The sequence below is a fragment of the Physeter macrocephalus genome, chromosome 20 (genome assembly GCF_002837175.3).
Source record: "Physeter macrocephalus isolate SW-GA chromosome 20, ASM283717v5, whole genome shotgun sequence".
In the NCBI taxonomy this organism is placed as follows: domain Eukaryota; kingdom Metazoa; phylum Chordata; class Mammalia; order Artiodactyla; family Physeteridae; genus Physeter; species Physeter macrocephalus.
This window is the reverse complement of record NC_041233.1, coordinates 1,912,052-2,054,605: the sequence shown is the minus strand read 5'-3', so window position 1 is coordinate 2,054,605 and position 142,554 is coordinate 1,912,052. Positions and strand designations below refer to the sequence as shown.

The 142,554-nt window shown below is 50.8% G+C and overlaps 1 protein-coding gene across 2 annotated transcripts; it reads left to right on the top strand.

The window, feature by feature from the left end:
• The first annotated feature begins 33,317 nt into the window (after positions 1-33,317).
• Positions 33,318-114,567, top strand: PGBD5 (piggyBac transposable element derived 5). 2 transcript variants are annotated; one of them, XM_024117078.3, is made up of 8 exons: positions 33,318-33,639; positions 86,325-86,752; positions 92,239-92,373; positions 102,431-102,611; positions 106,048-106,245; positions 111,373-111,478; positions 112,738-112,957; positions 114,325-114,567. In XM_024117078.3, the coding sequence occupies exons 1-7, from the start codon at positions 33,318-33,320 to the stop codon at positions 112,931-112,933; spliced, it is 1,566 nt and encodes a 521-aa protein (XP_023972846.1). In that variant the 3' UTR covers positions 112,934-112,957; positions 114,325-114,567. The 2 variants fall into 2 exon arrangements, with proteins under 2 accessions (XP_023972846.1, XP_023972845.1); XM_024117077.2 differs by having other exon boundaries at positions 113,404-114,564.
• The last annotated feature ends 27,987 nt before the right edge of the window (positions 114,568-142,554 follow it).

Here is a 142,554-nt window from a genome sequence, read left to right as displayed (position 1 = left end):
ATATGAGTATATAAATATGTCCCTTGATATTAAAATAAAACATGAAAGGATGAATTAAAAGACAAAATAGAATGGTTATTTCTAAGGGATAGAAGGAAACAGGATGGAAAAGAAAGAGATAAAAGCTGGACCTCTCTGAATACAACTTGTTCTATAGAGTTAATTTTGAAACTATGTAAATGTTTTATGAAACAAAGTTACACATTAATCCCTAAAAATCTAAAGCAAAATGAAACAAATCTAACTGTATATTGAGTTGTTTGGCATAACCACATAGAGAAAATTATTCTAATTGACTTTAAAACAGAGTAATTTGATTTTGCATTTCTAAAGAAATATATCCTAAGAATTCTAAAATGTGTAATCACATTGTTAGTAACACTGCTATTGGTATTCTGAAACCAAGATAGGTGGATGAGAGCAAAAGCCAGTAAATAATTATGTCAACGTGGTTAGGAAGTAAGATTTCAGTGTCAAATATAAAATCAAGGAAGTTCACAAACTCATAATATACTTAATATTCAATCTTTTTAAAATGCACGTGTCTTAGCTCTGTCCACTGAAAAAGTCTTGAACAATGACCAGCCCACTAGTAATAAGTACCACAAGTACCAGATTAAGGTTCTTCAGTACCTTTTCCTACTAACAGGAGCCAGGGCTCCTTGGAGAAATGTCTGATTCCAGGAGATACACAAGATGGGACTGTAGCATCTTGTGAGACCAGGCATCAAGGAAGCTGTCAAAACTGCTGGGGTTGCATAACATGGACCCAGAAGCCACCTGAAGAGATTCACTGGGGCCAAAGGTAGGAAGGTTTGAGCATTACTAAAAATAATAACAGCTACGGGTTTAAACACTCACACATATTTTAGTCCAGGAGTAATTCATGATCCAACAAACACACAAATGAGCATATTAAAAACCTCTTCATTAGTGGTCTTTGAGGATACTAGGAAACTAACCCATTATTTTGGAAAGTGGTGAATAAAGGAAAAGAATCAAGAGTTTATATTATCTTTTCTGTATGAACTGTTCCTCAAAGCAGCCAAACAGTTGGTGAGGATAAGTCTCCCTTTATCAACTGCTTATAAATGAAAGAATATGAAAATTATAGATTATCATATATTTGGAACCCCTAATGATCATCAGTGGTTGCTAACATCACAGAAAGACAGAGAGCTACATTGTGTGTCTCATGATGGAAGTATCTGTGGGGTTATTTCCTCCCATCCTCCCAAAGACTCCAGCTTGAATCAGAGCAGGGCTTGAGAGCTATCAGTTTACAGGAAGCAGGGTGCAAAGCACATACTGCCAGCGCTCAGATGCAATTAGCAACATCCAAACTCTGGCGAATCATAAAGGCCAAATGACCTAGTTTCTTTAACAAATAAGACTGCAAGAAATGGTGGGGGAGGAGAAAAAGAGAGAGTGAGGGAAAAGCAGCCCCATGGGTTTGCTCCGTGCCCCATATTTCTTCTATCTGTTCCCCTTCCTGAGAGTGAGGCCTGCCGAGTCATGGTCAAGAGTTGACTGCAAAGCCTCCAGATACTGTATCCACATCCAGGAAGGAAGAGGAGGAAAGGGCCAAATTCTTGAGAGCCCTTCTTTGGGACGTGCAACAGCGATGCAAGCAGAATTAGGTCTCCTGAAACCTAGGGAAGATGGCTGTTCTTAACTGGGCACATTATCTCGGACAAAATCAGGGTTACGTGTGTTAGGAGGAGGGGGGAGTGGATACTGAACAGCAGGCAGCCACTTGTCTCTGGCACAGGTGGATTTGCACGCATTGTCCCAGAGACACTGCTTGATCTGATGAGACAGATGGCTGGGGTCCAGATCACAGCCCGTGGCTTGGAACAGGGGACAGTTCTGGCTCGTAAGGAAATCTGAGGCCGTGTCCTCATTAGCACCGTATTCCAACCAAGATGGCTAACCAGCCAGTTTACTATGTAATCATATACACAATCACAAACTGTATTTCTCTCTTCCCTCAATCCTAACTTCGTTGCCCCAATGCCACTGAATATAAGACATCATCTCTAAAACTATTCAAGTTTAATTTGCTGCTGTTTAGACATTGATATCCATTATAGCCTTTATTTGGAGGCATTTTAAAATTTTTTCTGTATGTTATATAAACAAAGGAGGGGATCATTTTTCTTTTGACTTAAATATTATCCATTACTTTGACAGAATACCGAGGATTCTGTACAATCATATTATTAATGCCATCAAACCTTAGAATTGATAGCTCTTATTGTCAAATATCTATGCCAGGGAATTAAGCCAAAGTTGGGAAAGTCATTTCTTCACGTGTCTCCCTATCTTCCTTCTTTTTTTAAATTTACAATGTTGTGTTAGTTTTAGGTGTATAGCAGAGTGATTCAGTTATACATATATTTTTCTCAGATTCTTTTCCCATTATAGGTTATTACAAGATATTAAATATAGTACCCTGTGCTACACAGTAGGTCCTTGTTGTTTATCTATTTTACATTTAATAGTGTGTATATGTTAATCCCGAACTCCTAATTTGTCCCCGCCCTTTCCCTTTTGGCAACCATAAGTTTGTTCTCTATGTCTGTGAGTCTGTTTCTGTTTTGTAAATAAGTTCATTTGTATTATTATTATTTATTTTTTTTTTTTTGCGGTACGCGGGCCTCCCTCTGCTGTGGCCTCTCCCGTCGCGGAGCACAGGCTCCGGACGCTCAGGCCCAGCGGCCATGGCTCACGGGCCCAGCCGCTCCGCGGCACGTGGGATCCTCCCGGACCGGAGCACGAACCCGGTTCCCCTGCATCGGCAGGCGGACTCCCAACCACCGCGCCACCAGGGAAGGCCTTGTATTATTTTTAAGATTCCACCTTCCCTATCTTCCTTCTATCCATAGGAGGAAAGAGGATTTTTTTTTAAATTAACACACTTTATTTTCATGTTATGGTTTGAACTGTATCCCCTAAAAACTGTATCCTCTAAAAAGATATGTGGAAGTCCCCACTACCTGTGGATGTGACCTTATTTAGAAATAGAGTCGTTGTTGATAATCAAGTTAAGATGAGGGCATTAGGATGGGCCCTAGTCCAATATGACTAGTGTCATTATAAAAGGGGGAAATTTGGACCCGGATACAGACATTCAGAGAGGGAAGATGATGGGAAAATGGCCATGGATGGATGACGATGGATGCAGAGACTGGAGTGATGCAGTGATGTAAGCCAAGAGCACCAAAGACCGCCAGCCATCCCAGAAGCTGGAAGAGGCCAGGAAGGGTCCCATCCAGAGTCAGAGGGAACGTGACCCTGCCAACACCTCCATTTCAGACTTCTAGCCTCCAGAACCAGGAGACAATCCATTTCTACAGTTCTTAAACCATCCAGTGTGTGATTGGTTACCACAGCCCTAGCAAACTAATATAGAGAAATTTTAGGTTTACAGAAAAACTGATCAGAAAGCAGAGGGTTCCCGTATATTTCCTCACACACATGCCTCACCACACACACAGTTTCCCCCGTTATCAACATCTTGTATGAGTGTGTGGTACATTTGTTACAAATGAGGAGCCTATATTGACGTATTATTATTAACTAAAGTCCATAGATTGTGTTTGGGTATACTCCTTGTGTAGTACATTCTATAGTTTTTGTGTGGACATAAGTTGTTTTTTTTTTTTTAATATGTATGACCTTGAGCAGGTCATTTTATTTTTGAGTTAGGTCATCAGCTTCCAGATTTTTTTCTAAGAATACCGTTTTGACTCGCTGAAGAGATTGGGATGTGAGGCTACTTGGCGACAAGGGAAGGGTAATAATAATAAAACATTTTTACTGGGCTTCCCTGGTGGCGCAGTGGTTGCGCGTCCGCCTGCCGATGCAGGGGAACCGGGTTCGCGCCCCGGTCTGGGAGGATCCCATATGCCGCGGAGCGGCTGGGCCTGTGAGCCATGGCCGCTGAGCCTGCGCGTCCGGGGCCTGTGCTCCGCAACGGGAGAGACCGCAGCAGAGGGAGGCCCGCATACCACAAAAAAAAAAAAACAAAAAAAAAAACATTTTTACTTACAAAACCTTAATTACGTGACTGCAGTAAAACCGTGTGGACCACGTAAAGCATTCCTATGGACATAAGTTTTCAATTTAATTGAATAAATACCAAGGAGCACGATTGCTGGATCATATGGTAAGAGTATGTTAATTTTGTAAGAAAGTGCCCAGCTATCTTTGAAAGTGGCTGTACCACTTTGAATTCCTACCAGCAGTGAATGAAAGATTAGGTTTGATCCACATCCTTGCCGGTATTTGGAATAGTGGGTATGTAGCGGTATCTCATTGTTGTTGAGATATGACAAAAGACGTGGAGCATCTTTGCGTATGCATATTTGCCGTCAGTGTGTCTTCTTTGCTGAGATATCTGTTCAGATCTTTTGCTTATTTTTAAGCTGGGTTGTTTGTTTTCTTATTGTTGAGTTTGTGTATTTTGGACTCTATGCCTTTTCAGATATGTGTTTTGCAAATATTTTCTCCCAGTCAGTAGCTTTCCTGTCATTTGCTTAACAGTGTCTTTCACAGAGCAGGAGTTTTTATTATAATTTTAATGAAGTACAACTTTTTCTTTTACTGTGCTTTTTATCTAAAAAGCCATTGCCAAGCCCAAGGAAGGTCAACTACATTTTCTCCTATGTTATCTCCTGTGAGTTTCATAGTTTTGCATTTTAAATTTCAGCCTATGATCCATTTTGAGTTAATTTTTATGAAAGGTTTAAGATCTGTGTCTAAATTCATTTATTTGCATGTACATGTCCCGTTGTTCCAGCACTGTTAGTTGAAAAGATGATCCTTTCCCCGTTGAATTGTCTTTGTTCTTCTGTCAAAGATCAATTGATTATCCTTGTGTGTATCTATTTCTGTGCTCTTTACTCTGTTCCATTGATCTATTTGTCTATTCTTTTGCCAATACTACACTGTCTTGACTACTGTAGCTCACAGTAGGTTTTGAACTCAAATAGTGTCAATCCTCCAACTTTGTTCTTCCTCTTCAATATTGTGTTGGCTATTCTGGGTCTTTGCCTTTCCATATAAACTTTAAACTTTAGAATTTGTTTGTTGATTTCCACAAAATAACTTGCTGGGATTTTGACTGGGATTGCACTGAGTCTATAGATCAACTTGGGAAGAACTGATACCTTTATACTATTGAGTTTTCCTATCATGTACATGTAGTATCTCTCCATTTATTTAGTTATTCTTTGATTTACTTTATCAGAGCTTCGTAGTTTCCCTCATATAGATCTTGTTCATATTTTGTTAGATTTGAGCGTAAGTTTTTTTGTGTGTGTGCTAAGGAAAGAGAATTATTTAAAAGTATTTTTAAAAGAAAATAAAATTAGAAAGCTTGGCAATTACAGAGAAGTAAAGTAAAAGAAAAACAATTAAGCTGCAATCCAAGGCATAATTGCAATTACAAAATACCAAAAGAACAGAATACAGTTTGCTAAAAGGCATGAAAAACAAAAAAACAAAGTTTTCCTTTGAAACAAACATGCAGGAAAGGAGGTGATATTTTACAAGGGAAGCCCAGGAGCACAGTTCAGGGCTGGAGAGCTTTCTACAGAGCAGAGTACACAGCCAGCAGGGCCCTTACCACTTGCCCTACACCATACCCTAAGGATGGCCCCAGGCCAGGCAAGCAGGAGATAGAGGGAAGAAAAGGCACAAGCTGGGCCCAACAAACCCCAAATCCCTCTTCCACTGGTCAGAAAGCCAAATCAAGGATCTTCGACATCACCTCTTCTGAGAAAGCACAGGCTCTCAGACAGACAATGGGGAAATGTCAATCCCCGTCCAAAATTAGACATCTCATCTCACACATAACGGTAACTAGGACAAAAGAGATAACATTAGGGGCTTCCCTGGTGGCGCAGTGGTTGAGAATCCGCCTGCCAATGCAGGGGACACGGGTTCGATCCCTGGTCCAGGAAGATCCCACATGCCGCGGAGCAACTAAGCCCATGTGTCACAACTACTGAGCCTGTGCTCTAGAGCCCGTGAGCCACAACTACTGAGCCCGCGTGCCGCAACTACTGACGCCCGCGTGCCTAGAGCCCATGCTCCACAGTGAGAAGCCCGTGCACCGCAACGAAGAGTAGCCCCCGCTCGCTGCACCTAGAGAAAGCCCGCGCGCAGCAGCGAAGACCCAACACAGCCAAAAATAAATAAATAAATAAAATAAATAAATTTATTTTTTAAAAAAAGAGAGATAACATTAGCCAAATGTTGTTTATCAAGTACACATGCCATAAAAACTTTCTCTTGGAGGGAAAAGTTTGTGTTGAAAAGCCGCTCGGTGGTAGAGACTGGGTTTCAGAGAACAAGAAAACAAATGAGACAAACTTCTGTGGGGAGAGATGAACAGAGATTTGGGGTGGAGGGATACTAAGAGCAGAGGGGAGGAGAGAAATAGAAAACAACAGCGGAAGACCGAGCAGATGACAAAAAACTTTCTCTTGGAGGGAAAAGTTTGTGTTGAAAAGCCGCTCGGTGGTAGAGACTGGGTTTCAGAGAACAAGAAAACAAATGAGACAAACTTCTGTGGGGAGAGATGAACAGAGATTTGGGGTGGAGGGATACTAAGAGCAGAGGGGAGGAGAGAAATAGAGAGAAAACAACAGCGGAAGACCGAGCAGATGACACGCCATCAGAGGGACCAGGCTCTGGAACGGAATATCCGATTCCATGGGATTTGGGCCATTTCAAGGCTTTTGGGTGCTGGCACATGAATTGACCCCCTTTTTCATCTTCCCATCCCATCAGCTATGTCTGCTATACCTAACTGTTTTGTGTGAAATCAAGATTTGGGAGGGGAAATGCAGAAACGGAGGCTGAATTCCACATCTGGCTCAGCACAGAGAAGCGAAAGACACCATAGGAGGTAAAATGGAAGTGATCTCAAAGGGTCCTTACAGAGGCAGTGATTCAAAGCTAGCCGTGACCACGGGAATATAAATTTCAGGGAACATGCGGACATTTTGGAGAAAATATAGGATATGACGATCAAATGCTCAACTAGGTCACATAAGAAACCAAAGAGGCTCCTTTTTAAAAATGGTAACAACCAACGTTAATTGAGCGTTTATCGTATCTCAGTCTTTGTGTCAAGCAATTGACAAGCACTATCTCCTTTGACCTTATAATAATATGAGGATAGCACTTTTATCTTTACTTGCAAATAAGAAAATTGAGACTTAAAGAAAGTAATAACTTGCCCAAGGGCACTCAGCAAGGGAAAAGCCAGGATTTGAGCCCAGACTGCCTGCTAGGATGGTTGATAACTCTTTTTCTGTGTCCGCTGACAAGAATGACTCATAGCTAACTAAAAGGTCCTGTGATTCACCGAAGCTCTTCTTGTTGAGGTCACGAAACCATCTCCCTGTTGCAAAATCCACAGAGCTGACTTCTGAGTCACAAAAGAAGCAGAACCTAGTTTCTCTTTTTAAAAATGGCAATAGTTAATATTAATTGTGCACAAGCCAGATGCTTTATCACCTTCCTTGGAACTTCATTTTTCTCTACAGCTCTTATCACCCTTTGACATTTTGTATTTAACTTGTTTATTGGTTTATTGTTTCTTCTCCAACTAGCTGTCCCTCACAGCAGAGATTTTTGTTCTATTTATTAGCCCTTGATAAATATTTGTTGAATAAGCCTTAATATTTATCCAAGAATATAACACTTTGGAGATGTGTTGGTAGTTTTAAAAAAAGTTAAATAAGCCTCTACCCTATGACTCAGCAATTCCACTCTTAGGAATTTACTTAAAAGAAATGAAAATACATGCCTCCCCCGCCCCCAAAAATGTCCTGTACAAGTGTTCATAACAACCTTATTCCTAACATTTAAAAACTGGAAACAACCCAAATGTCCATCAACAGGAGAACAGATAAGTGATTATGGTATTTCCCTTAAACGGAATAGTACTCAGCAATGAAAATGAACAAGCTACTAATACAAAAAGCAGTATGTACGAATCTCAAAAGCTTATGTTGTGTGAAAGAAGCCAGACACAAGACAATAATGGAATATGTTATTTCACTTTATATGACTTTAAAGAACAGGCAAAGCTAGTCTCTGGTGACAAATATCAGAGCGGGGCTCACCTGGGGTGCGCCCGCACTGGCTGCCTGAAGCCAAAGGGGGCTTCCTCGGCTGATGGGGGTGGTTATTCTCAACCTGGCTTTGGGCAGTGGTCACAGGAATGGAAACAACTGTGAAAACTTATCAAATGGATCACTTAGATGCATATGTGCATCTTATGGTATCTAGAATACACCTCAATTTTTCTAAACTTATTTTTAAAATATTAGCCAAAAAGAGTTGAAGAATTGTTCTTTTCTCTCGGGAAGCAGTTGGACCTAGTGAAATTGAATCCCATTTGCAGGCTGGAAAACCTCTTCGCCTCTGTTTACTCATATGTAATACAAAGAGTATAATACTTGCCTGACAAAATTTCTGTCAGGATTAAATAAGATAAGGTACATAATATGCTCAGCATCTTAGTATCTGGCACAAAATTAGTGTTCCAAAAACGTTAATTCTCTGTCTTGCTGTGAAAAATAAAAGACAATTCTTCATCCTGATTGCTTTGGTCCAACTAATGCAAGGTTTTGGTTATCTTTTTTTATTCCCACTGGCAATTTTCTGAACATCTCTCTGTTCTTTAGAGATGGAAAAATTCAGTCCATAAGACCACAAGTGCTTTTGACCTTGACACAAAGGAAAACTGGGTCAAATGGAATCGATTTAGATAATGGCAAGGTTAAAAGTCATTTCTGGAGTCTGTTCCCTAAACTTCAGATCTTATTCTTTTTTTTTAAGCAGTGAATGATAGAAGCTGCTCATTGACAAAAGCCTTTAAAAACTGTCATTTTTATTCTCAAGGTAAATGTCTGCTAAAGATTTGAATTTGGTTGGTGCTATCATTTTACTACCGTAGAAAATGAAAGTAATTTTTGGTTGATTTTGCATTATTGACCTGTGTAATGATTTCTGTCACTCTGAAGTGGGAGCTGAGTTTGCTCCAGGGATCCTGTGTGATTGTCACGTCTTTGATGTGGCTCCCTTAATCATTTCCCCGAGGGGCATTGTGACACAGCCAGGTTAGCGGGATGGCAGCTCTACCTCAGGCCGTGGGATCGAGCCCCCTCTCCTGCAGGAACCACTAGTCTAGGTCCCCAGATCTGCCTTCTGCCTTCAGGTTTTCCTGGTGGTCTGGCATCACGGGATCTTATTGGAATTAAAGAATAGAGATGTGGGACCCTACTTTCTCTCCAGCCCATCAGTGCCACATGGGGTATTGTATGGATTAGGGTGAATATCATGAAGCCTCCATGGCCTTGAAAAAGTTTTTCTTTCTAAGCCTTAGTTTCCTCTTCCATCAAATGGGGGTGATGATAGGTTGTCCTGAGGGTTGAATGAAGAAATGAAGCTAGCTCCTGGCACACTGCCTTTAGAGCAAGTGCTCAACAAGCAGCAACTAACTTCATACAACCTTGCTCTCTCCCACTGAGAGTTCCCAGGCAGTATTTTCTTCCAGCTTCACTATCGTGTTGGATGTCTCAGCCAGGTTGTCTCCCAGGAAGTTTTGCCCAGACACTTCTGAGTCCACTATATCAGGGAATCTTGTCTTTTCTTAGGTCTCATCTCCATTCAAAAGAGATGGAAACAGGGGTCCAATAGGATATGATGCTTAGAGAATTCTTCTGAAGTCCTGAAAAGTCCTCCTTTCCTCCGCTGACTCTGTTTGCTCATATAAACAGCACACACACAACCACTTTTGACCTATCAGGTGGGCAGAGATGCAGGAACTAATAGGTCAACATTAGTAAAACCTTTGACATCGTCTGACAAAAATTTTCCAAGATGGTATCTGCAAGGAGCTTCATGGTTTTCTGCTTTTGCACATCGGTTTCTTATTCCTTAAGTACGATGAGAGCCACAGAATGACGGCCTCATGGCTGGAAGGTCCATAGAGGTCAGATGGTCCAGATGGTCTCTGGAGCTCTGACCGGGGGCCAAGGAAGGCCTTCAAGCAGGGGGCGTGGCCCTCTGAAACTGTACCTTTGTTATGTGCATGTTTTTGGAGAGAGGTCCATAGCTTTCATAAATCCTCAAGGATTCAGCGTCCAAACCCCCTGATTTTTCACATGAAGAAGCTCAGGCCTGAAGAAAACCAGCGAGATCTTTCCAAACTAATTTAAAGGGGTTTCGTCTAAAGGAGATCAACTGTTACAAGGAGTTGGGGAACAACCGCCTTATTATTTCTGTATATTTTTGTCCATCTTTCAGGCAGTCTCTCTCAGAATCTAGCAAGTTTACCAAGAATCTCCAGAACCTCCCTGCCATCCATATGCTATTCTCGGCCGTGGAGAATACAGTCACCAGACTTAGCAAACACCAACAACAAAACACACTAGCAACAAAACAAGAGGAAGCCTAGCTAAATTGGAATTTCACATAAAAAATGAGTAATGTGTTAGTATAAGAACGTCCCATTTCTGAAATCCACATATAACTGGGTAACCCTCTGTGGAAATACCAAAGCCAAAGAAGCCGAAGCCCTGACCTGTAGCACATTTAGAGAATGTTCTCCTGTAGTTGCTAACTAAGAATAGGGTGGTCTGGGAGCAGAGACCGGGCCCGCAAACTGGCCTACAAGTCTTGGAGGACCCTAAACGAAGCACATAAAATCCATGACCCACAGGTTAAGCAGTGATTTTCTAGGCTAAGGTGGGTGAGGGAAACCTCTCTAAACTGAGGAACATGGAAACTAGGGGGTCAAAAATACAGCCCCCTCCTGACCTAAAAGTAGTAAGAGGTGAAGTGGAGGCTCCCTCTCTCCTGCAGAGATCACAATAACCAGAGCTGGGGGTCACCCAGGACACAAGGCTGGTGTGGGCTCCCGTGACACCTCTCAGTAAATTAGAAGAGAGCTTCTTTCATAGGTAAAGACCTATAATTCCTAAATTAGTTGTTTCTCAGTAATAATAATTATCAAAATAATGTCAACCTATATAGATTTTGTAAATTCAATTATTGCATATAAAATTATTGAAAATGGAAAACTTAATCACAATTGATTAGAAATTCAGGGTCACCAGACCATAAAATGATTACACTCAATATCTTGCTTTCATGGTGACATTTACTTGTCCCAATACCTTGTTTCCTGGAGAAATAGTTGCAAGATTTGCCTGCCTATCTTGTGACATTTTAGGCTTTGAGTCTTTTAAAATAAGCTTTAATTCTGAGAAACCATATTGGCAGAATTAAATATATCCTGAAAGCTACATAAGTATGCAGAAAGGCATCTGATAAACTGCTGCTGCAAAAATATTAAAATATACTAACAGATACCATACTAGATTTTAGAAAGTAACCTGAGGTTTTAGCTCTTCTTTTGTTGATATTCATGAATATCACATTGTTTATATATATCCAATCTATTTCTTTCATAAATTGCATAGTAGAGTACTCCATGGTCATTATCATTCTCAAATACATGGCATCTAAATTGCTGAGGTCATGATACTCAGTATCATAAACCTATCTTTGAAAGATGGTACTGTTGTAACAAATATAGAAAAAAGAATTTTACTTTCAAATTAATTTTGGATTATAGTTAGGATGTTCATAGGATTTGGAGATTAAATGGGTTTTCACTACACCTTTTCTAATATTTCTTGCATCAGTGTAGGAGATCTGTAAGTTGTTTATTACCAATAATATATATTTTATAAATGCGACCTCTTTGAGGTAAAATTGTATTATATGCAGATGACATAATACTATATATAGAGAACTCTAAAGACTCCATATAAAAACAACTAGAACTGATAAATGAATTCAGCAAGGTAGCAGGATACAAGATTAACATTCAGAAATCAGTTGCATTTCTTTACACTAACAATGAAATATCAGAAAGGGAAAGTAAAAAAACAATCTCTCTTAAAATCACATCCCAAAAAAATACTTAGGAATAAACCCAATCAGGGAGGTGAAAACCTCCTTATGCTGAGAACCATAAAACATTGATAAAGGAAATTGAAGATGATTCAAAGAATCATCTCATGCTTTTGGACTGGAAGAATTAATATTGTTAAAATGAGCATACTATCCAAAGCAATTCTACAGATTTAATGCTATCCCTTTCAAATTACGCATGACATTTTTCACAGAGCTAGAACAAATAATCATAAAATTTATATGGAACCATAAAAGACCCAGAAATGCCAAAGCAATCATGAGGGAAAAGAACAAAGCTGGAGGCATAACCCTCCCAGACTTCAGACAATACTACAAAGCTACAGTAATCAAAACAGTGTGGTATTGGCACAAAAACAGACATATGGATCAATGGAACAGAATAGGGAGCTCAGAAATAAACCCACACACCTATGGACAATTAATCTTTGACAAAGGAGGCAAGAATATACAATGGAGAAAAGACAGTCTCTTCAGCACGTGGTGCTGGGAAAGTTGGACAGCCGCATGTAAATCAATGAAGTTAGAATATACCCTCACACTATGCACAAAAATAGACTCAAAATGGCTTAAAGACTTAAAGCAAAAATAAACAAATGGTACCTAATCAAACGTATAAGCTTTTGCACAGCAAAGGAAACCGTAAACAAAACTAAAAGACAACTTACGGACTGGGAGAAAATATTTGAAAATGATGCAACTGGCAAGGGCTTAATTTCCAAAATACACAAACAGCTCATACATCTCAATAAAAACAACAAAAAAAAATCAAAAAATGGACGGAAAACCTAAACAGACATTTCTCCAAAGAAGATACACAGGTGGCCAACAGGCACATGAAATAAATGCTCAACGTTGCTAATTATTAGAGAAATGCAAATCAAAACTACAATGAGGTACCACTTCACACCAGTCAGAATGGCCATCATCAAAAAGTCTACAAACGGGCTTCCCTGGTGGCGCAGTGGTTGAGAGTCCACCTGCCGATACAGGGGACATGGGTTCGTGCCCTGGTTCGGGAAGATCCCACATGCTGCGGAGCAGCTGGGCCCGTGAGCCATGGCTGCTGTGCCTGCGTGTCCGGAGCCTGTGCTCTGCAATGGGAGAGGCCACAACAGTAAGAGGCCCACGTACCAAAAAAAAAGTCTACAAACAATAAATGCTGGAGAGGGTGTGGAGAAAAGGGAACCCTCCTACACTGTTGGTGGGAATGTAAATTGGTGCAGCCCCTATGGAAAACGGTATGGAGTTTCCTCAAAAAACTAAAAGTAGAGTTGCCATATGATCCAGCAATCCCACTCCTGGGCATGTATCCAGACAAAACTATAAAACTACAATTCAAAAAGATACATGTTCATAGAAGCACTATTTACGATAGCCAAGACATGGAGGCAACCTAAATGTCCATGGACAGATGAATGGATAAAGAAGATGTGGTACATCAATACAATGGAATATTACTCAGCCATCAAAAAGAATGACATAATGCCATTTATAGCAACATGGATGGACCTAGAGATTATAATATTAAGTAAGGTAAGTCAAAGACAAATACCATATGATATCACTTATATGTGGAATCTAGAATGTGACACAAATGAATTTATTTATGGAATAGAAACAGACTCACAGACATAAAAAACAAACTATAGGGCTTCCCTGGTGGCGCAGTGGTTGAGAGTCCGCCTGCCGATGCAGGGGACACGGGTTCGTGCCCCGGTCCGGGAAGATCCCACATGCCACGGAGCGGCTGGGCCCGTGAGCCATGGCCGCTGAGCCTGCACGTCCGGAGCCTGTGCTCCGCAACGGGAGAGGCCACAACAGTGAGACGCCCGCGTACCGCAAAAAAAAACCCTGAAAAAACAAAAAACAAACTATGGTTACCAAAGGGGAAAGGGGGTTGAGGGATAAATTAGGAGTTTTGGATTATCAGATACACACCACTATACCATATAGCACAGGGCACTATATACAATATCTTGTAATAAAGCATAATGGAAAAGAATATGGAATGGAAATGATATATATATCTATACATATGTAATGGAAAAGATATATGTGTGTATATGTGTGTGTGTGTATATATATATACATGAATCACTTTGCTGTACACCAGAAACTAACACAACATTGTAAATCAACTATACTTCAATAAAAAAATATATATATAAATACTGCCTCTTTTTCTTTTTTTCCAAAATATTTCTGAATCCCTGCAATGCTTTGGGGATTATTACGTACATGGAATTTTAGTTCCTATAACTCTTTGCCAATTACACTAATTTTTCTTCAAACACCATGCCAAATTAGTCCTGAACAAATACATTTAAAAGTAGATTTTTTAAAAGTACACCTTTGGCTGAAATCCAGAATTTATGTCTTTATTGGACATTGAGAATTTCTAACACAAAATTATTTACAGCTTCTAGTTGACTTTTCATGGCATGAAGGCATCAGCTCAACTTTCCCACCACGTGTCCAACAATATTTCAAATTTATGTTTGGTAAATGTGCATTTCCTGCTAAGTTTAAAGAATGTGCAAGTGAGGTGTCACAGCCCAAACAGAGTGAAAAGAGCTTCCCTCTGTGGGGCAACCTGGCGTGGGGCCTCTGACCCACACGGGGTGGTTGGGGGTAGCAGCCCAGTGCACAAGGAAAAGAAGGAGTCCCCGTGGAGAGAAGCCAGGCTGGCCATCAGAGTCTGAGCAGGCTGAGGAGGGTGTCCACGTGAGTGGGGGGCAGTGCAGCCCCAAGAACCTGAGCCAGCGTGAGGTGAGGAGGACATCGGGCAGGGAAGATGCAAGACTAGTTATGAACAAGGGAACTGATCAAACCATGTTACTATATTAAGGATAATGGGACCCCGGTTTCTTACATTTGGAGAAGGTGGTTACAAATATGGAAAGGGGAAGAGAACTAGAATTAAACCTGTGTATTGAATTGGGATTGAAAGAACTGCAGGAGCTCAAGTCCAAAATATACAGATACATAGAAGTAAACACAAATGGAAATGTGTTTGTGTTTGCTCCAAAACACACATGTATGCATACATGTGTACACATATTTACATGCATACATATATGTAGCACTGTTCAATAAATTGCTTGGAAATAATGACATCTCAGTAGCAATGAGCACACCTAGGGTGCAGATCTTGGCTTCTAAATTGCTTTCTCCACTTAAAGGCGCCAGGAGAAGTTAACTGATTCTAGCGCTGGGCAGGGAAAGTACAAACCTGGAACATCTTACTGCACTGAAGTGCTCAAAGAATGATGGGACATGTCAAAAGAACCCCAAAGTCAGCTTGAAGGGCCCCCTCTACTGGTCAGATTGGGGACTACATGAACATCAAGATAAATAATGGTGGTAACAGATTGTACTCCATTCAACAAATTGGAAAACGTGCATCCATACAAATACAAAAAACAAATAATAAATTAAATGCTTAAAGAGGAATGGGATACTTACATCATGTTAAAATACCACTCTAGGGCTTCCCTGGTGGCGCAGTGGTTGGGAGTCCACCTGCCGATTCAGGGGATGCGTGTTCGTGCCCCGGTCCGCAGTGGTTGAGAGTCCGCCTGCCGATGCAGGGGACACGGGTTCGTGCCCCGGTCCGGGAAGATCCCACATGCCGTGGAGCGACTGGGCCCGTGAGCCGTGGCCGCTGAGCCTGCGCGTCCGGAGCCTGTGCTCCACAACGGGAGAGGCCACAACAGTGAGAGGCCCGCGTACTAAAAAAAAATAAAATAAAATAAAATAAAATACCACTCTACAAGATAATTCTAAATTCCAAAAGGGAAAAATGTAACTTTGCAGTGAAGACTGGCACACTCTACCTTAATCAAATGATCACAGCTAATATCGCCAGTAATGGGGCAAATCAAAATCCTATGCCACCTCCTAGGATGCAGGGAGAAAAGCACCGTATCACTACTGTGTTATTCCTGCCAAAGACACATAACCTGGATCCAATCTTGAAGAAACATCAGACAAACCCAAACTGAGGAACATTCTAGAACATAACTGGCCTGTAATCTTCAGAAGTGTCAAGGTCCTGAAAGTGAAGGAATGACTGAGGGCTGCTGTGGCCTGAAGGAGATGGAGACTGACAGCTCCCTGCAATCCGTCATGGTTATCAGGACAGGTGACAGAATGCACACGGGCTCTGTGCATGAAATGGTAGCGCTGTACCCAGGCGAATCTCCTCATTTTGACGCTTGTGTGGTAGCTGTGGAGGAGAACATTCTCATTTGTAGGAAATACACACTAAAGTATTCAGGAGTGATGATACATCAAGATTATCCATGAACTCTCAAATGGTTTAGGGAAAATGTTCCTCATTATCTGAGTTTTTGTATCGTTTCAAAATAAAAATTAATAACGTATAGAAGAAGGGAATGTCCCAGAATATGCTTTAAGTATCTTCCTTTAATCCTCTGTGTTTTCCATGCACATTTGCAGCAAAGTTGTAGGCCTGGCTCAAATTATTTTTTACCAGATTCAGTCTTTGTAAGTGTTTGCTAGTATTTTAACTTAGAATTTATAAAATTTTAAAGTAATATGTAATAACATTTTAAAGTAATATGTAAATGTAATTTAAAGTAATAATATATGTAACGAGTAGGCAATTTATATACCAACAAAATTTCCATATCATTGAAAGTAACTGCTATAGTACAATTAGGGGACCATTTTGTAGTAACTTCTAACTTATTTCTATGTAATACGTTGTGGCTTATTAATGATAAATGAATATTAGCTATTAAAAATGATTTGTGTCACAATAAAAATAGTTACAGATTTAAACTGGGAACTCAAAAGACCATTCTGCTTTCAGCAAACAATTCCAGAAGATATGAACAACGAATCAAATTCAAAGATTAATTTAGCCAGTATCTAATATTAATGGTGTATTATTTCTCACTTGAAGATAGCCACAGTCAGTAAATGAATCAGAAAAGCAGCTCTTTGCCTAGAGCAGTTTATTTGAGAAATTGTTTGGGCAAAAAGATCTTTCCTTTACCAACTTTTTTAAAATTTTATTTATTTATTTATTTTTTGCGGTACGCGGACCTCTCACTGTTGTGGCCTCTCCCGTTGCGGAGCACAGGCTCCGGACGCGCAGGCTCAGCGGCCATGGCTCACGGGCCCAGCCGCTCCGCGGCACGTGGGATCCTCCCTGACCGGGGCACGAACCCGTGTCCCCTGCATCGGCAGGCGGACTCTCAACCACTGCGCCAGCAGGGAAGCCCCTACCAACTTGTTTTTATCTCATAATGAAAGCAGAACCATCTCCCACTTGACAATAGTTAATCCATTCTTGACACTCAAATGTTCTGAACAACAACAACAACAAAAAGTAATCTGTTCCCCATTATTTTCAACGGGAAAATTTACTATACATTATACGTCAACAGAAAATCCATAACCAACTTACTAAGACAACTAAAACACAGTGAAATGCTTTCATGTAAGTAGCAAACACACAAAGGGATATAAATGCTTTGAACACTGCTTCCTGATCACCCCACAATGAACATGGTGCTAACCAAACACTTGCTCTGTATTCCCGTAGGTTTGCATGCAATTTTACAATTGCAATATAGCGCAGCAAATTACAAACAGCGATAAATGGATCTACTAGAGAAAATGCTTACAATATATTAGGGCAACTTCCTGCAATGCAGCTCATCAAGTGAGGTAGACACTTGGAGCTGACAAAACTCGAGAAGCTGCTGCTGTAGATTCTCCTGGAGGCTGATAAATCTTCAGAGGAGGTGGGTGACACTAGATAGAGAAAGAATTGCCAGTGGAGCTCTGCTTATACTGTCAGCACTTATGTGTATAAATTTCTTTGTAGGGTGTTAAGGAGGCATGAGGCCATTTTTAAAGCAAGGCTTTCCATCCTCTGGCCTCGTGTTAAGAACAGGGAGATGGGCTTCCCTGGTGGCGCAGTGGTTGCGAGTCCGCCTGCCGATGCAGGGGACGCGGGTTCGTGCCCCGGTCCGGGAGGATCCCACATGCCGCGGAGCGGCTGGGCCCGTGAGAAAAAAAAAAAAAAAAAAAAGGAACAGGGAGAGCGCCACTCATGGAATTTTAAACCAGCAGCGTCCAGGGGCTTGGTCTGATGCTCCTTCAGGTCTGTGCCGTGGTCTTCCTCAAGCTCAGTGGTCAGTAATCCCGCAGCAGGAGATTTTTAGGAGCTTCCTGACATCTCTTTCACTCTCTCTCCCATGCCTGCCGCCTCCGGAAGAGTTACAGCTCTGCCTGGGCACCCACCACCTCTTTAGAGCCTTTGAAATCAGTCACAAATTGCAGGGTTAATTTCTTCCATAACCATGAACTGCCTGTAGGAAACCTTTTTGCTGTGCCTTGTCAATGATAGTGAAGGTTTCATCGGCAACCTGGACCGGGTTTGGGAATGTTTTCTACATGAACATCAGCAAAAGTCTTTGTATTGAGAAGTGCCCGTGTTTTGCAAACTCTAGGCTCTATTGCAAGGCCAATACGTATGATATGCCTGTGTACAGACCCAGCTGGAAGGGGGCACTTTGTTTCCATCTTTCAGAAAATTGTTGTAACATACTGCTTGTAATAAGAACTGAAGAAGGTTTTATGACCTCTACCAAAAAATTGTCATAATAAGCAATGAATTGCCCATCTTTGGAGTCAAAACGTAATAATATTTTTAAACTTTCAAAATACTAAAGATATCTGTAACGTTAAGGGCATCCCCTCGGTGGTGGGAGCCGCTGGCACGCACGACCTGAACCATTTTACACGCAGCCAGTGGTCAAATTCGTCCATCAACTTACTCAGCATCCCATTAAAAGGGAGCCTTGCGCATAATGCTGACAAGATGGCAGGACAGGGACCCCCCCTGACTTTTTCAGGTATCCAGACATCTACCTAACCTACCGCATCCGCTCATTGCCATGGTTACTGGAGAGTAAATCCCTTTTGTCCTCTTCTCCCCCGGGGGAGGCGGGAACGGCTGCCCAGTCCCGGGGGTCCAGGGCCCTCACAGGGCTCTCCTCTCCACGGGAAGTTGCTGGGTCAGATTCTACAACCTGGTCAGTTCTGATGCTACATCTCTCTGTTTTCCTCTGTACCGTCAGCCCTCTGGGGGTGATCAGCTCTCTGCTAACCTCGTTGTCATGTGCTATGTTTCTGCTTCCTCCTCCCAAGAAAGTAATGTGTTCTCCCTAAAGGTTGGTTTGTCAGTTTCGTTTTGTTGGAAGGAGGCCGCAAACATTGACTTTGATATTGGGAGCACTAACGGCTAAAAGAATTTTGTGGTGATATTGATTTTAAGTGAAATATGTTTTTAAAGCTTTGAGTTGGCGAGTCAGGGAGGAGAGGGCTGCTCCTAGAGCTGCAGCTCTGAGACTCGGATGAATGCTGCATCATGGACAGGCAGGCCAGGAACTGACTGGCTTCCCTCTTTATTCACTGTCAGTGTGTTTCTTTAAAAAGCAAGCTCTTTTCCCACTTTCCATACTAATCCTGGGATTTAATGGTAAAAATCAAAGTGCCCTACCTCTCTTTTGAAAAGTGTTCTCCCAAGTGAGGTTTGAAAGTCCAGTATGGAGCAGGAAGAAAATATTAGAAGCTTTATTTGTATTTAATTTTCACGTTATCCTTTTAAATGTTTATCTTTTGTATACCATTTATAATGCACATAGTAAATTAGTGCAGCAGTATAAGTTTATAACTTGTAAATAAGTATGCATACACAAATAAATATGCTTACACTGCTGGTATGTTCTCAAAAAAAAAATCTTTTTTTGAGAGCGAAAGGCGTGCAGTCACGAACGTTTGGAGACCTCTGCTCTATAGACTCAGTCTATAGACGTTTTCCCCAGTCCTGGCGCCCTGTGTCCATTCTGTGAGCCCCTTTGCCGCCACATCTGCTCCCTGAAATACACCCCTTTCTGCATCCAGACCTCACCCCCAACTCAGGCAGTCACGGCCAGGGTGTGGGGAAAAGGGTGGCCCCAGGAGTTTGCTGTCTCCCCTTTGCCCCTATTAGCAGCCCCATGTACCAAACAGCTCTTGTAGCCCATGTGTGCCAACACAGGCTCTGGAATCAAAGTGGGTGCAGATCCAGCCGTCTCCTTGGTAGTGACGTGATTTGGGGAGAGTCGTGGGACTCCTCCCAGGACTTAGTACTCATCCTTAACCTGGAGATGAGAACAGTGTCACTGTCAGCGGGCTATGGTAAGGACGCTGAGAGTGTAGCTCAGGTGCACAGCAGTATCTGGTGCGTCGTATTGCTATTACAGTTATTATTATTCATAATAACACAACATAATTTGAGATGACTTTAAAGCAAAGTCTCTTTGCCTGGATATCCAAGGTGAACCTGTTTTAGGATAAATTCTGCTCTACTAGGAAGAAAGATTCAGCCAGCTGTCAGCGGGTTTCTTCTGAATCCTTTCTGAATTTTTCAGGATTCCCCCTGGAAAAAAGCTCTCAAGGAAGACAAAGTGCAGAGTGGCTCTCTCTTCAAAGGCTGTGGGGGAATGGTTAAATTTGCCAAGTACTAGTGCCTCAGACATAGAAGATGCTCAATGAATCCTGCTATAGATTGAATGCTTGTGTCCCTGCCAGAATTCCTATGTTGCAACCTAATGCCCAAGGTGATGGTGTTGGGAGGTGGGGCCTTTGGGAGGTGCTTGTGTCACGAGGGTGGAGCCTGCCTGAAAAGGATTAGTGCCTTCATAAAAGAGACCCCAGAGAGATCCCTCACCCCTTCCACCACGTGAGGGGACAGTGAGAAGATGGGCACACCATGAACCAGGAAGCGGGTCCTCAGACAGACATGAAATTGGCTGGTGCCTTGATCTTGGACTTCCCAGCCTCCAGAATCGTGAGAAATAGATGTCTGTTGTTAAACCTACTCAATCTAATTTTTGTTATAGCAACCTGAGCTAAGATAAAGCTTGTCTCTCATTCCTAAAAATAACACAAATAGTAACAATAATTTTAAAAAGGCACATTGTGGCCAATGACATATAACTAACATCATCCCTCCTCTATGAAGCCAAGAGCTTAATTAGGTTTGGATGGCTGAATAGAGTATGATTAAAAACAGACACCACCCAGATGTCTAGGTGCTTAATTCCTCTTCCTGCTGATTTACTGCTAGAACAAAAGAAAAGCCCCAGGTCTCTGCTGCCACCGAACAGAGTGGCCAAATCCCAAATTAGGAAGCCTCGGGGTCTGTTTTGACTGCAGATGTGTGGAATTACATGGAAGCTCTATTGTTCATTCCAAAGAATGTTTCACTGCAAGGCTGCAAATACATCTCAGTCTATCAACTAAGGAGCACAAAAAATATGATTTTACTTCTTTTTTTTTTTTTTTTTTTTTTTTTCCGGTATGCGGGCCTACGCACAGGCTCAGCGGCCATGGCTCACGGGCCCAGCCGCTCCGCGGCATGTGGGATCTTCCCGGACCGGGGCACGAACCCGCGTCCCCCGCATCGGCAGGCGGGCTCTCAACCACTGCGCCACCAGGGAAGCCCGATTTTACTTCTTTTTAAATGCGTAAATTTCTTCTGTGAATCCAGTTTTGCCGGTTGTCATGGGCTCAGTTGTGTCCCCCCGATTTCATTTGTTGAAGCCTTAACCCCCAGGACCTCAAAATGTGACCGTAGTTGGAAAGAGGGCCTTTAAAGAGGTGATTAATGTAAAATGGAGTCATTAGGCTGGGCCCTAATCCAATATGATAAGGAGGTTCGGACACAGACGATACAGTCCAAAGGACAGCCATTTGATGACACAGGGAAAGGATGGCCACGGACCAGCCGAGGAGAGCACCTCAGAAGAAATCAATCCTACTGACACCTTGATCTTGGACTTCCAGCCTCCAGAGCTGTGAGAAAGTAAATGTCTAAGCCATCCAGTCTATGGTACTTGGTTACGGCAGCCAGAGCGAACGAATACAGCTGTGTTTCAGAAATGGTCTCTTTCAATTTGAGGAGTCCCCCTTTTTACCCTAAAGTTTTGCTTCAGTTTGGGGGAGCTTGTGTTATGACGTACGTGCTCCGTTGTCCCATCCACTTCACTCACAAAACACAAGTTCAAAAATAAAATGACTAAGAACTTCAAGGGACAGCAGAGCATTAAATCTAGGGTGGTGCCCTTCCGAGGGTGGGGCCTATCTGGGGGTGGGCCCTTCTGGGGGTGGAGCCTTTTGGAGGCGGGCCCTTCTGGGGGTGGAGCCTTTTGGAGGTGGGCCCTTCTGGGGGTGGAGCCTTTTGGAGGCGGGCCCTTCTGGGGGTGGGTGGGTTCTGGGAGCAGGGCCTTTTGGAGGCGGGGCCCTGCGCAACTGCAAGTGTTGCCCACCGTGAAGTCCGCCCTGCCTCTCTCTCCATCGCCCCTCCCCAGGGACCTTCAGGTTGTGGACACTGGAGTCGAAACTAAAGAAATATGTCCAATGCTTTACTGCTGTGGTGGGTTGGTGTTTTTTCAATACTAATTGACTCTCTTTACTCCGTATTTTCGGTCCCCTCCCAATCCCCAGGCTTTCCCCTATAACGTGGTGCAAGGCTGGCCTTTCTATTGGGTCGGACCATTTGGTGAATCACCGCAAACACCTGCCCTTCCTCCATTACTCAGGAGGGTAGTGCTGCATCTCAAGCTAGGTATAAATATACATATTAAATGTGTTTATGTGTTAATTTACATATATACACATTTCTATATTTACATATATAAAATTCAAATTTATTTGAAATATGATTTGCCCACTACTTGGGTAGGATGGAATGCACTGCATTCAAGAGATTTTCCTCAATTCCATGATAACAATTCAACATTGTCTTACTTAGCCCTCACATATTCCCCACCTTTCAGGTGTTACAGTCAAGGTTCAGTGAAGTCCAACACTTGTCTAACGTTATTCACTCTGTATGTGGCCTCTTGCCTCAGCCTAGAAGCCCAAATGGGTGCTTCGGCCAAGTCTCTGGCCAGGGAGACAAAGCCAGAAGATGAAGGGAGGAGAAGTCTTGATTGGTGTTTCTTTTGGGGCCAAACAAAGGGCCCTTAGCAAGAGCCCTGTTGGCCCTGGCTGGGCAGGAGCCTGAGAGCAGAGGTCTCAGCTGCAGAGGGTGCGGGCATTCCTGGGACATGCTCAGGTCAGCAGGGATCACTGGCTTCTCCTTCCTGCCAGTGTCCTAGGCGCCCTCCCACCTGATAATGTCACTTGTCACATGTCTGCACACCTGTCACTGTTCCCCTTATGACAGCATGTTCAGGAAAGGGCCCGAGAAATACATTCAAACTGCAGAATCACAGCATCTGGGGTAACGTGTTGACCCACCCTGGCAGCTTTTGATTATTATGAGGGGCCACGTGATCTTAGGGCAGACTGATATATTTCAAGAATCAGCAAAATGACGCCAAGAGTAACATAAGGGCTAGTGATCGTTACTGGTCCAGAAATACCTCTGGGGGTCCTTCTGAACATTCTCCCCTGCCCCGTGCCCCCCGTCATTCCTCCTTGTCGCCAAGTGAATGCTATTTAGGTTTTCTGAAAGAAATATGGACGACACAGTACACTGTGTGGGACCCCTGAAGCGTAGTTCATCTCTGAACAACAATTAATACTGATGGTTTGAAGGATGGATACTTTCCTGGGCAGAGGAAGGAGGTGAGCAGAACGTACGAGGCAGCCCTTCCACCCTGCATATAAATAATTGAAGCCAGCAGTCACCCCTCATGCACGGCCACTGTGGTTTAGGTACTGCAGCTTGTCTCCAGACGGAAGTGGGGTTGGAGCAGGTTACAGTCAAACAGAATTCAGGCTGGAATTGGATGGTCTGATCTCTAATTCTGACTCCCTCATAGATTACTCGTATGGCCATGGAAGATCACCTCTCTAAGCACCAGTTTTGTCATCCATAGTTACAATATCTTCACAAGAAATTTTAAGATCTACCCTCTTGGCAACTTTCAAATATACAATATAGTGTTATTAATTACAGTCACCAGGCTGCACGTCACATCCCCAGAACTTATTTATTTTATAACTGGAAGTTTGTACCTTTTGACCACCTTCCTCCTTCACCTGTTTCATCCACTGCCACCCGCCTGCCTCTGTTCTCTGTATCTGTGAATTCAGTTGTTGCTGTTTGGGGAGGGGTTGTTTGTTTTTTTGTTGTTTTTGGTGGGTTTTTTTAGGATTCCACATAGAAGTGAGATCACGGGGTGGTCTTTGTCATATTTCAGTTAGCATGGTGCCTTCAGGATCCATCCATGTTGTTGAAAATGGCAAGGTTTCCCTCTTTTTATGGTTGAATAATAGTCCATTGTATGTATTCAATATGTCTTTTCTGAAACAACAAAAATCATTTTGTTTTGTTTGTTTGTTTGTGACTCAAAGAAACACTCTCTATGTTGATATTTTATAAGGAAAAGAGAAACAATATGCTACCTTATTTTTTTTTCCTTTTTTGATGTACCGAATTCACATTTACAATCAGTATGTGAAACCCATTACCTACATGCACTTCTCGGTATTAACACTAGAGTCTGGTCTATTGTCTTTTTCTGTTTTTCTTTGTTTTTTTTTGGCTGCACTGAAGGCACGTGGGACGTGCCCCCTGCAGTGGGAGTGCGGAGTCTTAACCACTGGACCACTAGGGAAGTCTCCTGGTCTATCGTCTTTATTGAAAGGCATTGGGTGTTTCCAGCTTGCGACCATTATGAATAATGCACTATGAACCTCTCGACGTAGATTCCTTTTTCTTTCTTCTGAGTCAATTCTTTGAGCCACTTGCTCCAAAGTCAAGTGACCTGGTTGAAGAACAGGAATAGTTGATACATCTCATTTTCTATTGCTCTGTGTCTTACTGCTCTCCTAAAAATCTGAGTCAAATTACAAGAGCACATCTGTTTCTCTCAACTCTGCCAATAATTTATGTTCTCGTTTTTATATAAATATTAATGGAAGCTTATTGTCATTTTAGGATGTTCTTTGCATTTTTAAGTGCTGCAAAAGTTATAAAATGTGCTACTTTAAATATAGGTGAACGTCTAAAGAATGACTTATTTTGTGCTCATAGACTGGAATTGTACATATAAATGTAATAATTAAAGGGTTAACCATTATTTTGTTAACAAAAAATGAGAGTAATGAGAATACTGACCTCACAGGGTTTGTCGTGAGGATTAAATTAGATACTCCAGGTAAACCACTTAGCACAGTTCCTGGCATACAGAAGGCATCCATGACAGTTGATTATCATTTTTATGGACCTCCGTTTTTTAGCTTTTGAAAAGAGCCGAAAGGTATCTTGGAAGAATATCAACTGCTTCGGATGTTATGGGAAAGTGATATCTGTGTTGACCTAATTAGAACGAAGTGGAAAATCCTTTTTGTTTAAACCTTGTTGAAAATCTTCTAAATTCTGTTAGTCAGCTCTTCTGCTTTAGCAATTAGAAGAAACGTTAAAGTTTTTCTGATAATTGAGTTGCTTTATTGTGACCAAGGGCATTATTAATCCCAACATTAATGCTTACAAAAGATTACTGCAAATGAAGATAGAGAAGCGATGGGAGGTTGCAGTAAATTCGATGGAAGCCCTGACATGAGTGTTTCTTCTCTTCCTCCTGCAATTAGAATGCAGCTTACATTCTACTTAGGTGATGGTTCAGGTCCGCTACGTGCTTTTGTAGGCGCTTGGCCTTTCACAGACACCCTCGTAAGAACCATCCTCTGGTCCCTCTCACTGTAAGAAGTCTGAGGGACAGAGGTGCTTTAACATTGAGTTTACAACGACATATCAGTTCAGTAATCCAGACAGCATCTGACCCTGAAACGCCAGTTTACACTTTGAGTTGTGTCAGCGTCCGCTATAGGTTTGTGAATTTAGGTCCCCTCTCTTCCAGGGAGCATCTCTCCCTGTTTCTTAGCATATCTGAGTTTCTACTACTAAGTGCTTCACTATCTTGTGTTAAACACCAACCTCTCACTGCTCACTGCAGTTTCTCCTTTAAAAGCAAATGAGTTTTAGGGATGGTGCTCATATCAGATCTCTTTCTTTGGTCGGAGAACAAGTTGCGGTGGGGGGGTGGGTTGGGGGTGCTAAAAGAGGGAAAAATGTCTCCAGAGGAGAAGGGAAAGGAACTAGACAAAAGTACAAAATTGTGGGAAGGGCTTTGGACTCAGCCCTGACTCCATAAACTATACCATTTTCTAAGAATGTGAAAAGCTAACTTCCAATTTGTATTTTATTTTTCTTTTCTCTAAATGTCTCATATGTTCACTTGTGGAAAAAAATTTATTTCAAACCCTGGGAATAAAAGGTAGGTGGAAACACTGATCAGAGTTGTTTGTGATGCTTTGCAGGGGACTAGCTGCCTTAAATTATTTTGTGGAAATATTAATGATCTAAACCACTCAGAAGAGAAAAAAATTCCTGTGATTAAAAAGCCATTTACCCAACTCCTTTTTAATGTCCCTTAATCTTTCCCCAAATTCTCACTTGATAGATTCCAGGTCTGTCATTGAAATCACTCTCTTGTGCTGTCACCCTCCATCACACACACCTGGCAAAATCCCACCTGGGTAAAACCCAACAGTCTGTCAACCCCGTTGTCTCTTCCTGGCAGCTGAACATAGTTGGAGAAAAATACAACCGTGCTGGCAGGTTTCACAGTAAATTCTCGACCACAAATCCAACTGTATATCTCTAGTCGACTGAGTCCCCGTGCCCCTGGAGAACCATTTCACACCTTCTTTCCTCAAACCCCTAACCGTGGGATCCTCAACTCTGGCCGCAACTTTGAATCACCTGGAAGCCTGTAAAAAGCACCAGTGCCCAGGCTCCACCTCCAGAAAATCTGATTTAATTGTGTAGATGGAACAGGGGGCCTTGCTATGAATGTGCTTTTAAAATTCTCCAGGTGACTCTCGTGTACAGCCAAGATTGAGGACCAACCCTTTCCTCAGACACAACTGATCACCCTTCTGATGACTGCACTGAGGAAATCCAATCAGTAAGGAAGCAACACCCACAGACTCTCACCAAATCTACCTGCATGGGGCCTTCACTTCCTTCTGAGAGAAGACCAACCTCTCCGCTTCTGCATTCCAGCCCATCACCATTTGAGCAACCGAGGGCTTCGTTTAGTCACTGCTCTCTCTCTCTCCAGCATCTCCCTTGTATCCTTTCTACTGAATCATGTCCACAACTGTTCAAACTTCTCTTGATTTTAAGAAATCTCTTCTCCAATCCCAAAACCGCCTTTGCCACCTCCCTTTTCTCTCCTCTCTTTGCAGCAAAATTCCTCAAACTTTGTCTTTACTCAATACCCAAATTTCTTCTCTCATTTTCTGAAATCCACTCCAATCACAGTTTCATCCCCTCGTTGTCAAACCCAGTGACTAATTCTCAGCCCTCATCTTACTAGATCTCTCAGCAGCATTTGACAGTTACACCTTCCTCAGAATACAGGCTTAACCTCTAAAACTTTGCTTTGTCTCAGGTTTCTGAATTCTCAGTCTCCTTTGGTGGTTTCTTCTCATTTCCCTCATGTCTAAATATGAGTGTGTGGGAGCTTGGGATTGACACATATACACTATTGATACTATGTATAAAATAGATAACTCATGAGAACATACTGTATACCACAGGGGACTCTACTTGATGCACTTGTGGTGACCTGAATAAGAAGGAAGTCCAAAAGGGAGGGCATAAATGTATGTGTATGGCTGATTCATTTTGCTGTGCAGTAGAAACTAACACAACATTGTAAAGCAACTCTACTCCAATAAAAATTAATTTTAAAAAATAATAAAATACAAAAAAATGCAAAGCTTAAATAAATAAATAAATGTGAGTGTGCCCCTCAGACTTCCTAATCATCCTTGGGTGATCTTGTCCAGTATCTACCATCGACCTACTGATGACGCCCACATTTCTAGCTCCAGTCCAGGCCTGAGCCTTGAATTCCAGATTCCTCTCTTCAACTGCCTGCTTTCCAGATCCACTTAGATGTGTTAAATCCAACATGTTCAAAACCAAGTTCTTATTCGTTTCCTCCAATCCTGCCGCTCTTGCAGTAGCTCAAGTAAAAAACTATGGAATCATTCTCGACTCATCTCTTTCACTGTCCGCTTTTAACTCTTCTGTAAAAGCTGTGGGTTCTACCTCCAAAGTATATTCTCAGTCTGAGCAGTTCTCATCACCTCCATCACTACCACCCTGTTCCATAACACCCTTTTTATACGTCTTGGACTATTGCAGTGGTGTCCTAACTGGTCTTCCAGATTCCATCTTTGCTCTGCTCCTGTTTATTTTCCACTCAGCAGCTAGAGCGATCCATTTAAAATACAAGTCAGATCTTGTTACTCCTCTGCTTTCAGCTCGCCAGTGGCTCCCCATTTCACTCAAAATCCAGTCTTGCAAGATTTAACAGCCAACTTCCTCTGCAGCTTCATCTCCTACACCTCCCTCAGCGCTCTCTGCCTCAGCTGCACCAGGCTCCTTACTGCTCACTGAGTACAGCTAGCGTTCACCCAGCGTTCACCCACCTCGGGGACTTTGCACTTGTGTCCTCTTCCTGAATGCACTGGACTTGCTCTCTCAAGGATATGCCCCAGTGTCTTCTACCAGAGCAATGTCTGCCACCACACACACACACACACACACACACACACACACACACACACACACACACCATTATCACCACCACCACAATCACCATGATCTCTGTCCCTCTACTTTTTACCCCTTATTAACAACTGACGTATTACATATTTATTTGTTTATTTGTTTCTCTTCTCCCCCTCTACTTGAATGTAAGTGCTATAAAAACAGATTTTTTTTTTCTGATTTATTCTCAGTGCTTAGAAGAGGGCTTGGCCCATAGTAGGTACTCAGTACATTTTTGATGAATTAGTAAATGAATCAGTCACTCAATCAGTCAATCAAGCAAGCAAGCAATGGAAATGCCAGGGCATCTCAATCCCAGAAAGGGATTTTTTTCCCCATAGTTTCCTATAGTGTTACCCTATATCATTCTTTCTCTGCCTCTTTGGGTTGACTCCTAGATAAATTCTTCGTATAAAATCATTTTGAGCAAGGTTAATCCTTAGGTCCCTATGTCAGATATGACCCCAATAGTCACACCTTGCCACATACACTTGCCTTCAACCTCCTCCCCCCACATACTGGCCATGGTTCAGCAGCTGTGGCTCTTCCTTCCTCTCGGTTCCAGGAGCAACTTTTCAGCTCTAGCCCCCTCCTTTGGGGTGACGAAGGCAATGTGGGGAGAGGCAGCAGCTGCCCCGACTCCATCTCTGCCTTCTCTGCCCACGGTGACCCAGCAACACACAGACTTCCCAAGCCTGACTTGGCCTGTGCAGTCTGGGGCTGGCCAGGCCAGTCTCTGGTGCGTTTCCATTCCCTGCAGCAGCTTGGCCATTTGCAAAATAAAAATGGTCAAAGTACCGACAGGAAGAAATATACACCATATTTTATTATTCTAAGATACCCACTATTTTTTTTCTCTCTCTCTCTCACATTTCACATCTCAAACATCAGGAATCGTCTTGTAGTTGGTGGTGGGCAAGTGGGAATTCCTACGTAGCCTGAGACTGTGTCAGCAAGATTACCATTCCAGGGCACGCCTGGCTGTCTATTCCCCTCGGTACCTTAGGCCGAGGACCTTTCGATGACCAATTAAAGAAGGAAAATAAAGCTGGTTATTGTATGAAAACCTTGGATAAGACAAGCAAACAAATACCAGCGTTAAGCCATGCAGAACAGAGGGCAGCAACTTGGATGACCTCAGGGCACTTCTATAAGAAGTGTGGTGTGACAGAGGCTCTGGGTGTCTCAGAGAAACATACCGTGGGGAAAACCTGAGCATTGAAAACTCTCGGTGAGAAAGTAAGTAAGACTAGTGAGGTGAAGTTTTAGGAAAATGCTAACCAATTATTTTAACATATTTTTATGTGCTCATTAGAGTGCTACATGATAAAAATCTGTATCTGTATTTAGATTTGATACTATAAAAAATTATCAAAGAGGTGTTTTTGATACGTTTAAATTTAAATTAGGGAAAAGAAAACACTGTAACATAGTTTAAATGGTAGCATTTTTTCTTTCGTGGTGATACATACAACAAAAGTGTACTATACCATGAAAGGAGGCCTAGACTCAATGAAATACATCTACTAGCCCTAGGTACATAAAAGTACGAACCACTGGTTTAACAAACCCTAAGGAATCTCCTACACAAATGAATTGCTTTTGCTACCTGGAGCTCTTTGAGAAGACTATAAACCAAAAGGTCAATATTAACCTAAAATTACTTAATTATATTACAAAGTTATATTATTTGTAAGATGTTTTCAAATGACTCAAAATTAAAAGATCTTAGTGTCGCATTAGTTCTGTAATTATCCTCACAAATATGTTACTTATAAAAGTTAATGATGTAGGGCTTCCCTGGTGGCGCAGTGGTTGAGAATCTGCCTGCTAATGCAGGGTACACGGGTTCGAGCTCTGGTCTGGGAGGATCCCACATGCCGCGGAGCAACTAGGCCCGTGAGCCACAACTACTGAGCCTGCGCGTCTGGAGCCTGTGCTCCGCAACAAGAGAGGCCGCGATAGTGAGAGCCCCGCGCACCGCGATGAAGAGTGGCCCCCGCTTGCCACAACTAGACAAAGCCCTCGCACAGAAACGAAGTCCCAACCCAGCCAAAAATAAAAATAAATAAATAAATGTGGGGTTAAAAAAAAAAGTTAATGATGTAGAATCGTCATGGTAGCATCAAGTAGGAAGTTGCCAGGCAGATGGGAAAGTTTTTTTGCCTTTTGTTTTCCAATTGTTTTCTTCCTTTCCTCTCTTCCCTCCACGATGAGAAGCAGCCACTGTCTTTAAAGGTTGGAATATTTTTACTTTTCTAGGTTTTTACTTTACTGGGTTAAACAAAGTAACATGCTAAACATTGATTCTAAACAGGAATAGTCATCTAATTTTTATTTGACAAGCTGTGGGGTAACAATTTGATTTTCCAGTCTTTTGTGGGCAAATAATCCTCTTCCCATTGTTACATGCTGTGTCAGCTACAAGCACTTTGAGCTCAGGAATGCACAAAGGCCTGGCATTTCCTTGGGATTAGTACCATACAAATGCCAATTAAGGACAGTGGAAGGCTGTGTCCATCCTTGTGACTCTCACTGCTTGCTCTGTTCTGTGCTTCCTAGGGGTAGCAAAGCAATCCATTGTTTTAAAAACACACACTTGCCTTAGCTGCTGACTCTTTCACTGGCTACCTGAAGAAGAGAAGGAGGAATTCTTTCCTATAGAATCCACCCCTCTGGATCCTATTCAATTATTTTTAATAGATAACATGAAATCTGACAGGAGTCTTACACAATTTCTAATTGCAGGATTTGTACTCGAGGTATGGAGTCTTATTTTGCTCCTTGCATCTTCGGTCTATGCTTCACATGACCCTTTGTGGTAAGCCTGAGGACCTGTACATACCCTCTTCAAACTCTCTGGCTGGTTGGCACAGTATACAGATATGTTGGAAATCAGTTCTTTTCTGTGGCATAATTTTTCCAAGGGGGTTGAAATGCTTTGCAAACACTTCTCATTTATCAGTCAATCCATATAGCAAGCCATGTTATGCGAATCCCTTCATGAAGTTCTGCCTGTACAGTGGCTCTGGTTTGGGAGGAGGAAACACGGGGGCTGGGAAGAGACGTCAGGAACAGAAATTGCCTGCCTGACAGAGCTGACCTCAGTTGATGGCAGAATGGTCCCCACATCTTTATCCTTTATGCCTGCTTAGAAGTAGCAACATGCCTTTCCATTTTGTGTAATTATTTAGCTAATACCCAGTAGGATATGTAAGCCGTCACATTGCTGTGGATTTATTTTATTTCAGAGTGATAGTGACTTTATGACCCAATTAACATCAATGTGACTTATTGCACTATTTGTGGGAGGGAGAGGGGGTGCAAGAAGACAAGACAGACGGATCCTATATACCACCATCAACAGGATGACCGCCACACACTCCTGTCCATGGAAGAGGGGCAGTTGGAACCTTTCTGTTCTATTTATCAGAGCCCTGAAGCCCGGGTGACTGTGCTATATTTTAACAGACGAGTGTGTCAAATGTCTGAGGGAAGGAGATACTGAAATAGCGGTGTTAGAGTAATCAATATTTTGGTGGTAATGAATATGTTGAATTTAAAAGATGTCAAACGTCAAAGACGATGACTAATGACTATCTACCTGACTGCAGATGCCGCCACCCTCAAATTACAGGGGTACGAAGGGAGACTGACCCCATAAATGGACCGGTGAGGCCGGCTCCTAATCGCAGCAAGGTTCCCGGAAGCCGGACAGCCCTTGTATTTATAGGAGCAAGCGGCGCAGCCCGCCGTGACCCACGGGCAGCAGTAGAAGCAGAAGCAGCCGAGAAATTGTGACACCCTCCGCCTACCTGGAGCGTTTCCGCAGCGCCTGATTCAGAACCACCGGGGCGGACAGTTCCCCGGCGCCCGGCGCAGGGCGCAGACTGCGGAAGGCAACGTGAGCGCGGAGGGTCCGCGCACCGTCAGCGGGCTCGGGCGGCGGAAGAGCACACTGCATCCCCCTCACACCCACTTGGTTCCTCCCTTTTCCCCGAGGGGCGGCGAAGGGCCTGCGGTGGCCGTCCCGGGCGGCGCGTCCCGACAGGCGAGGGGACTGGCCGGAGCCGCCGCCTGCCTCCTGCCCGCCCCCTGCCCGCCTCCCCTGGCCCTCGCCTCTCCCACTCGCCTCGCCCCGCCCCGGTGGGGCGGAAGGGGGCGTTCCCGGCTCAGGGCCCGCCCAGCCCCTCCCGCCCGGCCCGGGTCTGGCTCCCCATTGGCCGGCAGGCTGGAGGCGCGAGGAGGCGGGGCCCGCCTCTGCTGGCTCGCGCCCGGGAAGGTCGGCCGGCGAGCGCGGGTGGCCGCCGCGTGGAGGGCGCGCGGCGACGCGGCGGGCGCCGAGGAGACGCAGCGGCGACGGGAGCGGCGGCGCCTGGTCCGGGCCGCAACCCCTGCCTCCCGCCGCGGCCCGCAGCCCGCGGCGCCCGAGCTCCGAGGCGCTTCCCCGGGCGCTGGGCCCGAGGTGGCCAAGACGGCGGGCCGGCCGGGCGCGGGGCGGCGGGCGCTGTGCTGCGGGCTGCGCTGGTGGGGGACGGCGGGCCGCGGCGCGGGCCCGGGGCCCGGCGCGTGCGGCTGGGAGGCGCTGTGGGGGGCCGGCGCGCGGGCGGCGGCCGGGGCCATGGCCGAGGGCGGCGGGGGCGCGCGGAGGAGGGCGCCGGCGCTGCTCGAGGCGGCCCGCGCGCGCTACGAGAGCCTGCACATCTCGGACGACGTGTTCGGCGAGTCGGGCCCGGACAGCAGCGGGAACCCCTTCTACAGCACGTCGGCCGCCTCGCGCTCCTCCTCGGCCGGCTCCTCGGACGACGAAGCCGAGCGCCCCAGCCCCGCGCGGGGCCCCGGCGCCCCCGCCGCCGCGCAGGAGTCGGAGGACGACGAGGCTGGCGCGGGCTGGAGCGCCACGCTGCGGGACCGCCCGGCCCCGCGCTTCGAGGGCACCGGCGGTAAGGCGCGGCCGGGGGGCGGGGGCGCGAGAATTCCCGACGCTCCGCGGGTCGGGTTGCGGGTGGCAGCTGTGCGTTTCAGGAAACACGCGAGGCTGCGGCAGCGTGCCGGGGCTCCGCCGAGTTCCTCGTGGGTGGACAGGATGAGGCGAGGCCGCGGCAGCACGGGGGAGTGTACCTTCACGTGCTGGGAGCCTCCCCGCGTCCCGCACCAGAAGCCACTCGCCCCTGGGGGCTGGGTCAGAGTTAGGCTCTCCTAGTTGAGAGGATCCTGAAAACCTGGCGTGTCTTGGGGCGGGGGAGTCATTTTGCGTTGCTGGCCCCAGAGCAAGCCTTACCCGGGCGCCAGGGGTGGGGCAGGTAGCGGTTGGAGCGAGGCCCTGGGAGGGCTGAGAGAGGCCACCCATGGCGTCTTCACTGGGCTTTAGTTTTCTGCAGTTAATCTGAGAAACTTTCCGTGTCCGTGCCTTTGAGGATCTCTTGGGAAAAACAGGGAAGAGTGAAAGGACCAGTTGGGCAGCATTAAGGCGTATGCTTTTGCACCGGAAGGCACTTTCACGTGTGTCCTGCTTACTGTTACGGTCACAGACCAGCCCCTGATACCTGGAGAAGGGCTGGCAGCTCTGGCTGCTTGAGGTCCTCTTTGCTGCCTCTTTTCTTGGGAGGTGGTTTGAAAATATCTCCACTTTCCCCGCGGAAGCTCAGCAGTCTCTGCCGTCTCCCGGAGGTGGAGGCCAGCCATTTGCACTTGTCCTCTGATGCTTTTGTTTCTTGCTCTGCGCCGCCTTCCCTGGCAGCCCCTGGTTTCTGCACACTGTTTTCATGGGTGGAATGGCAGGCAGCCGGTGATGCTGACGACCAGGGAGTGGCCGCGGTGGGCATGATGCTGGGTGAGATGCGGCTTTCCCTGTGGCTCTCCCCGATTATTGTTCGACCGGTCGGGAACACAGCCCATAGGAGGACAGGACCAAGGGACCCCTGGCTGGTGCCTGGACTCGGATCAGGACATCAGGCTGCAGCCTGCTGGCAGGGCTGGCTGGACTCTCAGCAGGGAGTGATCTGCAAGCCTCCAGCAGTCAGGCTGCAGTGTGGATATGCTAAGCTACAGCTGGGCTTCCAGAGTCCAGGTTAGCTGTGCAGTGTTGGAGGTGGGTACATTTAAAAGCAGGTTCTTATCTGGGCTTTGATTAAGAGTGTGGGAGTTTTCAGTCACATCACTCTGTATAATCCTTTTACCACCACCACCCCATATTTTCCAAAACGTCATAAAGTCTTCCAGCCCCAGACAGCTGTTTTTCATATCGGCTCTTAAGAATTTGTACCTACCCAGAGCCCTGGTTTGGCAGGCTTTGTGCAGTGAGTGTCTGTGATGCAGTTTTTGATCTTGGAACACTTGTGATGCGTGTCTGCTTGGGAGGATGCGGCGTTTCCCCTGTCTCAGGGGAAAACAGGGAAATTGTGTTGGGTTCAGCCTGGTTATGAATAAGATTCATGAGTATGCTGGTTTGAGGAGGCAGAACACACTGAAATTTTAAAGAAATATTATGTTTCTTAGTAACCTATAAATGGGAGAAGTTCTGCAGCAGAGCAGTTTAGCCACTGCAGTACAAACGGTCACGAAGAGCAGTATCGTGTGTCAGTTGGCGTTAGGTTCAAATTCTCCTTCCTTCACATGTCCACTGAGTTCACACCTGGACCTGAGAATCGCCCTCAAGCACTATAACCAAAGACCTTAGTGGTTATTTGATGGTATATTTATACCTAGTTTTGCTTTCCTATTTTGTGTAAGAGCACAGCCCTAATTAAGAACTTTCTTCTTCCTTTCAGCACCTTCTCCCTGAGGGAATTTGGGGTAACGTGGGGGGATTAGATTGATGGTTTATTAAGTAAGAATTCAGGTCCCCTGAAACAATGGAATAGGGTTTACGGGGGCTGAAAATAGGTGCAGAAATACGCTGCTGGTGAGAGAAGATCCTTGTGCCTTACTGGTGCGGAGAGAGAAAAGTGTGTTAAGAGGCTTGAGAGCTGCATCCTGGACGCCCTGAGCAAAGAAGGGTCAGCCTGCAAAGTTTACCAAGTCCAGTTGCTCAGACGCTCCAGCCAGAGTGTGCTCCCCACTTTTAAGGAACGCAGCCTGCACCTCCCTCCATCTTTGTTTCCCAGTTTGTTGATGGATCTCACTGGGCTGGTACGGTGGCAAGGAGACCAAGCCAGAGGGTGGCATTTTGATCTGTAATCAGCCCTCATCAAAGAAAACCCCTAATGGAAATGGCTGTTGCTGCTAGAATCAGATGAGGAAAGCAAAGGATTCTAGACTCATGGAACAGGCTTCCTGCCTGCCTCCTGCTGTGAAAAACCACGTAGGCGTCTGTATGGAAATAGGCGTGTGTGCATGTGACTGTCTTAAGTGAAAATGCATTATCGCTTGTGCTGAGCCTGGTTTCTTCTATCAGAAAGAGGTTATGACCGCTGTCTGGGAGCCCTCTTGATGACCTGGAACCCTTTTCAGAGAGTCCCTGTGTAGGAGAGAGACACTGGGCACCACTGTGCCTTTGATCTGCATTCAGAGCCGCCTTTGATCTGCATTCAGTGCTGCCTTTGTCCGGTTGTGGGAGGGAGAGTACACAGTAGGGAGACATTTGATGCCCCGGAGGAGGGGAGGGAGGAGGAGGCATTTCTGTGGTTAAGGTTGTCTTCTCAGCCTGTTCCTTCTGTTTTTTTTCAGTGTATTTAGCTCCCTGGATCAGGCTCTACAGAAGTGCACTTATGGGTGGGGAGGTCCTCTCTCTCACCCCCTTCCCTTCTCTCTCCTCCCGCTGGGTCCCCTTGGGATGATTTAAATACAAAGACCCTGTGTGGATTATTTTAACCCCTGGTGGATGGAGGGTCTGCCTGGGAGCAGAAAGTGGTTACTGGGAGCTCAGGGCCCAGGACTGTCTTCTAACCAGACTCGCAGGGTATCCCCCTAAAATAGCCCCCTCAAGCTGTCAGCCTCGTCTGCCCACCGTGCAAATAACCAGCACAGCATGCAAGCTCACTCTTCGGAAACAGCATGAAATTCAGCTGCTTTGGGAGCTCCTGCCCTTTCTGAGCAGGCTTGTGATTCGTTCTTTCTGAGGAGGCGAAGGAACAGGCAGATTCACAGATGCTCGGGGGCTTCTTCTGTTTGGCTTTGTGGGTCCTTTGTCGTGGCAGGCTGGGATCTGAGCTATTTGCTCTTTCCATGAGAGCTTGGACTTCACAGGAGTTGTCTTCCCATGTCCCATGTCAGCCACCCTCTGTCATCATGCAGTGGGGAGGTGTGACCTTGAGAAGCTGGGGAGGAACGTATGGCATTGATAATTAACACTGTGAAATGTTTTATCTTTAGAGTTTGTTGTTGGTTTATTTGGTTTAGAGTCTTTGACTAACAAGGAAGAAGAGAAGCATCTTTCTCTTAAAACCAGAATTAAACCGAGACCTTCTACTGTAATGGGATTCGTCAGCTAAGATACTGGGCCCCTCTGGTGTCAGGTAAGCAAGCTGCTCCCACCTGTAGCTCTGTGGCTCCGGGGGGAACTCAGATCATGGTGAGCTATGAGATAAATCTCATGCTGTGCTACCTAATACTCAAGCGCATGCGAGCCACGCAGGATTCGGAGAAGGGAGCTTCCTGGCAGGGGTGTTTTGCTCTTTTCCTAGGAGTCTTTTCCTGTGGTGGGGAAACTTGAGCTCACGAGGAGGATAATAACCCACAGTCTGCATCTGTAACTTGCTTTTTCATGCATCATCGCACTGAATCGTCACAGGTACTCTGTGTGGGAGAAGTTCTCCACTTTACAGAGAAAGACAGATGGGGCTTTTCTGCCAAAGTCTGGGGGTAATGAGATTACCTTGGTTAAGTGGTCACCACCGTCTAACTGCTCAGACTTGATAATTCAGGAAAGGTAGTGGGTTGGATATTTTTGTTTGTTTGTTTGTTTTTCACCTAGAATTTTTTCCAGTCAAAAATATTTATATTGGTTTTCATATTTATACGTGGATTTGCCGTTCCCTTTTCTGGAAGCATATATAGTCCTGTGAGGCTTAATGCAGGTATGGATTTGTGTATTTCAGTGGGATTGCAGTCCCACAGCCGGGGACTGAAACAGAAGACCTGGGATTTTATCTAGCTTCTGATTTAATCCCTGCTCCCCTGAGCCATGGTAATGGGAGGTCAGAGCTCCTCTGCGGGGAGCAGGGCTTTGACTATACCAGCACCCTGGGAGTTTAGTGTGGTCTAGTGCTCAGTTTTACAGTCTAACACTCACCTTTATTTTTAAGAGCTGTGAGTGTATATTTTTTTCTTATTAACGAGTAATATATGTTCATTTTAGGAAAAAAACCAAAAAGAAAAATGATAAAATTTAAAGAAATCCCATAATCTCCCGTTACTCAGAGATAATCACAGTTAGCACATTGAGTGTACCCTTTATAGATCTTAGGTTACGTATTATCGGGTGACCTGCTTTTTAGTTCTAATTAATATATTGTAAACATTTTCCATTTAAATTTTAAAGTGTCGTTTTAATGAATCACTTCCCTTTGGGTGGGCATTGGGTTCATTGCCCCCCTCCCTGTTTACATATATATATTTATATTTTTATGCTGTGATAAATATTCTTGAAGTTTAAGTTTGTGTGCTCACCTTTAATATATTCCTTAGCATAAAGTGATCAAAACAGAATTGAATAAGGATTTTGTACCTTTTAACATTTTTGATCTCTCTGGTGAAATAGCATTCAGGAAATGCAGCTACTTACACCCTGGCCAGCAGTGTACCAGAAAGTCCATTAGAAAGCCTGGCTTCTAAGGCGGCAAAGCAATGTGTGATTCCTGCTGGTAGTGTGGCCCTGAGAGAGTGTTCCCTGTAATAAAGCTTACTGAGGTGTGACACACACAGCACACGAGTCACCGTGTGCAGCACAACCCTGCAGCTCCCCGGGTCAGGGTAGAGTCCCTCCAGCCCCTTCCCAGTCAGTACCTAGTACCTCCCTGCCCCCAGGGGTAACCATTCTTCTGATTTCCACCACCATCAATTAATTTTGCCTGTCATTTTGGTCTGGTTCTTTAGTTCATCATGTTATCTGAGTCTTATTTTTATAGTCTTTTTTATTTCGACGTGTAGGATTCCATTGTATAAATACTACAGTTTGTTATCCATTATCCTATCAGTGGACTTTTGGACTCTTTTCAGGCTTTTATGAATAAAGCTGCTCCCAGTATTCTTGTGCATGTTTTTGATAGACATATACATAATTTCCCTGGGGCGTATATACCTAGGAGTAGGATCTCTGGGTCATAGAATAGGTGTGTCGCTTCAGCCTTGGCGCTGTAGACACCATGGGCTGGGGGGTCCTTTGTGGCAGAGGCTGTCCTGTGCGTTGAAGGGTGCTCAGCAGCACTCCTGGCCTCCGCCCGCTGAAGGCCAACAGCACGCCTTCCTCTAGTCGCGACAAGCAAACTTCTCTCCAGGCACTGCCAGGTGTCCCTTGGGGAGCAAAGTCATCTGCAGCGGAGAACCACTGCTGTAGTAGATACTGCCAAATGGTTTTCCAGTTTATACATGCACCAGTGGTGTATGAGATGTGCCCTGTATTCATTCAGTAAGCATGTTGAACCCTGCTGGGATAAATCGATAAGTAAGGCATGTCTCCTGGGGTCCAGTAGGAGAGACAAAGTGAAGAAAAAGAGGTAAGAGTCTGTGATCAAAGTAAACCTGTATTTAGATGGGATTCCAGAGGTACCTCACCTAATCCAGCTGGGTTGCACCTAATCCTCTGGCAGAGGTGGCCCCGAAGCTGCATCTTGAGGAATAAAAATGAATCAGGTGAAAAGGAAGGAAAAAGGCAACTCAAACAAGGGAGCAACTTAGGCAAAGGTTGGGGTGGAAGGTGGAAAGAAGGTATGCCATCTTTGCCTAAGGGCAGCCCCACTCTCCCTTGAGCTGAGCATCCTTACTTGAGGCCTTAGTGAAAATGGCTTGAAATTTGATGTTTGTCCTGGTTACCATTGCAAGAAACTGTAGCTGGAATCTGAACTTGAAGTCCAGGCATGGGTACGGATTTACCTAGCAAATGCTGGATCCCCCAGTGAGGGGAATTTGGCAGGTTTGGCGAGAAATAAGTGCTTAGAGAGGGTGGAATCCGTGGAGAGGCACTGGGGTTTTTTTCTTTAAGGAAGGAAGAGGGGATATGAATGATAACCAGAGTCAATGTGGTAAAACCTTTATGGCCAAAGGATGTATAGTATCAATATTAACTTAGGGTGAGAGGGAGAATGTCATGCTACAAGAACAATAGGATACTTAAAATATCCTGTAATGTAAAGGGACGCTCTGCCTGGATTGGCATGTGGTATAAAGAACTTTCTTCCCCTTGTTCGTGAATTCCAGGAAGAATTACTACAGAAGTATGACTGTCTGGCCATACTTTTTTTGATTTATTAAATGCATACTAAATATTAGGTGTGTATTTAATAAATCAGTTTATTAAAACAATTAGAACCACAAATTCTTCCTCTTCTTATATCATTGCCATTGCTTCCAACTTTAACCAAGACAACATCACTCATTGGTCAAGGCATTGGAGCCTTCATCTGCTGGGATTCCCAGATTCCAGTTTTGTTGATGCCCCGCCCCCTGCTTCTATCTCTCTTCCCATTGGCTGTGGAAGAAGAGTGATCTTTACAAACCGGAGCTCATCCACTCACTTTTCTGCTTAAAACCTTTCAGTGGCTTCCACTTCAAGCCAAAGGGAATTGCCAGGTCCCTCACAGGGCCTGCTAACCTTCCTGTCCCACATTCCTTTGGGTGCCTGTCCTACAGCACTCTCTTGCCACGTGATCTGTCCATCTCAGAGCCTTTGTGCCTGCCAGACCTTCACCTGGAATATTCTTCCCAGTACTCGAATAGCAGCCCTTGCTTGTTGGTCTGGCCTTGGTTCAAATGTCACTGCCTCCAAGAACCTAAAATCACCGTCTTCCCTCTGGTCCCTTTTAGCACCCATATAAGCTAACTCCTTCCCAGGGCTGAGACCTTGGATGTCTTGGTCATGGTTAGGACATGGTAATTCCTCAAGTTCTGTTGGATGAATGAATGAGCAAAAGACTAGATGGATGCGGAAGTAGATTTTTTAAATGGGGGTGGGAATTGGTATCGGTGAATAAATGTTTAGAAGGACCTGTGCGTTTTTAACATCTAAATTGTGGAAGCGTGGATGGGGAAAGAGTTCCTTCCCAGGAAGGCACTGAAGCAAGTCTGGGATGTGTTTAACAGGGATTTCCATCCCGGATGGAAGACTGAACTCGTTGGCCTCTGGGGAACGCGCCAGCCCTGGGCTTCTACAACCTGCCCATTTTCTAGTAGCTGGAGACCTCCAAGACAGGACTATGTTAGGAAGTTGCAGGTAGGCCAGCCCCGCATACCCCTTGATTGTTTAACAAACCCTGTATATCACTTACTGTGTGCCAGATAGCGCGTCCTGAGCACTTTCTAACCTATGTAATCCTCATAACAACCCTGTGAGGTCAGGACTATTATTTTTCCTATTTTTAACATGAGGAAACTGAGTCACAGAGAGGTTAAGTGACACAGTGTGGACTGGTCCCTTTGATTAGGGTATAAGTAAGCATCATACTTAAGCAGGAATGTGGACCATGGTATATGCAGGTCAGATCAACTAATTAAAAATAAGTCCCTTGCAGGGGGCTCTGAGTTGAAGACCATTGTCATTCTCCAAATCTGTCTCACCCATTGACTCTCATCCCAGGCTTTGGCTGCACTTAATTTCCCAGCCCCCTCCCCGTGCAGCGAGAAGGGCCGATGCCTGGGTTCTGGGCAATGGAAGATGAGGCAGAGTGTGGACCCCATGCTCAGGCCTGGCCAGGAGGGAGGCTCCTCTGGGCCACACGTCAGAGACGCTGGGGCCACCAGATGAGAGGACCTTGTGTCTGAATCACCATTTGGAGCACAGCCACCCATGGATCAGTCACATCTGTCATGGACTAAATTTATGAAGAAATGAACTTCTCTCTTTTTTGTTCCCTCATACATTTGGCAGGGGCATGGGGTGAAGGGTGGGTTTTACCGCAGCCAGCGGAGTCCCGTTTGCGCAGATATTGAAGGAAAGAGATGGATGGGGGGAGCGAATTCAAATCAGTAGGGCTCTTGCTGGTCATCTGTGCAAGGATTCACGAGGGGAAGCTGTGAGAAAAAGAGCCTAGAGAAAAAAAAAATGAATTATTTGCATTCTCTCAGTGAAGTTCCCATTGTAACTTTGGAACAGGTGAGAGGATGCAGGTAAGCAATGTGCACGGAGTATTCTAGACGCAATTATTAATTGCACATTGATGTGTTGAAGTGGTAGAGGATTTAAAAGGGGCTTGGTGGTCAGTTTCTGGTGGGGAGCGAGCATGCCCAGGGTAAAGGGCCTGGGCTCTGCTGAGTGCTAGCCCTGCGGTCTTGGGCAGGGGACCCAGTGGAGCTCAGCACTGAGAATCAGTAAAGACATGCGGGAAAGCACAGAGCTGGTGCTTCATTCCAGGTAGCTGATTCTCATTCCTTTAAACTACTTTGTTCCTATGTGGCCAAAATGGACATGATGGATATTGTGCTACATAGAAGGTTTTCAAAACTTTTCAGCAACCAGGAACCTCAGGACAAAACCAGGGGGCTCTCTTTGAAGCCGGGGTGAGAGGCCCCAGAACCCACCCAGCTGGCCTCCCCACCCTCTCTGGCAGCCCTCAGTCGTGTGGCACCCTGTGAGGTGCTTCAGGATCCCTCTCCCGTCTGTCGAGGGCCTTCAGCTGGTGGAACCCAGGTTGGATGTGGAGAGAGACTCCACGGGCAGATAGATGATAGACATCGGTGAGATGCAGTTAGTGTCCTTGCCTCTGCTGGGCCCCATCCTCTTTCACATGGTGGAGAGGAAACCAGTAGGTGAATGCAATATTGTTTCAGAGCCACCGAAAAGCTTCTGTGGCAAAGGCGATTAAAAATTTAATTACTTTAGAAGAACCAGAGAGGGAGGAGACCTGTTTTCTCAAGTTTGGAAAACAGAGTTACAAAGAGAATATAAGGGATTGGGATATATATAGGATAATTTTCTGGGAAGAAAAAAATAGAAACAAGTGGAATCATTTAGAGAGTGGTTAATGAAGGGCTTGCTTATGTGAGCTCCTTCTACATTTGGGGAAGTGGAGAATCAGTAGTATCTTAAGCTTCCCTGGGACCCCCGCTGTGTCAGTGGGGTGTGCTGAGGAAGGATGCTGAGGTTCCATGAGTGAGTAGACCTTCACTTCAGAATTCACATTTGAAAAAATCTACCCCTTCTTCCTCATCTGCTTGTAATGATGCTTGCTTCCCTTGGGCCCCAGTGTTTGAGGTAAATAAAAATGTTCCATTTGGTTTGCTCTTAACACTATTTTATTTCAGTAGAATTCCCAATCAGGCTTCCTTGGCTAGCTGAGAAACTGGACCACAGTTATTTCACCTGAGGGGACATGCATTCAGAATTCCAGTGGAATCTGGAAAATTACCTAATTGGAAATTGGCGATATAACTCCAGTGAGGATTGAAAGAGGTGAATTTTAGGTAAATATCAGCAAGTGTAAATTCACACTGTGTGTCACACATTGATAGACACATTGTCTTCAAGAAGTTTGGCAGAGAAGAAATAGAAAGATTTTGAAAAGATGAGGGTAAGTTCAGGGAGATGGCAGATTCCATCAGGGAAGTTGGAGTGGCTGGCTGCCAGGGTGCAGCCCAGACTCTATGTGAGATGCTTTGTTGGGAGGGAGGGGGACCTGTCCCAGCTCAGCATCCAAAGCGCCGGCTCCTGCAGGGCAGCTCCAGGCACCCAACGAGATCCTGTCTGGTCTGACAGAGGAGGCACTCAGTGAAATACCCTCCCCACTGTCTTGCTGGGCTCCTAAGAGCAATTCCCAGTGTCCCTGCTGCCAAAGGACCAGTCAAAGCCATGTGCCCCCTGGGGTGTGCCAACATTCTTTCACCTCAGCAGGTTAGTGGCGGCAGGGCTGGAAAACGTTTAAGTACAGTTGCCTGGAAAACTAAAGTTAAATGGCCCCCCAAAAGAAAAAAGCTCTTGAGTTCAGACTTCGTCTCTTCTTTTGAATACACTTCATTCATGTGGCCTGTGATGGGCCAGGCACTGTGTCAGCAGCTGGGGCTTGAGAAATGGATAAGGAAAGCATGGTGCCCAGCCCTGAAGGCAGGAAGTGCTCAAATACTTGTGACCCGTATGGTATGTGCTGTCATAAGAAGGGCTTCCTGGCTGTGGGCGCTGCCAGGACCAGCGCTTCTGTAGACCCGTAAATGTGACCGGGACACGGCACCAAGGGAAGCCAAGGATGGTTTGCTCAGATACCTGCTCCAGAGTGTCTCCCCCGGGATCGGATCAGGAACTGGGCAAGCGGGATCGCTCTGGATAGAAGGATCACAGTGCCTAAGTTCTGACCCGCAGCCGATTCCCGTTTCCATTAAGGAGTCCAGCTAAAGGTGATAGTGACAACAGAGTATCTTACCCTAAACTTGTTACTGGGAATAAAAAAGTCAGTGATGGTTGTGGAGTTAAAAAGAAAAGGAATACTTCTTTTCTTGGTAGTTTTCATACTGTGCAGTCTTTTAAAAATTATACACATGAACTATCTAATTTTATTTACATGCATTAATATCATACATGGTTTTTAACTGCAATCCTGTTTTACTCTTTTTTGTTAGAATTCTCCTCACTGCCTGCCTCTGTGTAGTCCGTGTTGACAACTTGTTGCTCATACGCAAACACATTTGTGCATATACATCATGTGTAGGAGTTTTGGGGGTCATTGTTTAACAAATACAGACTCACTTCATATACCTTTGTATTATGCTCTTCTCATTCAAGAATACTTCATCAATAACTTCCTCCTGTTCCTAGCTTACTTTATTTTTATAAGGAATGGCTGCCAAACTTTTATCCAATGCCTTCATTTTTTTTCAAAATGCATTTATCGCTGTGGTCCTATTTTTTATTCACATTTAATTTATGGATGAAGTAGATGTCACTGATTGCCCGGTATTGAGATTCCCTTACTTTCCTGGAATATATCCAAGTTGGTCTCTTTGATAGATGGCTGAATTCTGTTGTTTGCTGGTATTAGTTTAGTGTTTCTGTAGCTAATCCATCCTAAGCCAGATTTGTTCATTGTTTCCCCCCCTCATCTCTCTCAGGTCTGAGTATTAAAATAATGCTCAGCTTCATAAAATGAATTGGCTTATTATTGTCTAATTGCCTGTTGCCATTCAGCGGTGGAATTACGCGTTAGATACAGCTCAGCTGTGAACCTGTCTGGTCCCGGTACTTCTGAATTTTCCACGTCTTGAATCATTCTGATGATTTATGTTTTCCTAGGAAATCATCTATTTCTTCTAGGTTTTCAAATTTGTTAATGTAAAATTTCATGCAGTGTTGCAAAATGGTTCTTTCTGATTTGCTTTTGTAATCTGCACTTGCTTTTTGTTAGAATTCTCCTCACTGCCTGCCTCTGTGTAGTCCGTGTTGACAACTTGTTGCTCATACGCAAACACATTTGTGCATATACATCATGTGTAGGAGTTTTGGGGGTCATTGTTTAACAAATACAGACTCACTTCATATAGCTTTGTATTATGCTCTTCTCATTCAAGAATACTTCATCAATAACTTCCTCCTGTTCCTAGCTTACTCTATTTTTATAAGGAATGGCTGCCAAACTTTTATCCAATGCCTTCATTTTTTTTCAAAATGCATTTATCGCTGTGGTCCTATTTTTTATTCACATTTAATTTATGGATGAAGTAGATGTCACTGATTGCCCGGTATTGAGATTCCCTTACTTTCCTGGAATATATCCAAGTTGGTCTCTTTGATAGATGGCTGAATTCCGTTGTTTGCTGGTATTAGTTTAGTGTTTCTGTAGCTAATCCATCCTAAGCCAGATTTGTTCATTGTTCCCCCCCCTCATCTCTCTCAGGTCTGAGTATTAAAATAATGCTCAGCTTCATAAAATGAATTGGCTTATTATTGTCTAATTGCCTGTTGCCATTCAGCGGTGGAATTACGCGTTAGATACAGCTCAGCTGTGAACCTGTCTGGTCCCGGTACTTCTGAATTTTCCACGTCTTGAATCATTCTGATGATTTATGTTTTCCTAGGAAATCATCTATTTCTTCTAGGTTTTCAAATTTGTTAATGTAAAATTCCATGCAGTGTTGCAAAATGGTTCTTTCTGATTTGCTTGTGTAATCTGCACTTGCTTTTATGTGTCTGTTCTCAGCCCTGGTCTTCTGTGTTTGTACATCCTCTCTCTCCACGAGCCCCTCCTCTCCTTCGCCTCCTTCCTTCACTTTCTCCACTTTTCCTCTCCCCCCATCACCCACCTTCTCCCTCATACCCTTAATTGGGCATGTGAGGTTTTTCTGTATTATTGATCTTTTCAGAGAATCAGCTTTGAGGGACTTCCTGGCGGTCCAGTGGTTAGCACTCCGAGCTTCTACCGACGAGGGCCCAGTTTCGAGCCCTGGTCAGGGAACTAAGATCCTGCCAGCTGCTTGGTGCAGCCCTGCCCTGCAAAAAAACAAATTAGCTTTGAGTTTATTTGTTGCTGTTATTTTTTTTAATTAAATAATTTATCTTTGTTATAACTTCTTTCTTTTGATTTATCGAGCTGTCCTTTTCTAATTGGTTTAGATGAGTACATGTTTTTTTATTTAAAAAAATCTTTAGTATCAAAGGCATTTGACACTAAAATATCCTTAGAGTATAACTTCTGGTGTATTCTGTAAGTTTTGGTATCCTTTCCACTGCTTTCAAGATTTTTCCCATTCCTCCTTTTGATTTCTTCTTTGACCTAAGAGTATATTTCTTAATTTCTAAGTAGTTAAGATTTTTTCTTACCTGATTATTTAATTCTAATTTTATTGGATTGTGATCAAAGAGCTGTCCTTTAAATCTTTAATTTGAAAGGTTTGTAAAGGTTTTCTTGGTTGCCAGATATCGAGTTAATCTTTACAAGCGTGGCATACATAGGTAAGAAAAAATGTATGTTTTTTATTTGAGGGAAGTAAGGGTGTCTGTCTGTTTCTCTATCCTCTCTTTTTCTTTTTTTCTATCTAGATATTCCCATTTGAAGAGCTGAGTTTTTACCACATGCTTGCATTTTTAGGAGTCTTTAGCTGCCGTGTTGTTTGGTGCATGCGTACTTATACCTTTTATATCTTCCCGCCAAACTGTGCCTTTAATAATGTCCCTCTTCATCTTGTTTAGTACCTTTAACTTTAAATCCAGCTTGGTGGCTGTTAATTTGCCTTTCCTGCTTTCTCCTCCCTTGCATTTGCCAGGTATCTCCTTGCCTGGTGCATTCTTTCCAACCCCTTTTTGCCCCTATGTGTGTTTCACGGACAGCATATAGATGGATATATATTTTTGACACAACATGATAGACTCTTTAGTTGGAGAAATCAGTCTGTACACACTTTTTTTTTCCATTTTATTTAGTTTTTTTAAAAATTTTTTTAAGATTTTTTTTTTTTTTTAACATGGACCATTTTTAAAGTCTTTATTGAATTCCTTACAATATTGCTTCTGTTCTTTATGTGTTGGTTTTTTGGCCACAAGGCATGTTGGATCTTAGCTCCCTGACCAGGGATCAAACCTGCACCCCCTGCATTGGAAGGCAAAGTCTTAACCACTGGACCACCAGGGAAGTCCCTGTACACACTTAAAATGATGACAAACAAGCATGATTTTATTCCTTCCATATTATTTAATTCCCTTTTTTTTCTTACTCTTTTCCCTGTTTTTGGTGTTTTGATCAAGTTGTTTATTCTTCTTTTATGCAATAAATATGGAAGTTCTTTCCATTTGGGGGATAAGAACTTTATTGAGATATAATTCACATGCCATACAATTTACCCATTTTATGTGTACAGTTTAGTGGCTCCTAATGTATTCCCAATTGTGTAAACGGTTTTAGAACATTTTCATCATCCCCAAAAGAAACCTTTAGCCATCACCCCGAGCCTTAGGCAATGGCTAATTTACTTTCTGTCTCTATAGATTTGCCTGTTCTGGAAATTTCATATAAATGAAATCATACAGTATGTGGTGATTTGTGACTGGTTTCTTTCCATTAGCATAAAGTTTCCAAGGTTCATCCATGTTGTTGCATGTGTCAAAATTTCATTCCTTTTAAAGGCTGAATAATATTCCATTGAACTGATGTATATACCACATTTTGTTTACGCATCAGTTGATGAACATTTGTATTGTTTTCACTTTTTTGCTACTATGCATAAAGCCAAAACCTTCATGTACAAGTTTTAGTGAGGGCATAGTTTTCATTTTTCTTGAGTATGTAGCTAGGAATGGAATTGCTGGGCTGCATGGTAACTCTCTGTTTAACTTTCTGAGGAACTGACAAAATGTTTTACAAAGTGGGTGGCCGCCAGCAGTGTATGTGGGTTTCAATTTCTCCACATCTTCATCAACACTTTTTTTTTTTTTTAAGATTTCTTTTTTAATGTGGACCATTTTTAAAGTCTTTATTGAGTTTGTTACAGTATTGCTTCTGTTGTATGTTTTGGTTTTTCGGCCGTGAGGCATGTGGGATCTTAGCTCCCCGACCAGGGATCAGACCCACACACCCTGCATTGGAAGGCGAAGTCTCAACCACTGGACCGCCAGGGAAGTCCCGTTTTTTGGTTTTTTGGTAGTAGCCATGCTAATGAGTGGGAGGTGGTATCTCATTGTGGTTTTGATATGCATTTCCTTAATGATTAGTGATGTTGAGCATCTTTTCATGTGCTTGTTGGCCGTTCATATATTTCTATATTGTAGAAATGTTTGTTCACGTTTTTTGCCCATTTTGTCCAAACGGGTAAACATTTGCCTAAAGCAGGACTGAAGCCAACTGTAGAATGAACTTCTAGGATAAAGATACAGTCTGAAGTTTTGCTCTTTTAAAAAAGCATTTATATTTTACTAAACATTTTAGATGTCAAAATTCTAGAGGTTGACAGGATAGTACAGGAATAGCAATTTCTCAAAAGCTGTCGGTGGCTTTCCTGTACCCGTAGTTGCACCACTGCGCACTCGTGAACGCTTGTGTTCACTTCCTGTTGGGCTGGGGAAGGGGCAAGGTGGTCGTGTCTGCCAACACAGGGACTGTGCCAGTGACGGTGCACCTTCCTCCCTCACAGTAGCTCTTGAAGGTAGAGACTTACCTTCTTTTCATCTCCTAGACTTGAGGACTTGGTCAGTCTGTGGGGTGATGCAATGTCATTGGCAAAATCCCACGAACTGAACCTTGGTTGACTGCTTACAGGTATTCTTTGAGTATTTTTTAGGAGTAAACTTCAGATGTTGCCTCACTTGTAATTTTTACTTCTAATATTTCCGACTGCGATTGCTACGTCCTGCAGTCCCTGGAGGAAAAACTGGGAACGTGGCAGTGGAACAGTGTGTTTTTCTTCCACGATAACAAAATCATTTCTGAATTTCTGTCTGCACCTCAGATTTTGGTATACGAGCATGGATATGTGCATGGATTTTGGCGTCTTCCCGAGGAGACGATGCGTATCGCGTAAAGAACACTTAACGCTCTTGTGACACGTCAGTCTGGTGACCCAGGATTCTGCAGGCCAGCCAGAAAGGCAGGACCGGGGGTAACTCCCTCACCACTGTAGGCTTTCGGCGTTCAGAGGCCTCTGGGTGTGTTTGCAACCTTCACACGTGTGCTGTGCAAGATGCAGAAGGAGCACATTAATTCAGCGTCACATTTTCCAGGAGGAACTTCGTAACTGGGATTCATAGTTTGGGTGATTCAATAGTTATTCGTCTTCTAACTACTGAAAATGGCAGTTATTACCCACATGGTAATCATTTCAACAGACACTGTGAGGGTAGCGTTAGTTTCCATAGGCTTAAAACTACGAGACGTTGTCTTCTTAAAGGGCACTCTTGTAAGGTTATTTTAAAACTTGACTAATGGAAACAGAATTATTCTGTAACACTTTCTTTTCTTCATACTCTATTATTTTTAATAGATTGAAAGTGATTTATTGTGGATGTTGTCATAAATAATTGTAGAATTTTTTTCTGTTCCTGAATTTTTAAGCTGGCGGAGTTGACTTTCTGATTTTAATTCATCTTCACTAGGTGAAGAATTCACAAATAGGACTTTTTCTTGAAATACTCACAGCCTGAATGAAATTGAATGATTGTAAAATTACATTAAATTCTCAAGGGCTGTTTGCTTTAGTCTTATGAAAGCTAGTGCATGAAATAATTCTACAGAGATTATAATTTTGATATAATCTAAACTATTTTTCTGCCTTCTGTCATTACTTAAATTTTATGACTCAGTTCTAAAGGATAGATGTTTTTTCTAAAGTTATCTGGACTACGTACGTGTAATGTTTATATTAACTGTCATTCTGTTTCTTGATTTAAGTATTTGAAAGCTCTTAATCTTACTACTTTTTTTTTAAATAAAATTGTCGGCTATTCCAATCTTTAATTACTGCAACATTTTACTCATACCAGTAAATATACATTTGTACTTTAACTTATAGAATTTCACCATAGAAAGCTCATAAGTTTATATTTTCAGCCTGAGTTATGTCTAGAATGCTTAAGTGTAGTAGAAGTGAATACTCAGATATTAATAACAAATCTGAATTGCATGCCCTGTGCCTTGTGCCTGAGATGGCCGTACTGCTTAGGCGTGATGAGAATCTACATGACTAAATGGCATTGATCACCCATTACTTCAGGGGTGTCAGAAATGACATTGACGCAGGTGTCAGCCTTCAGCCTTGCCAAGGCCAAGACCGTTCGGCTCATTAGTCATCAGTTTTCTCTCCTCTTTGCTCCATGGAGTGTTGGTTCTATTCCATTTGTTGTTAGAGCTTTTCCTTCCTTGTTTTTCCTCTGCTGTGGTGCCTGGTGCCTCACAGTATATACTCTGAATTCTTGTCTTCAAAGACCTTTTCTTTTATCATGATAGCTGAGGAGGCTTTATCTTGATGCCTAGGGAGCCATTTTCAAGTCCCATGGTTCCCAGATGTTATCTCACCATCCAGGCTGCTCTGACATCCGTCCACAGCCAGTCCATGTCCATCTCCATGTTCTGTTTCCTTTTTAGGTACGAGTTCATTCTGCCTGAAGAACAGTCTTTTTTTTTTTTTTTTCTTTTTTCTTTTCCTTTATCCTTAGATTCAGAAACTTAACTGGCATATGGCTCTTGTCTTATCCCTTATGTCCAGAGCTGGGTGCCCTGTACTGCCTGTCCTTCATCTGTCCTTTTCTCTCTCTCTGTCTCAGGATGTAGCTTGAAAGTCTCATAGCCTGTCCCTTATGCTTTTCATTTCTTCATACTCGGGCTTTCTGCTTTATTTCTTGGACTTGATCTCCTGAGTCAGTGATTCAAGGATCATCTGCAACAACCTTCTCGTTCTCTTTGCCTGAAGAGTTGTTTAGTGGGGAAATCATGTTTCATAGTTACAGGAAATCCTTTTCCCCCCCGTGTGTGTTGCCGTTGCATCTCTTTGCGTGCTGTTTTTACTATTTTAATTAAAATTCAAGTTGGCATCTGTATCTTCCCGCAGCGCTCTCTCCCTGAGTGAGTGTTCTGTTTCTTCCGAGACATCATACTCCCTGTGCTGTGAGACCCCTGGAAGGGCGACTGTCGCTCTTTGTGGGCTGGTGGGGCTGGGTGGTAGAGAGAAGGCAGCTGACACCTCCACGGCGGACACCTGCAGGACCTCCTGCTTTGTCTCTCAGGCTCCGGGGCAGGAAGCCCCGCCTCTTTTCCAGCTGTTTCTCTACCTGTGGAGCCTGGGAATCTAGGTGAGCACCCAGGTGAGGCTGACCGTCCTCCAGGTCCACAGATGTCCTCAGGCTTCCTGCAACTGGGGCTCCGGGGTGGTCCCTCCAGCTTGAGGCAGGAAAAGGAGGGGGCAGGCTCCCCTCCACCCGGACCCTGCGGGTCTCTGCACAGGGGGCCTGGCGGGGACGGGGAAGGGCTATGTTGGAGTCGCCGTGTTCTTTCAAAGAGAAACGTCAAAGACTTCACCTCAAGGAAAAGCATAAAGGTTTATTGGGTAGCCTTTAAAATATTTTATTGCACACTTGGATGAGTATTGTTATCCCCATTATACAAATGAAACAGGCTTTGCGAGGTTAAGGGATGTACACCATAAGCACTAGTGCCGGAAGCAGGGGTCTAACTCGGCGGCTTGGTTTCTTTCCGCGAGAAGAGGCCTGGCACGCAGTGAGCACGCCCTTGAACGTTGGCCCGTACTCTCCTGTACTGCTCTGCCATCCTCACGGTTACAAACCTGTGGGTGCTTTGGAGGAAACAGTGGAGACGTGGGTGGCTTTCCAATGAGATTCATGTTCAGGGCTTCCGTTCCTCAAACTTTCTTTTTTGGTGGCGGGGGGGGGGAATATAATTGCTTTACAACGCTGTGTTAGTTTCTGCTGTACAGTGAAGTGAATCAGCTGTATGTATACATATATCCCCTCCCTCTTGGACCTCCCTCCCCCCCCCCCCCCCCGCCCCCCCCCTAGGCCATTTCTGCTGTACAGTGAAGTGAATCAGCTGTATGTATACATATATCCCCTCCCTCTTGGACCTCCCTCCCTCCCACCCCCCACGCCCCCCATCTAGGCCATCACAGAGCACCGAGCTGAGCTCCCCGAGCTATACAGCAGGTTCCCACTAGCCATCTGTTTTACACACGGTAGTGTATATATTGTCAGTCCTAATCTCCCATTCCTTAACTTTCTAACAAGGACTTGGTCTGGTAGTTGCTTGGATGAAGAAAAGCCATTAAGGGCAGGGGTCTCCCTGAAGACCCTCATTCCGGAACACCAAAGTCCTGACCGTGTGAGCAGTGGCTTGAAGTGGCCTTTGGCTGGAGGGACGGGTGTTCAGCTGGGCCAAATGTTACATAATTGAGGCCTGTTAAACGTTGTTCTTGCTATCATAAAAGACTTTTAGTTTTGGACTTTTAGCATCGCTTAAAATTATTTTGACCTATTTTCCACGCTTTCTACGTGGAGATTAAAAGACTAGTTCCTCAGAGCCAAGAGAAGGTGGCCCCAGTTTTCTGGCCTTGTCTTGGCCGGGTTCCGTGACCTTCAGCCAGCCCGTGCGTCGGCATCGGCCAGATAGCTCATCAGACGCCTCGGCAGTTTCTGGCTTCATATCGGGTGAAGTTTGAGGGTGTAAAGAACTTTTTGAGTCAAAATCCCCAAGTCTGCTCTGAGTCCAGCCAGAATTTTGAGTTCTCAGACTCCCCAGCCTCCGGTAATCCACTTGGCAAAGTAATTTAACCTGAGCCTCAGTTGTCTAATCTGTAAAATGGGGACGTAGTAGATCCTCACAGCCTCGTCGGAAGGCATAACATGTTTGTAAGGTATCTGTGTCTGACCCTTAGCAAGTCCTCCGGCAGCATTTGTCCCTTTCCCCTGCTCTGTCTGTCCCCTGAACCCTTCCCAGGCCTTTCTTAAGGGTGAAGAGGAGAAACGCTGGGCCACGTGGGCAGCTTCTATGGGCCCCCCAGGCTCACTCCCTTTGGGCGACCAGTCAGGTGTGCACGTGGGTGTCGGTTTCCTTTAGAATCAGTTCATCTGGACAGCGTTGCTTGTGAGAAGTGTGGATGTAGAATATGTTGAGTAATGTTTGGCACAAGCTTTTCTTTTTTCAGGAAAGACTGGGCAAGTCTGCGAATTCACAGGTTTTGGCGGACGCCCCTGCCTCTGTCAGCCATCACTCCTGGCAGGGACTCCGTGGCTGGGGTCCTGCTCTCTTACACTGTAAGGCAGTTCCGGCCCTTGGTCCCCCTTCCCCAGGCCCCTCCGCATCACACTTCCGTCCAGGTGCCTCTCCCGCCTCGTCTGGGGTCGGCAGGTGTTTGCTGCCTGGGCACTGCCGGCCACGCAGATGCCCAAGGCCTCTCGTTCGGGAGATGCCCGGGTAGCAGAAATCCTGATCAGAAGATGAGGAGGCGTGAAACCTGGTTACTTATCGATGCCGACGTGTTTTCAGTGTTTCTTTAACCCTCCGGAAGTCAGGGGGAGAGAGGAAACTCTATACACTTCTTTTCCTTCCGGGTCTGGCTGCCATCCCCGTGTTCAGAGGAAGAAACCTCGCGCTGGATCCTGGCAACCCGGGCAGCTCCCCGGCCTGACCGTGGCAGGCCCTCGGCTCCGACGAGCCCCTCCCAGCGGCCCCTCTCTGCCCTTGAACTTGGCCTGTGAAGGGTCTGCTGTCCGCCCGTCTGTCCCCAGGCCGCAGGCACTGAGCTCCTCCCGCATGCCGAGGACGTGCACGTTCACGTACCCCGCGGGCTGGGAGCGGGCCGCGTCTCGTGGGCGTTGTGTGCACCCCACGGCCGGGGGTGGCCTGTGACCCGGGGACCAAAGCCAGCGTCCTTTCCTCACATCCCACAGCCTCCCTAAAGGTGGACGTGGCCCGTTCCTGCCCGACAGTCTGCACGGGGCTGCCCCGCTGATAAATGTCAGGCGTCAGGTGGAAGGGACAGGGTGAGTGCTGCGGGGACAGCGGTGCTTCCCAGGTCACTGCGGACAGCACACGCCTCTCGGGATGATGGAATCGCCTGGGCTTTCATGTCTCGTCACAATTCCCAGCCCTGTGCCTTGGTAGCCAGGTGACCCCCTCGGAGGCAGGTTTCTCATGTAGGAAATGGAGGCCCCTCACCCTGCCTGACGTGTCCAGCGTTCATAAAGCCCCTTCCGTGGGGCCTGCATGTAACGAGGCACCCAGGAAGTGTCGGCCCTTTTCCTGTTCCTGGTCTCCTGTGTCCATGCGGTGGACGGTGAAGTAGACAAGTGTTTATTGAGCACATCTGTGTCTCAGTCACCGTTCTAGGCTCTTGGAATTCGTCAGCGAACAAGACAGATTCCTGCCTGCGTGAGGTATACATTCTTGAGCGGCAAACAGACAAGTTAGCGATAACCAGGGCGAACAGATGGTGTGTTCGAATGGAAACATTAGGAAAGAAGCAGTGGACAGGATTAGGGGGCTCGGGGCTGCTGGAGCAGGGGACAGCAGTCCGCTGCACGGTTCAGTAGGGTGGCGGGGATAGGCCCTGTGGAGAAGGTGAGATTGGAGCAAAGGTGAGGGAGGTGGATATCCTTCCCATGCAGGCAGGGGAGCGGCCAGTGTGAGGCCCCAGGTGGAAGTGTGCCTGCAGGGGAGGGAGGCCGAGCTGCTGAGAGTGAGTGGGGGTGTGGAGGACGGGCAGTCCCAGAGGCACGGGCTGCAGGTGGATCCCGGAGGGTCTTGCTGGCCGTCGTAGGGGCATGGCTGTAACTGGGGTGAGATGGGGAACCTTTGGGGTGTGTTTAGCAAAGAGTAGCCTGGCCCAGCACAACTTTTAAAGAGATGCTCTGGGGCAGGTGTGGGATCTGGCCACGTAGTGACCTGAAGAGAGGGGCTGGAGGAGTGGAGGCCGTGATGTGTTCAGATTCTGGATGTGTCTTGAAACTAGAATCAGCCATGTGCCCTGATGGATCGAATGATCTGACCTTGGGGACTGAGCTTTGGAGGAGTCATCGGCAGTGTTGACGGAAGAAAGATGCATCATTTTCCCAGAAGCTTGGCTTGACGCCGGGCGGAGCTGACATCACCAGGGGCTCCTGACATCCTTTAGTTGAGGCACCCTCGGCCTCCCCCCTGTCCTTGTTAATATCGTTGTCACTGGTGAGGGTGGTAGTGGTGTTGGTAACAGCTGTCTGAGAACCAGACCACAAGGCCTGGTGTGCATTGGCCGTTATGGCTGAGTTCCCAGGTGTGAAGGAGGTGGGCTTAACCACTTTCCCCTCTAAGGTGAGCATGTGCCGGCATCATCGGACCAGCGGGGGGGCTCTGGAAGAGGGGCCAAGGTTAGCTCTGCTGTGGAGCCCTCCTGAGAAGACCCGCTCCTCTGGGCCTCCCCGGGCAGGACCTCCTGCTCTCTGAGTAGTTGGCTCCTGAGAAGATGCCAAGTGGCCGTCAGCAAAGCTGGGAGGGCTGTTCTTTTGCAGGAGGGTTGCCAGATAGAACACAGGATGCCAGGTCAACTTGAATTTCAAATAAACAGTGAATAATTTTTTTTAGTGTAAGTTTGCCCCAAATACGGCATGGGGCATACTTGTATGAAAACATTACTGTTGTTTATCTGAAATTCAAAGTGAAGTAGGCGTCCTGTATTTAAATTTGCTAAACCTGGCAAGCCTCTGTTGGCGTGTCCTTGCTAATGGGTGAGGTGCACCTTCGTAACCTGTCGAGTCGCCGAGTAAGCGACTTGACTTTGGGAGAGCCGTTTCATTGTGTGGGGAGAAGATTCTGTGTGTTCTGGGGTCTGTCTTTCCCCTTCGTCTGAGCAGAGAATCAGGCCTCATCCTGAGCTCTCATCAGAGCCCTGTGCAGCCTGCCCTTCCTCTCCTGTTTCTCCCCCGTGAGTTGTGCTGGGGGGACTCCCTGCTGGCCCACTGCTGGGTTTTAAGTCCTCCTGGATGAGGCAGTGCTGAGGACCGAGGCTCAAGGTCTTCAGCCTCGGGAAACCCAGGACTAGGGGCCGTGGGAGTGGAGTCGGGTGCCAGCGGCGCAGAGGCCTTGGACTGGCTCTGCCCCCTGAGAGCTTATGGTCTGCTCTGCTGGGGAGACCTCTGCTTCCAACCCTGTCCTGAGCACCTACTCTGCTAGGTACCCCCTCCCTCTGTTATGGGCTGATTATGTCCCCTCCCTAAATTTGTATGTTGAAGTCCTAGGACCGCAGAATGTGACTGTGTTCAGAGATAGGGCCTTTAAAGGTGATTAAAGTGAGGTCATTAGGCTGGGCCCTAATCCAATGTCACTGGTGCTTACAGGAAGAGATCAGGACACAGACACGCACAGAGGGAGGCCCCCTGGGGACACAGGGGGAAGATGGCCGCCACGAGCCAGGGAGAGAGGCCTCAGGAGAAACCGCCCCTGCAGACACCTTGACCTTGGACTCCTAGCTTCCAGAACCGGGAGACAGTAAATTCCTGTGTCTAAGGCTCCCAGGCTATGGTACTTTGTTTTGTTAAGTCCAGCAGATGACTAGACCATCGGCAAGGAGATGTGAAAGGCAGACGAGAAAGCAAGGCAGGGAGGCTGGCCTCCCAGGGTTGAGAGGAGACATCTCAGCTCTGCAGAAGGCAGATCTTGGAAGGAAAATATCATCCAGCTCTGAAGCTACGAGGCTGTCTCTCTTCCTTGAGGACCCTGAACTTCTTTACGTGTCTTAGTTGTCACTTAGTCCGTAACATATAACGGAAGAGTCACAGCTCGACCGAGTTTTGCATGTGCGTATACCCGTGTGTTCTGGGGGAGGTTTCCAGAGGATATTATCCTAGAGCTATTTTTATGGCAGTGATATCTCTGGGTAATTAAAATTATTTTTATATCATTGTTCTTAGGAATGAATTTGATAGATATTCTTTAATACCCTCTGTTGCTTAGGCCAGTTTGCCATTTAAAGATTCATCTTCTTTTGTAAAAATGTCACCTCCAAGGTCAAAAACTAAGAATTTGAAGCCTGGATTAATGTGAAGGCGTAAGAGCAGCACTTGATTCTAGATTACTGGTTTTTTATGCTGTAGAACTTCACGTTGTAAAATTTTTAACGTTTTCTATGTAAGTGCAATTGGCGAGTTCTTGCTTTAGATTCCAGTTAGGGGAACAGTGTCCTAAACTTAAATTGGACAAGTTAGCCTGTGAGGGTAGCAGAGCACTTGGCAAACCATCACAGCTTGACAGCTGGGCTTCCTCTCCCTCCCTACAGTTTCCTGAGCTGGGATGGTGGCGGGGGCTGGGGGGGTGGTGGATTTCAACCACAGGGGCCAGGTTGAAGGTTTCAGGTGAGCGTACCGGTGTGGGTGGCCGCGCAGCTGTAGATCTCAGTAGCGTGTCTTTTCCCAGCGCCCGGAATTGGGCTGCAGAGAGCTGAAGACTCGGCCTGAGCAAAAGGGAGCTCCCTCTTTGTGGCACCAGTGTGCCTCTCGGCTGTCATCTTAGGAAGGACCCCGAGGTGTGACTCCAAACCCCTGTGGCCCCCAGGTGTGTGAGGTTTCAAGGCACCCTTCTGATTTTAAAACTCGAGTGATCGGTTTACGTAGTACCTCATTAGTGGTTACCCTCATCCTCCCGTCCTCACACGGCCCACAGGTAGGCTCTGTCCTGGTTTAAAGGATGGAGGCTCACAGTGGTCCATGGGCGGGTCAGGTGCGCCCAGGGGCTTCCTGCGATGCCCCTCAGGTATGCTGACCCCAGCATCCATGGGGCTTCCTGGAGTACACGTGGAGCTTACCAATCCAAGAGGACCTCGGGAGTGTGTGCTCCTGGGGTGTCCCAAACCTGCCCCTGCTGTGAAGGCACAGCAGCACTCCATGCAGAGGAGACAGGTCTGCAGGTCCCTAGGACGGAGAGCCCGACAGCGGGGGCAGATCAGGGAGCGGGGAGAAGCGAGGAGAGAGGAGGGGTGGAATGAGTTCAGGCAGAGGTGCTTGGGGAGGGGGGGGCGTGGGGGAGGGGCAAGGGGGCGGAGGAGGACGGGAGCATCTTCCCCTCCCGCACTCAGAAACACTGCCCTGAGTGCAGCGGCAGGGCAGGCTCAGGCCTGGGCCCTGTGGAAGCTGTAAGGGAAAGCACACCAGGGCTGGTGAGGGCGACGGACAGGGTCACCAAGCGTGCTTGCCCGGTTCACGGGTGGGAGGGGCACCTCACCTTTGTGCTTTGGGAATAATCCTGACCAAGGGATGGGTAGTCTCCAGGGAGATAAAACGATAATGGCATGTTTCGCTGAAAACCTGGGTAAAGGATGTGGGCTGGTTCTTTTGGGAGCCGTAGGTAGGGCTGGAATAAGAGAAGGGGATTATGGAGGGTCCACAGCCCAGCGGGGGATGAGAGAGAAAGGAGGGCTAGGAGCTCGGGGCCCTGGGTGCTGGGTGCCAGGGCAGGACCCCACGGCCGGGGGCAGCAAAGCCTTTAAAAGCCACCTGGGTTTCTAAGCAGAGCGGGCTGTGTGGGACCCTAACGGGTAGCCTCTGTGCTGAGCTCTGTCCCCAGCCGGTGCGGACGCTGGGAGCAGCCAGTCTGTGCCCCAGGACCAGACCCTCCTGTGTCCTCCACGAGAACCCCGGGAGCCGCCTTGTCCTCCTCCGTCACGTTGCCCTCTAGGGCTCCTAGAGTGAAAGTGACAGAGCTCTGGGTGCTTTGAAACTGACTTTGGAGGGGGAAAGAGCTGCCTGGGGTTAAACAACACATGACGCTTTAGGTTGAAACAGGCTCAGACGGCAGTCTGTCGTCAGAGCCCTCCGCCTCATCGGCTGGGCCGCTCCCACCTAGCGGGACAGACCGGGGGGTGATCCCAGCCGTAGGCCCGGGTGCGGGCAGAGGCGGCCACGGGCATCCCGATACAGCCGCAGGGCTTCCTCTGCAGGAGTGAACCCCGGTGACACCTGGCTCTCCCACACCTCTCAGTGCCACGCCTGTGGAATAGGGGTCAGGAGGTGCTGAGGCCACCTGGAGCAGGTGCCCAAGACCAAGTCCAAGGTTTATCTTCTCTCGTTTCTGAGTCCTCTCCACTTTACGCCTTGCTGCAGTCCACAGACACCACAAGAGCAGAGTTTTCTAATGATGCCTCGAGCCCTTTGATGGGAGGCCCTGGTGGATGGATGTAAGTGGCCGTTGCCTTCTCTCTGCTCAAACTCTCAGGATTCAGGGCATGTGAGGAGAGGCAGGATGCTGGTGCGGAACCGGCTTTGATGCCGAGGCAGATACGGATCCTCTTTGCCTGGTAGATGTAGTCATCTGTTGCTTGACCCCAGCTGGGGCCCCACCAAGCATTCCCGGGTGTGGAGCTAGTGTGAAAGGCACCCAGCTTGGGTACAACCAAGGGGAGAGGAGTTGTTGCTTGAGTGCTGGGCCCGGAGTCGGGTGTTCAGCACGCGTTGTATTAGAGATAAGTGGGAATCCTTCATTTCACAGATAAGAGCGCAGAGGCTCAGGGAGGTTCAGCTTTGGGCGCAGAGCTGGGTCTGGCTGCACAGCTCCCTGCAGGGCAGTGTGTGGGTGTGCCCAAACCGTCCCGAAGGCCATTCAAGGTGGTAGGAAGCAGGATCTGTTGCTTACACTGAGGACTCCCAAGTGCCAGCCTGCAGACCCCTGCTGGTCGGTCCACAGTGAAAAGAAAATGAGTCAGGACCCTGGGGTCATAGCCTCATAATGTGTCCTTGATTGAGAGTTTGTCCTTTCTCCTGTTTTTTTTTTTTTTTTCTTTAATGTTAAAATGGTTGAGGGTTTTTTTTGTTTGTTTGTTTTTTGTTTTTGAGGGGGAGGGAGTTCATGGCAAAATAAGCTCTGGGACCCTACGAGTACCCTTCTGTTTTTCAGATTGTTACTGATGTGCGTGAAATGGAGAAGCCTGTAGGCAGGGACACCTTTAGCAGCCCCCTCCCTCCCCACAGTCAGAAGGGTCCGCACCTGTCCCAGAATCGGGACCAAATCACGCACCTGCTCCTGTCGGCCAGCACCTGCCTCCTGGCCCTGGTTCCGCCCTGAGGCCTGGAGAGGGCCAGCTGTTCCTGTGGACTCAGCACCGTGGGAGCTCACCCAGGCACTTTAAAAGAGAAAATTCAAAGCAGGTCGGATTTTCATTTGGGCTTGAGCTCTGAAGCTTCATAGTCCTGGGAGGCGTCAGTCCTGCCTTTTCCAGTAAAATCTTCATTTCATCTTCTGCTCCTTTCTAACCGCATCATTACATGAGCGAATGCCCAGCAGGACACCTGTGTCTGGCTCCGTGCGGCCCCTTCCCTGGGGCAGGCTTGCGCTGCCGCGGAGCCTGGAGGAAAGGCCCGCCGTTCGTGGCTTTGCTTCTGTCTAATGGTGTGATGAGGGTTAGTGCCGGGCATTTGGGGCCACTTAATCATTGTAAGGCCCGTTCTATTTATTGGCTGTTAAGAGACGGTGAGGATGAGGTTGGTTTCTCTTGGAAATGGCACATGCTCTTAATTGCACCAAAACTACTGTAGGAGCTGTATTTTATGGATGACCAAATACTGTTCTTTGTCCTCACAGCATCACACGGTTTGGTCTTGGACACTGTTCTGGTACCAGGAGGAAAGCATGTTATGACTTAGCCCATCAGGTGTTGACGGGGCGTAGTCGGTGTTACATTTGCGTAGCGTGTTACACTTTTCACTGATACCAGCGTCACATGTGGGTTACCCCATAGTATGTACCATTTTATAATGTTGCCATCGGAGACACTGTCCGTCTATGTAAGACCTCTGTTACATCCCTGTGGGGAAGGAGAGAGCAAACATATTTTTTCCTGGGGAAAAGGATGAGGGGGGCAAAATTGGAAAAGTGCTAAACTGTGGTGCCATGTGCGGCTTCTGAATCCTTCCTAAATGTTTTGATGACTAAATACGAGAGTGAGTCAGGACCCTGTCTCGGACCCTCACTCTGAGCTGTGGTCATGAACCCCCTTCTGCTTCGTGCCAGATGCCTCCCGCCCCCAATCACACACACGCCCAGGCAGACTCCATCCTCAGCCACGTGCCCTGTGCTCTCCTGAAGGGCTGAGCCCAGTCCCCGACCCGTCAGTATGAAATGGGGGTGGAGAAACGGCCGCTGGGCCCTGCTAACCAGCGCCGACAAGTGGGCCCCTGGGTGAGTCTGAGCGCGGAGAGGCTGGGCAGCGTGGGAGTGCGCCAGCGACTGACGCTGAGCCCGCTCTGGGCGGGACACCCAGCCTTAGACTAGGTTTGCCCTCTCCTGTCGGAGGTCGCCGGCAGAGACAGCCAGGAATACCACTGGCTAATAAATGTGGATCGGTGTAGCTTGCTTTGGCGGGGCGGGGGTGGGATGGGAGGGGAGCATCCCAGGGCCTCAGGTGAGAGGTCAGAGGCATCCGGAGGGCTCTGCACTGGGTCTGGGCTTCTGCTGGGTGATTCTAAGGCAGGTTTAGGACACCAAGCCGCGGCCAGTTCTGGACTGGGAGATGTCCAGACTCATCAGCGATAGAGCATCTCGGTCACCTTTATGTAGAAGGTGGAGGATGATCGTGTTTGCGCGATCATCCGGGTTTGCAGCATAAAGCAACAGTGGCCGCCGTGGCAGATGGAGCCTGGGACGTTCGGTTATTTTATGGTGCGGACGCCCCCTGTGCATGTCCCACCTTGTCTGTTCCGGAGCCTTGTTTATGGTCGGTTGGGAGTATCCCAGCCTGGCAGTCACTGCGAACTCCAGGGCTGTGCTTTATTTTCTGCCCTTCCCCCCTCCCCTGGACCCCAGTGTCCATCTTTATAAAAGGGATGGGGTGATGCCCTCCTGCCCTAGGCAGGCTCACTTTGGAACAGGGTAGTGTTCTCAGGTCCCATCCCAAATGATGGCAGACAGGTCCCATTCTCCACGTCGAGTCACCTGGGAATTCTAAGTAACATGAGTCAAGTTGCTGTTGACCAGTTGACACAAGGCCACACTTTATATGTTTTAACTAAACATGTACTGATTGGATTTTTCAGTCCTCTTTCTGTTTTATGGAGTCAGTAAAACCTTTTTCAGGGCTTGAGCATTTCCACAGCCCTTCTGAAGGCGCTGTGTCTGCAGTGCCCGAGGAAGGAAAGGCCCCGCCCGCCTGCCTGCAGAGATGCTGGACACCTGAGCTCGCAGGTCCATAGACGGGGTTTGGGGAGTCCTCGGACCCCTTCATATTTTATGGAAAGTTTTACATGTAAGTGTGCATGTGTATGTTTATACGGAGAAATTTCATCGCTCTTGCACAGTCTCCAAGGGATTTGCACTGCGGCAGAAGGCTCGCCTGAAGCCCTGGAAACGTGGAGCTTTCGGTACCGACATGTGCGGGGAGGATGCCTGGCTGGAGGGCCAGGCCCGCTCGGCCGCGCTGCCTGCAGCTGGGCCCACGCCCCAGGCTGGTGTCCTCCCTGGAGGGGCCAGAACAGGAACCCTGGCCTGAGGCCCCCCCCAACTCCGTCTGTTCCCCTCTCCAGCCAGGGCCCCTCCTTTCCCACTTGGGGACCTGACTCACCAAAGCCCGGGGTGGCCACAGCTCCTCCCTGCCATTCCCTGGGTTGGGAGGGCTGCCACCGTGCACATAGCCCTAGGACTGTGTTTAAAGAGAAGTCAGCGGGTCTGGGTGTTGTAAATGACTTCGACGTTCTCTGTTTTTGAGGACCTGTTCTCGACTGTGTGTCTGACTCCTGAGGCACGTGCTGAGGGGCCTGGTGACGTGGGGACATGCTTGTCTGTCGTTTCATTTCTGCCTGTGGCCCGTCTTCTCCCATCTCACAGATTCCCTGGGGAACATCTGCCACCCCCAGAGGACACAGTGCAAACTGTATTCCCTGAACTTGGTAACTGCAACTCAGTCACCTAAACTCCTACCTGAGTCACTCCTCTTTTGAATGGAATTGGGGAAATACGGGGTCATTGGCCATCATTTTTAGGCTTCAGATTAGAAGTGATTCAAGAGGCAGAAGAACTCTGCTTCCTGCCTGCTCCCTCATCCACAGCCTGGCGCCTCCCAGGCCGGGCATCACCCGGGAGCTGGTTGAAATCCAGGTCCAACGCCCAGACCCTCGACCCGGCAGCGTGGCAGGTGCCCCGACGTTTCCAGCACATTCAGGTTTGATGGCTGCTCTTCACACATTTCAGCATCCAGTGAAGCGATTGTATCTGAGGAACAGAAGGAATTTGGAGACGTAGGCCTGCCGCTCCTAAACCTCTCTTGGTGCCGCTTTGAGATAAGAGAGCAGATATAAGCTAAATGGAGAATGTCGCTAGGCTGTTCCACTTGAGGCTGGTGGTGAGCGAAACTGTAATGTGACGAGATGGCTGGAAGTCTTGTCGGGGGCCCAGGTCCCCCACGATCTCAGCCTCTTAGAAACGTTTCTTCCCCTTCCTCCTTTCTCCCTGTTAAAAGACATTTAAGAAAGAATCTTTCTGTGTAGGTGTTAACGCTAATGATTTGTTTCTCTTGCTGAGCATTTTGAAGTATTTTCGTTTTTATCAAGACACAGGGGTCTTGACCCAAAGCAGTGAAGTCCTAGTGATGGAATTTCAAGGTTTTCCACAAGTGGGAGGTTTTTCAAAGTAATAACATAAAGAGAAGAGCCGGGAGTGCCAGGCCCGTAGTTTACCGTCTGTGAGCGCTTGTTCTGGACTGGACAGGTGGAGCTCTGGCTGCTGGGATCTGGACATCCCTGACCTCACGGAGCTGGTTGATTCATTTGCTGCCTTAAGGGTCACAGGGTGACCAGCCGTCCAGGTTTGCGTGAGATTGAGGGGTTTCCTGGGACCCAGGACTTTCAGCACTAAAACCAGGACAGTCCTGGGCAAACTGGACGGTTGGTCATCCGAGGAGATGAGTCTGTTATGAAAGCACGTGCGAGGTGTTAAGGGCTCTTTAAATGCCAGATGCTGCGGTCACTTCACTGCAAGGATGCTGGCCTCTATTTAAACTTTCTCCCGTTGGCGTTTGGTGGGGAGCTCTCTGGTCGGTGGTCCTGTACCATCTCACCGTCTCTTGAGAGACCCACACGCGTGAGTTTGGGGGCAGCACAGAGCCAGCAATCGGGACTGGTGGGCCTTTGAAGGGGCCGAGCTCTGTGGGTGTTTGAGAGCTCACTGCTCGGAGCCTGGCAGCCATCAGCCGGCTTTACCTGGCATTTGCCTCCATTCCTGGCTTCCCCGACGAAAACACCTTCCTATCGGAGGCACCGTGTGTGCTTGTGCCTTGGGGACAAAAGGCCACGTGGGCTGCCAGGTGAGCAGTGATGGGAGTGGAAACCCAGGCGTGAGGACAGCAAGGTGCCGATGGCAGGTGAGGCTCAGGAACAAGCAACAGTGGTGATGGAACTTGGGGAAACGGCGGCATCCTTGTCCGTTCCAGGCGAAAATACCTTCGTGTCCAGTCAAGCTGTTGAAAAACTTCTTGACTTTCAAAGAAACTGGTTTGCTGCCTGGAAAGAGGATCTGGGACATGCAAATGACAGTTGGAGGAACATTGGATCAGGCAACCATTGAGATTCAGTTTGAGATTATTATCGAATATCATGTTAATAAAAACAAGAAACTAAAGTAGTCAAAAGAGGGAACGTGTGTTTGTACTTTTGATGTTTTGACCGGAGAGTTTGGTGAGATGTAGGTTTCACAAGTGGGAGACGGGTTCTGAGGGAAACAGTGCAGTGAGATTGTGTGGAGGGACTCTGGGTAGAGAAGGACCCAGGTTCAGATCTGCCCTCTGGCATGTAGGCCTGGGGTCCTTGGGCCAAGTATAAACCCTCCTCCCAGTGCTTTCCATCTGCTGAGCACCCGCCGTGTGCTGGGCACTCTGCTAGAAAATTGCCATATGTGCCCTCAATTCAGCTTCACAAATATGGCAGAGAGTTTTATTATCCACATTTTACAAATAAAGAAACGGAAAGTGAGAGGCTAGAAGTGACTCATGCAAGCCTACACAGGACCTTGGGGAAGGATCTCAGGTCTGCTGGACTCTCCCATTATGCCATGGTGCCCCTTTACCTCAGTTTCCTCATCTGTAAAATGGGCATTCTTGTGATTATAGGAAATAGTGTTTCATGTCTTTAACACAAGTCTCTGTACCCAGAGGTGCTTCCCCATCTTCCTTCCCCCTTTTAGTGCTGAACCATTGCTCTAAAGAGCTGTTTTCCAAAAATAGCAGTGCTGGTCCAGAGCCTGCTGACTTTCTAGGCATCGTGGCTTACTCACTCTTCCCTACTCTGGTAAAAGGACTATTGTTGAGTAAACACGTTTTTAGTCACTGAACTCAACTTTGCTCTTTGCAAAGGTGGCAGTTAAAATCGCTGCCTTTTATTTTGCCCAGCAGCGTAATATACCAAATGAAAGAGGCCTGCTTTTCTTTCTTTTTTTCTCATGTGACATACTCACACCCAGCCTTAGGTTTGAAGTTTTAGTCTCCCGCGCATGGTATTTCAGGATTCAGGTGTAGATTCCCACATAGCTCACGCCTTCCTCTTGTTCTCTGAATCACAGTGTCTCCTGGCTGGCTGTGGAGCCTTGACTTTGAATTGAGAGACAGATGCTGGGTAGTTACAAGGTTTCCTTCCTGCAGCAGGGGCTTGGCAAGTAATCGCCTTGTTTTTTAAGGGAGAAATTTAAAGGGCCAGACCCACAGCTTTTACATGGCAGAAAAAAATGAAACGAATCTTTAAAGTAACTTGTACCTCCCTTCCTGATGCAAAAGGGATTTTGGAAAAGAAAGCTTGACTTCCATTGAAGTGATGGCAGGATGAGGAAGGCGGGAGATGGTCCAGGCCGTCTCCGATGGGCACTGTGTGCCGAGTCAGAGTCGATCTCTGCTCCCACCCCTTTCAGAGTGCACAAGGGGGGCTGGGTTATTATAGGGAAAGTTAGAAAATAACAAATAAGCAAAAAGAAAAATAGCCAACATTCCCACATTTTGGTAAATATCTTTCCACATACCTGGATGTGTGTGTGTGTCTATGTTTAATTTAAAGATGAGCTTATCTGAACGTGTAGGGTTTGTACAGATTTTCACTTTTATAATCAGTGCTGTGGTGAGCAGCCTTATACCGAATGTCTTCGTCTCCCCGTCTGATCACCTACCTGGGATACATCAGTGGAAGAGAAGGTCTTTGATGAAAGATGCCAAATTTCACTCCCATCGGAAGTGGGAGTGCCTGTTTTCCCATGCTGATTCTGGCCGTTATCCTTTTTAAAAAAATCTTTGATAGCTTGATAAAAATAAATGGTGCCTCATCACCAGTGGTTAATTTATCTGCTTACTTGTGTGAATTCATTTACTTATTGGCCTTTTGTTTTATGTCTGTTGTTCAGTCCTTTGTGGGTTTTCCTTTGAGGTGGTTATGATTTTTCTTCTTGATTTGGTAAGAACTCTTTATATACTTAGATATTATCTCTCTGAAATATGTTACAAATGTAGTTCCAATTTCCACCATGGTGTTTTGTCCTATCATTGGATTATGTTCCAAATGCAGGAGGGGATTTTCGGAGAGGAAGCCTGAGTTGGGAGAATGTTCAGCATCACTATAGAGACTTTCCTCCTTAAACCCACCTAAAAATCATGGGCTTAGAAGAAGTGAGTTTGAGGTTATGACTGAACAACTAACTCTAAGCCAACGTCATCTGTCCCTGCTACCTTAGGGGCTCTGAAGAACCTCACCAAACTTTGGAAACATGCATTTACCATTTTCTTCTATTTTTTGATGCTGGATTTTTTTTAGAACATGGAGCTGGAAGAACTTTTAATTTTTAAATAAAACTTGTAGTTTAGCAGACAGGTAGTATATATATGTGGGCATGTACGTGGAGTGTCCTTTGTATAAAATTTTTAAATTTCTAAATGGAAAGGAGTAGAGGCACGGACAAAAAAAAAAGACATTCATATTTTGAAATGACCTTACTTGGAACCTCATTTCCAGGACTCATTATTTCTGAGCCAATAATAAATTCACCTTACTGAGAGTACCTTTCTCTCTTGACCCTGATTCAGTTGCTTAGTAAGGAGCTGGTACGGTTTAGATTCAGAATTAGAATAAAGGACAAAATAGGCAGAATACAGGATGGCCCAGGATGGCCTGTGGACCTGGGGAGATCCGCTCCCCCCAGCCTTGGGGTGCCTGCGGGGCTGTGTGCACAGGGCGGCCCAGGCTGTGTCTGAGGTCAGGAAGACGCCCTGTGCTGCATTCCTGCCTGTGCAGGGACACACGGGGGCTGTGAATGGGGGCTTCCATTCAAGAATGGGGGCTTCTTGAACAACCAGAGGTGACCCTGCATGGAAACCCACAGGGCTGAGGAGGTTCCGCGTGACAGACTCCGGGCTCACAGGACGCACTGGGCCGGGCTGAGAATCCAGAGGAAGAAGTGGTGGTTTTCTTTTTTTTTTTTGTTTTTTGAATTTGAAGACAGTAAGAAACGTTTCATGGAGGGTCTGTGACCTGTCCTCTGCAGGCAGGCTGCGAGGAGGGGTGGTCACGCCAGCAGAAGCGTGATGGCAGGCTGGAGGAGGAGCTGCGAGAAGGCTGAGCAGCCGTGGCCTTGGCCTGAGGGGCTGCGCAGGGGCCTGGGGGAGCCGTGGTTCAGGGTGTGGAGCTGCACGGCCTGCCTGGGGAGAGGCAGGGGGTGGACGGAGGGCTTGGGTGCCCCGAACGACCGTCCCGGGGCAGGTAGGGGGCGGGGCGGGGAGGAACCGTGGTCGGGCAGGTGGGATCGCAGGCGCAAGTGGAGCTGCCGGCTTGGAGCGCAGCGGGGGAGAGCGTGGGAGGCCGTGGGGCAGAGCGTGGGAGGCCGTGGGGCGTGGGCTCGGTCTGTGGACACGCCCCCACTGGTCCTGGGCGGCCTGGCGGTCCGGACCTCGCTGCCTCGTGCGGATATCCCAGCAGGACCTTGGGCGACGGCTGTCTCCTTGGGTTGACTCTTGTCTTCATCCACAAAGGAGTATAAAATCGGCCCCCGTCTCGGGGATGACCGAGGAGATGGGCCGCCTGCGGGCCTCGTTCTGCACGGACATCGTGGTCTTGGGGGCGGTGGCCGCGCCGAGATCTGGCGGCTGCGGGAAAACCTCGTGCTCAGGGCGGAGCTTGACAGGGACGTTTGCCCCTCGGAGTTTGTAGAGCAGGCGAGGAGCAGGGCGGTGTTCCAAGGGAGGTTAAGAGAGAAGCTTTGAGGGGCGGGATGGGGAGGGTGGGAGGGAGGGAGACGCAAGAGGGAGGAGATATGGGGATATACGTATGCATACCGCTGATTCACTTTGTTATACAGCAGAAACTAACACACCATTGTAAAGCAATTATACTCCAATAAAGATGTTAAAAAAAGAGAGAGAAGCAGCACCTTCCTGCACAGCCTCAGGAGATACCCTGGCTCCCCACGGGCCCCCCGTGCCGTTTCTTCCCCGACTCTGAACCATGCTCTGGGGATGTAGGGGAGCAGACCTGAACTAGCCACACGACTGCAGGTGCCTGGGAGGGTTTTGAATGTCGAGAGAGAGGGAATGGCAGGTATGGCCATGGGGTGGGGGACGGGGGGTGGCGATGAATGAGGGGACCCTGTTTTACCCCCATGGCATTCAGCATCAACTTGACAGCGTGTCTCATGAGTGAAAGGACCACCGGATGACCCTTGTTTTTATAATCCCTGCACAGGAGATGATGTGATTCCTTAGTGCTGTATTAGATCCCTTCCCTACCGGGAGGCAGTGGAAGGCAGGAACAGCGCTTCGCATGTGGTGGCTTAAAATCAGAGTCAGAAACCCGCGTGCCCAAACAAGGTGTCCCCAAAATAACTTCCGTCGCTCTCGACCCCAAAAGCAGAAGTGCTCGTTACCCTGTGATGTGCTCTCCTGGGGAGCTCCTGGCCGTAGACTTGGGATGAGCACCCAGAATGGGACTTTGACCAGGAGTCTGCGTTTTGTACCTTCAGTCTCTGGCTGTAGCATCCCTCCTCCTCGGACTCCGATCAAGCCGGGGGTGCGTCCTCATTTGGCCTCACTGGTCTTTAGGAAAGAGGCTTGAGTCTCATCCTCACGTCTGTGTCGAGAGGCACGTGCCCCGTGTCAGCGTTTGGCAGGCAGCATTAATAGCAGTAGCTGGTGCTGTTTCCAGTTTTAGTACCAGCTGCTGCGCTCTGCTTTCTGCGCAGTGTTCAATTTTATCCTCGTGGTTACTCTTGGGGGCAGATGCTCCAGTCACCCCCATTTTACAGATGGGGAAACTGTGGCTCTGTAGGGTTATGTACCCTGCCCAAGGCTCTGTTTGATGGTCAGCCCTGCCTGACTGCAGCCCCCGTGCTCTGTCTGTGCAGAGCGTCCTCGGAGACTTTGCAGGGCCAGGAGCAGCAGTTGGTCAGCTCGGTGCTCGGCCAGGGTCTGCGGTCGAGAGATCCACTCCCAGGCAGAGCTGCCCTGGCGAGACCCTTCCACCTCTGGGAACTGGGTCATCCTCCTTGTGTCGCTGGCGTCGTCAGCACCACAGCTGCCTCTCCTCACGTGCCTGGCACCGTCGGCGGCAGCATTTCACACCGATTGCCATTGCCTCTCCACTTCTGCAGTCACCACTCGCCTCTCCGATGCCACAAGCCCCAGCGGCACACAGCTTTAGCGTCCAGACTGAGTTGTCCGCAGGACTTTTGTCCCTCTCTGCTGTGGGAGATGAGCTTCACCCCCTTTATCTCAAGGAATTTGCTTCACAGGGATCCACACTCAGCACCTTGCACCTGCACGCTTAGGCTCTCCTCCCGCGGCAGGGGCCTGTGTGCACCTGCGATTAGGAAGGGGCTGGCCTGGCCCGGGAGGACTGACCTCATTCATGCCAAAGGCAGGGCAGTTCCTCGCCTCCCTTCTAAGATTTCCCTGGGAGAAGGGCCCTCCCTGTAGGAGCAGACCCTTCCCCACTGGCTGCTGTGCACGGAGCACGTGGGCCGCACCAGGCACTGCGCTCAGAGCTGTTCGGATACCGTCTTGATGGCCCTGTGAGGGAGAGGGGATGTCCCCTTCTTCCAGCAGGAGCAGAGTAGCAATGAAGTCAGAGCCTGCTTCTGTTTTTCTGGGGGATAACAGCTTTATTGAGATAGAATTTACTGACCGTATAGCTCACCCATTTCCAGTGTACAGTTCAGCGGTTTTTAGGACAGCCGCAAATACGCGCAGCCATCGTCACAGTTTCAGAACATCGTCATCTCAAGAAGAAACGCCTTATCTGTCAGCTGTCACTCCCCCACCCCTGCATACTCCTTGCCTCCACTTTCCAAGGAGCCAGAAATCAACTTTCTGTCTCTGTAGATTTCGTAGGGCCTGCTTCTTGGCTGGGGACAGCAATTATGTTTTTGAAAGAGCTGGAAAGAGCCTTAGATGGTCTCAGTCCAACCCCTTTATTCTGCAGACGAATATTTGCCTGGCATCTGGCTGCTCGTGGGCGGTGCAGCTGGCCGAGGAGGGCCCATCGGTCTCCATGTGCTGCCCCGCCCCTGCTCTGCCCGCTAGTGTCAGAGCTCTACCGTGATGCCCACCCCAGCCAGCAGGCAGCAGGCCCCGGCCCTGCAGCGTGTGGTCCTTGGGGTTAGAGTAAGAATTCTCAGTAACGGTGACGCGAACAGACCATTGAATAATGAGAGTGACGGCCCCGGGGCAGCTCTGCAGAGCGCAGGGGCCGCCAGAGGGGAAACCAGGGCCCGGGCCCTCAGTTTGCCCACTTGTAAATAGAACTGCTCGTTTGGATGATCGTTATATTTTCTGTAGTCAGCCAGGACCTCGAAGTGTAAGAGCCCTGGCCAGTGGATGGAGCAGGTCGGGCGGGCTGAGTCCAGGAAGGTAAGGCCTCTCGTAGACCCTCAGGCCGGCTCCAGGTTTGGTGGGAGGTAGGGAGCCGCCTGCCTCCTGGGTGGCTTGGGATTCTCGCCTTAGCGAAGAATAAATAATAAAGGAATAATAAAACTACACAAAGCTTCTCCTCTGTAAAGTGTTCCTTTGGAACGACGCCTCCCTAGAAGGGAAGGAGTGTGTACAGCTTGGCCATCCCACGGCACTCTGCCCACGCCCTGCTCTCCATTGATTCCGTGTCACATCAAGAGACTGTGGCTCGACGATGAAAATAATAACAACAGCAAGAGGAGTGACCCACGGTTCCTGAGCGCATCCTGATAAGTCCTAACTCATTTACTCCTCACAACAGCTCAGTGAGGCAGGTGGCCTGAGGCCCACGGAGGAGGCATCGCATTCAAGGTCACACAGCTAAGAAGTGGCAGATTCACCCCTGGGCTGCTGGTACCAGAAGGTGCACTCTCAACCCTCCATGGTCGTGGGAGGATGGGAGCACGGAAAAGAAGTCTCCTGTAGAAGCGCCCACGACAGCTTGTGACACTGGTGCCTGTTCGGAAAAGGGAAGAGAGACGCCCTCTCTTGCTTAGGTCGCTCACGTCCTCCTGGATATTTTGCTATTTCATTGTGAGGTTCTTTGTCTATATTTTAAACAACAAACAGAAAGGGAAAGCTCAGATGAAAACTCAAAGTCCAGCCGGGCCGGCCGTCTCTCTCACACGTAAGGGGTTTGGGAGGATGGAGAGTTTTCTCCTTAGTGCATCTGCGGCGTCCAGCATGGAAATGTCAACCTGGAAACCTGCTTTCTGAGTTTGGGAGCAGCTCACAGCTGATTGGAAGACAAGAGTCTGGGGTGTGGGAGCTTCCCCGCGCCACCCCCCCGCCATTGGTACACCCCCCTCCTGCTGGGGCTCTTGCTTTTGCATTTTGCCAACATCTGCTCAGGCTGCCGTTTCCTCCCCCGGTCTTGACAAACAACACCCTTGGTTACAAAGAGGAGCATCTGTAACCAATGGCAAAAGCACAAGCAAGCGTTTGACTACCATGGTAACCTGTGGGGGATTCTTATATTTTTTCCAGCCTCATAAAAAATTGACCCCCTGAGGTCTGGACTGCATTCAGTCTCCATAAGTTGGGTGTTTTGGCTTGTCTGCTCGCTTATTCCTTCTTAGAAACTTAGGTCAGGGGAGGTGGGATCCCAAAGAGGAAAAAGGGTCTGGAAGTCTTTGGAAGCCTCTGAAGAGCTCTCGCCCCAGGGCCGTCTGCCCCTTGCCGCCCAGTGGGAGTGCTGTAGGCTGTGAGCTGGAGCCTGGGGGGGCCTGGGACGCGACTTCACTCCTGCTTATGTGGCCTCCTGTCTAAGGAGTAGAAGTTGGTGCTTGAGGCAGGTAGGCCGTGAGGCACAGAATATCACCGTAGAAAGGATTCTAGAAATCCCCCGATCCCACTCTAGCTTTACAAGTGAAAGCAACCCTTTGCCTTGAAAGGAAGGGTAGAAGGGTGTCAGGACCTCACATGCCCATTCTTTAAAATATCATTCGCTGTTCTTTTTCTAATTTTAAAGGCCATATATTTAATTATATCCATTAGTCCCAGAAATCATATTCAGGAAAGTATTAAAAATGGAAATCGCTTATAATGGTGGCTCTGCCCCTGGCCACCTGCACCCACAGCAAGCATTGCTTATGAATCAGCACCATCTTCCCCCGGCCCCAGACAGGGCTTCAGAATCCTCCTTAACGTGTACAGGCAGCTGCTATAACTCCTAGAATTGGCACGGGCGCCAAAGCCTGTTGGCCACCTCTGGACAGGGATTGACACCTGTGCGGAAGTGGAGGGTGAGGTCCTCTTCTGTTCACTCCTGGGGAGGTGAGTGCCTGCGTATGCGCTGGGGGTCGGGTGGCACCTGCACAGATGGGTTTTGGACACACCCTGGGCGATATTTCTGCAGGTATCTGAGTAGGACCCAAATCTACCCAAAGGCTACAAATCTGAGCCCCACTTTGTGTCATCCTCCATACCTACTAGCCACTCTGCCACTGGGGTGATTTAGGAAGTTGAAGCCTTTGATAGTCGCTGAAGCCTTTATTAAAATGAAAACCCCCTTCGGAAGGGTCATACCTGAAGGTGTTCTCCACCGGAGCTTCAGTTCTCTAATAAGTTCCTGGCAGTGCTGCAGAGCTGGGGTCGTGAGGGACAGACGGGGGTGGGAGATGCACCACGGGGAAAGGCTGGGCCGGCAGGAGGCCCCGGGCCACCTGCTGCAGGGCCCTGAAGCATCCTTGCCCGGCACTCCCTCGGTTGACCACAAAGAGGCTCTCTAGAAGGGACCTGTGTGTCGTGTGTGCTGATCGGCTTCTGGTTATCCACAGGGGTGAGTGGAGTACTGACTTCATCTCCGTCAACGTTTAGCCAGCGGAGCCTGTTGCAGAGAGCATCTCTCTGAGGAAGATACGACGTAATCAGAGTTTCTATAGGAGGAGGACAGCCTTTCTGCATCTGCTCCAACTGGAAGGGCTACCATTGGAATGGTGCATTCTGTGCTCTTAGCACGTCCGTGGGGCGAGCTCCTTACCAAATGAGAGGCCAACAGGGGATCGGTGGCAGGGAAGACACGTATGGCATTTGCTAGGTGTGGTTTATAGTGTTCTGGGCCTCCTACCGGCTTTCACGTTTGATTATTCACTCTAGTTTTTTATCTTCGTGCATGAAAATGAGCAATAGTTGTGTATGTGCTTTGCAATTGGCCTTTCTAGTGTGGAGTCACCCTTAACAGGAAGGAAATCTAAACAACGCAGTAGCTCCAAAACTGCTGGCTAAACGTGGTCAGGGTGCTGTCTCACCCGGCTGGTGTGAGGTGTCGGAGGGTGCGCTGAGCTGAGAGCACCCTGCTCTCCCTGGGCTCCCAACGTTACAAGTGCAGCTGCCTGTGCGCCGTGGGCCCTTCTCCTGCCTGGAAGACCCGCTCCTCTGTTATGAGACGCTTAGGTGATAGAGGTCACTCACCTCGGCTGGGGAGGGCTGCCCCACAATGGGACCTTTTACTGCCTTCCATCCCCCCCGGTCCGCGTCCTTGTGCTCGGTGCCCAGGGAGCTGGCGCACCGGCTGGACTGGCACTTGGGGCGCTGTGGTGGGTGGCACGCTTCTGTGACGGGGCAGTGTCGTGGGGTCAGGAGGCAACCAGGGCTTACGCTTGGGCTCTGACCTTCAACGGTTGGCCCGAGGTCTGTGTCTCTTCTTCCTCATCCGTAAAACTTCCTTAGAAATGTGGTGCTAACACGCACGAGTCTCGAGTGCAGCTCTGGGCACATCACCAGCCCTAAATGAAGGTTAGTGTCCCCTCCCCATACCGGACACCTCGAACTTAGGTACGTTGTGCAATTAAAGGATGTACCTCAGAGGCTCCCCTCCTGAAGGAGCAATCTGACTGTTGTCCAGCTTGAACAGACCCGTTGGGCATGAGACGACTGGCTCCGGGTTTCTGTTCTCAAGTTCTCTGAAGTCGGGCCTCGGTGGCGGTCACCTTTGGCCTTCTGTTCCTCAAAGTCTAAGTATTTCTTAAACATCCCTGAATCCTTTAGAATTCAGGCGTCAGCTGGTTGTCTTTCCAGTGGCCAGGGGCTGAGCCCGTGGCAGCAGGTGGGCCTTCCAGGCAGAGTGGCCCACGATGTGGCGATTGTGTTTCTAGAGCAGGTCTCATCCGGGTAATTTGTCCTACCGATAATTTTCGTACAAACTTCATCCTAGAACAGCATGATTTAAAGCTGAGGAAAAAAATAACATTGCCACGAGATGGGCGACAAGAATAGCATTTGTGTTGCAAAACAAACTGCGGTTTAAAACAGCAGACACTTGTCCGAGCTCGTGCTGCTGTGGGCCGCCGGGCACTGGTGCCCGGAGGTGGGTTTGCTCAGCTGATGGTGGAGCTCCCGGTGAAGGGAGAGGGCTCAGGCCCAGGTCGGGGTCCGCGGGCGCCCAGCCCCACCCAGACCCAGAAGGGGAAAGGAGGTCCTGGTGATGCAGGCTTCGCCGAGGGCCGCCCCCTGGGCCACAGCTGGCAGTCCCGCCAGCACGGGCCGTCGAGGGGCGGCTCTGGGCACACGCGCACACACCCTTAGCCTCTCTGCCTCGCCGCGGCAGAGGCCGCCTTGTTCTTACACGTAGAAACATCAGCGTCATATAGGTCTTTGTGAAGTAAAATAAACGTGATTTATTCCTATTTACTGATAAATAAATAAGTATCTCCCTGGGCAGCGTTTTGTGGAGTTGGGCTCCGGAGTGTGGCCTGAGAGGGGAAAGGCTACCAGCAGGCCAGAGGCCGGAGTCACCCCACCTCACTCACTGTGGCCGTGAGCTTCTCTGGTCCTTGTTTCCTCTTGGGAAAGAGAGGCGGACGTGCCATCTGTCCTGGAGGCCACGGGGTGACCAGCGGGACGGGGTCAGCCTCTGCCCACAGCGTCTCCGGGGTCGCCCTCCCGCGTCTGCACCTGCAGCGTCCTGCCCGTCCCCGCCCGGCCTCCACGCCGAGAGGGGGGAGCCCAGGCCCGTGCTGCTTGTCCCTCACTTGCCCAGGCTTTTTCTCCCTCCCCACCCCACCCGCTGGGGCCTGGTTCTCCATCCCAGCACCCCTTTCCTATCTCTTGCGTCTCTCGTCCTGCGTTCTGTCTCCCGCCAGGGTGTGGGCGGGTGTGCAGGGAATTAGAGGGAGCTCATCAGCCTCCGGGGACCAAGCGGCTCCTGTGCCTTCATTTGTCCTGAGACAGGGCCGGCAGCGGCTGTCTGTCTGTGGGGCGCCGCGGGGCTCTGGGAGAGTAGAAACTACACCCCTGTGCTCTTGCTGCTTCCCCCTGACCCCGGCTCCTCTGCAGCACCCCCTTGTCCCCAGCACACACAGACGCTCAGAGTAAATCCAGAGGGGCTGATGGTGGAAAAGAAGGAGGACGGTGTGCGGGTCTGCAGACCTGGGCTGTGTGGCATCAAGTGACTGACGAGTCTGTAAAAGGGGGTAATGGATCGCAGCAGTGAGTCTAAGCCAGGGGAGAGAGAGAGAGAGAGAGAGAGAGAGAGAGAGAGAGAGAGAGAGAGTGTGTGTGTGTGTCTGTGTGTGTGTGTGTGTCTGTGTGTGTGTCTGTCTGTGTGTGTGTGTGTGTGTGTGTGTCTGTGTCTGTGTCTGTGTCTCTGTGTGTGTGTGTGTGTGTGTGTGTGTGTGTGTGTTGGGGCGTTGCCCGAGAGAATCAGGGTGGGGGGCTATCCCCCATGTCCTGCAGGTCCTCCTGCAGAGGGAGTCCAGTGCCGCCCACCTCCCCATCACTGCGTGCACGGACCAGGCGGAGCCTGCTGCCCTCCGGGGAGGGGAGCCTGGGAGCCAGCAGTGCCTGGATTGTAGGGGCCAGCAGAGCACGGACCAGCTGTCCCCACCCACCCCCGCCCACCAGTGATCTAACGGCCGTCATGTCCACATACATCCTTGACCAACTGCTGCTCAGGCCGGGCTGCACCCTGGAGAGGAAGTCCAGGTTTGACCTTCCGAGGCCCGCTGGCTGGGGGCAGGTTGCCACATGACCTTTACTTTCTCATTTGGGTTGGCAAGGGCCAGACCGTTTCCCTGGCGGCCTCGCAGGGCCTCTGGCTTCTCCAGACTCATCCTCTCTGGCCTGTGGCTGAGGTGCTCCAGGGGTCGGGACCAGCCGATGCCACTTGCTTCTGGTTTGTTTGCTTCTTCCGGCTCCCAGTATTTTTTCAGTGCCGAGACAGGATTCCCAAAACGGCACATTTTCTGTGCGCGGCCCAGCGTGTGTGTCTCTGTAGCCCTGTGTTTAATCTCATGTGTAGGTAAGCACAAAGGCCCACATCTAGGGTCCCGAGGAATGTGAGGCCCGGGTCCCTCACCTCTTCGGATACATACACACACATGCGTGCGCGCACACACAGGTGCCTGGAAAGGGTCCCCGGCTCCAGGACCTGCCCCTTTGTCTTCTCCCTCCCTCATCGGGCTTCATAACCCTAACCCTCGATGCTTTTGACCTTCTCTGCTTACTGCCCTCACATCCTAAAGAGCCGTTTCCCTTTTCATTCCCTCGTTTCCTCATTCATTCATCACTCACCCAACAAGGTACCTGCTGAGCACCTCCCGTGGGCCAGACAGCATTCTAGGTGGTGAAGATGCAATGGAACAGAACAGACAAAGACCCCCCGCCCGTGGACCCTACACGCACCCCTTCTGTTACCCTCTCTCCCAGACTCACCGTGACAAAATCACCCTGACTTCCCCGACAGTATCCTAACAATATCCACGACTTCCTGTTGGTACATCAGCAGCCAGATCCCTGGCTGCGCTCCCCCTGGCCCCGCCGGCTTTCAGGGAGGGGCCGTTTTACCTCAGCAGCGCACAGTTCTTTCTCAGGATCTACTCAGCCACGAGAAGACCTCCGAAGCCCACGTGTGCGTCGGTGGTCGGCTTCCAGCTTTCCCTCCTTTCTCCGGGTCAGCCTCTGCCTCACAGCCATCCTTGCGGTCAGAGCTTCATCACGTACGTGGAGGGTCGCAGCAGCCGCAAAGCCAGAGGGACCCACCGTGTGGGGCGTCTGTGCCCCCGTGCGTCGGGGCGGGCTCTCCGGCGCGTCTTTCCCCAGGTCAGGTGACCTCGCACGAGTTGTCGCCGTGGGCCTGAGCCTCCACAGCTGCGAAGTGGGCGTCCCAGGGCCTCCTTGGTTGACTGCTGCAAGAGGAAAACGCTGCCAGTTACACGCTCGCTGTGGTGATCGATGCCAAGGAGGCCCTCCACCAGCGCTTCGGGGTTTTCTGTCCTGTCGGGGGCACACTTCCTGAAGCCTAGGATGGTGACATCCTTTTCACCGCTCCTCCCCCAGTGCCTGACGGCATGGTCCGCTTCTGTCACCTCTCACGGAGGAGGGATGAGGGTGGTCCAGGGTGGTCTGGGGGCTGCGGGTGAGGCTGCCACGCTACCTGGAACTGGCCAGGGCTGGCAGCAAGTTGGGGACCTCAGTGGTCTCAGCTGAGGCCTCGTGAACGGGAGGAGGTAGGTCTGGGGAAGGAGCCCGAGGAAGAAACGGCGTCCCGGGTGGATGGAAATCGGGCACGGGCCGGATGTGATTGGGGCCGAAGAGCCGCAGTGGGCGTGGCTTCAGGGAAGACCTGGGAAGCGACGGGGGCATTAACCGGGCATCGGGCTGGCCCATCCTCCCCGGCCACTCTGCACCAACTGGGGCTGGGCGGGGCGGGCCTTGGACTGCTCGTCACCGCCGCGTCCCTCCCCCATCACGGGCCACCCAAGTGGGAAAAACACTTCTGTCCTTTCTGTACCCAAGCAGAGCTCTCAAAATACAGCCTCATGTGAAAAATAGACACGGGGTCTAAATGGGACACAAAGTGTGGTCGCCGAGGCTGCTGTTTTGTCACAGCCATCTGGTGAGCGAGCTCCTGGAAGAGGGACAGGAGCCGGGCATGCGGGGTTCACGGATGCCGTCCGCAGGGGATGAGGCGCTATTACTGGGCGTCGGGCGTGTGCGACGCACCTTAGGCTCCTGACCTACGTCGTCCCACTTCATCCTCACCCAAGCCCTGAATTTCATACTGTAGTTACCTCCCCGTTACCGACACGGAGACTGCAGATCACAGTGCCGTGCCGTAGACTGAACGTTTGTGCCTCCCAGATTCATATGCTGAAACCTAAGGCCCAGTGTGACGGTGTTGGGAGGGGCTCAGGTCATGAGGGTGGGGCCCTCGTGATGGGATATGTGCTTTATAAAAGAGACCCAGAGAGCTCCCTGGGCCCCTCCCCATGTGGAAACACAGAGAGGAAACAGCCCTCTGTGAACCAGAAGGCGGCCCTCACCTCGCCGGACACCGAATCTGCCTGCACTTGACCTGACCCTGCACTTCTGGCCTCCAGAGCCGTGAGAAGTACATTTCTGTGGTTTGAGCCCCCTGCCTGTGGCATTCTGTTGTAGCAGCCCAAGCAGACCAAGACAGAGAGGTTAAGGAATGGGCCCAAGGTCCCACGCCTGGCGAGTCACGGGGAGCTGGGCCCAGTCCAGGCTGTCCTCCGCTTGTCTGGACAGCAACTACTTCAGAATGACGATATGAGACTTTTATATGGTTATTGACATTCCTCAAAATAACTTACATCATCGTCTTGTTTTCGTTAGTCTTGGAAGGGAGATGATGCGAGTTACCAATGAGAAGCTGAGACCCAGAGAAACAGCAGCTTCCCGGAGTTTCAGGTAGACGGGAACCTGGAGCAGGGCAGCTCCGGACCCAGCCCCAGCTGTGTGCAGCTCCTCCTCACCCTTAACGCACCCCCCTCCTCAGCACTGAGGAAGAGGGAAAGCTGTGTCTTGGTGCCCAAGTATCTTAGTGGGATGAGCCTGGTCCAGGGCAGGCGGCGGGTTGGGAATGAGCCTGGGGGGAGGGTGGGTGCGGGGGAACCTGGTCCAGGCTTGCTTTCTCGGTAGCGTGGACTGGTGAAGGCCACAGCACGCTGGGCGTGGCAGGACTCACACACTCACAAATTGTCACCGAATAGCCTTGCTGCCTCCTGGCCTTTGGGCTACTGCCAGCAAAGGCATCACAGTTACAGTGACACCTGTCGTTCGTCTGACCTCTGAGTCTGCTCTGTGGCGCCATCCCCTTGCTACTCACGCTGAGAGCCAGATCTGGTCGGAGGAGCAGGAGTTCCTTGTTCCGTCTGTACAAACGTGTCTGACCTGATCTCTTTTCACGAACGGAGTCCAAAGAATAGTTTGTGCGCGTGAGCTCGACTGTAGAAACACCGCTGCTCCAGACAGAGAGGACGTGGTTGGGGTGGGAGGTTCCCCGGGCCCAGGGGAGCGGGCACTGCCGTCCTTTCTCTCCCGGGGCTCTCTGAGCTCAGCGCACGTGGAGGTGGTCACGGCCACCTCTGCCCGGCAGCGCGCTCCCAGGAGACCCTTCGGAGCAGGTTGACTGCAGGTGGAGGAACTCGAGTTGGCCGTCACACAGAAATCTTACGTTTTGTGCGAGATAGGCTTTCTTACTAAGTGTGTGTACGTGCCTCATACAGTGAGTGCTTCCGAAGGCGACATGTCGGGCTCGGGTGCGTGTCGCCCCTTCTCTGTGTACCAGCGCTTTGCCACGTGGTGTCTAGTCAAGGTTCTGGATTTAGTGTCTCCATTAGCCCACAGATGAGCCTCTCTCTGTAGGGACTGCACGCTGCTCTTCTATGGTCTGTTCGCCATGAACAGCATCAGCTCAGGTGCCCGGTTCCAAAACTGTTTTCTTTGTGTTGCCAACCACTGTGCTGCATTAGGTCGAGGAAGACCACACGCACACACACGCACACTCGTGCACAGTTTACTGTTACGTGTCCCTAACAAGGAAGCCCCACAGCTGATACGTTACGTGACTGATGCTGTTCTTGGGGTTTTCCGGCCAGGTTTCTGCAGGTTTTCTTACGGCTGTGGGGGATGGTTAGCGCTTGATGTTCCTCTGTTGGAAGACACCATTTAGGGGACTGTAGCACTGATCTGAGCTCATTTCCGTATGTTGGTAAGCGTTGCAGATCAGGCCTGAACAGAAGGGGAGCCTCGGTGCTGCCTACAGATGCCCAGTGACATAGGGCAGGGTAGCCCCCCGCCCCTAGCCACACATCCAGGGATGTCGGGGGCACAGCCGGGACTCCTACCCCTGCCTGGAGACCCCTTGATCCAGCTGTGAATTGCATTTGTTACCTGTCACTTAGCTGTGAGCAAAAGTTACGCAAGGGAAGAGGCTTTAGAGCTCTCACGTGGCCGCCTGGCTGCATTCTGCAGTGGAGACTTAGACCTCAAGCGTTTGTCAGATAGCTGGCTTGTCCTGCATATCAGCCACTGGGGGAAGGATAGAAGGATGCGAGAGACAGGACGGTTACGTCCACCGAAGATGAAGACCAGCTTCAGCTGGCAATGAGAACAACGGGTCCGCCTGTCTTCTGCGTTACCTATTTATGGACTGTTGTGCCTTAAGATTTTTCAGTGTCTCCGGTGAGAGGAATACCTTTGTGATGATGCAGGATGTTCCAGTTATATTTTCTAAATTAATTAATTAATTAATTAATTTTTTTTTTGGCTACTTTGGGTCTTCGATGCTGCACGCGGGCTTTCTCCAGTTGCGGCAGGCGGGGGCTACTCTTCGTTGCGGTGCGTGGGCTTCTCATTGCGGTGGCTTCTCTTGTTGCGGAGCACGGGGTCTAGGCGCGCGGGCTTCAGCAGTTGTGGCACGCGGGCTCAGTAGTTGTGGCTCGCGGGCTCTAGAACGCAGGCTCAGGAGTTGTGGCACGTGGGCTTAGTTGCTCCGCGGCATGTGGGATCTTCCCGGGCCAGGGCTCGAACCCGTGTCCCCTGCATTGGCAGGCGGATTCTTAACCCCTGCGCCACCAGGGAAGTCCTCCCGTTATATTTTTATACCGTTTGATTTGGCCTGGAGATAAGTTATTTTGTTATTTTTAAACCGTTAATTCAAAATATTGTGTTCTTCATATATGTCGCAAAACTGCTGACTGTTTGTACCCCAAAGTGCCAGTGTATGCAAAATGCCAATCTCATCTCAAGATGAAAGCTTCAGTCTCTAAAAGGTTACGCTTTCGAAAGCACACAAAGCCAGCTTTTTCTTCCAGACAGGGCAAAGGTGGGGGTCAGCACCACATGCGGGGTGCCCGGCTGCCTCGGGTCTGGGTGGTGCAGTGGGTGGAGGGAAGGGACCAGCCGGAGCAGCTCCTTTGGGACCGGGACCCACGCCCCAGTGGGCCTCAGGGCGGACTGGCCAGGACCGGCCATTGTCTGATTTCCACTCACTCTAGGGTGGTTATTACTGCAATCTGCTTGATAAGGAAACTGAAGCACAGAGAGGTTATGTGGCCTGCCTCAGGTCACACAGCCAGCAGCTGCGGACAGGGAAGGGGGAAAAGGCATCAGAAGACGCAGAAGGGCCAGGGGGGGTTCTGCAGTGGTTTTCTTCAACTCAGGAAGGGAGGGAGGGAGGAAATTAAACCCAAGATCCCAAGCCAGCTCACCGAAGCTGGGCACCTGGTAGGTGTCTGTGACGCACCCTTCCCACATCCTGTCTGTGACCAAGTATCTCCCACCCAGGGCTCACCTGGCCACCCCAGCTTGGTGTCCTCAGGGAGGTGCAGCCAAGGGTGTGCCAGCTCTGCCCCGCCCTGCCCGCCCACTCAGGCCTCCCATTACACACAGAAGCTGCTGGCTGACCTGATCTCTCCACCAGCCATTAGCATGGGGGGCTGCTGTCTAGACACCAGACCCTGCCTACGGGGCTCAGCACCGATGTTCCTCCTCCTTGGTGGGCGTGGCTCCTTCCTCCTTGCCACTCACTGTCCATCCACCGTCAGCGGGAATGTGTTGAACATACCGTGTACTGGGCTCCGAGGCTGCAGGGTGATCCGACGGCCTCGACCGCTGAGGGTGGCGCAGCAGAGGCAGGCCACAGCAAGTGTAAGTCCCCAAGAAAACCACCGCAGGCTGATGAACACGCGGAGGGAGACCCAGTGGGGACCGAGACAGAAGCCCGGCACTGGTCAGCTTGCAGTTGCGTGGGCAGGAAAGCCTACAGGTGAGGATGCTCAGTGACTCTAGCGGCCAGGAGGGCTTCGTCCCCGCAGACGGGCCGGCGCGGACGCAGGCCCTGTGCTGGGAAGGGGTGCGGGGGCCCAGGCCTGACACCAGCTCCACCGAAGAGCCGAGCACCTGCCTGGCATGCAGCGTGGCCCAGGACGAGTCTGGGGGCGGGGCATGCAGGGCCCCGAACCCTGAGCGCTTGGGGAGGAATGTGGCTCTGCGTTAAGTGCAGTGGGCCCTCATGGGGGCGTTTTCTTTACGCAGGGGGGTACTGTGATCCGGTTTGTGTCTTTAAAATAATTTCCCTGTTGCTGTCAGTTATTTGGGGAGGGGGGATGCCCTTGCGGGAGGCTGCTTTAATCGTCCAGGCCAGAGGCGGCGGCCGCGTGGGAGGGAGGGCTGCACGCGCTGGTTGGTGGGCACGGTGTGGCGGTGAGGGTGGCAGGACGTGCCGCAGGGGTGGGCGTGGGCTGCAGGAGGTGCGGGACCCACGGTGGTCCAGGTGTCTGGCCCAGGTAACCGGGGGGCCGCTGGGGAGGAGCGGAGGGCGGGGGCGCAGTGGGGGACCTGGGGTTTCGGTCCAGACACCGTTAGCTTAAGGTGTCAGCCTGTGTGCCAGTCCTGGTACCAGTGGAAGTGATCGGTGATGTGGCCGCTTTTGGATGGAGGCTCCCGGGCTCAGGCCGTCCCCACTGCCCCCTCACCTGTAGTCCGTCCGTACCCGTGCCCAGCACACCTGCAGGGGGACCAGGGGAGGAGCCAGAGAAGCACAGGGACGGGCCGTGGCCACCCCTCCCGCTCCGTTGGGTCCCCGCCGGGTCTCAGTGACTTCAGGAGCAGCCCAGACCTGCCCCACTCTGCGGGCAGCGAGGACCCCCTGAAGTGTGGTCCGTCGTGCTCACGGTGCTTCACTGGCCCGGCCCCGGTGCCAGCCCAGGTCCCGTGCCCCTCGACGCCTCGAGCCGCTTACCCTCCTCCCGGGGCCTTTGCACGAGACGTCCTCTCTGCCCGAAATACCCTGCAACGTCCGCACCCCCGCCCCACGGGGCTGATGGCTTTCCACCCGTAAAGCCCAGCTCGCGTGGCCCCTTCAGGGAGCCTCCCGGACCCAGGAGCCCCTCGTGGGCACAGCCTTCCCCAGCCTGACGTCACCGGGTCGCTCTCCGTGGCCTGCTCCCCTCAGCCCATCGAGAAGCCCTGGGGAGGGAGTACGGGTCGTACTCCTTTCTGTTCCCAGGGTCACCACGACGTTTTTCACTGAACGGTGGTTCCCTGCCACCCTCGAGTGACCGTCCCCTTTCCAAACAGAACATCTGCTTTTGTAGCCGCTGCTGAGAAGGGGGTTAGGGTTTCCTCGCATGCGGTGGGCTGGGGCGTCTCTGGGGGATGGAGCTTCACTGAGCGGCTGTCGGGGCCCCCCGGTCTGCAGGCCTGCTGCCACATCCTGGGTTTGGTCCCCCGGAGGCCGAGGGAACCAGGAGGGTGGTGGTGATGGGGCCTTGAGGGAGCCGCGTGGTGACACGATGGGGTGGGTGGGCGTGAGGGGGGAGGGGAGGGAGACGGCTGTGTGAGTTTATTAGCTGGACGCCAGGAGAAGCCTGGGCAGGCGTCCCCTCTCCTCCCCCAGGGCCGCCCCCAGCCCTGTTCCACGCTGCCTTTATGTTTTTGGCAGCATGGGGTCTCCTCTCCCTCCAGAGTTGCTCCTGGCTGTGCTCTGTGACCCTCCTTTGCCCACCTCGGAGGCGGAGGGAGGCTGTGTGGTCATGAGGACGGCGCACCTGGCTTGAGCTGTGTGCTCGCCCTTGCAGACAGCCAGGGCCCTTGTGGTCGGATGGGACACCCGGTAGTTCACAGCCACAGCAGGGTGACGGGACCTAGGCCCGGTGGGACGAAGGTCGCCCCGCTCTAAGGCACTTAGAGGTGGGCGACCTTGGGCTCTGTCCTCGCGCGTCTGAGCTCCTGTTTCCTCACCTGCAGGACGGGACGTTGTTTCCCAGGTCGTGAGGGTCACATGGGTTAATACCCAGAAAAGCTCTTGACACATGAATCAGAAGGGAGGGAGTCTATCTCGGCTGGGGATCTGCCCACCTCCGGGGCCTGATTATTAAACAGATGAGGGGGTATCAGCTACTTCCCGGTTTCTTCATTCAGCGGTTGGCCAGGCCCGAGTTTGCTGTGTGAATTCACTTTGAAATGGTCTGAGAGGCAAAATGACTTTAAACATAACTTTTGGAAGAGAAAATTTCATTCTGCTTGCTCAGCATGATGTAGCCATTAAAATGCTGGTTTTCCTCCTTTTTGAAAGCTACCGCTGAATAATTTATGGCTTCACCTACTGCAAGGTTTGCGGAAATAAAATGATTTCGGTCAGGGCGGCCGTGGAGCCGGCTTCCCGGCCTCATTGTCAGGTCAGCCGGGGCCCTTCCAAGGAACGACTGGTGAGAGAATATGGTGGCCACTTTCCTCTCTGGGCCTTGGTTTCTTCTTCTGTAAGATGAGGGCAGTCAGAGCATTCTAAAGCCCTCAGCCTGCCGTCAATGGATCTCTCTGGATGATGTCTCAGGAAAGGTTACCCAGTTGTAGGTACCTCTGTAGGGCCAGGCACTGTGCTTGGGGCATCCCCTGCGTCCCCCGTTCATCCTGCCCCACACGACAGCCTGGCAAAGCAGCTGTTACTGTGCCCATTTTATGAACGGGAGAGATGAAGAAATCTATCGAAGGCCGCGCAGTTAGCGAGCAGGAAATTTAGGGTTGCACGTCCCGGATCTGTCCATCTGCGTTTAAGACCTGGGATGCTTCGTGTACACTGTCAGTCTTAATTTTGCTGTAGAAAAGTTGTTTTTCAGAGACTGCCTAAATCAGTCGTAGAGGAAAGTTGGGGGTGGGCTGGGGGTGAGTTTAAGGTTCCAACGAACGTGCACAGCTCTTACTAGGAGTCACTAGAAGGATGCAGTAGAAGCAAAGCTTGTCCCCTTCAAGTCTCTACGTACTGTTAGCCTGGCTTACATGGAGTTGCAGGCCATGTCTCTTTAAGGATGTGTGTGTGTGTGTGTATGTGTGTGTGTGTGTGTTTCAAAAGGCTGTCCTTGCATTTGTAAAAAACTGTGAGGTTTTCATTGCATTGGTGAAATTATCTAAACAAGCCCCTTCAGATTTATTTACTAATAAATTTAGAGTCACCACCTAGACAGTACCTAATAGACTGCCGTCTCACTTGAACGGACTCTTTCGGGCCCCGAGTGGTGAAAGCATTCTTATTTCCAAAGTCACCTTAACTTACAAGGAGACGAGAGCCGGAGCGCCACGCCGAGCTCCTCCGTTCAGAATTCGGTGTGTCTCTGGTGGGTGCCCTCCACCCTTCTCCCCGTGTGCCTTTCTCTTCCGACGGTGTTGCGGGATCTGCCAGATCTGTGAGGCGGGGCCGTGTGCAGGGTGCAGTGGGGAAGCGGGGCACGGGCAACGCGGGGCGGCGTGTCCTGTCGGGGGAGGGCTGGAGGGCAGGACGCTTGGGGTACGTGTTCGGGCTCCTCCCGGGAGGGAGTCGGGAGGGAAGGTGGCACTCGGGCGGGGGCGGAGGCCTCGGGGGGACCCAGTGGCCATAGCAGTGGCGCTTGGCCTGCCTGTCCAGGTCCCATCCGGAAGATGCCACCCAGCGCCAGTGCCGTGGACTTCTTCCAGCTCTTCGTCCCTGACAACGTCCTCAAGAACATGGTGGTGCAGACCAACCTGTACGCCAAGAAGTTCCAGGAGCGGTTCGGGAGTGATGGGGCCTGGGTGGACGTGACGCTGCCGGAGATGAAGGTGTTCCTGGGCTACGTGATCTCCACCAGCACCTCCCACTGTGAGTCCGTCCTCAGCATCTGGAGCGGCGGCTTCTACAGCAACCGCAGCCTTGCCCTGGTCATGAGCCAGGCCCGCTTCGAGAAGATCCTCAAGTACTTCCACGTCGTGGCCTTCCGCTCCAGCCAGACCACACACGGCCTCTACAAGGTCCAGCCCTTCCTGGACTCCCTGCAGAATGGCTTCGACGCCGCCTTCAGGCCTTCCCAAACCCAGGTGAGCCGCCAGCCAGGGCCGGGCCTTCAGGGGTGGCAGTGGGTTGGGGAAACGGTGGGTGGTGACCTTGGCATCCTCTCCTCCTGCCTTGACCCCGAGGTCACCTCTGGGGTATCCCTGCTTGTCCCCCAGGCCACCAGCCCATCCATCCCCATCCGATCGAGGGAGCTGATGGAGGAACAGCTCCAAACCACATTCAGCGTTTTGCTCCGAGATGCAGTTTCCCTCCTCTTTTTCCCTCATTCTCCCTCTCCTTTAATTACACTTTCTTTGTAAACTATGGTTTGCTCAGGGTAATGTTAATTTTCTTGTATCCTCCGAGTACGTGCTCATCTGCTGGTGGTGAAAGGAGGCGAGAGGCCTTCTAGGGGATGAAGGGAACGAGCCTAGGGTTGCAGCCGTCCTCAGGCCGTCGGAGTGGCTCAGATGCTGGGGTCCCCTGGCCCGCGTGGAGAGCCGGGCGCCTTTGGACTGGAGGTGACAGAGCCCCAGCCCTGACTGTTACGGCCCCTCACCTTCCTCGCTTCCTAAATGGAGGCTGTGTGTGCTCTGAGCTCCCGAGCCCTGGCCTTCTGGTTGGCTGGGGCAATCGCATTTGGCTGTGGTGAGACAGTTTCAGAATCGTCCTCAAAGTTGCTTTGCTGGTCTGGAAACTGAGGAGGTGGCTCTTTCTAGAAATTTCTCTAAGGAAAACATCAGGAGGTTCTTGGCCCACGTGAGCCCAGTTCCCTTTGACCTGTTCCATACGGAGACAAAATCTTACTTCTCTTTCATTTGTACATTTAAAGACCCACCCACCCACCTACTTTTCCTTGTGCTTCTCCTTAAAGGCCTTCGTCACGAGCCTCAAGTTCTTTTCACTGTTCTCTTTGAGATCCTCTCCTAATTCCCTGACTCACCTTCTCCACACAGCTGGACAGCACAGGGTCTCTGTGGGGAACATAATGTCCTGTGTCAGGTCCGCGGTCCCTGCATGGTTCTCCCGTCTCTGCTCTGCTGTCCTGTGAATGTGCCGGCTCATGAGGGTCTCCAGGTGTCTGTGATGCGCCTTCTGACTCCTGGGAGGTGTTCCCTCCTCTCTGCCTTTGCAAGTTTCCCATCTCCAGGACCCCGTGTGACTCCAGGCTTCCCGAATCCCCTGAATATTTACAGGGCAACGAATGCCGTTTTGTCTTGTCACTCACCTTCCTTCTTACCAGGAGGTCGGGTCTTTGGGGACACACACCCTGCCTTATAACAGGCCCTGCAGGACCAAGTACAGGGCTGGGCGTGGTTTTTTTTTGTGTGTCTCTGAATATTTGCTTGGTTGAAAATGAGCCAGACCAGAGACACGTTGGCTGGGTTGCAAGGGGAAAAAACAATATCCTGGCCATCCTTGGCATCAAGCATTTGAAGAGTTGCTGGAGAGGGCTGTGAGCTCACTAAGACTAAGCATCTTCTCAGAGTCAACCAAGCAACTCCATGGATGATTGATATTTAACAGCCTAAAGATAAGGCTGCCCAGGGTCCTAACAGCCCCTAGACGAGCTGTACCTGTGATTACACCCATGTTTGTTGTGTGCCTGCCATGTGCTGGCCCCGGGCAGTCTTATCCTTCTGGAACTGCAGCATCAGACACCTGAGACCTGCGTCCCGGGCGATCGCCATGCCTGTGTGTGTGTCCCCAGGGTCCGTTTAGCCGGTGGGCACGCTGCAGCACCCACTAGCAAATTCTGAGCTGTGTGGGCTCACCCCTTCCCAGCCCCAGACACGGGTGCCGTGAGGGGGGCAGGTGTCTGGGGCGGCAGCTGTGCCCTCCTGCGTCGTACGGCTCAGATGGGTACGAGGGGAGACCCTGGGGAGACGGTCACTTTATTCTTGCTGCCCACATCTTTTCTTTGCGTCCAGTTGATGAGACTGAGAAAAGAGGGGCTGACGTGAGATTTAGTCTGGGGAATGGCTCTCGGCTCTCCGCTCACGTTGGGGTTTTCACCCCCACCTTTGCTTTTTCTTTTTTTTTTTTTTTTTTTTGCGGTACGCGGGCCTCTCACCGCTGTGGCCTCTCCCGTTGCGGAGCACAGGCTCCGGACGCGCAGGCTCAGCGGCCACGGCTCACGGGCCCAGCCGCTCCGCGGCACGTGGGATCTTCCCGGATCGGGGCACGAACCCGCGTCCCCTGCATCGGCAGGCGGACTCTCAACCACCGCGCCACCAGGGAGGCCCTGCTTTTTCTTTTTTAAATTTTACTTGGTATTTAATTTTTATTTTTACCTTTGTATTTGCAAACGTATGTGCTCTCGTTGCTACCATCTTCCATCCCGTGCTCTATATGTTCGTCAGGATCCCATTAGGAAGCAAATGCTCTGTTCCAGAAGGGCAGTTGCAGAGAATTGGAAGCAGGGACTGTGGACAGTCAGGGTTTAAGGGCATCACCGGGGTGGCGAACACCTGGGCTGGCAACAGCGGGAAGCCGCCGTGAGCCTGTGCGGAGGAGCGGGGTGGGGCGGCGACGGCTGCAGCCCGACGGCGCGGGCGGACAGGCTGGCAGGGCTCCCATCTCTCCTTCCTCCCTCCCTCGTGGCCACACAAGCCAGGCGCTGGGGGCAGGGCCCTGGGGCGTGCGGTTTATAAGAGGTTGGCCGCCAGGACGCAGCGCAGGGTAGGAAGGTGGAAAGGGGGTCTGGGGGGCAAACGGTACCTGGTAGAGTCCACCCACCAGCAGGAACACGAGGCAGAGGGGAAGTCAGAGTCCCTGGGATTGGCTTTCCAGGGGGCTGGTAATCACCTGGAATTTCCTCTTCCTCCCGGCTCTGGGCCCCATTGAGCCAGCTCTGCGTGAGGAGGGTCAGCCAAAGGAGGCGAGACCAGAAGGGGCAGCGTGGATTGGAGCATGCTCGGGCCTTCCTGTGGGCTGGCGGTCCCGCCAGCACGGGCCGTCGAGGGGCGGCTCTGGGCACACACGCGCACGCCCTTAGCCTCTCTGCCTCGCTGCCGCAGAGGCTGCCTCGTTCTTACACACAGAAACATCAAGGTCATATACGTCTTTGTTAAGTAAAATAGAGGAAACCCTCAAGGTCTCCTGGCTTTCCAGCTTCTCCTTCTCTGAAATCCCTGTTGGCTCTGGAATATTCCATTCAAGGAGAAGATGTGTTTTCAAGTTGCAGTCCTCCACCCCGAGGCCTCAGGGCTCCATGGACCCATCTTTACTCTGCTTGTTGAGACCAGTGGGAACGGTCCTCGTTCCAGCCCCCAGCAGACTCTGCTCCAGGCTCCGGGGAACGGCTCTGCATCGCCGCCACGCGCACGCCGCACCTTGGCACACGGCACACGGCACCCTCTGCCCTGCAGTCTCTGGAGCCTTTTTATTCCAGCAAATGTGACCCTTTGGGATGAGCTTACAGAGCCTCCAGACTCCACCAGTAACCCCAGCAGCGGGGTGCGCCCACGCACGAGTGTTTATACACAGCTACTAAATAGGGAGATGCTGCATCTCCTCAAGCCCGGGGGCAGATTAGTTAAAGGAGGGTTGGGGGAGGGACTGCGGAAGTTAATACATGGCTGCCGTGTCTCCCCTACATAACCACTGCCCCCCCAGCCTGAGCTCGTCATACCGGGAGGGACTCAGAACACACAGCTGGGTGACAGCAGTGCTGGCCGACGACAGCCTGGCAGAGGAGGGGGCAGTTTTTGGAGCTCTGGAGAGCGCCCTACCCCATGCTGCGCTCAGCTGTGACCCGTTCCACATGCCTGTAATGAGGGTAGAAAAGAGGAGAAGCCGTGGAAGACCAGGCGTTCCTGCTGGCTCTTTTGCTTTGGTGAAGCATGTGATTAAATAGAAACTTGAACGGGATTCTGTGATAAGTGCAGGTGGAGTAGAGGACGTTGGCTTTCTGGAGAGCAGAGAGAGGGCCGCATCTTCCTCACTTCCTGCTCCACCCGCCCGCCCCTCCATGTGTGGGACGTGGCCATCCTGCTACAGTGGTTCCACATGGGCTTTGAAGGTTTGGGGAGCTGCACGGAGCCGGGCACGAGGTCAGCCTCTCCTGCCTCCCCTTCGTGAGCTCAAGGCAGGGGAGGCCGGGCTTAATGCCCCCCGCTTCCAACAACAGAACACTGAAGGGGCTGGTATGCACACCTAAGACCCAACACTGCAGGGCAGTTATTTCTTAAGTGGAATTCGAGGTAACATTAATAGGAGAGTGGAAGGCCGCTGTCCATCTCACACTTGGTCAGTGTTATCCCCTGTTCTGTCCTCGTCAGGCCACATTCTGACATCACCTGGGAGCTCGCTGGGAATGCAGAAACTCAGGCCCTGCCCCAAGCTTTCCGAAACAGAACCCACATTTCATAAGATTCCCAGGTGACTAGTTTGTTCATTCAAGTTGAAAGGCCCTGATGGAGAGCAGGCGTGGGTACCCTTTTTTGTCAGTGGCCAGGTATTAGACTTTGGGGGCCGTGTGGTCTGTGTTGGGACCTTGTAGCCCAAAAGCAGCCCCTGAACAGCACATCAGTGAGGGGCATGGCGGGTTCTGGGAAAACTGGATTTACAGCGGGCAGTGGGCCAGCCCCTGATCTGGAGTTTTGTGAAGAGTTCTTGGAATCATAGTATTTCCAGCATTCTTCATTTCAGTGAACCACACACATACGTACCAATCCGTAAGGAAGCTTGAAATTGGATTGGAAGGGAAGTGTAGCAGGTTCCTAAAATTTACCCAGAAGTCCCCACAAAATCTTTAGCTTGAAGAAACAAAACTTGGGGCACCCCTGGAACCTGTTTTTATGCCATTTCTTTTTACCTTATTGTCTTGTCATTGAAAAAGTCCTGTCACCGTGCCATCGAGAAGTGGAAATAGGTGAAGTAAATTTAAAAATTGCCTGGGGAGTCCCACGTCAGAAAGGACGTGATGACCCAGAGGAGAGCCAGAGGCTGGGTCGTGGCAATGAGGGAACTGGGTCATTTCAGGAAGAGTTTTTACAAAGAGAATGTTTAGCATGGGAAAAAGAAGGTCATGGGCCAGCATGAGAGCTGTCCGGAAAATCTAAAGAACCTGAAGAATCGTGTGAAGTTGGGTCAGTAGGTTTAGGTTAGGTGTAGGTCACCTTTGCGTCAGTGAACGGTTGGAGTGTCCATCGATGGAAAAGTCTTCCTTGAAAGGAAGTTGGTGCCTCCACCGGACATGTCCAGCTGGAAGTCAGGACCCCTGCTGGAGGTCCCTCTCCTAAGTGAGAGTTTGGACTGAGAACCTTAGGCCAATAATAATAACTGTCATGATGATTTCCATTTACTAAATACCTGCTAAGTGCCAGTTTCTCATTTAATCCTCCCCCAAACACTGGTATAGACAAATAAGGAGACTCAAGGGGACTCAGGATCAGAGAGGTAAAGTAACTTAGCCAAGGTCACACAGCTGGTCAAAGGCAGAGACTAGATTTGAGCCCAGACCTGAGGACCCCCCCTGAGCTCACGCTGCCTTCCATGAGAATCTCTGCATTTTCTTTCCCGGCAGGTGCTACATGAACCCCTGATTGATGAGGACCCTGTGTTCATCGCCACGTGCACGGAGCGGGAGCTGCGGAAGAGGAAAAAGCGGAAATTCAGCCTCTGGGTCCGGCAGTGCTCTTCCACCGGCTTCATCATCCAGGTGAGCCCTGGGCCGGCCCTGGAGGCCGAGGGAGGATTTGGTAACTGGTGAACTTGCCCACTTACCCTTTTCACTGCGCCTCACTAGATGCTGCAGCTTAGGCTGGGCTGCGCTGCTCTCTTCCTCGCGGGGGCACGGGGCTAGCTGGCGCTGTCCGCTGCACGTTCTTCCTGCCCTCTCCGGCCCCTGGGGTTAAACAACAGCCGTAAACACCGATCAGGGCTCAGGCCCTTACAGTGTCAGCCAGAGGCTTCACCAGAACGGTGGGCACAGAGGTCGCTGCCATGGCTCTCGAGAGGGCTCCGTGTGACGCCCCAGAAAGACCCCCCCAGACCCCGCCGGGGCTCTGTCCTAAGGACACCTTCTTCAGAGGCCTGAAACGGCATCAGGAGCTCCGCCCTCTGAGTCTGCCTTGCTGCCTGCTCCCTGGCTGTGCCCTGAAGAGGTGGCCGAGCTCTGCTGCGGGGACAGTGTCAGACGCCGAGCTGCCGGAGCGGTAGGGTGCGGAGTGCGAGGAAGGAAGAGGTGGGGCTGGCGAAGCGGGACCGGCTGGGCTGGTTCCTCACCGCCCTGCCCAGCTGCAGCCCCAGGCCCAGGGCACAGGGGCTGTGCACAGCTCCTCCCTGCCCCCGAGCCAGGGAGGGATTCGTAGGAAGGTTCAGCTGAGCATCTCGAGCCGCATGTGCTTGAGCCCCGGCAAGGAAGGTGCGAAGGTGCGTGTGCCCCAAGCAGCAGCCCGCCCTGCCCCGCAGGCCGGGGTTGGGGGGCTTCAGGTTGGGCTGGGCCCGGGCTCTCCAGCTGGGCTCACGCACAGGCTTCAGGCTGTTGCTAGACAGACCCACCCCAGAGCGGGAAACACTCTGGACGTACAGCCTGGGCCCTCCCTCCCTCACCACACAACCCCTGCCATCGCTATAGTATCTTTTGCAGTGACACTGCCCTGGGGACAGGGGAGTCCGTTTCACTGTGTATGTATGACATTCAGTCATTCTTTGAATAATACTTACTGCTGAGTGCTGTGGCCTGCAGCCTCGTGCCGGGCACCAGGGTATGAAGTCATGGCTCTGCCTTCCCAGGGGTCTGCCTGTGCGGCATTTGAAGGAATGTTCTGTGTGCATCTGGCACCACTTCCTTTTTACTGTAAACTTGACAAGTAGCGAGGAGTCACGACCATTACCTGCAAGGCCCCCCCCCCGCCCCTCTCTCTCTCTCTCTGGCTCTCTGTGCAGGTTCCTCCTAGTTTCTGTGAAACCTATAAAATCCCCGTCTGTCAGATAAAAGGTTCGGATTGGTACCTTGAAGTTTCCTTTTATTTCTAAAACTCTCTGATCATAGGAAGCTTTGTGCAGCTTGAGGGTTTGAATTTAGAAGTCAGCATTGAAGCTGGCAGCTCCCGGTCCCAAGCAGTCTGGCCTCCGCCGAGGCCAGGGCGACTGGAAGCCCGTGCACGCAGGTGCTGAGGGGGTACCTACCCTTGGCCGCAGGCTGTCCCGCGGCGGGTGCAGTGAGGACTTCCGTGGCCTCCCCAGTTCGCTGGTCGAGATGAAGGTGTTTGTGGTGGCAGCAAAGCAGGGACGGACACCTCTGTCTGAGAAGGACCCACACGGCCTGGGGACGGTTGTCTTTTTAGCATCCTGGCCCTTGTCTTGGTCCCCCAGACCCTAATCCTGGTTAGGCAGTGGCCCAGGCAGATCCAGCCATGGGGCAAGGGGCGGGGGGAGCCTCCCACCCCCGAGCTTTCACACCTGCATCTCCTCGGTTCTCACACCAGCCGCGAGGTACAAGGGACAGTGGTATGCACACCTGTTTCCCAGATGAGTTGGCTCAGTGCTGCTAATGTTCAGGGACCCCCTCCTCAGTCCTGAGGGCCAGCTGCAAGCCCAGCTCTGCTACTTCCTGTGTGAACTAAGCCGGCTCCCAGATTGTCCTGGATCTTAGTGTCCTTATCTGTAGAGTGAAAGGATGGGGGGCCCTAATCAGTGAGGCCCCTTCTACTGCAAGGTTCTGTGATTCTTCTCTCTCTTTTTTTTTTTTTTGCGGTACGCGGGCCTCTCACTGCTGCGGCCTCTCCCGTTGCGGAGCACAGGCTCCGGACGCGCAGGCTCAGCGGCCATGGCTCACGGGCCCAGCCGCTCTGCGGCACGTGGGATCCTCCCGGACCGGGGTACGAACCTGCGTCCCCTGCATCGGCAGGCGGACTCCCAACCACTGAGCCACCAGGGAAGCCCTGATTCTTCTCTTTTTTAACGTCACCTGTGGGATGGTGTACACAAGCCCATTTTCTTCATTTTAGTTTGTCAAATAAATTCTTCTTCTAAATAACTTTCCACTGGAGAATCCCGGTTGCTGAGCCTAAAGAGGCTGTGGCCGTCCTGCTGCCCAAGTGGCCCTTCGCCCCCTGCTGTCCTCCCGCTGGTAGCAGGTCTGAGGCCGGCCGATGGGAGGCCGGCAGACGTGGCGCATGAAGGGGTTGGAAAGGGCACGTGCGTGGTTCTCCTCTGGCCTCTCCACCCTGACCATGGGCAGACGTCCCGGCTGGATTGCTGAGTCCTGAAACCATGAACTCATAAAAGCGATCGCGGGCCACTGAGGCTTTGCTGTTGTGTGTGACACGGTAACAGAATTGCCCCGGGGCCTGCCAGTTAGGGTCTGCAAAGCTGACCAGATAAGTTTCTTCCCGTTACCCTGTCATGGACACAGCTGATACCTGGAAGGGACAGTGGATTCCAGGAGAGACCCAAGGCCTGGCTTCGGCTTTATAGTGTCATTCGGCCAAGACTGTAAGGTTTGCTGACTGGACTGCGTGCTTCTGAGGTAGGGCCGCATCGGGGATTAGCTCTGCTTGAAAGATTCTAGATCAAGGTTTAAGTGAGGAAACAAACATTCCAGATTGGGTAGTCGTTTCTCAAGTGGTCCCAGTAAAGGTCATTGTGAGAGCTGACCAGGAGCTCCAAGCCTCAGAAGCGGTGAGTGCTTCCTCTGAGGGCACCTGAGTGAGGAGGGAAAGCCCACAGTTTGACAGACAATGCTGCTAACGGGGAGGGTGTCCAGAGGAGCCCCGGTATTTTCAGTACTTTTATAGGTTCACTAGTCTTGAATTCATCTGAAGGGGAATCTCAGAATCAGGTGAAAGTGGTTAAGAGTCCTGGGTAATCTAACCCGTGAGGAGACGGTAGGGAGGTGTGTGGGAGAAGAGGTGAACTGTGTCGCCCTGAAAATTAAGGAGTTAACGTGTTTCACTTCTGGGAGTGCGAGAGGCAGGGAGTAAAATGTTTCCAGGGGGAAGAAGCCATCAGAGCAGGTGCGGTCCCTGCAGAGAGAGTCACACCCGCGTGGAGACGCTGTCCCGCGTGATGAGGTGGCACTGCCTCGTCTGTCCTCAGCTCTCTCCTCCAGCCCTCCTTCCAGAATCTCATATGAGAGGCCTGGATCTTGGTGGGGCCGGTCCCCCACTTGGCGCTTGTAGAGCTGCCCTGCAGGCCTACTCACCACAAAAGCCCTCGGATCCAAGGTGTCTACCTTGGGGTCTCCCCCTGCACCGAACACCGAACACCGAATCAGCACGTGACGGTGCCAGCCTGCAGTGCTCAGGGCCGAGGAACAACCCAATGAGGCCACCCACACTGCCCTGGGAAGGAGACTGCTGCCTGTAGGAGTGGGGCCACGAGTCTGAGGTAATCTGGCAAACTGTCATTCGAGGAGCAGTGAGGGGTGAGATTTGTGTTGTGTCTTGTGGGCCTGTCCTGAAGGAGCGTATCTTTTTTTTTTTTTATTGTGGTGAAATGTACGTAACGTGAAATTTACCTTTAAGTGGCATTAAATACATCACAGTGTTGTGCAACCATCATCACTATCCATTTCCAGAACTTTTTCATCATCCCGAACAGCTGGGAGCATCTCTCTTAGCTGCGGGATGATACACGATCACCCAGAAAGAGTGAATTCCCCCCAAGCAAAGGCATCCTCCAGATACACCATGGATGCTTCTGGAGCTCGGAGGCGGGGTCACCTGGCACCCTGGTCTGGTTGAATGTTCAACTCTGGTCACACACCCCCTGGTCAGGCTGCTCTACCTGCTGTGCCTTTGGGACTCCTAGTTACGGGCAGGTGAGTGGCTGGGACAGTGTATGTGCTCGGCTGTTGGTCCCAGTGTGGGCCGTCTGCGTTCCGAGCAGGAGAGGCGCTTGCAGTCACGTGTAGTGTTCTCAGGCAGTCTGTTGTCAGATGGCTCTGGTGTGGCTGGGAGGGGAAGGGGGCAGTTACAGGGTGCCCGTGAGTGCCCGCTCCGTTTCACCTCTTTTCTGACCCGGCCTTTCTGGCTTCACCCTCTGACGTTAGCAGGGCTCGGAGGGTGTGATGGGTAACTTCATGCCAATTTGGCTGGGCCACAGTACCCAGATATTTGGTCAAACACTATTCTGGATGTCCCAGTGGAGGTATTTTTAGATGACATTAACATTTAGATCAGTGGACTTTGAGTAAAGCAGATTGCCCTCCCTTGTGTGGGTGGGCCTCATCCAATCAGTTGAAGGCCTAAATAGAAAAAGCCTGACCTCACTGAAAGGAGAGGCAATTCTGCCAGCAGATGGCCTTTGGATATGAACTGCAGCTCTACCCTGGGTCTCCAGCCTGCCAGGCTGTCCTGCAGATTTTGGACTTAACGAACCTCCGTAATCATGCAATCAATTTCTTGAAATAAATATCTCTATCTCTTGCTAGATGGATAGATGGATAGAACTCTCTCTGTATCTCTGTCTCCATCCTGTTGGTTCCACTGCAGAGGGATTTCCGCTACCACCTAACTCACACAGCCTGTTTGTGTCTGAGGCTCCCTGGGTTCCTAGAGGGCAGGGACCACGGCTTCTTCAGCCTTCCCTCTCTAGAGCCTAAGGGGCTTGCCAGCTTTTTTTTTTTTTCTTCTGAAGTCAGAGACATCCCTATTATCAAGGAGTTTACAAAATAAATGGGAAAGCAAGACGTCTACAAAGGAAAACCTAAGTGCGTGTTGTTTTCTAACCACACTTTATGGGATTAGCGTTGTCCTCAGCACTGAAGACCCAGAAGTGAATGGAGCCCTCATGGCCTCTCTCATAGGAGAGGTGGAAGTATGAAAAATATTCATGAGTAATAGATGCAAGGGAATACTACTCGGCCATAAAAAAGAGAGAAATAATGCCATTTGCAGCAACATGGATGGACCTAGAGATGATCATGCTAAGCAAAGTAAGTCAGACAGAGAAAGACAAATACCCTATGACATCACTTATATGTGGAGTCTAAAGTGTGACACAACTGTCCTTATCTATGAAACAGAAACAGACTCACAGACATAGGGAAGAGACTTGTGGTTGCCAAGGGGGAGGAGGATGGGGGAGGGATGGAGTGGGAGGTTGGGGTCAGCAGGTGCAAACTATTACATATAGAATGGGTAAACCACAAGGTCCTACTGTACAGCACAGGGAACTATAGTCAGTATCCTGTGATAAACCATAGTGGAAGAGAATATGAAAAAGAATGTCTATATGTGTATAACTGAGTCACCATGCTGTACAGCAGAAATTAACACAACATTGTAAATCAACTACACTTCAATAAAAAAGTAAGTAGTTGCGGCGAGCGGGGGGCTGCTCTTCGTTGCGGTGCGCGGGCTTCTCATTGCTGTGGCTTCTCTTGTTGCCGAGCACGGGCGCTGAGCCTGCGCGTCCGGAGCCTGTGCTCCGCAACGGGAGAGGCCACAGCAGTGAGAGGCCTGTGTACCGCAAAAAAAAAAAAAAAAAAAAAAAAAGCATTTTTTTCGGGGGGTCTTCATTGCCGCATGTGGGCTTTCTCTAGTTGCGGCGAGCGGGGGGCTGCTCTTCGTTGCGGTGCGCGGGCTTCTCATTGCTGTGGCTTCTCTTGTTGCCGAGCACGGGCTCTAGGCGTGCAGGCTTCAGTAGTTGTGGCTCGTGGGCTCTAGAGCACAGGCTCAGTAGTTGTGGTGCACAGGCTTAGTTGTTCCGTGGCATGTGGGATCTTCCCGGACTAGGGCTCAAACCCATATCCCCTTCATTGGCAGGCGGATTCTTAACCACTGCACCACCAGGGAAGTCCCTGCGCAGTATTCCACTGTATATAGGTACAACATCTTCTTTATCCATTCATCTGTCGATGGACATTTAGGTTGTTTCCATGTCTTGGCTGTTGTAAATAGAGCTGCTCTGAACATTGGGGTGCATGTATCTTTTCGAATTAGAGTTTCCTCCGCAATCCGTCATTTTGAAAGACGGACTCACCGATTATTTGAGCTTTGGGATAAAACAAAGCAAGGTTCTTGTAAGGGCCTGTAGTACCGAAGGTGCGGGAGAAGACGGGGTAGAGAACAGTCTCGGTGCACAAGCCCTTCCTGGCCGCGGTCGTGGCGAGAGGTGACCTGAGAAAACACCGGTCGTGAAAACCATCCACAAGGTGATGGCATGGAGACGTTGCTGGAAAACCAGACTGGTGAGCCAAGGATGGCGTAAGGCAGCACGTCTAGTGGAACTTTCCGTGAGGATGGAAAGTCCTGTACCCGTGGGCTCCACCACGGCAGCCACTAGCCACATGTGACTGCTGCGTACCTGACCAGTGTGACTGAGGAATTGAATTTTTCATTGTACTTAATTTCAGGTAATTTAAATTAAAACAGCCCCATCTTGAGGCTACAGCACAGATATGGCCACCCGCCCGGGGCCGGCGGCTCCACAGCATCACGGGATCAGTGCCGAGGCCCACAGCACTTTAGGGGCCTGCGACGGTGTTTCTGTTTCTCTTAAAATCAGAAGGGACAAAATAACGAACTTGTAAGTTGCAGGAGGTGCTTCGACGTGTAATACTTCTCTTTATGCCCATGCAGTTGTAAAATATAATTTCAAATACTTTTTCACGGAGGAAGAGGCCCGTGGAAGCAAAAGGGCCCAGGAAAGTCACAACGCAGTCCTGACGCCACACTCTTTTGCGGAGTGACGACGTTTGCCCTGAAGGAGGCACGCGTCACCTTGCCCATGGCCTGGCAAGTAGGGGAGGTACTTTGAGATGCGACCTCAGGGGATGTCTCGCAGCTCTGGGTCCTGGGGAGGGCTGCACATCACTGCTAACTGGGAGCTGGTGCCTCGGTCCTCTTCTGCCCTGACGGGTGAGTCTGAGACAGGACGGTCCTCCCTTGCCTTCCGTTCCTGGCTGACATACCTTGGTACATGTCTTGTTATGAGCAGAAGAGGCCGGTCCCTCGGGGCCGTGTGAGGGATCCACTGTCCCCTGGCCGGGCGCTCCAGTTCCCTTCCCAGCATTGTCCCAACGGGGACTGTGGCAGGTCCTCACCGCCCCTGCGTGCCACCCCTTCCCCACCCGCCGACCCCGAGGACATCCACGCTTCCAAAGAGGGCGGGGGCGGGACGGGGGAGGACACCAGTCTGTGCAGCTGAGTCTGGTCTGGAAATCGGGGGTGATGTTTTGAAAGCATCTCATGTCCGGGAGCCTGGATAACCCACCTTCCAAAACACTGACTTTATTGCTGGAAACGAGTTTATAAGGCTCTGGCTCACGCAGTGCCTCAGCTGGGAAGGCGGTTGGTGAGAAAGAGGTGATTCTCTCCAGGGTATTATTAGATCCAGGAGAGAAGCGGTGTTCTCTGAATTTAGACTCCGACACCCTTTGCTGTTAGGACTGAAGCAGGGAAAGGTTATGCTTCTGGTGTCGGTTGCCCTGTGATGGTCACGTTTAGTCTTGCTGGCTCCAGGGTCTCATGTGCCGCTTTGTTGGGGCATCTGAACTTGGCATCTGTGTGGTTCTGAACCGTCCTCTGACACTGGCATACACCCCCTGCAGTTGAAGCTCAGACCTTCCGAGGGGCCACCAGCTTGTCCTGGAGCCTCTCTGAGGCTTCAGTGTTTGGACAGTTCTGAGTGTTAGTAAGGGCTCTGATGCTTGCAGATCTGTTTTCTGTTTGTATACATTCATCTTGGTTCTGCCTTAGAAAGATCTTAATCATCATTCCATGACCCAGCTCTCTAGCCAAAGAAAAGTTCTCGGAGTCCTCTGTGCTCCTCTGTGGTTCTTTGTCTTGGCAGCCCTAGCAAACTAATATGCCGGCCACCACCCTTCTCTTTACGCCTTGGAAAGTGTGGTGTCACGGAGATGCAGTGTCATGAGGTGACCAGGGAAGGATGAGATACTCATCACCCTGGTTTTTAATGCGGGTCAAGATCACTTAGGCCAGTCATGGTATCTGAGGCCTGCAGTTGGCCATCTCCAAGGGTTTAGTGTTTGTTTTCCAAAAGTATTCTTGCTAAGTCACGTTTCTTGCATCCTGTACTAGATGCAGTTACGTTTTTGAACTTGGTTGTCGGATTTTGCATTTAATCCTATGAAATGCTGCCTGCCTCGGGCAGAGTATGCCACGGTCTGCCCGTCTCTCAGGGGGGCCTTTGGAAGCCACATGGGGTGTCATCAGGGTTGGCCTGAGAGTTTCCAGCAGCACACCTTCTATTCCCTGGTGAGAATCCTGGGTGTGTGTAGCCGGACGATTGCCTTTCGAGGGACACATGGGACAAAACTAACTGTCCCCAGGTAGGTTTGGGGACACAGTGCCCAGCGTGGCTGTGCCAGCAGTTCAGGCAGGATACCTGGGAGGGGCTGTGAGTCAGAGCTGGCCTTGGTGCAGAGCCCATGGTGGGAGCCGCAGGACTGGGCTTTGCTGAAGGAGAGCAGGCGGGTTCTGAGGAAATGTCCTTGCTCGGTCGCAACCTCACGTGACACGCGGCCAAGACGATTGGCTTCTCTGTGTCAGTGTTTTACTCTCTATCAGAGAGGTTCCTCCTGGGAATGAGGCGGTGAAGGCATAAAATACCCCGAAATGAAGTGTTGGGGTCCTGCTGCGTGATCTCACTGTTGCCTGCCAGGCTGCGGGCAGGTCGGTCCTCCCTGGGGACGTCCCAGGTGAGTATACGGCATAGAATTAGCCCTTGAGGATGAGCTGCTTTTAGAGAAAGACCTACACCGCCTGCTGTTCGTCTGTCTCGGGAACCTCAGACACTGTATTTTGCAAGTGATCGCCCGCCGGCGTTTGCCCGAGGGCGGTACTGTGGACCTGCCGGTCCCCCCGTACCTGCCCTCGGTTGGCTGCACGGACGGGCCCGCACTCAGCCATTCTGGGCCTCGGAGGACAGTCAGGGTGAGTGTCGCCCATCAGCTGTCGGCCGTGGTGCCTGAGCAGTGTAACGGACACACTGAGCACCGTCTGTGAACCGCTGCCAGCAGAGGCACCCAGAACGTTCCCCGAGAAGAGCTGTCCTCCCTAAATGAGGACAGCGGTTAATAGCCATATGATAATTCTGCGTGGCTCAGTCAGCCACGGGGAGGACCACGTACTTCTTGGCTCCGTTCCCACTTCCTGCACCTACCTCTTGGATGATGTTCCTGGAGGATGTTCACGGACAGCATTTAAAATTATTGTGTACCAGTTGCAGCATATCCTTGCTGGTCCTGGGGCGTCAGGTGAGTTTTAAATCCCTGATCCTGTCCCCTCCTCTGCAGTATGAAGTCAGTATTACCCCTTCTGCCCACACGGTGATTACTGTAAAGAGTAAGGGGGTAATTGTGGATGTGCTTTGTGAATTAAAAAGCTGTATTCAAACAGAAAGTGCACGGATATGTTTATGTCTTACAGATGAAGTAGCCTTTACTTCTGCTTTCTGTGCACGTGACTCCTGTGCTTCAGAATGGGGGGATGTGTTTGCTTTTGATCTCAGCTGCCAGATTCATTACTTGTAACAGTTTGACCTTTTCCTTCTTTACCCTGACATTTCTAAATTGCAGAGTCTGGGGCTGAGGCTCCAGACTGATGGGCAGCCTTAGGAGTGACTGGTGGCCTCTGTGGGCCGCGGAGATGCTGGGATCGGTGGGGACTGCGGAACCGGAAGCCCGAGGAGGGGTGGCTTTCCCACACACCCGGCCTGGAGACGGAAGCCTGTGCTTCCAGAATGGTTGGACCCCTGCCCGACCCTTCTGTGAGCTCACTGACCCTTGTGTGTTTCTGATGCAGATTTACGTCCACCTGAAGGAAGGCGGGGGCCCTGACGGGCTGGACGCGCTGAAGAACAAGCCGCAGCTGCACAGCATGGTGGCCAGGAGCCTGTGCCGGTCCGCAGCCGGGAAGAACTACATCATCTTCACGGGGCCCAGCATCACCAGCCTGACCCTGTTTGAGGAGTTTGAAAAGCAAGGTTCGGCAAGTGGGGAGCGAGTCTGAGCGCAGTCCCCCGCCCCCGAGAAGTGGTGGGCAAGGCTGGGGGCGCAGGCGTGTGGCGGGCAGCACAGAGCACGGGATGCCAGGCGGGGAGGCCCTCCCCCGGGGGGACAGGTCATGCCAGCTTGCCGGCTGCCTGCACCCTGCTGGGCACTGGAGGTCTGGAGGGAGACCAGACTTGTGGTCTGGGGGACAGGTCAGTTCAGGTCTTCTGGGCACATCTCTTTGTGTCCTTTGTGGTAAGGCCATGGCCATCCGAGGAGTCTTGCTAGTGTTTTAGTCCATTCGGGCTGCTATAACAAAGTACCACAGAGTGGGTGGTTTATAGACCACCCTATAAATCCTTTTTATAGTTCCTATAAATAGGAATTCACTGCTCACAGTTCTGGAGGCTGGATGTCCAAGATCGGGGTGCCAGTGTGGTCGGGTGAGGGCCCTCTTCCAGGTTGCAGACTTCTCCCTGTGTCTTCACATGGTGGAAGGAACTAGGGAGCTCTGTAGGGCCTCTTTTATAAGGGCACTAATCCCATTCATGAGGGCTCCACCCTCATGACCTAAGCACCTGCCAAAGGCCCACCTCCAAATACCATCACTTCAGGCATTAGGTTTTCAACAGAGGAATTTGGGGTGCGGGGGACACAAATGTTAAATCCGCAGCACCAAGGCACAGCTCCTACCAAGACTTTTAGGAAGTCTGAACTCCCCACCCCGGTCTGTAATGTGGCCCCTTCCAGCTGGGCAGAGAATTGTGTGCATGAATACAGGCAGCAGTACAATGTGCCTCAGAAAGGTGTTGGCCCCCCTCAGTGCTAAGATGCCTGGTTCGTTTGTTGCAAAGATTGGGCAAGTCTTCCAGGGGTCTGGCAGAAGTGGGGCTATAGAGACAGACCTGGGCCGAGTCAGGAAGCCCCATGGCAGGTTGTATCTGCCCTCACTTCATCCTACATCTGGGATTTATATCCAGTCCACTCGGGAGAAACGCAGAAAGCCCCCACTCAGCTACTCCAGACGCTGGAATTGCAGACCTGTTGCTTAGCAACAGATCTGATGTCTGGCCTTAAAACCAAACCTCCTCTGGACTTCCCTGCTGGTCCAGTGGTAAAGAATCCGCCTTCCAGTGCAGGGGATGTGGGTTCAGTCCCTGGTCGGGGAACTAAGATCCCACCTGCTGCCGGGCAACTAAGCCCGTGCACAACTACTGAGCCCACACGCCTCAACTAGAGAGCCCGCGTGCTGCAACTAGAGAGAAGCCTGCCTGCCACAACTAAGACCTGACGCAGCCCCAAAAAAAATTAAAAAAGAAAACCCTCTCAAGTAATGGGGAGCCCACAGCTTCCGACCTACGGCCTCAGCCTGGACCCTGTGCTCTTGCCGGCCTGGGCTGTGTCTTACTCGTCTGTAAGGCTGGTCCCAACGGGGCTCAGGGCTTAATTGTTGAGGGAATTCCATGTGGAGAGGTCAGACTATGTGAAGAGGGGCCGTGGAGTCAAGTTGGAGAAAACTGGCGCTGACGCACGTTAACCCAGCACAGTGGGTGCCCGTGTCAGAGCGTGGGCTGAGAGCCAGGGCTGCCGTGCCCGCTGGCCCGCTCGTGCGGGTCCAGGGTGAGTGTCACGTGCATGGTGCCCGGGGTTCCCAGAACTGCCCCCCCACCCCACAGCGTCCGTGTGCCCTGCAGGCCCGCTCCCTGCCCCACACCGTGGGTGTCCCTGTCTCCTGGACCAAGAGCCGCATGACGTAGTCAGGACCCGCTTGTAGCATGTGGGCTGGTGGCGTGCTGAGTGAGGACGCCAGAGGCTTCCCTGAGAGCTGGGCTGCTGGCCTGGGCCCTCCCCGCACGGGGAATTAGCGGAGGATGGAGGAGAATCTTCCAGTGGGAAGAAGGTAATTAGACATGGAATTTGAAGTTTTCCGAGAGCAAAGATTTCTTCGCCCGTTTGTGAGAAGCATCTGAGGCTGTGAGCCCTCCCACGCGACCCCCTGGGCTTCGCCTGTGATGACTGACCCGCGGGGAGGTTGTCCGAACGTCACTCACGGATGGCTGCCCCCCATCCGCAGGAACTCTGACTGCCTCGTCTGGCCTGGTGCCCCAGGGGCGTCTAACGGGCAGGGCGGCCGGGCTGGAAGGCAGGAGTCCCAGCTGAGAGTCTGGCTGTCCCTCCTGGGCGCACAGAGACTGCTCCGTAAGAGAACAGCCAGGAGCGGTGTTCACGCAAGAATGGCTGTTTTCATAAATAAACTTGTGTGCTGCTGGATTCTCTTCTTCCCCTGCTAGGAAAATGCAGCTGCTCTTTGGGTGGCTGGGTTCACCGAGCCCGACGGGTGATCTAACACACTATCCTCATTCGTCTCATCCTCTTCCCTGTTTTGAAGACAGGTTCTTCTTAAATCTCAAGGCCAGCGGAGTCTGGGTAGTTGGATCTGTAGAGATGGGAGCCACAGGGAGCCCTCTTCTTTCTGGCAGCAAGACTGGGCCTGCCCCCCGCCCCCCACCGCGGGTGTTATTCCTCACCCAGTGCTGCTCCTGGGGCGGCAGGGAGGACAGGAAGTCATCAGCCGTCCTTCCAGCATTGCGGGGGGATGCAGTGGTGAGGAGGGCGCGGGCCTGAACATGGCCCACAGTGGCAGTGAGCCCGGAGGGGCGGACTGCTCCCGGTCTTCAGTCAAAGGGCCCCTTCACGTCCCCCCCGCCGGGTGTGGGGAGGGGCGGGCTTCCCCACGGCTTCCTGGGCGGGGGGAGAGCCGGGGACCACGAGCAGGGAGGGCCGGGAAAGACCCTGAGTCCCGGCGGAATTTCGAGAAGCCTCCTTGTTCCTGCTGGTCTCTGCCTGCAGGGCTTCCTGCCCCGTGGAACGTGCTGGGCGTCAAGCCCCTCAGGAAGCTCCGCCACCCAGGGGCCCTGCGCGTACAGCACAGGCAGGACCCCGTGTAGCGCGTGTCCTGTGATGTCCCTGCCTCCTCTGCCTTTCACCTGGCTGCACGCGGCCGGGGCTGCCCGGGTGCCCGGCGAGTCTTGGTGAGGGGGGAGGGTGACTAGCTGGGTCAGGCTTAGACGGCAGACAGACCTGTGCTAATGATGCCCGTCTCTGCCCGCCCAGCCGGGAGCCTGCAGTTCCGGAGCATTGCACGTGCTCAGAAGCTTCTAGAAGCAGGTGGGAGGTTGGGTCCCTGGGCTCAGCCCTGTCCTGGCAGGTAGCCAGCCCTCTGGCCGCGAGAGCTGCCGTTGTTACTGCCGACGCCCTGCTTGCGTTAGCTCTTCCCTGCGATCTTAGTACGTACGGAAGCTGGGGGCGGCAGCACAGCTGGGAGGAAAGCCCCCAGACTTCACCATCTCTTCTAGAGGGGCCCCTGAGGGCCGAGCCCGGGGGGTCGGGGGGAGCCGCCCTGAGGCCGTGCGGTCCGTGTCCCCGCAGGGATCTACTGCTGCGGGCTGCTCAGCCCCAGGAAGAGTGACTGCACCGGCCTGCCGCCCTCCATGCTGAGCAGCCCGGCCTTGCCGCCCGCCCGGGGTCAGCACAGCATCCGGATGAAGGGGAGCATGTCCCTGATCTGCTGGTACAACAAGGGGCACTTCCGCTTCCTGACCAACGCCTACTCGCCCGTGCAGCAAGGTGGGCACGCGGTGGGCGCCAGGGCAGGGGTGTGGGTGAGCTCTGGCGTCGGGTGACCCCTGCCCCTCTTCGGCTCTGGGCTCTGGGCTCTTCGCGGGGCGGCAAGCGCTTCCTGGGCCCGCAGGCTGTCTGCTGCCTGGGACTTGCCAGCCGTCAAGAGAAGCCTTGAGTCTGGCATTTGCAGGTCCCCCAGGTCGTACGCGGTGTGCTTAATAGGCTCCGTTTGAACGGTATTTACATGATCGTCATCTAGGATTCTGTGAAAAATCTGTTCTGATGGGGCGGGGGAAAGTCAACCATTCTTATCTTTAAAATGTCTTCCTTAGAAGTTAATCGCTAGCGTTGGGTTTTTGGGGGGTTCAGTTTGTATCGTCATTGATTTTCCTTGGGATTTAAAATCCATTGCTAACAAGGGGATTCATTTAGCAGGGAGTCTATATTTAAGGTAACCTACAGCTCAATACACGATTAAACAACAGAAAAGGAAATTGCAGTGACAAAGGGACCCTTTACAGAAATATTTATCGTTGCGTAGTGTCTTTGACAAGTCCCTTGTGTTCCTTTACATTAAGACATCTCTCCTCTTCTCTATTAAAGGAACACTGCCAAGGAGTTCAGGGGTGTGCGATGTGTGTGTGTGTGTGTCTGCGTGTGCGTGGTGTGTGTATGTGGGTGTGTATGTATGTGGTATGTGGGTGTGTGTGTATGTGGTATGTGGGTGTGTATTTAGTGCCTCTTGTTCATTTTTTTCCCATCCTTCACCCCCCCCACACACCTAAGTTGTGTTACATTTCAGTGGAGATTGCAATCGAGGGACTCAAGCACGTGGGTGTCGTTACCCCACTTATGTGTAGGAGGTGGAGAAAGCCTCTCCCCCCACTCGAGTGCTATGTCAAGGGCACTTAGAGGAGAGGTTTGGAATTGACCTTGTCAGCTGAAGGCCAGTTTGAATTGGACTTCAGCTCTCTTGCGGTTGGGGCCTCGGGGCCAGAGTGTCTCTAGGAACAGGTGTGGGTGTAGGGCATGGGAGCTGCTTCCCACCAAGTTATGTTAAGTGATAGCCTCTGAAACGATGTCCCAAAGCAAGGACTTTGCACTTGTCTGAGCTGGGTGAAATGAGGTAGCCGAGAAAAGACCGCATCTGGGGAGGTTAGGGAGAAGCCTGCAATAGGATTGAAGATGACACACCTGAGAACCCCGATATCAAGGACTGGGACCCTTAAATCAGGCACCAAGGGAAGGAGGCAGGAGTTGAGGGAAGATGAGAAAATTGGGAGGGCGATTTTTAAATACGCCGAAACTAGTATTTGTGTTCACTTCCGTGGTAGTTTTCTGAAGTACGTACCCTATTGTACATCATGCAGTCGCCCTTGAAAATCCCATGGAGTGTATCCACAGCCTGGCCACAGACCAACCGCCACCGCCAGGCCCCTGGGCACCCCCAGGGCCTGTGGACACTGGGAGCCCGGCGGGTGAGAGGAGACCCTGGGTGCGGCCGAGGGGGCTCGCAGAGCGGAGGCCGTGTGGCCGGCACGCTCCCCACTGGGAGTCCTCCTGGTCCACATCCTGGGGCCTCGTTTCTTAATGAAGGGAGATCGGTTTCCTTTCGGTATACTTCAAAGACATGATTTTTAAAAAGCACCTCGTATTCCATCCTTAGATGTAGCATAATTTCTTTATCTTGGCCCCTGCGAATGATCCTTTTTTCATAATATGAAGAATGATGTAGTGAAGATCCTCATATATAAATCTTCAGGTACGTCTTTGATCACTGCCTCAAGATAAATCTAGAAGTTGAACGGCTGGGCCAAAGGGTCTGATCGTTTTTAAGGCTCTTGAGGCTGTGTTGCCAAAAGGCTGTACTTATTGCCGTTGCAGTGGGTTACAAGGGGACCGAGATTCCTCCTGCTTTATCAACACTATTTTTTTTTCTTTTCTAAATTTGTCAGTATGATGGCTGACAATGCTACAAAATTTTAAATATAAATTGCCGTGACCGTTGGTGGGGTTGAACATCTTTTGCTGTGTTTTTAGCTAATTTTCAATGGTTTCTTCATGTTCTTGTCAATTTTTCACTTGAAGTATTTGTCTTACGAAATTGAAAGCAGATTTTATGCCTATAGCAGATATTTTTCTTCGTTTGTTGTCCTTTTGCTTTTATTTATGGCCGGTAATTTTAACATAAAAAGGGTTTTTCATTTCTGCATAGGCATAGCTGTTGATCATGTTATTTGCTCTCATGCTTAAAAGCCCCTGCTCTGTCCCAAGGCCAGGTAAGTATAGTTCACTTGGTTGTTTTATAGGGCGATTTTGTGCTCTTTGAAGTCATCCACTTGGAATTTATTTTGGTCGTGGCACCAGTTGGGCTACTACTATTTTTTTTTTTTGTTAAGTGGCAAAGGTTGGTTGACCAAGCAGCCCCACCTCAGTACCTGAACCATTTATCAAATAATTCTTTTTTTCCCTACTTATTTTAAATGTCACCCAGATGACAAAGTCTCCTGTATTCTAAAGACTGCTTCTCAGCTTTATACCGTCTTCTACTGTGACCATATTTGCTCTTCTAGAACATGAGCAGAATTTCGAATTTTAGAAAACATGTAACTAGTTACGAACCTTTTAGGGGTTGATTTATTATTCTTTACTCCAGGTTCTAAGGGGAAATGAGCCCTCTTTCAGAGACGGTGAGCATATGCAGGCTTTTTAAGTCACATGCTGTCATTCATCCAGGGACGTCCCCATTGAGAACCACAGCCTTTTGCGTTTCTTCTAGAATCCATTTTGAGGCTCCCATCTCGTTGCCGTCTCCCTCTTGCCCACTTAGGGTTCAGAGTCCGTGAGGCTAATGTGAGTGTGGAATGTCTGCATGGGTCTGTGAGTCGGGTCTTGACTCATTCATTCAGACTTAACAGAAGGACGGAAAGAAGGTCAGCCCAGCCAGAAACAGCCCGGGGAAGGCAGAAGACAGCACTCCCTGGAACACGAAGACACGTGGTTCTCTCATAGGCCCACGTGGACCTACCGTGTCACAGAGGTAGACACGTGGAATACAGCTGTACGCAGAGGGTCCCCCACACGGCTGTAAACGTACAGGGTGCGCCCAGGGGAGCACAATAAATATCACATCACCTCTCGTCAATATTTCCAATGTCTAAAGCTTTTCAGTCCTCAGAAAAGGATACTACAGGACGGCAGTCTAACCCTTTCCAGCTCGAATAGTATCTAAAATCCAAAATGTCAGCAGAGAGGAGCGTGGACTGGCTTATGAACTTGGGGAAATGCTCAAAGAGACTGAGGCACACCTGGATTTTGAAACCACTCTCCTGAGATCTCCAGCTGCAATCCTCACGTTGAGTTAAAACATTCGAAGGGATGGGAAGGAAACGGAGAAGGAAAGCAGGCCTGGCACGGCTGGGTGTGCTGAGACAGCGGCGGCTCTGGAGCTAGCGCCCTGGCTGTGTGGGAGGCAGCAGGCGGGGAGCCCCGGGGGCACGGTGCTGGCCGAGGCCCTCGGACAGTGGGCCTGACCCGCTGGGAGCCCTGGTGACTCGGAATGAGTTGTCCCCCACCTCTGGGAGAAGAACGGAGGGGATTTTATGTCCTTGTGGGATGGTCTGCTCTGCTCATACCCATGTGGACTCCGGGGAGCCCTAAAGGGGCCTCCTTAGTCCCAGAGGAGGCTGTAGTCGAAAGTCGGGCAAATTAAAATGGAGCTGGAGGTGGGAAACCTCCCAAGGCCATGTGCCTGGGCCGGGGTGTGAAACTGGAGTGTTTGCCCACTTGGACTTGAGGTCGGGCGGGGTGGTGAGCAAAGACACCAGCACAGGTCCCCTCAGGAAGGGTGCTGCAGAGACACAGCCCTCCTTGGAGCAGGAGCCCAGCCTTGGAGGGTGCACGTGCGGCTGCATCACCCGACCATAGAACGTCTCTCTGAGTGGGAAAAGGATCCCTAAGCAACCAGGGCCCAGGACCCTCTGGCTGGGCACGGAGGTCCTCTGAGCTTTGGAGCTTTTAGGAAATGTGTTTTCCGGGTCCTGCCCCGGGCTTCCCCAGACCACAGCTCTAGGGGCAGGGCCCGGCTTCTCAGTCTCTCACAAGGTGTCCAGGTGCTTCTTCAGTGCAAAAATTCAGGATTTGGGGAGCGGGGCGGGAGACAAAAAAGATCCCGGCTCGGGGCTCAGTCTCAGCAGATGGACCTGTGTGACCATTTTTACTTCAGTTACGCCCATTTAAGTAGTGCTGAAAACCCACAGCCCTTTGAATGGCACTGTTCTCCTAACCCCACCGTTCTGCGGGCGGCGGGGATGGGGGCGGGCTGCACGGAGGAAGCGCTCTGTAACCCCGAGCTCGCTCGCACGAGTGTCCTTCCCGCCCCCGCGTCACCTCCGTGGGCGCCGTGGACGTCCACCCGGGCGGGCGGGGCAGGCCTTGGAAAACAGGATGGTTGGACAGCAGGCCGAAGCGGACCGACGACCTCTTTTTGCTTCTCACGCCCGGTCAGTGGGACGTTTGAATCTCACCGTGACCTTGGCGAGTGGCCCTGGCACGCGGTTCCATTTGTATTGGGGAGGAAAAGGCGTCTGAAGGCGTGTGAGAGAGGGAGTCCCAGGAGCGGCTGGGTGTAAAGGGTTCTGTCCGTGGGGCGAGGCGTGGAAGAGCCTGGGGTCGGGGCAGCTCCTGCCCCTCCTGAGCCTCTAGTCCCACCCTCTGCCTTGATGGAGGCTGCAGGGCAGGCGGAAGGGACCCCCGGCTCCCTGACCTCGGTGGCCACCGCCTCCCACCCCCGGCTCAGACCCTGGCGGGAGGGGTTGAAGCCTGGGGACGGAGGGAGGGAGGGGGAAAGTGGGTCCTGAGCTCCCCTTCTGCTCTCAGGGCCCCATCGGGTGCAGGAGCCCCTCTCCACTTACGGCCGCCTTTGTGCCTCACCACCCGCGGGCCCTGCCGTGGCCCGTGCCGTGGCCCGGTGTCCTGCGCTCCCCTGAAGCTGCAGTGGCGGCGGCGGCGGCGGCTTCCCTCCATCTCCTCCCCTGCCGACTGTTTGACAGGCAGGCGGGGGGAGGGGGGCACATGCAGAACGGGGGTCTGCGGGGGGCGGCTCAGAGGGCATGTCCCGTCTGTCCCCCGCAGGAGTGATCATCAAGAGGAGGAGTGGGGAGATCCCCTGCCCCCTGGCCGTGGAGGCCTTCGCCGCCCACCTCAGCTACATCTGCAAGTACGATGACAAGTACAGCAAGTAAGTGAGCCGGCGCCCCGGCACGGGAGGCCTCGCCGCCGAGGACAGAGGGGCTGCTGGGCGGCCAGTGTCCCCAGGGTCAGAACTGACGACAGGAGAGCCCGAGAGAGAAAACCCCGAGCCCACGGCCCGGCCCGCCCAGCCCCCCACCTCCTGCGCCGCTGCCCGCTGTGTCCGCTGCCCCCCAGCTCAGCCGCTGGCCCGCACCCCACACCCTGTGGGCCCCGGGCGCCGTCGGGCCGGGCCGCGTGTTTTCCGGCACTGGGTACGGAGCGCTTTCGCGCGCGGGCGCGGGCCCAGGGGTGGGGTCGTCGTCCCGTGCCCGCGTGGGGTGCGCGTACGCGCCCCCCGCTGTCTCGGGGCGAGCTCCTGTGTCCACAACAGGAGGGAAGAGGTGACCGCCCTGGGCCTCGGTCTGCCTAGGCGGTTACTGGGCCTGAGCCTCACAGCCTGAAACAGGGTTGGACTAACCCCAAGGGCGGTGGGCGTTTTCTCAGCCCTCCTCGAGGGCCACGGACGTCCCCGCGGGCTGCTGTGGGCGGGGAGGGCAGCGCGTGGACCTGGGTCTCCTGGAAGAGCCCAGGCGTGAGAGGGAGCCCCGCTGCCCCGGGAGTCGCCGGGCGGTCTCCGCGGAGCCCGCAGCGAGCCGGGAGCCTCCAGGGAATCGGCGCGGTTGAGCGAAGGGACGTCCGCGGCCGCCTCGGCTGGGCGTCCCGGCGGCGGCGCGGCTCCTGGCCCCGGGGGTGCAGAGACACACGTGCAGGCGGAGGGCGCGGCGCGGGGACGGGTCCCGAGCTGGCAGTCCGGGGGGAGCGCCGTCCTCCGCCTCGGGGAGGAGGGGAGGGGAGGGGCGGCGGGCGTGCTGAAGAGACGCGCTCAGAGCTGCGGGCGGACGCGGCGCGAGATGGCTCGGGCTGTGCCGCCGTCGCGCGGGGCCCTCGGCGAGCAGGGGAGCCCCCCGGCCCGCTTCCCGCCGGAGCTCCGGGCTGTACCGCAGAGGCCAGGCTCCTGGCCTCGGTGTCCCCTGTGGTGACCCGCCTCCTCCCACCTGATCTTTGATAGGGGCTGTTGGCACGTCCAAGTACGGTTCACGCGACCGGGCCTCAGAGAGAGGCTGCCCCTCCCCACAGCCGGACTCCCAGCGCCGCGTGCCCTGCAGCATCTCGCTGGCCGCGATGAGGCCTTGTGGGGTGCCTCTCCTGCACCGGGTCCCCGGGCGCCGTCTGAGTCCGCCTTTCTTGCCGTTTCTGTCGTCTTAGGTATTTCATTTCTCATAAACCAAACAAGACCTGGCAACAGGTGTTCTGGTTTGCCATCAGCATTGCCATCAATAACGCCTACATCCTGTACAAGATGTCAGAGGCCTACCACGTGAAGAGGTACAGCCGGGCCCAGTTCGGGGAGAGACTCGTGCGAGAGCTGCTGGGCCTGGAGGACACCTCTCCGAGCCTCTGATGCGGCGGGCGCGGCCCGGGTTAGGTAAGGACCAGGTCCAGGGAGGGGAGGGGGAGCCTGACGTCCGACCCGCCGGCCAGAGACCCGGAGACGCCCTGCGTGGGGCTGCGGCCCGGGAGGGGTGCTCGGGGCCTCTGGAGGGACCAGGACGGACCTGGTCAGAGGATGGCGCCACCCTGCTTTCCACGCAAAGAAGAGCACGGCCTCCCTCCGGAGAGCGGCCAGCGCCTCGGAGCGAGCACCCGGCAGGTGTGGCCCCGAGCCAGACCCTCCGTGCCGCCAGCGCGGGGCGTGGAGGGCACCCTCACGACCCCCCGGAGGCCGCGGGAGAGCCCGCTCAGCACAGGGGACCTGGGAGGGCTGCTGCCACCGGGGGCGCCAGGGATGGGATGAGATGAGCCAGAGCGCGTTCCGCTTGGTGAAGATGGAGAGACATCTGTGACGTGGTGCGCGTCTCGCCGTGCCTGCAGGTGACGGGAAGCGAGCCGGGTGGGCTCTGCGCAGCCGGGGCTGCTCAGGTGTGTGCGGGAGCCCGGAGGGTTCTCCAGCGTTTGCCCTGTGCAGGCAGCTTAGAACGGGGCTCGTAGAAGAAGAAGAAACAACCCCGGCGCCGTTAAAAGGCAGCGACGGCGAGGGGAGTGGGGCCCTCTGATACGTCCACGAGGCCTTCCTGCCCATCCCTGCGTGGCTGGTGGACGGGGAGAAAGGGAGAACAACGGCAGAAGGACAGTGAAGTGTGAGGCTGCTTTTTATTTTTAAATATATCTTCAGGTTATTTTCTTACTGTTGCTTCAGATCGTCTGTAAAAGGAAATGTCCCTCTTCTTTTCTGCCCTCCCCCTCTCACCCCACCCTGTCGTGGCTCCTTGCATGATCACAGGTCTGGCCCTGGGCCAGAGAGGGCACCTCGCGTCCGTCAGACCACGGGGGCCTGCGGGCCTTGAGCTCTGTCATCATTAGCGGGACTACTTGTTTTGGAAAATACATAGCATGGCTGAGACAGCAGAATGTCTCTGCGGATGGCCACTCGCTAACTCTCTCCCGCGCGTGGTCACCGGGCAGCGTCTGCCGGCCTCACAGCACCCCTCAGAACGGTGTGGCGGGCATTGGCAAACCCACCTGCACCAGCTCGGCGGGGCGTGATTCCCGCGGGCCGGGGGCCTGCTCACCGCCAGCCAGAAGGGCCCACGTGACGAGCAGCTGGCAGCAAGGGCTTTGCTTCCTGCCCAGAACACCCGGGCCTCTTCTGAACCAAGGTCCACAGGTCTCCCTGGGAGACCTCGGCCCGGGTGGTCGGCTGGTCTGGCTGTCCCCGCAGTTAAGAAACAAGTAATTTCTAGAGTCACGTGATCCCCCTTGGACCCAGTTTATGTCGCCCCCTTATTTTTACAGATGCAAACCTACTCTGCTCAGGCTTTGGGACGTTCTTCCTTGTTGTCACTCAGTTGATTAAAAGTGTTGCTGACGGCATGCTCCTCACTTCCATCACTTCTGTCCCCGGGTTCATGACGGTCACCTCACTTGTGGTTTCAATCCGATGCCACGGATCGTAGGCCAAATTTTAAATCGCGTCTCAACACACCTTTGCCGTGTCCTTTAATTGGATTGGAAGCACTTTTACCACATGGAGAAATCTATTTTTAATTTGTGATGCTTTTCTACAAGGTCCACTATTTCTGAGTTTAATGCGTTTCCAACACTTAGGGAGACTCTGATGAAAGCTGATGAATTTTCTTTTCTGTCCAAATAAGTAAAAGAAAAAAATAAAAGTCTATTTAGATGTTGACTCTCTGTTAATACGTGAGTTTGTTTAAAAGGTCGGGGGCAAAAATCCGGGCTCCTTTTTTAAGTCTTGATTTCTTGTATAATCCCATGTACACGATCTTGACTGTTCTAGCGCCAGGAGCCAGGGAGCAGTTTAGAAGAGGAATTCAGCTAAAAGTGAATTGACTGGTAGACCCGTACATGGATGCCTCGTCCCTCCCGGGAGTGTTTAGTTGTAGTGCAAGTGCCTCTGCCGTCAGACGCGTCATGCCTGTCTCCCAGCCTGGCGGTCCGTCCTTTCCCGGGCTGCGTGTGTGTCATTCTGATTCAACACAAGAGGCGCCGCCGTGACCAGTAGTGGGTGACTTCACATCACCAAGTGATTACAGAGTAATTACACCATCTTAGTGCTCTGAACTCAAGACGGTGGCCACCTGGTTTCTGAGAAATGACCGAGGGGACAGCAGTTCAGCTGGGTTCTAGCGAAGGCTGCGGCAACTGCACCAGCTCTCAGGTTGAGAGCAGTTTCTCTTCCCTTCCCAGGAGGAGGACAGAGTGACAGGCAGCACTGATTAGGAAAACGTGCAGGGACCCGGGCCTCACCCTTGGATGGGAGGTGGAGTGACTTGTTGACATTCACCAGGCTCCATACCTCCCTGGGTCTGAGGGCCGGCGGGCCCCCACTGGACGGGCTCATTGAGAAGCTGGCCATTACTGGTGACCAGGAAGGGGCCCAGTGCGAGGTTCTCAGGGGAGGGGCGGCCAGCACAGCCCTGGCAGAGGCTGGGAGGCAGGTGGCCTCCCTGCATCCCGTGGCTGCTGGGACCCCTGTCTGCGCAGATCCTGCCACTGTGGCATACCAGTCCCGGTGGGAGGTCTTTGCTACGGGGTCTAGGAAGGAAGGACGGACAATGAGCTCCCAACCCGGTTCAAAACAAAGCACCACTGAAGCTTCTAAGCTTCTCCAGAGAACATCTGTTAGACCGAATGCAGGTTAACCTGTTTGGTTCCACAGTTTGTGATGTAGTCACATGACCTCAGCTGTCTTTGGAAGTAGGTAAGGTAATTCTTAGGAGAATATAACTTGAATGAATTTCTGATTGTATTTGATGCCTTCTTTCTCAGGGTCTATATTTCAGACGCATTGTCTTTCCCCCCCTCCCGCACTCTGCTTCCCCAGAGGTCTCAGATTTGAACAATATCTCCCTTTGGTCACGGGAACATTACATGAGTATTTCAAAACGCAGGTGAGTGACATAGGGATATCTTGGTGTCTGGATCTTTCTGGGCAAAGGTATCCAGTTTATTGACTAAATTAGACAAGGCCTGGCCACCGAAATCGAATTAACTCTGCAGCCGTGGCCGACGCGAGAAGGTCGCAGAGCCCGGGCGGGGCGGGGAGGTCCTGGGTCACAGTGTGTGGCCCGGCACCGCTGTCACCCTCCGGAACCCCGCCCCGGCATCCGCAGCGAGGTGGGGGTGAGGCAGGCTCGCCATCACCGCTGAGTGATGCCCCCTCCAGCCTGCGGTTAAGGGAAAAAGCATCCCCCCCATAGCAGGTCCTGGAGGTCCAGGAGAGCAACTCAGCGACAGGCCGATGGGAGAGAGAGAGGGCGTGCCGTCCACCACGAGGCAACCATGGGCGACCACGGGCAGACAGCCAGGGCCACGTCCGTGCAGCACAGAGAGCTCCCTGCGCTCTGCGCCCGTCACCATCCCCAGCTTGCAGGGGCTGTTGGACAGCTTTCCCAGGTGAGCCAGCGGACCTGACACCGAGGCCACGTTGTAGCCGCTGCACACACTGGCTGCCCAGGTCCAACATGAGGGTCGGCAGCTTTAGCCCTGATTTACGTAATGCCTTTATAGGGTGTTCTCTCCTGTCTGGGGCTTTACAGGCTTTACAGAAAGGAGAGATCACACCTCTCTTCTGATCTCAAATACTGCAGTCACTCACTGCATCGTTCTCACGCACTTGTGTTCCCTTCTTGCCCTGGACCAGGTGGGTGTTTTTTGGCTGAAGGCCTGATGCAGCCCAACTTGACCTGGTGGTGAGCTGTGGTCTGGGGGGCGTTCGGCCAGAGAAAGGCCCTAGGCTGCAGCCGGCCCTGGGCTGGGCCAGCCGGCCTCTCGTCACCAGGCAGCACGAGGGGAGAGGAGGGGAGGGGAGGGCCGGCCTGGAACCTCTCCCCAGGTGCCCAGGTGCCTGCCGTCCTGTGGGTCGTGGGCTGGGGTAGGGGGGGGCGTCTCCAGAATGGTCTCGATCCCTTCTCCTCAGGTGCCGCCGCCCACTGGCCAGCTTGTGTCTGGTGTTGTCCGCGTGTTGGGTAAAGGTTCGTCAACAGTCTTGGGTATAGAAAGCCAAGGGTACCAAAGGAAAGGGAACCCCCAAAAGATCACAGCACGGTTCCCAGAAAGTGACCCCAGCCCTGCCCCAGGGACTCCACAGCCCCCTCTGGAAAAGAGCGATGTCGAATAGCCCCTGCATGTCTGTAGCCTTCACTGTCACACCCACACACCTTCTGTCTTTTTGTTTTTTGATAGATCTTTGTTGGAGTATAATTGCTTTACAATGGTGTGTTAGTTTCTGCTGTATAACAAAGTGAATCAGCTATATGCATACCTATATCCCCATATCCCCTCCCTCTTGCGTCTCCCTCCCACCCTCCCTATCCCACCCCTCTAGGTGGTCACAAGGCACTGAGCTGATCTCCCTGTGCTATGCATTTTACGTTTGGTAGTGTATATATGTCAGTGCTACTGTCTCACTTCGTCCCAGCTTACCCTTCCCCCTCCCCGTGTCCTCAAGTCCATTCTCTACGTCTGCGTCTTTAATCCTGTCCTGCCCCTAGGTTCTTCAGAACCTTTTTTTCTAGATTCCATATATATGTGTTAGCATACGGTATTTGTTTTTCTCTTTCTGACTGACTTCACTCTGTATGACAGACTCTAGGTCGCACTGTTTACAATAGCCAGGACATGACACCAACCTAAATGTCCATCTACAGATGAATGGATAAAGAAGATGTAACACCTTCTATCGTGATTAGGAAGAGGGCTGAGACCTCCCACTTTGCACTCCATTGTTTAAGCTTTTATTCCATGTGGCTTCCCTGTGTGTCTCATCTTTGATAGTATTTCTAACCCTCCTTTCTTAGTGTGTCATTCTCTTCCACTAAGAGATGAAAGAGGGTACCGGTACCACGCTGGCACTTGGAGCCCTTGCTCCAACATGTGAGCAGGAAGTGAGGCGGAGTCACGTGGGCTGGGCCTGTGTCCCGGCACCGCCCACCCCGTGCCCGGTCCACGCCCCTTTTCTCCACCGTCCAGACCCTCCCAGCCATGACCTCTGTTGGAGACGCCCTGGCAGCTTCCCCTGCGGGTGCAGGCTCTGCCCTCGGGGGTGAGGTACATTCCTGCGCCAGTGCACAGCCTTGACTGGGTCTCCTTAAAGGAGAGGCGCCTGTAGGACGCTTGGCTGGGCCTTCTCTTCTTCATCAGCTACTGTGCAAACAGGTGAAGGGCATTTTTTCCTAAGCTACTTGGAAGCATGACCTTTTGTGTCCATATTTGGAGATGAAGGCTGAAGAGGAGGAGAGGGCCCCTGACGTCTGCGGAGACCTGCAAGGGGGCAGGAGGCGATGGGGGTGGGTGCTCGGCTCCCGTTCAGGTGCGAGAGCCCAGGTGTCCTTCGGGCAGGGGCATATCCTGTGGCCCAGGATGGAAGGTGTGCTGGGCGCACATCGGAGACGCTGCTTCTCCCCGCCAGGAGACCACCTGGCTAGAGCACCCCCCTTTTTGATCTCTCTCTTTAACCTTTCATTCATTCTCTTACGCATTCCTCGGACAGGTCTATATCAAAGCCGAACTATAATCAAAAGTGAGTATGGAGCGTCCATTCCTGGCCCAGACCTGGTTGTTGGCTTGGCCTGGTGGTTTCATTTAATCCTCAGGACTGCCTGTGAGCCGGGACCATCAGTACAGTAAGTCCCTTACATACGAACGAGTTCCATGCTGAGAGCGCGTTCGTAAGTCCAATTTATTCATAAGTCCAACAGAGTTAGCCTAGGTACCCAACTAACACAGTCGGCTATATAGTGCTGTACTGTCACAGGTTTATAATACTTTTCACACAAATAATACATACCTAAAAAATAAACACACAAAAAATAAAGAAAACATGTTTAATCTTACAGTACAGTCCCTGGAAAAGTGCAGTAGTCCAGGACAACAGCTGGCATACTGGGGCGGGCATCGAGTGAACAGGCAAGAAGAGGTACTGACTGGAGCGGTGGGGGGCGGGGGGGAGACAGTAGATCTGAAGGATCGTCAGCAACAGGAGACGGAGGGCCAGCTGCAGTTTCCCTCACGCCTGACGTTGACGGAACGCACGTTCCCATCTTTGAAAGTTTGCAACCTGAAGGTTCGTATGTAGGGGACTTACTGTATCCCTGTTTCTCGAGGGGGGAAGGGGATGGATGCCTCACGGCCGTAGGGGCTCCAGGGGGCAGAGGCGCGGGGTGGACCTCAGTCACTCCCACCAACGCCCGGACGGCTCAGCTTTCCCGGCAGGCGTGGTACCGAGAGCCAAACTGCACAGTCTCTGCCTCGAGGGCGCTGGGGTGCAAGTATGTCGGGGCTTAGCGGAGGCTGAGATCTGCCCAGAGGAAGGGTTTCCGTGGGGGGTGAGCCCCCCGCGTGGTGGAGGTGGCAGTCGGCGTTGCTGCTGGGTGCACGGCACAGCCCCCCCCCCCGAAATGTGGGGTGTTTCAGCTCCGCAGGCGCCAGAGGCGCCTGCTTACACAGCCCCGGAAAGGTGGGATCTGAGCATCTCGGAAGGCTGGGACGAGGCTGCCTCTGACCAGGACTCGCCGGTTTATACAGAAGTGTCTTTGGGGCTTCCCTGGTGGCGCAGTGGTTGAGAATCCGCCTGCCGATGCAGGGGACACGGGTTCATGCCCCGGTCCGGGAAGATCCCACATGCCACGGAGCGGCTGGGTCCGTGAGCCATGGCCGCTGAGCCTGCGCGTCCGGAGCGTGTGCTCCGCAACGGGAGAGACCACAACAGTGAGAGGCCCACGTACCACAAAAAAAAAAAAAAAGAAGAAGTGTCTTTGGAAGCGTGGCGTCCTGTAGAGCAGCAAGGCACAAAGTGCTCTTAGCTAGTCAAGAGGTCGCCACCAAGCACAGAGGAAGTTTCTCATCTCATCCGCGCTCATGTGCAGTTACGAAACTTCTCTTCCTTTCATTCCCCCAGCAACTTGTACCTGGTTCTGTTTTCTCCCAGGAAGCGTGGTGCTCACCTCTTTCCCGACCTTCCTCCACGAAGAAAGGGCCGCAGCTTAGGCAGAAAAGTGGTGGAAAAAAATGATGAATTGGGCAAATGAGATTTTTAGCTTTTTAAATTAGCTCTTTCCCTAGACTTAGCTGTTTACAAAGAATACAATGCATCTAGCTTCGCCGTTGGGAGCTTCCTTCCTGTGAGTAGAACACAGAAGGAGGGAGGGGAAGGGGTTTCTATGATTTCAGTAGATTAAAAAGGTGGACTCAGAACAGTGGTATACATTTTTAGGTGTAAATTTAAGATCTGGAGTTGTGGGACTGTGGGATTTTTCGATTGAGGCATTTTGGGGGAACTTTCATCCATTTCAACATAATGGCATCGTGTGATGTGACTCAGAAGTTTTGTCCCCTTATCACTACTCACTAGAAGTACAGTGTCCACAGTGGGACGGATGCTCTGCCAGCTCCTGTACCGGTCAAGCCACGTGTCCAGTCCTGGCCCCTCCCTACAGCAGGAGACATCGGCCAGTCAGGGGTCCAGGAGGCAAGGACAGTGGGTCCACGTCAAAACCGAACGCTACGAGGGGCAGCTGGGAAAACGGGGTGATGAGCTTGGCGCAGCACTGACTCGGGGCAGGGCTGCACGGCAGGGGTCTCTGGCCCTCCTAGTCCCTCTTGGGATAGTGGACATCACCAGCAGGCAGCCTTCAGCTCAGTGGGGAAGCGCTTTCCAGCACTTAGAGCTGCCCCACGTGGGCACAGGACGCCTCCGGAAGCAGGGGACACCCTGCCTGTTGCTAAACATCCCGCACCAGAGGCAGCATTCTTGGTGGGCAGGAGGCGGGACTGGGTGGGGCACCCCTGCTGGCAGCTCTGATCTTGACTAAGGAGGGGCAGAAAGTGGCCAGGAAACAAGGCCCTGGCCCTGGCCCCAGCCAGAGGCTGTAGCTGGGGTGAAGGCGCCGCCTGTCTCCAGGGGATGGCCTCACCCTCCCAAGCGGCTCAGCCCCCTTCCTCTTCCTCATGGAGGTTCCCCCTTGGAGTTCAGGGGTAGCAGCCATTAGTGCCAGGGACATCTATGTCAAAGACTCTGGAAAAATGGCTATTTCATTTGAGAATTTTTTTGCCACCATTACCTTGTTTTTCCTGTGATTTTCAGTTAAGAATCTTTAGGAGAAAATTTTTAATCTTGCCGGGAACTGCACAGACATAGGCCTCAGGTGACGTCACACAACTACATCCCCAACCCCTTTGTGACAATAAAGCGGACCCTTTGGTCAAGATTCTGATTTTACACCAAGGCACGCTTGCCATACATTTTTTTTTTTTACAAATTTTGTATTCCCTGAGCTAAATTCTGAGTTCTAAAATATGAAGTATGCCCCCCCCAAAATTATGATTTTATTCTGATACCTCGTGTTTTTTATTTCTTCAACAAAGTTTGTTTACACAGCAACTTTGAAATACAGTCAAATATATTGCATTTGCTTCTCTCTCGTGCTTCTGTGGGGAGGGCTGGTGCGGCGGGGAGGGGGAGAGGAGGATAAAGGAAGTCACGGACTACATCATGGGACCTGCTGCCAGAAGTAAATAATAGCAGAGGTTAGGCAAAGCCTGGGGAACACCCCGGGGATTCTCTTGAAAGTGAAGAGGGGTGGCAGGCAGGTAAGGGGACCCCGGGTGCTGCAGGCACGTCCTACCACCTGAGCTTTCTCAACTGCCTCGGGTCCTGGGAGAGTCAGGGGCCCCCAGGGGTCCTCCCTCCCCTCCCATCTTCTCCATGTGGGGAGCACAGGGGCCCCCGCCATTGTGCAACTCACCAAAGCCCTGGAGTGTGGGATGTCAGGAAGGGGGAGGGTGGGAGAAAGGGAGGGGGAGAAAGTGGGGGAAGAAAGAAAGAAAGAAAGGCCGGATTGTGCAACCTTCGGGCCCCGCCACTGCTGCCGTTTCCTCTGCCGTGTCCTCTTCCAACTCCTCCGAAGGGTCTGGAACCAGGCACGCAACTGCGATGAGCGTTCGCCGTGGGAAGGCAGGTCGTGTGAGGAAAGTGAGAGATGGGGGGAAGCGCCCACAAGCGGAGCTGGTATGCGTGGGACGCCAAGGAAACTAACCCTGCCTTGGCTGGTGAGCTCCCAGGAGGCCAAAGAGCAGGAGCTGTTGCCATTGATGGAAACTCTTTATATAATGAGGCGTTGGATGCCATTTCCCAGGGTTCTTTTTACACTTCATTACAGGCGAATAAAAAGATTTTGAGAAGCGTGTACTCTTCAACCGAAAAGAAGAATTAAAACTTTTTACAGCACATCCTGGCAATATTTTAAGTTCTTCCGTAAGCGAAAAATAATCTTTGAACACCCTTTTAAAGTTTTAAAGACATCAAATCTTTGCTTTGCCAAACCTTTCAGTAAGTGCTGGATTTACCTGTGCTGCATTGCTTTGCTGACCTCAGCTGTGATCGTTCCCCATAATCAGTGACTCCCTCCCCATCCACTTTATATCCTCCTTCCAGTTTCCCTCTACACCTCTCCCTCTTGACTCCTCCCTCTGCAAGCACCCCCCACTTTCTTCCCCTCCCTTTCTCCCACCCTCCCCCTTCCTGACATCCCACACTCCGGGGGCTTTGGTGAGCCCTGGAGTCACTCCCTGGCTGCCCTTTCTGGATGCAGGAGGCCAGTATGGTCTCTTCCTCCTGTATCTGGCATCCAGGTCCTCAAGCCTCACCGCCCCACAGGGACCCTTACCTTTCAATGGTAGTGGGGATGGGAGATGTGATCCTTTGTATCAAAGACATTGTGAGGCAGAGACACCCCAGAAAGAGACGAGACTTCAGCAAGGAGGAGACAAAAGACCCTTTCTCACTGGGAATGGATGAGTAATTCTAGGGGCCCGGCCTTCCATGCCATATTCAGGGAGACTTCCTCACGTCTCCTGGCAGTGTGGGTCTCTTTGGGGCTCGGGAATACTCAGAAAGTCAAACAGCCACTCTCTGCTTTGAGAGAGAGGCAAGCAGAGGGAAAGTGGACTAAAAGTCGTTCATTAAATAAACTTTTATTGAGCTCTTCTGAACCACTAGAGCCTGGGGATGTAAGCAAGGGCAGTCTTTTCCATCAGGAACTCTCAAGCCATGGGAGAGACACACGGATATCTCGTGTGACCAGAGTAATAATAGTATGTAAAAAAAATAAGGAACGGTGACCATATTTTCTCATCCACAAATGGGGCAGAATATTTCTGAAGGAACTGTTAGCAGGGGGTCAGAGAGAGGTCAGGTGTGGGTACTACTTCACAAAGCGAATGGGCTTGTTTCTTGGAACAAACCTATGTGACATGGGCCCATCTTGGGCCAAAGGCTCTGGGATTTGCCACTGGGAGAGTCTTGGGTCAACAGGTCAAAGTCCAACACTTCTGCCTCAGTTTAACCACCCTGACACTATAGGGCAGGAGAAGGTGAGGTGTATCCACATTAAAGTTTGTGCTCCAAGGAGAGAAGGTCCATCTGGAGGAAGGAACCTGCTCCTGAACAAGCCAGGCAGCTGGACACAGGGTCTCTGCTGGGCAGATCCTGGCTGGGGGCAGCGGCTGACCCGCCTTCCCTGTCACCCACCCCCGCCCTATGCCAGGAACTGGAAAAAGGTGGGGTGAGATCTGCCCCCTCTGCCCAGCCCTTAGCAGCAGCCTGACCTTGGCCAGCCTGCATCAAGCCAGGTGGTAGCGGTGGCTTTTTATCCACAGTCACCATCCTCCAAGGCAGAAGGTCTAGAGACCACAAGTAAACAAACCCCCAAATTGAGACGGCCAGCCAGATAAGTGCATTCATGAAGATAACAGGATGGAATATTTCAAAACCTGGAGGATTGTTGTCCTGCTGTAGACTGTACAAGCGATGGGAAGGTGTAGGCAGCTTTGTTTGTTTTAAAGTGTTGAATGAAAAACGATGTGTTCACACCTGGTCTTTGGTCCGGCCCCTGCCTTCCCAGAATCCGCCCGCCTTCCGTGAGCCTCTCCGCGTCCTCCCAGCAGAGGGCGGCAGAGGACACCTCGTGCGCCTCTCGCGGTTGCAGACACAGCGCGTTCCTTCCACAGCGGTGCTGAGTTAGGGTCTCGCAGGGTTCTAGGCACCGTGGATGCCAAGGTGTGAAAGACACACGAGGTCTCTATTGCTCCAGAGCGAGGAGAGAGAACCATAAGCAAGTCATAGACCTCCAACCGTGCTGTCACGGGGCAGGAGCGGGAAGGGAACTCGGTCCTGAATTGCGCGTTCATTCCTCCCGCAGATGTGTGCTGGGGGCTTCCTAGGTCCAGGCCCTTGTGGGTACAAGAGAAAGACCCCTGCCCTCCTGAAGGGCGGAGAGGACACAGCAAACCAAAAAGTGCCTGTATACTATTTGTAAAGAGATCCAGTTCTGCAGAAGACGGGAAGGTTCAGGTTTGGGGAGCACTGAGGCAGCAGGTGGTCGGGTTAGGCTGAGAGGGTCTGTTCGGGGCAAGTCCCAAGGGGAGAGTCGGCCCAGCAGCTCCAGGGACCCACGGCAGCCTCGTCTTCGGCCGGGCTGTGCGGGGGCGCGAGGGCTGCCGGGCCCATCCCAGGCCGAGGTTGGGCGCTGCGGGTCTAGAGCAGCAGTGCCCGGTGCCCTTGGGAAGAGCAGGACCTCAGGCCGGACGCGCTGCGGTGGGGAGACGGCCAGCCCAGCAGGACTGGGAGGCTCACTCAGGGACAGCGGAGCGTGCTGGAGAGCAGAAACTAGGGTCACGTTTCGCATGTAGTAGGCATTCCATGAACGTTACGAACATATAAATACACCCTTGCATCTGGGTTAGAAAAACAACTGCACAGGATAGAGGAAACTGACTTTAACAGGGTCATGGCTTACCTGACTGCTGATCCACTATCAAGAGGAAGTGGCTCCTGGATGTGGGGAGGGGAAGGAGGGAGGGAGGGAGGGAGGGAGGGAGGAGGGTGGGGAGACGGAGGGAGGGCTGCGGGCCGGGTCCCTTCGAACAAGCTGCCGTGGTCTCGCGGGTGGTCTCAGCTTCCAGAACCGTCCCCTCCTCTGGGGTCCCCCCTGGGCGAGCCAGGTGAGCCTTGACTTCTGACTGGGAGTCTCCCTGCTTCCATTTTGGCCACAGCCCCAAAAGGCCAAGGAGAACATAGAGTGTGACCCCCCAGAGTTGGTGGGTTCAGCATGGGGCCCCGACACCCTTTGGAAGTTTCCAGAGGGCTGCCCAGAGCTCTCTGCATGTCCCCCGTGTGTCCCTGCAGCCTCGGAGGGGCAGCCTGGGGCATCTCGGGGAGCTTCTCCCCACCATCATGACAGGGGCCAAGCAGGAACAGAGGACAGGCTGCTGCAGGGCCTGGCTGTCCAGCGCGGAGACAACTGGGCCACAAGGAGGAGGAGCGGGAGGGAAGGTGTCTCCTGTGAGCCCCAGGTCCTGCCGGCCCGTACAGCCTGGCCCTGCCACGGGGGTCCCGGGGATCCCGTGCTGGTGACCCCCTGCAGGGGGTTGCTCTCTGAGGCTCGGAGCTGCCAGCCGAGCACAAGCTGCGCCCTGAACGCGCCCACTGCCTCTCTGGGCCTCGGTTTCTGGGGATAAAACACCTGCCTGGCTTCCTTCCCAAGGTCACCCTGAGGATGTGAGGGGTGTAGACACCCAGGCACTGCTGCCCCCATTAACCACCTGAGTCGTAATCCACTCAGATTCCCAGCTGCCAGGGTGGCACAAGTCACAGCAGATCTTCACGTTATCAGAACAAATTCTCTTACACAGAGCCCAACCCTGCCCTTAACTCTGACCACTAAGCTGAATTAGTCCATGTGCTCTTGATCTGACAGCACTTCAAATACTTGACAACTAGGGACTCTTCAGGGGTCCACAATGGTGCTCCAAGTTACAAGTCAAGAATAAGTAATTTAGCTAAAAGTTAAGCAACATACTCCAGGCGCCTCAGCCAGGCTCATGTACCTCTGGAAACAGAGGCTCAGCTTCTGACCCCCAGTCCACACATGCTCCCCAAGGCCTGGGAGTCAGCCTTCATCACTCTTTCCTCCAAAACATACCCCAGTTCAGGGGTGGTGCTCATCTTCCTCAGCTACCCCAGACCAGGCCCCTACATTCTCTGGCCGGCCAGCAGCCCCGAGATGGGCCTCTTTGCATCCATGCTTGCCTTTCTTCAATACTGGCTTTCCCCAACATCTAAAGTGATTTGTTAGAAAGAGATCACAAGCGAAAAGACACTCGACCTCAATAATCACTAGGGAAGTACAAACTGAAACCATAAGAAGACACCACTTCATACCCACTAGGGGGCTATAATATAAAAGACAATAATAATGTGTTGGCAAAGATGTGGAGAAATTGGAACCCTCACACATTGCTGGTGGAAATGTAAAATGGCAGAGTTGCTTTGGAAAACAGTCTGGCAGGTCCTCAAATGTTAGCTATAGAGTTACCGTATGACCCAACAATTCCACTCCAAGGCATCTTCCCAAAAGAAATGAAAATATATGTCTACATAAAAACTTGTACACAAATGTTCATAACAGCACCATTCAAATAGTCAAAGTGAAAATAAGCCAAATGTCCATCAACTGATGAACAGATAAATAAAAGGTGGTATGTACATACATGAGAATAGTACTCAATCATAAAAAGGAATGAAGTGCTGATACATGGATGAACCTTGCTAACATCATGCTGTGTGAAAGAAGCCAGTCACAAGAGACCATGTATTGTCTGATCCCATTCATATGAAATGTCCCGGATAAGCAAATCCATAGAGACAGACAGTAGATTAGTGGTTGCCCAGGGTTAGAGGGTGAGACGGGGGTGGGAGAGGGGGAGTGTTTGCTAACGGGTAGGGGGTTTCTTTGGAAGATGATGACAGCGTTCTAAAATTAGATTATGGTGATGACTGCACAACCCTATAAATACACTAAAACCCACTGGACTGTATACTTCAAATGGGGGAATTCTGGGTATCTAAATTATGTCTTAATACAGCTATACACTAAAAGTGAATTTTTGTAGCCATTTATTTTTTTATTTGACAGCTCATACGCTTAAGATTAGTGCAACGGACACAACTTACCATACATGTTTTCTATCTTAAGAAAAAGAAGAGGGCTTCCCTGGTGGCGTGCCCCGGTCCAGGAGGATCCCGCGTGCCGCGGAGCGGCTGGGCCCGTGAGCCATGGCCGCTGGGCCTGCGCGTCCGGAGCCTGTGCTCCGCAATGGGAGAGGCCACAACAGTGAGAGGCCCGCGTACCGCAAAAAAAAAAAAAAAAAAAAAAAAAAAAAAAAAAAAAAGAAAGCCCTCCGATGGCTTCGCAATACTGTTAGTCTGCAGCCCTCCCTCCTGCCCGCACCCCGACCGCCCACCACTGGCTGTGCTGCCTGCAGTCACCCCGCTTAGCCTCCCCTCCGCTGAGAACGCTCTTTGCCAAGGTCTTAGTACCTGCCTCCTTCCCGCCCCTGCAGGGGAGCCCTTCCTGGTGGCTCTCCAGTCCCTCCCCCTTCCCACGATGGTCCTGCTTATGTGTGTGTGCTCCCCGTGGCTCCCCTCCAGGACGCAAGAGCCCCAGACAGGCCCACCCCACGCCTGCTTGCCCTGTAGCCCAGGCCCGGTACAGTAAGCTACACCGAAGGCACAGAGACAAGGACACAAGGAGAGAATGAGTGCCTCTCCTTACAAAGGAGCTGGTTCCTGTATGTGGGAAGTAAGCTTTAAAAATTGCATAAAAATTTTAAAAAGTTATATTTAAAAAAATTGGTTTTTGGGCCTCTGAGCAAGAATCGATTAACAACAAACAAATAAAATCGATCATAAACAAACAAATAAAAACAAAAGAGCTGGTTCCACTGATGCTGTAGCAGCAGCAGCCTCATAACAACCCAGGTCAGTGTTGCCCTCCCCTCACACAGGGGCCAGGGGTCCCGAGGTCCAGGAGGAAAGGCCTGTCTGCGCCTGGATGCTCGTGGCCCTGCCGCCGTCCTGATCTGGCCGCACAGCTGTCTCCCGGGCCTCCTAGAGCGCGGTGTGTTTCTGTACAGACACACCGCTACTCAAAAGCTCCCAAAGTCTTGCCCTCACACAAGGCACGGGTGCTTACAGATTCCTTTGCAAATCTCATCAACTCTACAACCTTCTTTCCAGAAAACAAGAACAAACATGCATACACAAAACACTATTTTCCTTTACCCTTGGAGTCCCTTCTCCTGCCCTACAGGTGAGCAAAACAAACCCTTCCCTGGCCCTGCCGTCACCACCAGGTCCCTTTCCTCAGCGCTCCCTCACGCCACAATGGCTGTCCAGTGAGCATCTCTCCCGGTGGCGCAGCGGGCTTCCCTGAAGCCCCAGCTTCCTCTCAGTCACCTGCTGTCCCTAGGGCAGGCTTCCAGGTTTCGAGGCACTTTGCGCAGAACTCTCACCTGAGTGTGCGAGTGTCCATCGTTTCTGCATCAGGAGGTCCCCTCCTGGCAGGACCGCTGCTGTAGAGGATCTGGGTCTCACCGAGGGTTGTCGCTGGCATTTAGGAAATAGTTAAAATCCTTTATTTGTGCAAGGTTCTTCCCTGAATGACTGGTTGAATGTATTGAATGAATGATAGCAATGAACTAATTCACATTAAACAGTTAATGGAAGACTTTTTTTTTACTTTATTTTTTTAATATGCTGTTCTTTTTAAACAATTTTCTTTCTTTTATTTTATTTTTTTGGCTGCGCTGGGTCTTTGTTGCTGCATGCGAGCAGGGGCTACGCTTCATTGCGGTGCGCAGGCTTCTCATTGCGGTGGCTTCTCTTGTTGCAGAGCATGGGCTCTAGGCACGTGGGCTTCAGTAGTTGTGGCACGCGGGCTCGGTAGTTGTGGCACGCGGGCTCAGCAGTTGTGGCTCGTGGCCTCTAGAGCGCAGGCTCGGTAGTTGTGGCGCACGGGTTTAGCTGCTCCGCGGCATGTGGGATCTTCCCGGACCAGGGCACGAACCCCTGTCCCCTGCACTGGCAGGCGGATGCTTAACCACTTCGGCACCAGGGCAGCCCGGGACTTTTTATCTTAAATGAGAGACGGTGGGTAGTGAGGCAGGCAGGGGGCGGTGCAGGGTCTATGAGATCACAGGCGTGAGGCCCACCCCGCCCACTGCCGGGCTCCTCGTGTAGAGCGCGGCGTCAGCTGTGACTGTCCCTCAGGCGCTGTCTGCAGGAGCAGAGAACTTGTTTCTTCTAACGCACTCCTGCTGAGTGAGCCAATCCTCAGGTGATCAGAGACCCGAGAGGTCGCTGTGTCTACGCCTTTCATTCTCGCTGTTTGTTTACGCTTGTCCCAGAAGACATCCCGAAAGAAAGGCACCCAGTCCTTCCTGCAACATCCCTGAGGCCGCAGCCCCCCTGGACGGCAGGGAAGCCCTGCTGATTGAGCTGGCGGAGCCCAGCACACAGTGGAGACGGGTGGGGAGCGCAGCTTCTCCCTGCTGGGCGTCTGGCTGCTGCGTGTTCTGTTTATACATTTTGTCTTCTTGTGGTAAGAGCACGGCGGGAGCGCGAGCCTGCTAGCTGATGGGTTTGTACGCGTCCAACGCGGTGCTGTCGACCACGGCCAACGTGACACAGGATGTTGTACGGCAGATCCTATAGCGCCCACTCCTCCCGCCCCCGAGACTTTATGCCCACTGACTGCGACCCCCGCCAGCCCCAGCAGCCACCATTGCCCTCCCTGTTCTGTGAATTTGGCTATTTTAGGGACCTTATGTAAGTAGAGTCCTGCCATATCTGTCTTCCTGTGCCTGGCTTCTGTCACTAAGCCTAAGGTCCTCAAGGTTCATCCACATTGTCACTCTTGCAGAATATCCTTCTTTTCAAAGACTAACATTCCATCTTATGTTGATGAAATAAAAATTATTTTGAAGGCAGGACAAGCGAAAGTTTTAAACATAAAATTCTTTCTCTGTCCTACCCCTTTGTTTGGGCCCTACCCCTCTTTGGTGTGCGTGGTGCATCTGCATTACATGTTAACCACGTCCCTTAGAGGACACAGGAAAGCCTGCTCGCTAAAAAAAAAAAAGGCAATTTCCTCCTGGCGCCAGCAAAGTAAGTGTTCAGGAGATAACATTCCTTTCTCAATCCTGTAAGGGGTCACAGTGACGCGCTGCTCACCTTGCTGGACTATGTACTCTGTCCATATGTTACCGTGATGTGGGATACTTTGTCTCAAAAATGTATACAACTCTGCTTTGTCCTCAGAGCTTTCTGAATGACTGTCTCCTGGGTTATAATCCTCATGTTGGCTTGAATAAAAATTTCCACTTCTTTCTTAGATTGACCATTGATTAACTTTCCATCAACAATGCATGTTCCACATTTTCTTTATCCTTTCATCTGTCGGCAGACGTCAGGTTGTTTCCACATCTTGGCTGTGGTGAATATAGTGCTGCTATCATCATGGGAGTGCTAATGTCTTCTCAAGATCCTGATTTCAATTCTGTTGGATAAATACCCGGAAATGGAATTGCTGGATCATGTGGCAGTTCTATTTTTAATTTCTCCAAAGAAGATATAAAAATAGCCAACAGGTACACGGTATGGGGCCGGGGGGGCGGGGGAAGCTAACATTGCAATCATCAGCAAAATGCAAATCAAAACCACAATGAGACCTCACACCTGTTAGACTGGCTATTATCAAAAAGACAAAGACAGCAAGTGTTGTCAAGGATGTGGAGAAATTGGGACACTTGGACATCTTCTGTGAGGCCGCAAAACGGTGCAGCGGCTGCAGAAACCAGCCTGGAGACTCCTCTGTTTTCTACTTCGGACGCTGGTGGTAGTTGGTCAAGAGAGCGCAGTCCTAATACCTAATTAAAGCCTTTTGATTTGACTTGGAGGTAGACCCTCTTCTGAAAGCACCTGGACATCCACAGTCAGCTTTGGGCCCCTGGGTGTCCTCTATCCACCCCCATATTTTGAGCACCTTCTCTTGTGCCCTGAGATGTGTACACATTAGTGAACCTTTTAGTAGCAAATGTCGCCTGTTACCAAAAGGAAGGGTGGGCACTCTGCAAGCAGGGGCGGCTGGTGAAAGACACAGATTTAGAAGAAAGGAACCCCTACAGGGCTGGGGGTGGAGGGACCTAGAAGGCTTCCGAAATCTGTTCTGGCCTCCCAGCTCCTAAGATCTGGACAGGGAGCGCCCCCTACGGCGCCCTGCCGTTGCCGTCATCCTGCTGCCCACATTCCTTGGACCCGAGGGGTCCCCTGGCTCCCCTAACCCCAGCTTGAGCCGGACTGTGTCTCCACCGGGTTCTGCTGGTGCTTGGAGGCACGGTGCGTGGCTTGGAAGGAAAAGGGGACACGGGGTCCCCCATGACCCCCCGCCAGGATCTCATCTTTCAGGGGTCTAACTTTTCACCCCGGAAAGATCGGCCTCTTCCTGGAACATGCCCTGCGCGTTCCATCCCTTACTTGGCCTTCCGTTACCGGCGGGGGTGGGAAGGTGGGGGAATGGGGTGTGTGCGTAGCTGCACACCAGGCCTCCGGAGGGCCTGAGAGCAGGAGGCCTGGGACAGAGCTGACCTCCAGTGTCACCGGGTTTGTCACTCAGCCGTTACTCAGTGGACCTGAGTGGAGGCACTGGGTGCCTAGTATATTTCTGGGTGCTGCAGGGCTTATAGAAAAGTTTAATGGTAACAGCTGACATTGTTTTAATACCACTTATTAAGTACCACACACTATATTAAGTGCTGTACATAAATTAGTTCTTTTTAGTACTAACAACAGCCCCAGCAGCAGGCTCTGTCATGGTCACTAATCTATAGATGAAGACACTGAAGCACAGAGAGGTTATGTACTTGGTCAAAAATCACACAGCCAGTCAGTGATGAAGCCAGGGCGTGAACTCAGGCAGCCTGGCCTCACCCTCAGCTATCACACAGCATCACTAAGATGTGGCTTCGAGTCTGTTTTAGCCAGTTTGGGAAAATCAGATTTCACCGTATGAGACCATTTAGAAAACGCACAAGGCAACACAAAATCCAGGCTGGTTGTTGTGGCTTCTTAAAAATGCAACTTAGGGACTTCCCTGGTGGTCTAGTGGGTATGACTCGGTGCCTCTAATGCCCCGGGTTCCATCCCTGGTTGGGGAACTAGATCCCACATGCACGCCCCAACTAAGAAAGATCCTGACTGTGGCAACTAAGGCCCAGTGCAGCCAAAATAAAAATAACTAAATGAAAATGCAATTTACGTTGAGAGAAGCGAAGGTTCAGAGTAAGAGCCCCTGCCCCGCATAGCCAGGGGTAAGGGGGCCTGGGAAGCCGCTTCCCTAAAGGAGGGGGGATGCGGGAGCCCTGGCTCAGCTCCGGGGGGCGGGAGGCTCCGGAAGGGCATGGAGACAAGACCCCAGCCCCACGCCCCGGTCAGCTGGCTCGCGCCGGGCATCTCAGGACAGGGGCCCAGCGGGTCTGACCGCACCACCTGACCCCGCGTCCCGAGCAGCCCGGGAGCCAAGGAACCTCAGAGAGGCACCTGGGAGGCCGGCCTCCGCCCCTCGGGACAGCATCTCGCCCTTGGCCCCGGGGATCGGGCCCAGGACACAGCAGCGCCCAGCACCCTTGCCCCCGCCGAGCAGCGACCTGCACACGCGATTCTGTCCCCAACCGGTGATGCTAAAGCTTCGCGCTGAGCAAAACCCCGGCTGTTATTTTTCTTTTCCTTTTTATTTTTTCTGGTGGAAGTTCAGAGGGTGGAAGGGGGGGCTTTGACCCCTGACTCTCCTGGGAGGTCAGCCACCGGCCAGCGCCTCCCTCCCCCCGGGCTCTGCGAGGGGAGGAGGTCTGCAGGGCTGAGGTGGCGAGGTGGGAGGGGTCTGTTAATACAGCCCCAGGGGGCCGGAGCTGATGCTTTTTCTTCCACAACAACAAATTTGACAACACCCTCACCTGCACCTTTCTCGGGGCGCCTCTAAGCAGGGGTCTCCCAGGTCCTCCCCGCACCGCAGCTTCCCTCATACAGGAATCCGATCTCTCCACACCCAGAGGCTTCATTTCTCTTCCTAAAGTTGCAGGCATTTGTGAGCACAAATTTCTGTCTCTGTCTTCACATTGCCCTCTCTTCCTTGGTGGCAACTCTCCCCTGCCTCTCTTTTATAAGGACATTTGTTATTGGATTTAGGGCCGTCTTGCACAATCTAGGGTCATCTCCCCATATCAAGATCCTTAAATTAACCACAACTGCAGAGACCCTTTTTCCTTATAAGGTAACATTTACAGGCTCCAGGAATGAGGAATTAGGACCTAATATCTTTGGGCGGCCAGTACTCAGCCAGCCTACAGCAGTCCGTCCTCTGGCCCCTAAAGTTCACGTCCATTCCAATTACAAAATATGTTCACCTCGTCCCAGCATCCCCCGAAGTCTCAACCCATTACAGCATCAATTCAAGTTGAAAATCTCATCTAAATCTCATCAGCTCAAAAGCCTCAAATCACAACGTCTAAATCAGCTTTCGGTAAGACTCTGGCTGTGAACCGCCCTGGGGGAGACTTCCTCCCCACCTCTGGACCCTATGAAACTAGAAGATAAATTATTTATTCCCAAAATACAAATGGTGGGACAGGCCTAGAATAACAGCTATAGAAACTCTCATTCCAAAAAGGGGGAACATGAAAGGGGAAAGGGGGCCACCAGTCCCAAGCCCTTTGGAAACCCAGCAGGGCAGATTCCATTAGGTTCAAGGTCTGGGAGTAAAATCCTCTGGGGCTTGAGGCTCCGTCCTCTGGTCCCATGGCTCAGGCACCCAGGGATTAGGACCTATTACCTTTGGGTGGTTATTTGTTGACTCTGCTGCTAGCACTATGCTGGTGTCAGTTGATATTATTGTATCAAAGAGTATCTTTATTAAGAGTATGTTAGAATACATTTTAGCACAATTGTATCTTAGTTAATAACAGACAAGCCTGACTGATGATCATCATGCAGGCGCCTGGCCCTTACTGAACTAAACTTTCCAGCCCCTTTTTCTTTCTGGCCTGTGGGTCAGCCCTGGGGTAGCCGTCCACAGCTGTTTCTTTCCCTTCTGAGCAAGGGCCCCAGCAGATGTGGCCACCCCAGCCCTCCGCAGGCCCCCTCGGGCGCTGAGGAGCAGGACAGGGGGAGGGGCGCCCGCCTCTCCTCAAGTGGCCACCTGTTTGCTCACAGCAACCCGTGAGGCAAATCACTTTGCACAGGGAAGTGACCGCTGAGCTGGGCACCGAGCCCTGCCGGGCCAAGTCTCAGCTCTTCCGTCACCCTGGCCCCCAAATTTCCCAGGAGGAGCCCCACAGATTCCTACGTGAACGACGGCCTCTTGCGAGGCCCCGTCCACGGCCTCTCCCTGTCCCCGCACCTGGTACCTTGGAAGGACCCAAACGTCACGTGCTCTGAGGAAGCCAGCCGAGTCCGTGCAGGGCAGGCAGGAGGCAAGTTGGGACGCAGCCTCGCGGTCTGAACGTCCCTGGGAACATGGGCCCAATCACAGATGCATCTCCTATTCGGCTACCACGAGACCAGGATGTCCGAGTCCACAGGGGTGAGCAGTGCCCTGCCCTGCCACAGTGTCCCCGCTGCCCTCGGCCTAGCACCTCACCTCTCCCTAGATTTCTCTCCAGGTGTCTTCATGCTGCCCAGTGTCCCCCCAGCCTCTCCTGGGTGCCTCCCCAGAACTCACCTGTCTGTGTCCTCAGAGTCCGCAGGCTAGTCTGGATGCCAGCATGGCATCTGGCTTAGCCTTGCGTGCAGTGAGGATCCGTGTGTCTTCTTAACAGGAAAATGCCTTAATATAAAATGTCTTAGGAAGAAGCTTTTATGAGCCTCCTGGAAGTGAGGGATCTTCACTTCCATGATGACGCGTGACTCAGAGAAAGAGCCCTGGGCCAGGCATCGGGGCACAGGCAGCGTCTGTCAGGACCCCCAATGCCCCATCTTGTGATTGAACGGGGGTTCTGGCTCTCCTGCAGATGTCTGCCCACTCTTGCTGCCTGTGAGGCTGTCATCTGGTTATCAGGGGAGCTCGGTGTGTGAGTAGTTGATGGTCAAGTTAAAAAGCACCGTGGTCCTCCCTTCTATAAGACTCTTATATCCATTGAGGGACAATTGATTTTAATGATAATACTGCTGGTGGTGTGACAGACTGACAGGTAATGATAGTTTGAGGTGAGGGGATCTTTTAAAATCCCATCACCCAGGCAACCTCTCCGTGTAAGAGCTGGCTTGAGACCCTGGCCACTGGGATGCAGACACGGACCTTGCCATCTCTGGTCCTCCTGCAGTGGTGTGACCACGGCCATGTCGGAGGCCCTCGCTGACACAGTGGGCTTCTAACTATTGCAGACATCCCTCACAATCTGGATCCTCTGTCTCTTGGGTTGGCTTGGCTAATATAAAAGGATACAGCAGTGAAAGACTGTGTTGGGAGGGAAAGTCTGAGTTTTCATTGAGTGAGAGAGAGAGATGCAGCTAATAAAATTCAGGTCCAGTATGTGAGACTCAAGCTGATGGTCTGAGTAGCTCTTTCCCCAAAACTATCATCATGAAAAGAGACTTGACAGACGAGAGAGCATTTATCGCTTTGGCAGCGCTGTTCCTGGCCCTCCCCGGGTGGGAGCCATCGGCCCTCTCGGGAGCCTGCTGTCCCAGGAAGGCAAGGACGCGGTGGGTGTTTCTCGGAGGCAGGGGTCGGCTCGGCCAACATGCCCAGGGCCTCAGGAATGCATCTCCTCCCCTTCCCCACGTGCTCCTTGCAGTCGAGAGCACGGGGTAAAGGCCAACCTTTATTACAGGGACTGAGGGACACGTGGTGAGTTCTGGCTGCAGGGCTTGTGAGAGCAGCCACCCAGAAAGAGGACCCGTGTCCCAATCGGATCCTCACTGCTTCCCCTAAAGAACTGGCCTGAAGTCCATGTGCTTCCTTAAGGAGTTGATACCAAAAAAACCGATCCAGCTATCAGCGTAGACCACAAGAAGAACTTGCACTAATGTGCTTTCTTTAAACACATTTTTCAGGTCTACTTCCTCCCCCTTTGAGGGAGGTGATGGAAGTGGGCCTGTCTACATTAGTTTATTTATCACCTAAGTCCCCGATCCAGCGGGGCTGGTTAGAGGTGTCAGAGATACACACAGACCTTCTCCCAGAGTCCAGGAATGCACCGTCGGCCTCAGGCCTGCTCCCAGGAGCCACACGGAACTGGATTCTCTGGTCCCTGCTCTGATCAAGCTGTTCTTTTCCCCCAAGAAGCTCTCACTGTCTACATTTGAATGCTTTCTGCAATCCTTATTCATTTTATTGCCCACTTTATGATAAGTTCTGTCACTCAAAGGCCTCTGACACTAAGGATACTGGCTTGCAGGATCTTAGCTCCCCAATCAGGGATTGAACCGCGCTCTTGGAGCTCATCATGGGCTATGAGCTTAGAGGCCCTGTCCAGTGCTGAGGGCTGTCCCTGCACATGTGTGCACCCTATGGACATCTGGTTTGGAGCTGGCAGGAGGCCAAGCTGAGCTGTGCATGTGGCTTTGGGGATTCATGAGGGCAACAGCCTGTATTAGCCGGTCAGGACTGCTATAACAAAGTATAGTGGTGGGGCAGGCATAGGATAGACATTCCCATTACAAAAGGGAGAAATTGGAAGGAAGAAAGGGGTGACAGTCCAAAGGAAGTCTGAAACCTACCAGGGCAAATTCCATTAGATTTTAAGGTTTAAGAATAATCCTCTTTGACACTGCAAAGAAAGAAGATTGCAGGTCAATATCTTTGATGAATATAGATGCAAAAATTCTCAACAAAATACTAGCAAACAAATTCACCAATATATAAAAGGGATCACACACCATGATCAAGTGGGATTTATTCCAGAGATGCAAGGATGGTTCAATATCCTCAAATCAACGTGATACATCACATTAACAAAAGCAAGGATAAAAACCACATGATTATCTCAATAGACACAGAAAAAACATTTGACAAAATTCACATCCATTTATGATAAAGATTCTCATCAAAGTTGGTATAGAGGGGGCTTCCCTGGTGGCACAGTGGTTGAGAGCCAGCCTGCCGATGCAGGGGACACGGGTTTGTGCCCCGGTCTGGGAGGATCCCACATGCCGTGGAGCGGCTGGGCCCGTGAGCCATGGCCCGAAAAAAAAAAAAAAAAAAAAAAGTTGGTATAGAGGGAACATATCTCAACATAATAAAAGTCCTCTATTAAAAACCCACAGCTAACATCATACTCAACCGTGAAAAGCTGAAAGCCTTTTCTCTAAAATCAGGAACAAGAAAAGGATTCCCACTCTTGCCACTTCTCCTGAATATAGTATTGGAAGTCCTAGCCATAGCAATGAGACCAGAAAAAGAAATAAGATGTATCCAAATTGGAAGGGAAGAAGTAAAACTGTCCTTATTTGCAGATGATATGACACTATATGGAGAAAACCCTAAAGCCTTCACCAAAAAAATTTTTTGAGCTAATAAGTGAATTTAGTAAAGTTGCAGGATACAAGATTAATACACAGAAATCTGTTGCTTTCCTATACATTATAATGAACTATCAGAAAGAGAATTCAAGAAAACAATCCTATTTACAATTGCAGCAAAATGAATAAAATACCTAGGAATAAACTTAACCAAGGAGGTGAAAGATCTATACTCTAAAAACTATAAGATATTGATGAAGGAAACTGAATGATACAAAGAAATGGAAAAATATCCCATGTCCAGGGATTGAAATAATTAATATGGTTAAAATGTCCATACTACCCAAAGCAATCTACAGATTTAATGCAGTCCCTATCAAAGTACCTCTGACATTTTTCACAGAACTAGAATGAATAATCCTAAAATTTATATGGAAACTTAAAGACCCTGAATAGCCAAAGCAATCTTGAGAAAGAAAAACAGCTGGAGAAATCAGGCTCCCTGGCTTCAGACTATACTACAAAGCTACAGTAATCAAGACAGTATGGTACTGGCACAAAAACAGAAATAGAGATTAATGGAACAGGATAGAAAGCCCAGAAATGAACCCATGCACCTATGGTCAATTAATCTATGACAAAGGAGGCAAGACTATATAATGGAGGAATGACAGTCTCTTCAGTAAGTGGTGCTGGGAAAACTGGACAGCTACATCTAAAAGAATGAAATTAGGACATTTTTCTCACACCATATACAAAACAAAAACAAGAACAAAAAACCCTCAAAATGGGTTAAAGACCTAAATGTAAGACTGGAAACCATAAAACTCCTAGAAGAAAACATAAGCAGAACACTCTTTGAGAGATACTGTAGCAATATTTTTAAGGCTCTGTCTCCTCAGGCAAAGGAAACAAGAGCAAAAATAAACAAATGTGACCTAATTAAACTTAAAAGCTTTTGCCCAGCAAAGGAAACCATGGACAAAATGAAAAGACAACCTACTGAATGGGAGAAAATATTTGCAAATGGTATGATAAGGGGTTAATATCCAAAATATATAAACAGCTCATACAACTCAGTATCAGAAAAACAAACAACCTGATTAAACAAATGGGCAGAAGACCTGAATAGACATTTTTCCAGAAAAGATATACAGATGGCCAACAGGCACATGAAAAGATGCTCAACATCACTAATCATCAGAGAATTGCAAATCAAAACCACCAAGAGATATCACCTCATACTTGTCAGAATGGCTGTTGTCAAAAAGTTAAAAAATAACACATGTTGGCGAGGATGTGGAGAAAAGGGAACCCTAGTACACTGTTGCGGGGAATGTAAATTGATGTAGCCACTATGGAAAACAGTATGGAGGTTCTGCAAAAAACTAAAAATTGAACTACCATATAATCTAGCAATCCCATTCCTGGGTATATATCTGATAAAAAAGAAAACAGTAATTTGAAAAGATACAAGCACCCAATGTTTGTAGCAGAATTATTTACAATTACCAAGATATGGAACCAACCTAAGTGTCCATGAACAGATGAATGGATACATAAAATGTGGTATATATATGTATATGTGGTATATACGAGTGTGTGTTTCTGTGTGTGTGTGTGTGTGTGTATAGAATAGAATACTACTCAGCCTTAAAAGAAAGAATAAAATTTTGCCATTTACAACAACATGGATGGACCTAGAGAGTATTATGTTTAGTGAAATAAGTCAGACAAATACTGTATGCTATCACTTATATGTAGAATCTAAAAAAATAAAACACATGAATATAACAAAACAGAAACACATCCACAGATATAGAGAACAAACTAGTGGTCACCAGTGGAGAGAGGGAAGGAAGAAGGGGCAGGATAGGGGGAGGGGATTAAAAGATACAAACTACTATGTATAAAATAAATAAGCTACAAGGAAATATTGTACAGCACAGGGAAACATAGCCATTATTTTATAATAACTTTAAATGAAGTGTAATCTATAAAAATATCGAATCCCTATGCTGTACAACTGAAACTAATATAATACTGTAAGCCAACTTTACTTAATAATTAAAAGAAAATAATCCTCTTTGGCTCCATGCTCTTCTTTCTGGGTCCACCAGGGTGGCAGCTGTGACCCTTCAGCCCTGGAGTGAACTAGAGGACTCAGCTCTGCCCCCTGGCGGTGCCCCGGGCCGTGCGACAGGCAACCTTAAACCACTCTTCAGGGCCATTCTTCCCTCTGCCTGGAGGATGAGGCATGTTTGCCGGGCTGGCGCTGTGGTCCTGTCCTATAGAATCCTGGACAGCCTTTCCTTCATCTCATCCTGTCTCGGTCTCCTTCAGTCCAAGCTGGTAGCATTTCTGCTGATATAAAACTCTCAGAAACCTTGGGTCTGGTGGGTCTAAGCCACCAAACAAGAGGGTCTTCCACAGATCTCCCCTGGAGAAGCTCCTCTCTACCCTGGCTTCTGCTGAGATGGCTGACTGGATCCATCAGGCACATGCCCATAAGCTCCTCAGCAAACACGGCCCAGCACCACTCTCAGCGCTCTCTCCAGAGCACAAGTTTTCTCGTTTTTCATAGTGTGGATGTGTTGGGAATTTTCCAAATCTACACGTTCTGGTTCCCTCTTCAATTTACCTCTTTCCTCTTGAATTTTACTATAGGCAGCAAGGAGAAAATAGGCTGCACCTTCAACAATTTGCTTGGAAACCTCCTCAGCGGGATTTCCCTGGTGGCACAGTGGTTAAGAATCCAGCTGCCAATGCAGGGGACACGGGTTCGAGCCCTGGTCTGGGAAGATCCCACATGCTGCGGAGCAACTAAGCCCGCGAGCCACAACTACTGAAGCCTCCACGCCTAGAGCCCATGCTCCGCAACAAGAGGAGCCACCGCAATGAGAAGCCCCGTGCATCACAACGAAGAGCAGCCCCCGCTCGCCGCAACTAGAGAAAGCCTGCGCCCAGCAACGAAGACCCAACACAGCCAAAAATAAATAAAATTTAAAAAAAAAAGAAAGAAAAAGAAACCTCCTCAGCTGTCCATCCACGCTCACTTGCAGGTTCTGCCTCCACAAAACACTAGAACACGTGGTGCAGCCGAGGTCTCTGCCGCTCTGACAGGGAGCGAGCGCCTTCCTCCAGCTTCCCTTCCCCTGCCCGTCTCGTTTCTCATTTCCTCTGAGACCTCAGCGGGGGCACCTTCAACGTTCATGTTTGTACCACATCCTGTCTGTGACGATGTGTGTGCTCCTCCAAGACAAGGGAGGTGGTCTCTGTAGGCTACAAACTACTATGTATAAAATAAATAAGCTACAAGGAAATATTGTACAGCACAGGGAAACATAGCCATTATTTTATAATAACTTTAAATGAAGTGTAATCTATAAAAATATCGAATCCCTATGCTGTACAACTGAAACTAATATAATACTGTAAGCCAACTTTACTTAATAATTAAAAGAAAATAATCCTCTTTGGCTCCATGCTCTTCTTTCTGGGTCCACCAGGGTGGCAGCTGTGACCCTTCAGCCCTGGAGTGAACTAGAGGACTCAGCTCTGCCCCCTGGCGGTGCCCCGGGCCGTGCGACAGGCAACCTTAAACCACTCTTCAGGGCCATTCTTCCCTCTGCCTGGAGGATGAGGCATGTTTGCCGGGCTGGCGCTGTGGTCCTGTCCTATAGAATCCTGGACAGCCTTTCCTTCATCTCATCCTGTCTCGGTCTCCTTCAGTCCAACCTGGTAGCATTTCTGCTGATATAAAACTCTCAGAAACCTTGGGTCTGGTGGGTCTAAGCCACCAAACAAGAGGGTCTTCCACAGATCTCCCCTGGAGAAGCTCCTCTCTACCCTGGCTTCTGCTGAGATGGCTGACTGGATCCATCAGGCACATGCCCATAAGCTCCTCAGCAAACACGGCCCAGCACCACTCTCAGCGCTCTCTCCAGAGCACAAGTTTTCTCGTTTTTCATAGTGTGGATGTGTTGGGAATTTTCCAAATCTACACGTTCTGGTTCCCTCTTCAATTTACCTCTTTCCTCTTGAATTTTACTATAGGCAGCAAGGAGAAAATAGGCTGCACCTTCAACAATTTGCTTGGAAACCTCCTCAGCGGGATTTCCCTGGTGGCACAGTGGTTAAGAATCCAGCTGCCAATGCAGGGGACACGGGTTCGAGCCCTGGTCTGGGAAGATCCCACATGCTGCGGAGCAACTAAGCCCGCGAGCCACAACTACTGAAGCCTCCACGCCTAGAGCCCATGCTCCGCAACAAGAGGAGCCACCGCAATGAGAAGCCCCGTGCATCACAACGAAGAGCAGCCCCCGCTCGCCGCAACTAGAGAAAGCCTGCGCCCAGCAACGAAGACCCAACACAGCCAAAAATAAATAAAATTTAAAAAAAAAAGAAAGAAAAAGAAACCTCCTCAGCTGTCCATCCACGCTCACTTGCAGGTTCTGCCTCCACAAAACACTAGAACACGTGGTGCAGCCGAGGTCTCTGCCGCTCTGACAGGGAGCGAGCGCCTTCCTCCAGCTTCCCTTCCCCTGCCCGTCTCGTTTCTCATTTCCTCTGAGACCTCAGCGGGGGCACCTTCAACGTTCATGTTTGTACCACATCCTGTCTGTGACGATGTGTGTGCTCCTCCAAGACAAGGGAGGTGGTCTCTGTAGGCCCCCTCTTCTCTCTGGATCACCTTTCACACCCACAGTTTCTTCAAGGCGACCCAGGCTTTATCTAACACGCTCCTCGAAACTCCTCCAGTTCTGCCCACTGTTAGGTCCAAAGCCCCTGCCACACTTCTTAGGTATTTGTTACAGTAGCACCTCACTTCCTGGTACCAAGGCTGGCATTAGTTTGTTAGGGCTGCCAAACCAAAGTACCACAGGCTGCGTGGCTTAGTCCACAGTAATTTATCTTCTCATGATTCTGGAGGCTGAAAGTCCGAGATCAAAGGGTTGGCAGGTCGGTCCCTTCCAAGCCCTCCCTCCTTGGCTATTAGACGACCGTCTTCTCCCCGTGTCCTCCCTCCGTGCTTGTCTGCGTCCTAATCTCCTCTGCTTATAAGGACACCAGTCATACTGGATTAGGGCCACCCTGATGGCCTCATTTTAACTCCCGTCTTGAAAGACTGTCTCCAAATAGTCACATTC

Bases quoted from the DNA above. Each gene is read 5' to 3' on its own strand.
- PGBD5 (XM_024117078.3), top strand. From the start codon at position 33,318: ATGGCCGAGGGCGGCGGGGGCGCGCGGAGGAGGGCGCCGGCGCTGCTC. The intron at 33,640-86,324 runs GTAAGGCGCGGC...CTGCCTGTCCAG, and splicing joins GCGCTTCGAGGGCACCGGCG to GTCCCATCCGGAAGATGCCA. The intron at 86,753-92,238 runs GTGAGCCGCCAG...CTTTCCCGGCAG, and splicing joins TCAGGCCTTCCCAAACCCAG to GTGCTACATGAACCCCTGAT.